The sequence below is a fragment of the Nelumbo lutea genome, chromosome 5 (assembly GCF_056320005.1).
Source record: "Nelumbo lutea isolate HS-2025 chromosome 5, American lotus-T2T, whole genome shotgun sequence".
Lineage (NCBI taxonomy): Eukaryota > Viridiplantae > Streptophyta > Magnoliopsida > Proteales > Nelumbonaceae > Nelumbo > Nelumbo lutea.
The window spans coordinates 72,301,228-72,445,406 of record NC_142688.1 but is presented as its reverse complement, the minus strand read 5'-3'; the positions used below and the strand labels follow the sequence as shown (position 1 = coordinate 72,445,406).

Genomic DNA, 144,179 nt, shown 5'->3' with positions numbered 1-144,179 from the left:
ATATTAGTGTGCATCTTATAATTTGATTTATGAAATTTACAAGCCATCCAATTCAAATAAATTAAGCTAGGACTATTTCTTTACTTTGTCATTTCCCCTCTCTTATTGGTTTTAAATTTCCCAAATGAACTTTTATGATTTTAGTGTGTGTGTGTGTTGTTGTATTGGCGATTTTTTTAAGAAACAGAAATAATCTTACAAGTTATGAAAGACTGCATCGTCCAAACTTCATTGCAATTAAGAATATTAGTATAAAATTCCAGGAAACGTTATAACACTACAAAAAAACTCCCTTTTAGCGGCAGTTTTTACTAGAAATAAGGGTCTTTAGTGGCGGTCAATTAAAGCTGCCGCTACATGATAGACACACAAATTGAGATGGGTTTTTCCTGCCCCATGCCTCTTCCTCTTATCTTTCTTGCATTTTTCCTCTTCCCTTCCTCCTTCTATCTCTCTCTCTCCTCTCTCATTTCACTCTCTTTCGGTTGAGCTTTCACCATCGGCGTCACTTTCTTAGTCGAGCTCCATTGCAGTTGGACTATTTTTTTAGATTTTTTAATAAAAAATTTTAGAAAGATGAATAAGAGAGAACTTCAAAGGCATCATCTTTTATCTTCAACAATTAGAGCCTTCACTCTAGAGCTCAAAGAAAGTGGGGTTTTCTTTTTATACTTCTTTTCCATCTCTTCCTTTACAAGGTTAGGGTTTCTATGTTTTATGTTCCTGATTTTTATTTATTCACATGTGTCTATATATTTGTACTTCATCAATGATATATTAATTTGTAAACTGATAAATTGGGAATTGATTTGAGAGGACGAGATGTTTGTTACTAACTTTTCTAATTTGTGGCTATCCATATTTTTCTTTTAATTTGTTAAAAGTCTTGATCGTATTCTCTTTATCAGCTAGATATTATTATTGATTTTTGTTGTCTGCATTTGACACTGATGTTGGTAAAACCAACCTATTTAGCAGTTTAGGACTTTTTTGCTAGAATTTCTTGTTTGTGCATTATTTTTTACCTCAAGCCTCCTCCTATCCATGGATCCTATGTAAGTAGATCTACTACATATCTGTTCTTGACTGATGCACCTATGGATTTCAATGTCTTTTTGCCTTGATCATTCTCTATAGCATACATGCCATTTTTGAAGGTGTTGTGTCAAACTGCTTGGTAGATCATACGTTATTCTTGAAGCTCCTAAGTTTTCTTCTCATTGGACCAACTGCTCAACACCAATCCAAAAGAACTCCTGATGAAGGCATTGAGGTATTCATACTTCAAACATCAATTTTGTTTTCTTTTAGAAAATTCACCCTTTTTTGTTAATACTGCCAATGAGAAACTTGAAGTTTAGGGATTACTTTTGAAGTAACACAGCACACAGGCAAGTGTCATATAGTAGCATCTCTTGTAGAACTCCCACCTATTTTGTTCCTTAAGTTTTCAATTATCTGTTGCTTCGTGTGTATTCTTACATATATATACATTTGAATGTTTTATGACTCTTTTCATCATTGGTTAAGCTTAGGTAGTATTGATTGCATGTGGGGAGTTTAGCAAATCATTGAACGTCTGGTTATGATTTATACATGACTCAAGATTTCATAAGTTTACAAGGTAGAAGTTGGTTATGATTTTTTCCCAATGGTGAAGTCCAGGTAGAACAAATAACGGCATAAGCTTAACAAATCTCCTGTTTTCACACTTTATTCTATCATCCAAGTACAGAAACATATAGAACACTCAACTGCTAAAGTAACTTACCTGAAACATACTTCAAACTGCCCCTCTTCGAACTGTCAAATAGAGGGTTCTCAAATCTTCCTTCCATGATGCGATCGGTCCAGAAAGTCAATTGGTGATTCCTCTGTTTGTAGAAGTAAGAGTATCCTATGTGCAAGGTTGAAGAATAACTAAAACCTATCCATGTGATTAATGGTGCTCTGGTATCATGTAACCAGCCTGGAATAAACCTCAGAACAAGAGAAAATAAGAAGAAAAAAGGTATGAAATCAAAGCAGGTTGAAAGAACAAGTAGAGAATAGGAAAATCAGAAAGGGAGAATAAAAAAACAGGGCTAAAATCGGAGGAGATCAAACAAAACTTATCTCCTAACCACTTCCCATCTTTATTTAGTATTATAATGTGATGTACATTGATTAAACTGCCCCTACTTAAGCAACATAAAGAGAGAATCACATTTATGTCCTGCCACCTATATATACAACTCCTAACAACAATAACATCCAAAGTTCTTTTCTCTTCTAATATCTTACTCCCATTCCTTGGTGGACAGATCTGAAATTCGTAGGAAATACAAACATCATTCTACTAGCTCAATGTAAATCTTAGAAAGGCTACCCGAAGAAGTAAAATGACCCGGGCTGTCTGTATGCCAAACATGACATTTCCATGGGACTATCCTTCCTCAAATTCACGTTGGGGAATAAATAATATGTATGTTCAACTAAGCTAATGATGGTTAGTTTTTTGCAAAGATTTTCTCCATTGTTATGCCAGCAACCCTGCATTTTGCATTCTGGGTGGTCCCCTGCAGTCGAGTCTTGCTTTATATTATGAACATGGCACCAAGTGGTGGCTCTTAGCCTCTGATCAGCACGTATTCCATATGATGATTCCTGGGGTGAGGATAACTTGGCCTCCATTCTGATTTGAATTTCTTCTGTGAATATGTTTATCATGCCGTAGCTCCTCTATTTCTGTTAGATGGGTATATTTTTTAAAAAAATGAGAACACTAATACACAAGGGCATGGGATCAATCCCATCTTTACCTGCAAACTCATACATGAGAATGATATGTGAAGTAGAAGGCTTAACCCACTGTCGTAACTCTAACTGGCATATTCCTCTCTGCCAAGTATTTGGATGATGGTTTATATGATTCCAGCTCCTTACACTAAGAAATATGAGATCCTTTAGTGGCGTGTGAGTACATGATGCAAATGAAGAAAATGCAAATTCTCGTTTAATTTTGTTTTGGGTTTAATTTATTCTGCTTCATGTCTTAATTTACTTAACTCATTAATTCGTACTGCAATCAAACAAAATAAGCTAAAATTTGAAACAAAAATAGGTAAGAATTTACACTCGAACCGTTTGCACTACCTTAATTTTGCTTCAGTGCAAATTTATTTGTATTACAACCAAATGCAGCCTAAAGAGAAATCCAAACATTGGAGAGTCATTTGACTTCTTCCCATAACTGGTGTGGTGAAATTTTGAATGGGCCAATAGACATGTACATCATTAAAAGAAATTTGGTTAATTTATTGGATGAAGATAAGAAAGAGTCCACCCGCGAGAGTCCCGGTTTGAAAGTCATTTGTACCTGTACTAATCTGTATAAGAAGTCTCTAGTCCGTATAGGAAGTCTCTTTCCTTTCTGGATTAAGAAACTTTGTTTCAGAAAGTCTTGGAGAGTGTTATGATTCGGTTCTGCCTTAGAGTTCTATCTGTTTGAGATCAGTTATGTAGAAAGAGAAAGGTGGAAGAAAGAGAGAGAGAGAAGGGAGAAAATTCTGGTTCGAACTGGAAGACTCAACATAACCTCTCCCAGTCAGCCAGGTAGTATTTATATTATTAAAATTGATTGAAAAGACATATGTACCCTTATTTAAGTTAGGAGCACCGGTTCCAACACAACATTACAGATCAACAACATTAATCTAGGTATAAAGACAGAAATACCCCTACGCTAACACTCCCCCTCAAGCTGGTGAGTATATATATCATATACTCCCAACTTGTTACATATGTAGTCCACACTTCCTTGACTCAAGCCTTTGGTAAATAAGTCAGGCCACTGATTTCCTGTATTAACATGTGTAGTGTCTACTCTCCATTCAACACCTTCTCCCTCACAAAGTGGCAATCAACCTCAATGTACTTGGTTCTTTCATGAAACACTAGATTAGAGGAGACATGGACTGCAGCCTGATTATCACAATAGAGCTTCATTGGAGTGTTGATGTTGTACCCTACTTCCTGTAGAAGGTTCCTTAGCCACACTAATTCACAAGCGGTGTGCACCATAGCTCCATATTTTGCTTCTGCACTACTTGCCACAATCGTCTGTTTCTTACTTTTCCATGTCACGAGGTTACCTCTTAGAAACGTGCAATAGCTTGTAGTAGACCGCCTATCAGACATAGAACCAGCCCAGTCAGCATTAGGATACCCTTCTATTTCAAGTTTTCCACCACTCTTGTATATTAGATTGCAACCCGGACTCCCTTTTAGATACCTCACAATTCTCAAAACTGCATTCCAACGAGGAATTAGAGGTTTCTGCATGAACTGGCTTACCACACTAACCGCAATGTCTGGTCTGGTAATAGTTAGGTAGTTCAGTTTACCCACAAGTCATCGGTATCTGCTAGAGTCTTCAAACACTTCACCCATATCACTACTTAGCTTAGTATTTGTGTCCATAGGTGTCTCAGCTGATTTAGCACCCAACAAGCCTGTTTCCTCTAGCAAATCAAGCATATATTTTCTCTGGCACAGGTTAATACCATACTTTGATCTTGCTACCTCTATCCCCAAGATATATTTCAGCTTACCAAGATCCTTTGTCTAAAAATGATCTTGCAGATAAGTCTTCAGCCTGTCAATACCCATGTTATCATTCCTAGTAATAACGATATCATCTACATACACCACCAACAGTATTTTTCCTTCCGAAGAGTCATGACTTAATACAGAATGGTCAACTTTGCACTGTTTCACACCAAACTTCTTTACCACCTCACTGAACCTACCAAACCATGCTCGATGAGACTATTTAAGCCCATATATAGCCTTCCTTAATTTGCACACCTTACCATCCTCCCCTTGAGCAACAAACCCCGGAGGTTGCTCCATGTAGACCTCCTCGAGTAAGTCACCATGTAAAAAAGCATTCTTGATATCAAGTTGATATAATGGCTGCAAGAGATACCACAACACGAACTGACCCTATCTTAGCAACCGGTGAGAAGGTTTCTATGTAGTCAATACCATAGGTTTGGGAGTACCCTTTAGCAACCAACCATGCTTTTAAGCATTCAACACTATCATCAGGTAGATACTTAACCGTATAAACCCATTTACAACCAACAACTTGCTTCCCAGGAGGAAGAGCAGTGAGGTCCCAAGTATGATTATGATGAAGGGCTGAGAGTTCTTCTTCCATGGCTCGGCACCACCCTGGAGAGGCAAGGGCTTCCTAGACATCCTTAGGGACAACAACTGATGATAACAGGATGACAAACAGGCGATGGGAAGCAGAAAGGTGAGTAAGAGAAACATAATTAGAAATGGGATGAAGGGTGCAAGTATGTTTACCTTTCTGCAAAGCAATGGGTAGATCAAGCTCAGATGTTGAGTGCTGGTCTAGTGCCGGATCCATCGACGGAGATGTAGCTGGTGCGCGTGGACGATGTGTATACACATGATGGATAGGTGGGCATTCAACAGGTGGTGGCACTGGAGGCAAGGGTTTGGTCACAGCTGGAACAAAGGAAGAAGGGTCGACAACGGGAAGTGGAAGAGGAGGAGGTGATAGGAGGAAGAAGAATCATCGGACCCCAAAAAGAACGGAGTAGACTCAAAGAATGTGACATCAACACACATAAAGGACCGTTGAGAATCAGGATGGTAACACTTATACACTTCCTGGGTCCGATAGTAGCCAAGGAAGATGCACATGAGAGAACGGGCATCGAACTTGTCATTCCCAGGACCCAGATTATGGATGAAGCAGACACACCCAAAAACTCTCAGCGTAAGAGGAAACGGATACAAAGTGGGAAACGAGACCTAAAACGGAGTATGACCATCAAGGATGAATGTGGGCATCCGATTAATCAGAAAGCAATAGGTAAGCACGGCATCACTCCAAAAAGGTTTGGGAACATGCATGTGATGCATTAGGGATCTTACTGTTTCAAGGAGATGGCGATTCTTTCTCTTAGTCACCCATTTTGTTGTAGGGTGTAGGTACACGAGGTCTGATGTATAATGTTGTGTTGGTCCAGGTATTCCTGAAACGATGAGGATAAATATTCGTGGCCATTATCAGAACGGAAAACTTTGATGTGGGTACCAAATTGGTTATGAATCTCAGCATAAAATTTCTGAAAAATGATAAACAATTCACTTCTTTCTTTCATTAAATAGAGCCACGTCATCCTTGAAAAATCATCCACAAAAGTGGCAAAATATTTGCATCCATTATATGACATTACTTTATAGGGACCCCAAACATTTGAATGAATTAAAAAAAAATGACTCAACACACGGTTATCAACCCTAGAACTAAAGGGAACACGATGGTATTTCCCAAACTGACACAACTCACAATCCAAAACAGAAAGCTGACTCAAGGACGGAACCAAGGACTTCAAGACTTTTAGCGACGGATGACCAAATCAGTAGTGCCACTGGAGAGGAGAAAGGGATTACTAGAGAGCTGTTGAAGTTCTACCACCACCACCGTCAAAATAATACAGTCCACCTACTTTATGCCCTCCACCAATCTTCATCCCCATCTTGAGATCCGGAAAAACACAAATAGAAGGATAAAAAGTAATGGAACAGTTAAGTAATTTGATCAGTTTACTAACAAACATAAGATTAAAAGGCAATTTAGGAACATACAAAACTGAGGGGAGGGATACAGGATTTAGGTCAACATTACCAACACCACAAATTGAGGATGTGGAACAATTAGCAAGGGTGACAGATTGTGATGTTGAGCAGTGAGATAAGGAGGAAAACACACTTGGAGTTCCAGTCATGTGATAGGAGGCTCTAGAGTCAATGATCCAGGGGTGTGGATGCTAGACAAGCTATACCTGAGTGAGCGAAAGTCGTCGTGTTCTGTTGTGATTGGATAAACCTCTCATATTCATCACGGGGAACACTCACCATCTCCTTCACAGAACCATCTGTGGATGTAGAAAGCATCTGATCAGATGAATGATTCTCTTGTCTAAAGCTGGAACTTGAGTCACCGGTCACGGTATGATTGGCCCAGGTTGAGGGTGGACCATGTAGATCATAACAATAGTTGATGGTATGTCCATCCATACCACAATGAGTGCACTTCCTCGGGCCAGAGCCACATCCTCTACCATGGGCTCCCCCTGAATCTCTGCCCCCAGTATGACCACCACCACGATTGTGAGTAGGCCCACCGTTGCCACTTCGGCCATACGCAGAACTACTACCACCACCATGGCCAAACTGAGCTCCCCTAGCTCCACCTCTAGCACCATGGCCTCTCGATACAGCAAAGGCAGATCTATCCGAGATATTAGAGTTCTCAGTAGATCAAATAGAAATCCTTCGGAGTCGAGCAAATACCTCTTCTAAGGAGGGAAGAGCTGATCCTCCTAATATCTGGGCCCGTACTGGTTCATATTCAGACTTTAGTCCCACCAAAAACCTAGTCACATCAAGTTGTTCTCTCTGTTGTTGCTGAATCTTGACATCAGAAGTGAGAGGATGATAGATATTCAACTCATTACATATGTTTCTCATGTTGGCATAGTACTCCTCAAGACTCAGATTGCCTTGTTGCAGGTTAAAGTACTCTTGATGCAGTTGATAAACTCTGATTGTATTGTCCTGCCCCGAATACAATTTCTTCGCATGGTCCCACACATCTTTGGTAGTATCAAGAAATATGAAGTTCACACTAATCCTGGGTTCCATACTATTCTACAACCATGTGATGACCTGAGCATCCTCTTGCTCCCAGTCTTCATACTCGTGAGAGTCAGATGAGGGTTTCTCCTCTCTTATGTGTTTTACCTTCTTCTTTGCCTTCAGAAAGACTTCAACGGATTTAGCCCAAGGCACATAATTCTCTCTATTTAGTTTAATGGAGGTCATCTGAACATTCAGGTAGTTTGTAGGCACCATCACACTAGGTTTATAATCACTATTATCTCCCATTATGTTATCACCGATTCTGCACACTTGCTGAATTCTATTACCACTGAGATCTGCACACTGCACACCACTAGGTCACACCTGTCACACTGATTGCAACACTTATTGTTGCTGAAATATGTGCTCTTTACACCACAAACCCTAGATCACACCTGTCACACTGATTTCAGCACTTGTTGCTAAAAAAGTGTGCTTTTTACACCACAAACCCCACTCCTACAACTACCTAAAATCTCACCACTATATGATCATATCTCTTCCTTCGAAATGCACAAAGAAACCAGCATAAACCCTAGCACATTACTGTCTAAAACCCTAGTATATGGTCTGAAACACACTTCCTATTTAATCGGTAACAAATATCTTGCACTAAAATCTCTTACCTTATCACTGAAGTAACAACCATACGAGCAGGAACTCAGTCCACACACAGCAGCTACTGCACACATGACAGCCACTACACACACAGTTCGACCCTCTATTCTTCCTCTACTAGGAGAGGGCAATCTTAGAAACCACAGCAACCGACCACATACAACCTGACTAAAGGCATAGAAACCTCCAAGGGAAGAGGGCGATCACTCATTTTCAACCCTTTCCCTTAACTCCAATCGAATGCAGAAAAAAAGGGAAAACCCTAGATAGGGTGCGTAGAGAATAGAAACCTAGGCAAGCAGAAATCTAAGCAGATTCAAGTTGCTCTGATACCATGTTAGGATTCGGTTCTGCCTTAGAGTTTTGTCTGTCTGTCTGAGATCAGTTATGTAGAAAGAGAAAGGTGGAAGAAAGAGAGAAAGAGAGAAGGGAAAAAATTCTGGTTTGAACTGGAAGACTCAACATAACCTCTCCCAGTCGGCCAGGCAGTATTTATATTATTAAAATTAATTGAAAAGACATATTTGCCCTTATTTAAGTTAGGAGCACCGGTTCCAACACAACATTACAGAGCAGCAACATCAATCTAGGTATAAAGACAAAAATACCCCTACGCTAACAGAGAGCAAGGAACCCCTCCGCCGTATGTATATAAATACCATAATGTTAAATGGAAAGGATCATCATTTTGGAGCTTCCAAAGTTTTTCCCATGGTATCAGAGCCTGGTGTGTTCGAAGAGACCCACCAAGTAGGCCTCGGCAGCTTGGCGCTGCTCTAGAAACGCAGATCTGTTTTGAAGTCTTGAGCGATCTCACGGACGAGACGCTGAAAGGGTAACTTTCAGATCAAGAGCTTTGTGCTCTTCTGGTACTTCCTGATCTCACGAAGAGCAACGGTTCCAGGCCTGAACCTGTGAGGCTTCTTCACTCCTTCGATCGCCGGTGCCGACTTTCAAGCTGCCTTAGTTTCCAGGTGCTTTCGTGGATCCTTCCCTCCTGTTGATTCCCTTGCAGTCTACTTGTTGTCCGCTATCTAGTCTGCGACTCTGCGGTGGTTTAATGCAGAAACAGAAAAAAAAAATTATTCCTCTTCTATCCCTGTTCGAGCGGAACCAGCGGCGGCGAAGCTACTGTTCCTCTTCTCTCCCTGCTCGAATGAAACCAATGGCAGACCCATCAATGACATCCCTCCTGGAACCTTATACGGCCTCTTCAGTGTTGGATACTTTCGTCTCAGCCAGATAAAGGATGTTATCTCCAGTAGCACCCCAAACTGTACAGGAAATTCGTCGACACTATTATATTGGTGAAGTCCATGAACGATACTCCAAGCGTGATCGCGCTCGAGACCAAGATACCGACCCAGGGTGTATTGAACCAAGTTGATCGGACTATGCAGAATGGGGCAAGAAACCGAGGTCACCCATTCCCAGAAACTAGAAAGAGGAGTTGCTCAATTGGGCTTCAAGGAGTCCTATCGCAAATAGGACAATGCTGATTTCGACCCAGAACTTCAACCACTTTCCGACGATCATCCCGGTGGCGTCGACCAAAAAACCCATCAGCCCAACTGGATTTTTCTAAAGGGAGAGCACCCGTTGCGGATAAGAGAGGGAGCAAGTAGCACAAAACAGTGAGGAAGCCAGCTGAGAAGAGGGCCTTCGGGAATGTCTGCTGGGGTCGACCGACTTCTCCGGTTAAGGTGCTTGCGTTATCCCATAATTCAAGTTCTAGAATAGTGTGTTGAAGAACAAATTCTAGTCTTTATTTTTTAACCCTCCAGAGCCCAGACTGAGCCACCGGTGGGGACTAATTATGGGCAACGAGATCACGGCCATTAGGAGGAAGGGTGCAAGAGATCGAGAAATGTAGAGTTCTTCATCTGTCGTAGTCAGGCAGGCACTCTGCACTCAGGCAGAAATGCAGAGTTCTTCGATTATTCCCTTTCCTATTCAGAAGGATCGGAACAGTGCACAACAGCATCAGTAGTCGCATCAGTAGTCGAAGCTCCAAGTTCATTCTTTCCAATCGACAATTCAGACGATAACCAAAGGCTGTCATGTTTCTTCTCGATATTATTGCTGACAAGTCTTGTTGATCGGTCACCATGGCTGCCAATAACGAAAGGAACGGGGAGAGCTCAAGTAAGTTTGAATGGTGGGGAGACAGACCCCGAGGTACATTGACCGGGCATGGAGCAGGTCAAGGAAAAGGGGGTGGACCCTTTGGCAGACGTGACCGAGGTTCAACAAAAACTCATGCTGCTCAGTCATCGGCAGGGCGTGAGGTGGCTGCTAATGCAGCTGTAATTGATAGAGATAGGACCGGACTAAACAGGCTTAATGACAAGAAATGGAAAACTCTTGTAAGCACGCTTGATGCTTACAAAACCAGGACTAATTAAAAACTCTCTGATAAGACTTACTCCACTGAATGGATTGTAGACTCCGGGGCGTCACATCACATGATAGGGAATTTAAATGTGTTCGTCGACACCTACGATGTTGCACCTTGTCCTGTTAGTTTACCCAACGGTGCACACACCGAGGCCGTGAAAGAAGGCATCGTTGAACTTGGAAATAATTTTAAATTATTGCACATATTATATGTCCCAAAACTTAATTGTAATTTGTTGTCAATAGGTCAGTTACTTCATGACACAGATTATATTGTGATGTTTACTAATAAGTTGTGTGTGATACAGGACCGCATCTCGAGGACTCTGATTGGTGCGGGGGGACAGCTTGATGGGGTTTATGTCTTCAAGGGTGTGGCGCCGGTTCGAGCTTACAAGACAGATGGAATTGGGTCATGCGATTTGTGGCATCGGAGATTAGGACACCCTTCTTATCAGACGGTTAGCTTACTTCTTAATCTCAGTAATAGTAAGAACAAAACCTGTGATGTTTGTTTGAAGGCAAAACAAACTAGAGATTTTTTATTCAAAGTAGAAATAAGGTGACTGATTGTTTTGCATTAATTCATTGTGACCTACGGGGTGCTTATAGAGTACTTACATCTTGTGGTGTAGTATATTTTCTAACAATTGTTGATGATTATTCTCGAGCGGTTTGGATTTATTTGCTGGCTGAAAAAAGTGAAGTTGGTAGAATATTCAAAAATTTCTATGTCATGATTGAACGACAATTTAATAAGAAGGTTAAGGTGGTAATAAGTGATAATGGAACAGAGTTTAAATCCTTGAAGCCATATTTTGATGAGCAAGGAATTTTATTTCAAACTTCCTGCGTTGGGACACCACAACAAAATGGTCGTGTGGGGAGAGAGCATCATCATATTTTGTATGTAGCCAAAGCACTCAAGTTTCAAGCACATCTTCCGATCAATTTCTAGGGTGAGTGTGTTTTGACCGCAGGATACTTGATTAACCGGACACCTTCAACCCTTATTGGTGGTAAAACACCTTACGAGATGATATTTGGACAAAGTCCTTCTTACAAACATCTCAGAGTTTTTGGTTGCTTGTGTTTCTCGCATACTAGGGTAGTCTAGACTATGTTGGGATGCACGCAGTGCTCCCACACCACACGTTCACCCCTCTCGGTCGCATCCGCCCGCATCCTAAGTGACTGGATTAACTTATCTCTGTGCCCGTTCAGCCTTGAACACGGGCGGACACATTCGAGAGGGGTGAAAATGTGGTTTGGGAGCACTATTTGTGTCCCAGCCTAGTCTAGTCCACCTTGTAGGATCATTGTATGCATGGACCAAGATGGAATGACTCATAGAGCAGTGTAGTGTCTATACCGGAGGCCTCATTGAAAAGACCAGCCTATCTCTGGCCCGTTCAAACTCAGAAGCGGGTGGATGCGATTGATAGGTGTGAACGTGTGGTGTGGGAGCACTAAGCTGGGACCCAACCTAGTGAAGTCCACATTGGGTGGATCATTGTATGCACAAACCGAGATGCAATGACTCACAGGTCATTGTAGTGTCTGTGTCGGAGGCCTCAATGACTGGATCATCCTATCTCTACAACCATTCAGCCTCAAATGCAGGCGGATGCGTTCGAGAGGGGTGAATGTGTGGTGTGGGAGCATTGTGTGCATCTCAGCCTCGTCTAATTCAACTTGGTAGATCATTGTATGCATAGACTAAGATGGAATGGCTCACGAGTCAGTGTGGCGTTTGTGCCAAAGGCCTCATTCGCAGGGTCAGCCTATCTTTGGGCACGAGCGGACACGACCAAGAGGGGTGGACATGTGGTGTGGGAGCACTGTGTGTGTCCCAAAATAGTCTAGGCCCTTGGTGGATCATTATATGCACTGACCAAAATGGAATGGCTCATAGGTTAGTGTGTTGTCTGTGATGGAGGCCTCAATGGTAGGATAAACCTATCTCCAGGCCTGTTCAGACTCGAACGTAGGTAGACGCGACAAAAAGGGGTGAACGTGTGGTGTGGGGCACTAGGATGGGTCCTAACCCAACGGAGTGCACATTGGGTCTATCATTGTATGCACGGACTGAGATGGTATGCCACACGGCTCATCATTGTGTCTATGCTGGAGACCTCAATGACCGGATCATCCAATCTCCTGGCCCTTTCAGACTCGAACGCGTGTGGACGTGGCTGAGAGGGGTGAATGTGTGGTGTGGAGGCACTAGGTTGGGTTCCATATAGTCTACGTTATGTGGATCATTGTATGCACAAACCAAGATGCAATGACTCTCGGGTCATTGTAGTGTATGTGCCAGAAGCCTCAATGACCGAATCAGCCTATCTCTAGGCCTGTTCAGCCTTGGATGTCAACAGACAAATCCAAGAAGGGTGAACGTGTGGTGTGGGAGCATTGTGTGTGCCCCTGCCTAGTCTAGTCCACCTTGGTGGATTACTGTATGACAAACCAAGATGGAATGGTCCATGGACCATTGTAGAGCCTATGTTAGAGGCCTTAGTGATCAGATCAACCTATCTCTGGGGTGAACATGTGGTGTAGGAGCACTGTGTGCATCTTAGCCTAGTCTAGTCCGAGTTGGTGGATAATTGTATGCACAGACCGAGATGGAATGACTTACACGTCATTATAGTTTCTGTGTCATAGGCCTCAATGATCGGATCAGCCTATCACTGAACCCGTTCAATTTCGAATGCGGGCAGATGCGGCCAAGAGGGGTGAACGTGTGGTGTGGGAGCACTGTGTGCATCCCAGCCTAGTCTAGTCCACCTTGGTAGATTATTGTCTACATAGACTAAGATGAAATGACTTACAGGTCAGTGTAGTTTCTAGTCCACCTTGGTGGATCAACGCCATACGGGTTGAACTTGTTAACCACTATGAAGTACCACTTGTAAAATTATCATGCTTTCAACATGAAATCTGTAGCAATCTATCATAAGCTACTGAATCATTTGCAAGATCGCTGAAGTTTTTTGGAAAATAAGGAATTTCGTGTTGGTTATATTGTTGGTGGGCACCTACAAATTCTTTAACCTGTATGGGTATTCAGAGTCGTGATAGGCTGATCCAGTGAGAGAATATAGATATAGAGATAGAGAAAGAGAGAGAGAGGGGGGGGGGGGAAAGAGAGGCCACGAGAAATAGTGATAAGAGAGAGAGAAGAGAAAGAGAGTGTGAGAGAGCGAATTTGAGATATAGATTTAGATGCAGAGACAACGACAACGAGTGCCTAAACATAAGGGAAACACATTGACAGAGAGAGGGATATACACAGAGAGATAGAGAGAGGGAGATTGCAAATGCTTACCACTCAATACTGAATGCCTTCTTTGGAATGACTAGTCCAGCTACAAAAAGGGTGATTGTCAGAGACTATTGGAGTGACTGCTCGATGAAAGAAAGACCTCTTAGGAGAGAAACCTGTCCAACTGTAGAAGCCTACCATCAGAGTCTATTGGAGCGACGGACCGATGGCTGAATGCCCTCTTTGGAGGGAAACCAATCCAGATGCAGATGCTTGTCGTCAGAGCTTGTGTGACTTGCCAATAGCTGAGCCTTGAAAAGGGTGAGGTGTGATGCGGATTTAGAGGTTTTTTTTTTCTGATTAAGCCGATAACTCTCTAGTGTTCAAACTATAGCTCTATTTACTAAGAACCGTAGTTGGGCATCGAATCTATCTTCATTGACAGATCATTGTGGATCAAATTTTTTCAAGTTGTGAATCGTGCCCCCCATCCATCAAATCCAGTCTTATTATACTATTCACAAAATGTAAGGATGATGAATCTTTTAATCATATTTAGTTTATATATAAATTGATATAAAAGAGAAACTACACTTCAATGAGTGTTTCAGTATGTTAATACATTCAACGAAAAACTGTAACATACAATTTTACTAAAATATCTTCCCCCAATATTTGTGACTGTATTGTTTGTGTATCAATGATTGATTGATTCCTCGAATATCTATGATTTTATTGTTTATGTATCAACAATTTATTGGTTCTCCCCAATATGTGTGATTGTATTGTTTGTGTATCAACAATTGATTGTTTCCCCCCAATATGTCATTATGCAGCATGGCCGAACCAACAGATAAGACATTATTATCCGTGTTCACATACAAGGCTTCTTTAATGGGGATTATAGTGCACTCAGCTACGACTTACAAGTCATTGATGATGGAAATCCGTGATCAATTTGGCATAGGTGACAAGATCGTCATTGTATGAGTTCAAGGTGAGAAAGGGTGATAACGTGTGTTGTGTACAGTTGGATGCCAAGCGTTGTGACTGTCACGCATGGAAAATGAGTGGGTTGTCGTGTGTGCATATACGAGTTTGTGGACCCATATTACTCCATTGATGCACAATGGGTAATATAGGCAGAACCGATTCATCTAATGTCCTCTTACAACAGCCTCTGGAATGGGGGGAAGTTCAAGCTCAATGGGTGTAAAGCAGACGGTGACGCCACCAGTGCAACTTCGCCCACCCAAAACGATGCAACCACCAAGCCGGCCACGAATGAAAAGGATTGAATCACAACCATCTGAGAAAAGGGTGGTGCACTGTAGTCGATGTGGCGGAACGGGGCACTAGCGAACATCTAAGGCACCCTTTCAATAGTCATAATTCCATTTAGTGTAAAAACTTTCAGCATCTTTAACAAACATGTTGTATACAATATTGAATGGTGTATAATAAATCAATGGTTGACATTATTTTATTGTTTTTTGATAATTAAGAGTAGTTATATTAATAATTCAAACAAAGAAAGTGTAGTTAGCATACGAGGAGGCACGAGGTGTCACCTCCCCAGTGGACCGAACCATAGACACTAAACACATATTAGCCCAAAAAACAATTACAAGGTAGTCCAAAACAGATAGATTAAAAAACCACACACTCATCTCATCTCCGTCCATTGGCATCCAACGGATGAACGGCCCCAGAGATGGCCTGACCCGGTAATTTGAGACCTCTATCATGGATGCACACACTGCTTCCACACCACACATCCACCGCTCTTGGCCGCGTCCACCCGTGTGATTGTAGATATTGGATGACTCGGAGATAGGCTGATTTTGTCCTGACACTTTGTAGTTGGGCTTTTTGCTCAATGAAAATGCTCTGGTATTCTTTCATGGCGTCAAAGTTTGCATTCTTTATGTTGATGCACCGGCATGATTGTAGATATTGGACAGCCGCTCTAGTAGCTGATTCAACAGATGCATCGGGCGTATCAGTTATATCCCCATAAAAGCTTCTCACTTCACCCCAAGTAGTGGCAAACAACAGAAGTTCACCTGAGAATATCTAGTAAGGATACTTAACCTCAAAGGGTTCCTCCACCCGAAACGACTAAACAAAATAAAAAAAGAAGAGAAAAGTGAGTGGAATTCTTTGAAAGACAATTACGTACTATTTCGATAATCTACACCATAGATATCAGACCAACGTAAAGTTTGTATTAAAAAAGCATAAAATATATAACCTGCACAAGGATTACTTGTATGAGAGTTTAACACTAGATACCTTCGGCCTTAGATGTCAGCATTTGACACAAAAAGCAACGGGTTTGTAGCTACATGGGGTTTAAGCCTTTAAAAAGCACTTAGTTAATAATGGAAATGACATAGTGCACTCGTGAAGATGCACGCCATTCCAAAAAGTCCACCATAGAATCCACTTTATGGACTCACTCGTGATTCAGTTATCAATTCGACCTTGTTAGAAACTAGCTATTTGGTGCGACCACACAATGGTAAGATAAAGGGGAATTTACCAATTCAGCTCAATTCCATGGTTTGAAATCAGACAATTAATACGTGAACATAGTCGAATGCTTTCTTTACACTAGTGTGCGTGGATACCAATTCAGCTAGATAGATCAACATCATCTTGCACGCATTGCTTGACATGGTGACATTGTAAACCCCTGTCCACCGAGGTCTGAGGCTTTCTAGACCCGGGGTTAGCACAACCCCATCAGTAGGACATCCGGAAGTAACGATCCAATGAAACTAAGACACATTAATTGTGTCAATTTCAGTGGATTTGAAAAAAAAAATGTTGAACTCAATTTCAAAAAACACGAGTAATGCTTCTTCAGTTGATTGCCATTATAACAATACAAAATGCATTGGATCCAAATATTAAAACTTGTTCGAACTTAAGGTTCAACCATTACATGACCACTCACTTCTAGCTCTTAAGTATGTACGAAAATATGAGTACAACAACACATGAGATAATTATAAACTTAAATGTCTTCATCCCTTCCAACAGTATTTCTTCAGATGCCTCAGTAGACCCCATCTGTCTAGACACCCCACTCTCCAGCTCAAGAACGCAATCACCAATATTCCCTCCAAGTGTCATCGGCGAAATAGCTTCCTCATCTGGACCAATGGGAGTTGCTCAACGAAAATAGTTGCAACGACCTTCCATGTGTGCATATGTCTGAGGATGGTTCGACTATCTAGGAAATGCGAGGTTCCTCTGTTCACATCAGGAGCAAAAAAGGTCAATACACTCAATACCAGTGTTAAACCCTTCAAATATCCATCCAATGTATTTGGTATTACCTTAAAATTGTTTGGGCATTCTTGGGAAGAAACTAAGTTTATTCACAAACTATTTCTCTCCCAAAAATAAAAATTTGTAGATATTCAATTATCACAATTCTAAGCAACATATTAACAAAAACAATCATAAGCCAAGTAGAGAGACACGATATTTAACGTGGAAAACCCCTCCAGTGTAAAGGGTAAAAAACCACAGGACTAAGGAGATCCAACCAAAAATCTCCACTAATAACTTGAGGTAACAATTATAACAACTCAAATACCACAATATGCTCACAAACTTAGAACAAATACAGATTCTCAAACATATAAACGAGAATACCAAAAGCGGTGAAAATAGCAGTCAGAAAAACTCACAAACGTGGCTACTGTTCAGGCCACAACATGGAGACCTTCACTACTCCAAATCAAATCTTCACCGTTCAGATCGTAGGTCTATGAGTTTCGAACAATCCTACCAAATTTCAACCAAATCGAACCACACATGTCCCTTGATCAGAGTAATTGATGAAGATTGCCGCGAGATGTTTTCTTTTCCCGAACAACTACGAGTTGCTTCTGTTCGATCTCAAATATCCGGAAATTCAGAGCTCTGATCAAAGATCAGACCGTTCATAATGAAGAAAAATGAGTCGTCCACTTATTTTCCAAATTTCTGCTTGATCGGACGGTGGATCCGAAAGTTCCGGCCGTTTGATGAACTCTGCGCACTGAGAAATCTGTACAGTATTTCGATTTCTCTCTTTTCCTCTCTCTCTTCAACACGCTGCGTGCAAAAAAGATGTAACCCTAGTTTTTGTTTTTCTTTTTTGAAAAAAAAAAAAAAAAAAAAAACAGTTGGCTGAAGGAGAGTGGGTTATAATATGGGTCAATATCTCATAATGGGCTAGGCCCAACAGGCATGTGTAGAATATCCTAATGGGATTACATGGAGTTTTAGAGACCCGGATAATAAATTTCCTCTGGCACTTGCAATACTTCACCTCATACTTAAGATAGTTGTGGGAGGGGAAACCTCCTGTTGATTGCGAACTCATAACTCTCCAACAAAAAAAGCGTATTAGTAGGCTGGTAGATATATACAAATAAAACATACCCACCGTCATCATGTAGGCTATAATACATTATCAAACAAAGGAATATTATGCAAGACTTTTGATGAAAGAACAAAAAACAAAAAATCCAACTTCTTTCATACAAAACAGCAAGTGTGATATCTAGGAAGCTCATGGCCGGCTCAAAAGATCTGGAGTCACCACCCATTTTTTAGAGGAAATGGGCCATCATTTTCATATTTGAAAACTCAATTTAGGTCTTTGATAATGATTTCGTTTTTTGCAAAAAAGGCACATAACCAAGAGATTTAGGGTTCTAAGGATTGGGAGAGGGAAGATATTAGGCACCCCTCTCTCCCAACTGTTGTAGCAGCCCAATATGGGATTTATTCAGACTTAAATTCTAGCAAACTAACAAGATCACTCAAAGCTCCTAAAATCTGGCGAAAATGTTCCCAACTTCACCCATAATTGATTTGAGGAGATGTTATCAGGTCTTGGGTACTAGTTTCCCTAAGACCATCGCTTCTCTACCTCTTTTTCTCAGTCTAGAGGAAGTTGGAAATACAGGTTTCCCAAGATTTTAGGGATTTAAGCAACCCAAAACTAAACTAGAAGCAAAGATACGGTGGAATGGGAGGCTTACCTTTCATGTATGACCTTGAAATAAGCTTTCCATTAGCTGAAAGGACTTTAAATGAAACTTGAACAAGGCAAGAGCTAGGTTGGTGTTTCTAGTGTTGAATTTGGAAAACAGGGGATGAGGTTTGAGCTTAGCTTCAAAGATTTCGAGGTTTCAAGCAAACTGGGGGGGTGCTATAGGAGTTGGGAAACTCTCCTCCTTTCCTCTCTTTCTTCCCCCAGGGACCTCTCTCAAATTTCCTTACTTCCATTTAGTCCCCCCCCCCCCCAACCCCCAAGTTGCATCCCCATTTCCCCCTTTGGAGCTTGAGTTAGGTCAGTATTTATAGAGAAAGGGAGAGGGTCATGTTTGAATTAGTTCAACTACAGTGATCTGTTTGGTCATGAAATTTGATGTGCTAGGGTTTTTTGGGTCTTTGAACACAATGGTAAGGTCTGATTTGTCATGTAAAATTGGGATGATGGACAGTAAGCTCTAATTAATGAAATTTGCTGAAATAGGATATTGTCTTGATGGAGGGACAAACGGATGAATTTTGAGCAACAATTTGGTGGATAGGCATGGATTAAGGGGAGGAATCAAATGGATGGTTCTGATCTGTTAAAGATATGGTCGATCTTGGTAAGCATTCAGGGCCATCCAAATGGGATCTTGATGTCTTTGTGGTTGGTTGTCGTAGATTCGTAGTGGGAGTCACTAGTTGATTGTTTCCTAATGATCTTGAAATGATGGGTGTGTTGGATTTGATTTTGAGAAGTTGGAGTTTGAATATTATATAGATCGGGGCCGTCAGAAAGGGATTGACATGATAAACAGTGGATGTCTGGAGTTTAGTTATAGTTTTTCAAGTATGGAGATGATGTCCAATTAAGGTTCTTGTTTGTCCTGTGGATTGTGTCAAAGGAGGATTTTTTCGGGTTTGAAAAGTCTCAAGTTGATTTGGTTGTGTTTCAAATTTTTGGAATGCAAAAGAAGAGTACAAAGAGATAGGGTGAAGGGACTGAGCAAAAATTGGGTGCTAACAACAAGCAACAATTATTCTTCATAGTCCAAAAAAAAACAACTATTCTAATCCTTAAAACAACATGCGACCATAACCAAGGGGTTAGAACGATCGATTATTTGTTGGAAACTGATGATCCGTAATCCGGCCACTCTTAGCTGGAAGTGACGAGGCTTCTACCTGGTGACGGGCAAGAGATACCTACAAGAAGGACAGAGGGACACGGGGCTGAACACCCGGCAAGGACTCTCCGATGCTTAAGTTAGAACTCGGTAGTGAGCTGATAAAGAGAATGAGTACGCAAGAAGATGAGAGCTAGAGAGTGGTGAATATGCAATACCTTTGCTTCTTAGGGGTCGGAGTGCCTATATACTGGCGTCTGACAGGTTCGGTGGGGGTTGATCCCAAATCTCTAGTGGAGGCTTCCTTCACATACTTGATTTCCATCAGTTCGGGTGTTGTGGTAATAAAAAGTGCATTCTACCATGAAGTTGGCCAAGGCTTGGGCCTTAATTGCCGTTCAGGGTTTGTATCAAATTTCATATTCGCTGAGCTCTATAGCCCATTTTGTCAGCCTCCCAGATACCTCGGGCTTGAGCAGTACTTGCCTCAAAGGCTGATTGGTAAGGACAACGATCATGTGGGCTTGGAAGTATGACCGAAGTTTTCGAGCTGCTGTGATCAGCGCATATGCCAGCTTCTCGATCTCTGGGTACCTAGTCTCGGCATCCTGGAAAACTTTGTTCACGTAGTAGATAGGTCATTGGACCCGATCTACTTCTTTTATCAGTACCAAGCTGATTACTTCATCGCTTGCGGAGAGGTACAACTTTAAAACATTGCCTTCCTCGGGCCAGGTTAAAACAGGGATGCTGGTCAAGTAATTTTTTAGTTTGTCAAAGGCAGACTGACATTCCTCAGTTCACTCAAAGTCTTTACTTTTCTTAATGGCCTTGAAGAAAGGTAGGCAGTGATCTGTCGACTTAGACATGAAACGGCTCAGGGCAGCTATACGACCATTCAGCTATACGACTTAGACATATCCAGGATGGCCTTTATTTTTTCAGAGTTGGCTTCGATGCCACGTCGGATAACTATGTAGCCCAGGAATTTTCCTGAGGTGACACTGAAGACACACTTGTTCGGGTTTAGTTTCATATTATACTTGCACAAGATTTCAAATACGCATTGCAGGTCACTTATTAAATAGCTCAAAAGTTGGGTCTTCACGACCATGTTGTCTACCTAACATTCAACTTTGTCACCAATCAGTGGCTCAAAAATTAGATTTACAAGTCTCTGGTAGGTCGCCCCAGCATTTTTTAGCCCGAAGGGCATGACCTTATAGTAGTACAGGCCCAGTTCGGTAATGAAAGTCGTTTTCTCTTCGTCGGTGGGGTCCATCTTGATCTGGTTGTAGCTCGAGTACGCGCCTAGGAAACTCAACAACTCATGCCCTAAGGTTGTGTCCACCAGACAGCCGATTTTGGGGAGCGAAAAACAGTCCTTTGGGCAAGCCCGATTTAGATCAGTATAGTCGACACACATGCGCCATTTACCATTGGCCTTTTTAACTAGAACAGGGTTAGCCACCCAGCTCGGGTAATGGGCTTCCCTGATGAAATCGGCTACGAGAAGTTTTTCAACCTCATTGTCGACTATCTTCCAGTGCTTCGGGGTGAGGTTGCGTTTCTTTTGCCTAGTGGGCCTGACTAGGGGATCAATATTTAACTTGTGAGTAATTATTTTTGAGTCTATGCCGGACATTTTCTGTCGTAGACCATGCAAATATGTCTAAATTTTGGATTTGGAAACTTACCAGCCATGTTCGAAGGGGTTCCACTACTGTTGCTCCGATCTAGAGGGTCCTGGTCGGGTCTTCCTTTGAAGTCGGGATGGAGACCGTTTCCTCGATCGGCGTGGCTTGTTCTTCAAGGTATTCCATGGGCCGCTCGAGCTCATCATCTTCCGTCAGCTCGGCCTTCCCTTTGAGGGTCGCCACGTAACACCTTCGGGACTCGAGTTGATCACCTCAGGCTACTCCTATGCTGAAGTCCGTGGGAAACTTCATCGTCAGGTAGTAGGTGGACACCACGACGTGAAGCATGTTGGTGATGGGCCTTCCTATAAGGGCATTGTACGGGGAAGGCGTGGCTACCACTAGGAAGGTGTGCTCAAATATTGCGACACTGGGCCACATCCCGATCTCTACAGGCAATGAGATTCGGCCAATGGGCCTAACTTCCTCTCTACTAAAGCCCACTAGAGGGGTGCTCATGGGCTGGAGGTCCTTCTCCCGGAGCTGTAACTTGTCAAAGGTGCTTCTGAACAGGATATTGGCTGAGCTTCCTGAACCCACCAAGACACGTCTGACCTCGAAGTCATTGATCTTCATCCTTATGACTAGTGCATCATCAAGGGGGTATTGGACTCCTCGTGCATTATCCTCGGTGAAAGATATGGGGTCTGCAGGCCATGGGCGCTTCGACGGGTTCCGTTCTTCATGCTCCAGTTTATGGACCGAGGTCCTCCCTGCCGCCGAGGTGCAGCCCGCAGCGATGGATCCACTGGTAATTGTGTTTATCACCCCGCGGGTTGGTCTTTCTTCGGGGGCGTCTCTCCTCTGCTCCCCCTGCCGATCTACCTGGCGTTTATTACTTTTCTGTACAAAGTTCTTTAAGTACCCACGGCGGATGAGTTTCTCAATCTCATCACGGAGACTTTTACAGTTTTCGGTACTATGACCGTGGTCTTTATGGAAATGGCAATACACATTCTTATTCCTGGTGGCGGGGTCCCCCTTCATCTGGGGTGGCCACCTTACAAATGGTGCATCTTTAATTGTCATTAATATTTCCCCTCGCCTCGCGTTGAAAGGGGTGTAGTTCATCCTCTCAACCGGAGGAGCTCGGGGGTGACAACTTGACTTGTCTCCCCTGGCTGGGGACTTGCTCTTCTTCCTCTTACTGTTTTCGTGGTGTGCCTTGTCGTCGTCTCTCCTCCTCTTCTCTGCTGTGGCTCTAGTCTTCTAGTTCATTTCCTCTTCAGTCTCGATGAATTGGTCGGCGAACTTGAGGAAGGCGGTGATGTCCTTAGGCTTGTTCACTACCACATGCCACTTGAACTCCCGGTGAATGACTATTCTTTTGGCCACGATGAGTCTCACTGCAGGGTCCAAGTTCGGGATCGAGAGGTAGGTGTCGTTGAAGTGCTTGATGTAGCTCCGGATTGACTCTCCCTCTTTCTAGATGATGCTAAGAAGGCTTTCTTGCGACCTCGGACAATTCTTGCTAGTGATGAAGTGCGAGGTGAATGCTTGCACGAACTATGCCTAGCTCCGGCGAGGTGCATCTGGGACTGAAAGGAGTCCACATGGTCATTCAGATCGAACGACCCATCGTACTTGTCCAGAGGGGGAATTTTAAAGCCTTTTGGCATAGGATCTGTTAGGAGGCCAGGAGAGAGGGGAGATGGTACCGAAAAGAGGGGCACAGCCTTTATGACTCTCGGGTCTGCTCCCGCCTTACCTTCGGGCTGCTCGGGCTGGTTGAGTTGCACGAGTTGTTCAGGGTGCACGGCGGGCTTTGGGACGCCGCCTCCATTGCCTTTTGGCTGAGTTCGCGCTAGTGCTGGTTGTTTCAGTGTTGCCGGGTTGGGCCTTGGCCTGGTGAGAGTCTGACTGGAACTGGCTTTCGCAAGCTGAAGGACTTCGCCTAGAGTTTGTTGCCAGAACTTCGAACCGATTGCCCGTCAACGAGGCTTCCAATTGCACGTGCTGGGACGGATCGACCTTGGTGGGGCAGGCACTCCCCGACCTGCCTTGTTGTTGCGCGGCGGCAGGGGCTGTTGGTCCTCTCTTGCCGTGGGACGAGGCCTGGGAGGTCTCCCCCCTACGGGGATGTCAGCTACTTCGGTGGCAATCGAATGACTGCTGGTTCAGCGGTGTTATGGGGCACCGCAGTTGGGCTGGCTACTGGCTCTATTGCAGTGCTGGGAACTATTGTTGGTAGAAGTGACACAAGACTTGTTGTTGGTAATGCTGAAGTTGCTGGACCTGTTGCATCTGTGGTTGCATGACTCGTACGCACTTTACTAAGTCACCAAGCTGGCTCTGCCCCACCGCGGGGGGGACCACGACGGGTTCAGGTGGTGTTCACCGTAGAAGGGAGTGGGGAGTTCATAGCTTTGGCGACTTGGGGTAGGTCCAGTGTGGGGACTCCGAAAGTGTTGAGGGGTATAGTAAACTGTCCAATACGTACAGTGGGAGCTTGGAGGTACTCCCCAGAGGTGTTTGTTCCGTTGTTAAGCACGACGTTGCTAGAAGATGCCGTTGATGCTGGTGAAAGTTTGGTAGATAAGCCTTTTGAAACGTTCCCACAGACGACACCAATTGATGATGCGCAATCCGGCCACTCCTAGCTGGAAGTGACAAGGCTTCTAGCTGGTGATGGGCAAGAGATACTAGCAAGAAGGATGAAGGGACCCGGGGCTGAACACCCGACGGGGACTCTCCGATGTTTAAGTTAGAACTCGGTAGTGAGCTGATAAAGAGAATGAGTACGCAAGAAGATGAGAGCTAGAGAGTGGTGAATATGCAATACCTTTGCTTCTTAGAGGTCGGAGTGCCTATATATTGGCGTCTGACAGGTTCGGTGGGGTTGATCCCAAATCCCTACTGTGGCAATCCGCTATCAGGTCATACCTCGGAGTGGCTAGCCGTTACTGTCAGGGCTGAGAGTAGGCGGGCTATAGTGACCGTTGCATGGTACGGTCCCGCTAGCCGGGAGACAACCTACAAACACGTGCCGTCAGGCGAGGGACGCAGGAGCAGTCTGGCAGGTACGACTTTGTTAGATGAGAAACTTCCCGTGAAACGTCGAGTCGCCCCATAGTGAGCTACTCTATGACGAGCTACTAGTGGCATGTCGAGGTGATTTTGCCTGAGGCGAGTTGTCTTCGAGGTGGCCCACTTGCTTGGGCCTGGAGCGAACTTGTTGTTCTAGTTCGTGAACTGGGATAAACTTAACTCGGAGTGCAGCTCGGGACATCGGTGTACTCGAGCTCGCTTTGTGGCGAGTTGACACTTGTTGAGCTGTCACCTGCGTCGAGTCATGTCCACATGACGATCTACCTATGCTAAGCTGTCGTAAATGCTGAATCACGTACACGTATCACCTGGTTAGGAGGTCGGGCCAAATCACCCTTTATCAGAAACGCTGCTAAAATCGCTGGAGACCTGAACAACTAGAGAAGGACGTTCATTCGGATGGAGGCTAGAAAGATGCTATTACAAATACCAAGAGGTAGAACGCCGGTGATCGGAAGAACTGAAGAGGTTTGGTCGATCGGAGGCTGGAACAATGCTACTACAAATAACGAGAAGTAGAATGCTGGTGATCAGAAGAACTGAAAGACGTTCGATCGGTTGGAGTCTGGAAAAATGCTACTACGAATACATAGAGGTAGAACAATAGTGATCGGAAGAACTGAATAAGAACGTTCTCTCGGTTGGAGGTTAAAATGAAAGTGAATAAGGAGGAGAGAATAATTACCGGGAGGGAGGGAGGATTTACCAATTAACTCTTGGGGTAGTTGGGTTAGTTGAGGGGGACATTAGGAGGAGAGAGAAAAATTAAATATCCACATTTATCGCAGGATGTTAATTAAGGGGTATTTTGGGTTTTTCCTAACAAAGGGCGAAATAATAGGATAAAAGGGGCATTTTGGATATTTCACAATAATATTACGGGATTAGGGTGACGTGGATGTGGGCCAATGAAGTAAACGGAGATTCATAATTGAAAAAAATAAAATTGCGTAATTCTCAAATGAGTACATGGTTTTGGAGGTAAATTTCGACGCACAGCGGTAAATTTTCCGTTTTTTATTATCTTTTCCTTTTACCAATCAACCATTATTTTGCGAGTGTACTTGACCTTGCAGTTGCACTATATTTGATGCACTGATTCCACACGGACCACACCTAAAACTAAACCGTGGGATCATATAATAGTCCGCCCATCATAACCGTCGGTTCAAAGGGCTCTCTTTTGTTTCTTTTTAGAGGATCGAGGCTTATCAGACCTTTTTAATACCAATCCCAGTAACTTTACCTTTCGAATACTCCCTCCAAACATCAGTCTATTGACGCCGCCAAATTCGGGACTAACCGGCATTCACCGGTTAATACAGAGACGACGCCGGTGCTTGAGCGGAAAACGAGCACCGGAGCTCGAGAAGAGGTGACGTGATGCTACAGGTCAGTGAAACAAAATCAATTCCAGCCGTATAACTAATTCTCATTTCTCATAGATATTCGTAGTAGTTTTGTTGATTGATTTGGTAGATGATCCTAACCTTTGTTTTGCCCCCTAACTCACAACTATTATCTAATCCGAGCTGTTCATTTGTTTTGTTTTGTTGTTTTTTTTTTGAAAGAGAGCTGCTCATTTGATTAAAACTCCCGTGATTCGAATGTGATATGAAAATCGCGGAAACACTATTACACTTCATCTGTTCCTCTCTCTCTTTCTGTCTCTCTCATCTTGTCTCTTTCTCTCTCTTCTTGTTGGAGGAGATGAGGGAATTGGTGAAGTCACTGGCTGATTGTAGCGGAGACCTGGGATTGGGTCCATTTGGAAGGAGGCCGGGGGGTGGGGGGAGGGTTTAAGGGTTTGAGAAGGGCTCGTCTCGTGATTGAGTTGATAATTTGATATTTTTAACTCGGACAACGAAGTTGTTCTAATCAGAAAAACTTTAGAGCTGTTTGACAACTTTTTGCGCATGACATGTTATCCCATTTTGTTCCTTCTTTGTATTTTTTGTTTAAAAATACCAGAATGGGTTTTGTTGAGTGCAAATTTGCATTGATGCAAAAAGTACAAATGGTTTAGATACAAATTTGGATTTATTTTTGTTTTAAATTTGACATTGTTTTGTTTGGCTACAATTTATTAATATTTGTGTAGAAATATATCACACATGTTCTTACACTAATATACTAAAACCTAAAACAAAACTAAACCAGAAAATTTACATTTTTTTCATTTGCACTCTCATGATTTGTATTAATAAAAATAAAATTGCACTACAATCAAAGGCAGTCTAATTACAAATACTATCTTATCTTACATCCACAGTAATATTTAAGCTGGTCGGACATTGTCAATTAGTGCCACGTGTTTCATTAGGGATCTTTGTTTGAAAGAGTCTTCATATGGCGGTAGGCTTTTTGAGGTATATCTCACCCAAACAGCATATAAACAATGAAAAACCTGAAAAGCCCATGTTTATCATCCTTTAAAAGCCTGCTTGTGAGGGTTGAGCTGAAGATTTATCTAATCAGGTTCAGCTGCTTTAAATCTTTGTTTGAAAGAGTCTTCATATGGCGGTAGGCTTTTTGAGGTGTATCTCACCCAAACAGCATATAAACAATGAAAAACCTGAAAAGCCCATGTTTATCATCCTTTAAAAGCCTGCTTGTGAGGGTTGAGCTGAAGATTTATCTAATCAGGTTCAGCTGCTTTAAAACACTTCAGACAATCCATTCAAAGAGGTGAAGGCTTGAAGCCAGTGGATGACATCCCATGTGTACAAAATGTTAGGTATGTTCATTCTGGATACATAGCCCATTACACTGGTTCAGCCCACCCGAATTGGATCTCTATCTCATTTTGTCTAAAATTCTTTTAATAAAACGCATGCATCACATGGGTCTCCACTATGGATATTGAATGAAAATTTCAGTTTAAGAATGAATATTACTAATAATAATAATATATTTTAATATTTTACTTAAAAATCATAATGCTACATAAATTTTCATAAAGCTTCATTTGTTTGAATATAAAAACACTTGAATAAAAAGTATTTTTATTAAAAGATGATATTCAAAAGAAGAAATGAACCATGTTCCTAGTTGTTTTGGTGTTTAAGGTTAAAACACAAATTACAGAAAATCAAAAGACCATTCTCCTACAATTAGTAGCATACTTTTGAAATCGTTCATTGCCCATGGATTTTCTATTCCAATCAAACATTCTGATATAGCAACTTAGATATTTTTATGATTTTTTGTTAATGGGGTAGTCCGTCCTCCAAACCCATAGCCCTCCCAACCCAAGTGATAGCGGGATTTGATCCCAAATCTCTGCCACAACCAAGTAGGCAATTTACCAACTTAACCATAACCATGGTCTTTTCTTTTATTCTATGCTGCACCACAGGATAGGTCTTATGCCAGTTCGGATTGGGTAAATATACACATGGTGAGAACATGACTTAGTACTTAATTTTTTTTTTGACACTATGTCCCTTAACATATCCTTATCCTACCCTTGAAAAAGATTAGAAACAACTCCCTGACAGTTGTTAGAATATTTATCAAATGCTCATTGAATGTACTTACATTATTGTGCCTAATAGATCCGGACTGTCTTTTGTTTATAATAAATAAGGCAATTTATGGTTTTCCCCACCTTATAAATTTTTATTGGTTTTCTTGTTTTATTTATTAAAACCTCCACTTAGGCACATCTCTCCCTTGTCTTTTGATAGATTCCTTCACTTACCATTATTCCCAATTGTATAAACCAATAAAAATTGATGAAGTGAGATTAATAAAAACCCTAAATAGGTTACGAAGTCAACATCAGCTTTGGTTTGTAATATTTATAGCAAAGAGAAGTTAGTTGAATCATTAGCGATGAGTCTAATGAACAAGTCAAACTGGTAAGGGCCATAAGACACCAAACATTCTTACAATTTTAATTAAAGAAAGTCAACCCCAAAACCTTTGCATTTGGTCCAATCTGATCCAATCCAATATGAGTCCATTACAAATGGATCAGGTTCAATCCAATCCAATAAATATTTTGGACTGGCCCAATTCAATGTCTAGATCGTCTAATCTGTTCAAATTTGTTTTAATTTATATTAATTCTAATTCAAACCTGATCCATTGACACCTATATTCTTATTTTTATCAATGGATTAGATATTGGCTCAATCCAATATAAATTCATTACCGATGGATCAGGTACAATTCGATACAATAAATACTTTGGGCCATTAAATCTGGACTGATCCAATTCAATGTCTTGTTGCTCTGTCCTATCTGTTGAAATTAATTTTGGTTTGGACGGGGTTCAATCCAAAACCAGTCCATTGACACCCCTACTTACATGAAAAGAAATTTAAACTTTGAATTGTGAGTACCAGTTGGGGAAAAACCAATCTCTTATGACTATGTGCGAAAATCTCCTATACAGTCATTTGGATGAATGGTCACTTTATTGTTATGGTGGTAGGTGGATCTAAGGTAGAGGAGAGTTGGGCTTCAGTCAAGGCAAAGCCCATTCTAGAAGCTTTTACTGCCTTGCACTGAAAATATTTTCGTACTTATATGTTTTATTTCATGGGGAGATATTCCTAATGCAAGGTTGTAAAAAGCTGTTAGAACGTTGTGGGCACAGATTTGCCTTGATAGAAGCCGATCTTGATAGAGAAGAGAAGTAGTAGAGGTTGGAACCGGTTACGGTTATCTGCTGAAACATATGAGTGTCATAGAATAAGTTGGTCGACAACTCTTAGGCAGAAAATCCAAGGGTTCATTACTCACAGTTGTGAGCTTGGCCCAAGAGGGAAGAAATAATATGGTGTGCAAATGCTGGTTAGGTGAAAGGCAAATTGCCATGCAAGTTTTTGCCAGAAAGATCTTAAATAGGTGTGCAATTTAGGCGAATTTGGATTGGGAGATTGTTAAAATTTATATGGACTTGCTCAAAAACTTGGACCTGATAGTATAGGTAACCGATTTGCACGTTTATTTGCCACAGGGGCACCCTCTGGCTATGACAGTATGGATTCCCTCTGGCTCGGGCCTATGTTAATGCATCAATAACCTAGGCTTATCCTTAGGCTCAGTTTAGATTTATCCCTTAGGTCCAATTCCTAATATTCGATTTGGATTGAATTTAAACCGGATCCAATCTGCCCAATTTGCACCTCTATGTATAATAGCCACTTGGCCTATATTTGATGCTCAACGTGCAAAAATCGTATAGATATCAATCTGCACATCATGAATATCTCTCAATAAATTTAATATACAAATACTTAAGATGTGATATCACATCTCGGCCTCACAAGGAGCCGCAGCACATCCGTACAGTGTATTGAGAATATTTCTCAGTGATGACATCATCGGGGCTGATACGTTTATTGGCATATGTTCTTAATACACAGTAGGATGTGTTTTGGGGCATTGTAGGGCGGAGGTGCTCCCTACGTGCAATTGGACGCTGTGTATTCGGTTTTTGCATTCTCCTCTTTTATTAAGAGTTCAGGTCTGCTTCTCATAGGACGTGCCTTACAGGCTCCCACCTACCTTACAGCGCGTATCAGCCTTGCATCTTCAATATCCCGTATATATAAATTTTTAATTAATGGAAAAGATGTTTTAGATGACTTCAGATCACCTGTCACGTCTAATCACAACACACTACCCGTGTGAATTGAGAATATTTCCATAATACTATGTAAATGATGAAATATGAGTAGAAGGATGAGATTAACTAGACATAGAGAGAGTTTGTATGGGCAAGGGATCCGGAATCGTGAGATGTTTTCATTCCGTACAGAAAAATCCTCCTGAATACAGGCTAATACCGACATATCCGCTGATAGATAAATTGGTAAAGGGTTGGAACGTGTTTTGATGATAATTCGGAATCATGACCCGGCCCATGCAGAAGTCAGAACCGTCCAATCATTATCAATTCCCTTTCCTTCCGTATCGTTTGTAATCGAATCATCAGATGGTTATGATTATATCGAACGGTTATTGCTGGTTGATCATGCAATGCTCACATCACGAGATATTGAACACAGATGTCCGGCACTTTCCCGTGCAGGGCCATTTACGTAAAATTTCCTCTTCTTTGATATATATGCCTAAACAGTCCTAACTCTGTACAGCCGGTCGACACACTCGGCACTCGGCTCCGTGGTCAGTAGTTGGAAGTTTCAGTTACGGTACGGAACCGAGCGTCCTATCTTACCATTTCTATGTATTTCCAAAATATTTCAGTGCCTTTACCTGCAATGCGCACGAAGGACCAAAACCCAGAAAAGTTTCCTCTTCAGATTCTCACTATTATTGGTTTTTCTCTGTTCTTCACGACCAGAATCCAGTTCAGTTTCTTTATTCGTGAGCCTGAAAATCATCGGAATAGCTATTGCTATCTTTAATTTTTGTTGTTACCGAGGTGGGTTTATTAGGCAGTCACTGTGTTTTCAAGCTTTAAGCTTCTTCCCAACGGCATTCTTGCAGAGTAGAGTTGGTGGTGGTGTAAGGTCGAGTTCTGTGTTTTTCAAGATGGGTTTTGGATAGTTCTCAAGTTGTTGATGCTTTCTTCAGCTCTCACCGTCTTGCATTGAGTTTCTGTCAAAATAAGGCGGAGAAATGTCTAGTTTAGTCTATGTGAGTTGTGGTTGATTTTGAGCTTCATCAAAGCCTGAAGGGGTTTTGGTGGAGATTTATGGTTTAGTAGAGCAGAAAGTCTACACGATGAAGAAGTGTAAGAGAAGGAAGGAAGATATTGCAGAGGATTTCTGCTTCATCTGCAAGGATGGGGGACTCCTTATTATCTGTGATCATAAGTGAGCCTTAAAGCATCGCATTTTGATCTTTCTAATGACTTACGATTTTATCATATTGGATGCATTAACAATTTTATTGTTTTTTCTTTAGTTGGGGTTCTGCATGCCGGGTGTTAAAATTTATTCTCATGTTTTCTACTCTCGTTTTAGTGTTGATATTTCATTTTCCTTTTCGTCGTAATTTTTGCTTGTCCATTCTACATATCAAACTTGATGTTGGAATTGCCAAAAAAATTGTTGGCTGTCTCTCTCTCTCTCTCTCTCTCTCTCTCTCACTCACTCATATCACACAACTTGTTCATCAATTGGGTTTCACACTTTCACCGGCGTGGTTCATTGGTTCGAATATGCATAAAAGCTGTTTTAAATATTATTTTGCTTAAATACATTATATTATATACAAAGTTTAAATATATTCAACTTTTATTGGATTTAAATACTATATGTATTTATGCTATTTTAATTTAATACCTAATTACAATTTGCAATAATTAGGGTTCATAAATGTTTAATCCGTTTCCTTTTACAAATTATAATAATATTTCATATTTGGGTATCTTTTCTAACTTATTTAAACTTTGTGAATATTATATTTATCTATAACAGAATAGTTACATTTTTGGGTTTATAAGCTTTTCAATTTATATGCTAATGTTACTTATAATCTTTGGCTGCCAACATGTACTTTAGATTGTTTGCGGCTATTTGATTATGGAATTTGTTATATCCTTGAACCATGGAAACATTGTTGATAGTTTAATAAATTAAGCTGTTTTCTTAATGTGCCTATTATTTCATTTTTAGTTTTAATTAATTTAAATATTACAATATATAAATTTACTTGTTTCTTGATTATTTGGATTTCTCATATTGTAATACTTCTAACTATTTATGAATCATTCAACTTATATTTGCATTTTTTTTTTCAAATTTAAGCACTTGTATTGTATTATATAAAAATTTAAGAAGTGATCAATTGCATATAAAAGACTTATGTGGTATTTTTCATATCATTCATGTATAATATATACAGCCATAAAGCATTTCCATTGGAAGATAATTGCTTAACCTATCAGTACAAGAGTTTGAGAAAGATATATCCTCAAATCAGAAGAAAGATAAAAAGGATGAGCCTCTTAATCTTCCCAATCACTGTTTCCTCTGGGCATTTCTTGTGTTTTACAGTTCCTTGATTGTGCTCCTTCCATATGCTCCTGCAAATGGGAGTAAGGGGATAAATGCCATATCTGCTTTGACTGATCATGCATGTATAGAACCTTCATATCAACTGCATTATATGGAGTTACTTTTGAGTTTTGGTATCAGAGAGGGTAGTGCTGATTTTCTTTAGTAACTTAGAAATTTTGCACTATATTTTTGGTTGTCCTACTTTTTTTTTTCATTTTTTTCATTTTTTTCTAGGGGTGGGAGTGGCAAAAGTTTCCTATTACCTTTTGTTGCTTTCTGCTAGATTGATCAGATCTTATGAAAAATGGTTAAAATCCTCTGTCCATTTATTAAAGCACCATACACGCTTTATATATCCAGGCACTGTCTCAAGGCTTATCATCCTCATTGTGTGGGCAAAGATTCAGCATTTGTGGAGACTGGAGAAAGATGGACTTGTAGTAAGTTACTGTTTTTCTGTAGCAGTAGTTTGTTTATATCATTTGTATTCATATCATAACTATTCAAAATCTTTACTGTTGTGGTAATCCATAGTGCATATAACAAAGGTCTCTATCAGGAGATTTCCATGCTGAATAGCATTTTGTTTGAAAGATTCTAACAAAGGGTTAACTTAAGGGGAACAAACCTGTACCGAGGGTAGTAATCATTTCTTATGAAAAGAAATGGAGGAAAGCTTCGTGGAGGCAGGTTGGTGGAGAAGAAATCTGAAAGTTGAAGCTAAGGACTTCTTGTTTGAGGAAGAGAAAGGTAGAGGAAAGCTGAGTCTGAAGATAAGGGAAGCAAGGAGGGCTATGGTTCTGTTGACTGGGAGAGAAGTAGTGGAATGGCTGCAGAAGTTTGTGGAAGGGAGGGGCAAGATTGAAAGGTAAGCAAAACAACAGGCAAGAGATTACAGCTGATGAAGGCAAGAAATATATAGTTGAAAGCAGAAAGAATGCAAAGGGTTGCTACATAGCTCTGGCTGATTTTTCTGGTGGAGGAAAGAAACAGCTAGTTTGTTTCCCAGCAGGAAATCAGAGTCAAGGTTGGAGGGAAGTGAGTAGTGTGCTTGAGGAACTTTTGCTCCATGGAGTAAAAGTAACAAATGGGAGTCTAGGGAGGGAAGAAGGGGTGTATTAGAGGTCCAGTATGTTTGGAAACATGGAGCAAGAGCTAGTGATTTTAGCAAAAGCCAATGGACAGTGCAGGATGATGGAACATTCAAAGAAGGAAAAATGGATTAGTAAGTTCATAATAGAGGTAGGGTTGCAATCTGTTGACTGGAGGAGAGTTGTTGATTACTTGATCTTGAATCTGAAGCTGGAGAGTAGGGATGACAATGGGGTGGGTTCGGGACGGGGATCATATTCCCCGTCCCCGCTCCCGATTCTGAAATTAATCCCCATCCCCGTCACCGATCCCCACCGGGGATAAAATTTGTCCTCCATCCCCGATCCTCAACGGGGACGGGTTCCCCGCGGGGACTCGAATCCCTGAAATTTTTTTAGATAATAGATTTTTTTCGAAAAATAAATTTACTTAAAATAAATAAAAATTTTAAAATTTAAATAATGTTTTAAATATGTTTTGATATATATATATATATAATATAAATAATATACATTTAATATAAATTACATTATATATATATATATATATATATATATATATAAAATTGGGGTCGAGGTGGGGTGGGAACCTCAATCCTAATCCTCGTCTCTATCCCCGCCTTACCAAAACAATCGCCATCCTCGACCCCATCAGGTCAGGGAAGTCGGGTCCTCATCGGGGATGGGGAAAATTGCCATCCCTACTGGAGAGTGAGTTTATTGTAACTCCCTTTGATAAGTGTAAAGCTCTAGTTGATTTTGGGGAGAATAGAGTAGACTTCTCAGTAGTTAATTTTTAGACTGATCTAGGAACTATTGCAATCTTCAGATGGAATCCTCTCTCTAATGCCAAAAACTTTTCTATTGAAGATGGGGTTCTGGTACGGATAATCGAATTGCCTTTCTATCTTTGGAGGTAAGAAGTAGCAGATGCCATTGCACTGATATGTGGAGGGAGACTAGATGGTGCTTACTGGGGAGACCTCCATTCTGTGGCTATTCTCCTGAGTGGAGTGAGGCCTGAAGATATACCAAGGAAGGTGGAAATAAGAGAGGAGGGTGTTTTTGTTTCAGTCTGGCTGGCTTCCTCAATTGAAGTAGGCTTGTGGAAGGAAGCTAGAATGGAGGGAGGTGAGGAGTTTGAGGAAGAAGTTGTACGTGGAAGAAGCAGATTGGAGGGTTCAAAAAAGATTGGAAGTTATACTAAAATGGTCCAATAGCTTCTAGGGAGCCAAAAAGATGGGGCATATGGAAAGTTAGAGGCTTAAAACACAAGAAATCCCTCTGACGCGTAGCAGAACCTTTGCACAGGAGGTTGGGAACACTGCCATGGCAAACTTTAATGTTGAAGAGGGGTGTAAAGAGGAGACAAGTGTTAAAAAGCAATTTGAAGTAAGAAACAAGGTGGTTGAACCGAGAGTCGAGGTGGGTTGAGTTGGTGGGCTAAGTAGAGTTGTGGGGTCGGTTAAGAGCATTGAACCCATGGACCCTGTTATTTCTCCTGAGCCAAGGGTGAGAGGAACTCTTAATTCTTTTAGGCCCAGCTTTAAGCTAATAAGGATAAGGTTAAGTCACATGCTCACTTAAAACAACACATGACTGGAGTTGGGGGGGGGGGGTCCAGTCACATGCTCACAACACGTGACTGGAGTTGGATGAAAGAGAAGCTCAAGCTAGATTGGAGGAGGGCGATAGAGACATGAGGAAACAATTGAAGAAGGATTTAGAAGAGGTCTTATTGAGAGAAGAAATAAGTTGGATGCAGAAATCGAGGCATAGGTGGATCAAGGAAGGAGATGGAAATACCAAGTTTTTTCATGATGTGGCAAATGGGAGGAAGAGAAAGAACTTTGTGTCTAAGCTAGAGGTAGGGGGGGGGGAAGGTTTTCACTAATCAGGATGATATTGCTAGGACGCTTGTGGATCACTTTAAATCGATTTATAGAAGACCCTTGGATGAGAGATTGGAATTGGAAGGGATAGATTGGTCAAGTTTGGATGAAGATCAAGTTAGGTGGCTGAAAGAATCTTTGAGGAAGAAGAGATTAGGAAGGCGGTGTTCTTCATGGATAGATCCAAAGCACCAGGCCCAGATGGTTTTACAATGGCCTTTTACCAAGATTGTTGGGATGTGATAGAAAATGATCTTTGTGAGGTTTTTAATGTGTTTGTAGATAAGCATATAGTCAGTCGAGGCATTAATGCTACTTTCTTGGCTCTAATTCCAAAGAAATCTAATGCCATCCATCCTAAAGACTTCAGGCCAATTAGTTTGGTGACTACTATAAAATCTTGGCAAAGGTGCTGTCATTGAGGATTAAAGAAATCCTTCCCTCCATTATTAGTTAGGCCCAAGGGGTATTCATCCAAGGACAATAGATAATTGATCAAATCCTAATTGCCAACTGATAAAATTCTGATATGCACTAGAATTCTGTTAGTATTAGTATTAGAGAGGTATTAGAAGTGATACTAGAGAGAATAGAAGAAGAAGAAAAGATGAAGAAGAGAAGAAGAGAGAAGAGAAATCTGGTTTGAACTAGAGAGCTTAATCTTTCTCTCTAGTCGGCCAGGTTATATTTATATGTTTCTATTGAATAAACAAAAGACTATTATGTCCTTACTTAAGTATGGGACACATCACTTAACACAAACGTTACACATTAGCTTTAAACATAAATAGAAAGACTAAATTACCCCTATACAGTCGACACTAACACTCCCCCCTAGTTGGTGAGTATATATCATATAGTCCTAGTTTGTTACATATGTAGTCCACTCTTCCTCGATTCAATCCTTTGGTGAACAAGTCTGCCCATTGACTTCCTGTGTTAACATATGCAGTATCTATCACTCCACTAAGCACCTTCTCTCTCACAAAGTGACAATCAACTTCTATATGCTTTGTTCTCTCATGAAACACTAGATTAGAAAAGATGTGGACTATAGCTTGGTTGTCACAATAAAGCTTCATTGGAGTGTCAATCGAATATCCCATCTCCTATAGAAGGTTTCTCAGCCACACTAATTCACAAGTGGCATGTGCCATGGCTTGTAGCGGATCTTCTATCAGATACAAAACCAGCCCAATCAACATTAGTGTATCCCTCTATTTCAAGATTTCCTCCACTCTTATATATCAAGCCACGGCTAGGAGATCCCTTCAAATACCTTGTGGAACTTGAGGTTTTTATGTAAACTGACTCACGACACTAACTACAGATGAGATATTTGGTTGAGTAATAATTTAGCTTACCCACCAAACGCCTGTACCTTCCAGGATCTTCAAACTCTTCGCCCACATCACTGCTCAACTTGGTATTTGGTTCCATAGGTGTTTCAGTTGGTTTGGCACCTAACAATTCTGTTTCTTCCAACAAATCATAAACATACTTCCTTTGACACAAATTAATACCATGCTTAGACTTTGCTACTTTTATCCCGAAGAAGTATTTTAATTTACCAAGGTCCTTTGTTTGAAAGTGCTCCTGCAGGTAGGTCTTCAACCTTACAATTCCCAATCTATCACTGTTAATAATGACAATATCATCTACATATACCACCAGTAAGATCTTCCCAGCATGAGAATCATGACTAAATACTGAGTGATCAATCTGACCCTGTTTTATACCAAACTTCTTTATCACTTCACTGAATCTACCAAACCACGCATGAGGAGACTGTTTAAGTCCATAAATGGCCTTTTTTAGTCTGCACACCTTACCATCCTCCCCTTTAGCAACAAATCCCGGTGGTTGCTCCATATATACTTCCTCAAGGAAATCACCATGTAAAAAGGCATTGTTGATGTCAACCTGAAAGAGAGGCCAATCATAGATAGCAACTAGAGATATTACAATCCAGTTTGAACCAATTTTAGCAACAGGAGACCATGTAGTCAATACCATATGTTTGGGAATACCCTTTGACTATCAGTCTAGCTTTCAACCACTCTACACTACCATCAAGTAAATACTTAACAGTGTATACCCACTTACAACTGACAACTTGCTTATTGGGAGGAAGTGTGGTGAGATCCCACGTATGATTATGAGTTAAGGCAGAGAGTTCTTCTTCCATTGCATGGCGCCACCCTAGAGAGGCAAGGGCTTCCTAAACATCCGTAAGAACAAAAATAGAAGACAACAAAGAAATAAACTGGCAATAGGAAGCAAGAAGATGTGTGACAGAAACATAATTAGAAATGGGATGAAGTGTGCAATTGCATTTACCTTTCCGTAAGGCAATAGGAAGATCAAGGTAAAAAACTAGGGGTGTGGTTGGTGTGGGAACAACTGTCGGATCTATCGACGGTGACGAAGCTGGAGGAGGAACTGGTACATGTTGTCGATGTGTATATACCTGACGAATGGGTGACCATTCAACAAGAAGTTGCATCGGATGCAAAGACTTAGTCACAACTGGAACACGTGGAATGGGGTCCTCAATGAGAACTGGAAGAGGAGGAGGAGGTGAGGAAGAAGAGGAAGGAACATCACTTGACCCCGAGAAAAACGGAGTAGACTCAAAGAAAGTAACATCAACTCACACAAAGGAGTGTCGAGTACTAGGGTTATAACACTTGTATCCTTTCTGGGTCCAGGAAGAACCAAGGAAGATACACAGTGGGTCATGCATCTAATTTGTCCTTTCTTGGTCCAAGGTTATGAACAAAACATACACACCCGAAAACCCGAGTAAGGGGAAACAAAGACAAGGTAGGAAACAAGGTGGTGAAAGGGGAATGACCTTCAAGGATGGGTATAGGCATCCGGTTAATTAGGAAGCAAGATGTAAGCACAACATCACTCCAAAACGTTTTCTTAGTGACCCTTTTGATTGTCTATGTTGATGATATTGTGGTTATTGGTAATGATACTCAGGAAGTTGTTCATCCCAAAAGTTTTCTTAACATTGAGTTTGAAACTAAAGACTTGGGAGAACTTAGATATTTCTTGGGAATTGAAGTTGCCAGATTTAAGGATGGTATCTTCATTTTTCAAAGGAAGTATGTTCTTGATGTCCTTGCAGAGACTGGAAAACTGGATGCTCGACCTGCTTCTACTCCTATAGACTTAAATCATAAGCTGTCAGTTACTGATGGTGAACTATTGACTGATAAGGGAGTGTTCCAGAGGCTGGTTGGGAAGTTATTAAACCTTTACATGACTCGACCAAATATTTCCTATGCAGTTAGTGTAATTAGCCAAATCATGCATTCTCACAAAGATACACATTTAGTAGTTGCTGAGAGGCTTCTGTGCTATCTAAAAGGAACTTCAGGAAAAAGGTATCTTGTTTGCTAACCATGGACACATGAAGCTGGAAGCATACAATGATGCTAATTGGGCCGGATGTATTGATGATAGGAGGTCCACTTCAGGTTACTGTGCTATGGTAGAAGGGAACATTGTATCATGGAGGAGTAAGAAGCAGTCTGTAGTGGCTAGATCTTAAGTTGAAGTGTAGTACAAGGCAATGCCACATGAAGTTTCAGAACTTTTGTGGTTCAGATCACTTTTTAGAAGAATTGGGTATAGACTGTGAGAAGCCAATGATGTTATATTGTGACAACCAGGCTGTTATCAAAATTGCACATAATCTTGTTCAACATGATAGAATTAAGCACATTGAAGTTGACAGGCATTTTATACGAGAGAGAGTTGCCTCGGGAGAAGTCTGTTTACCATTTGTTGCTTTTGAAGAACAGTTGGTTAATGTTTTGACAAAAGGTGCTCCTAAAGGAAAGCTGGTTCACTATATAAGCAATTGGGAGATTGTGTGTAAAAGTAAGGAAGGTGTGTGTGTGTGTGGGCGGGGGGGGGGGGGTTACATCTTGGGAATGTAACTTGTGGGGTGAGGTAGTGGATGGTATTCATGGGAGAATGGAGAGTGCTTGGGATGTTAGTGTATCACGTCAGGCTACCTTGGAAAGCAATCCACAACTTTCTTCCTTAGTTCCTCAGGTTTATTAGGTATGATGTTTGCTCAAGGAACTTAATTCGTTTTTGGGAAGACACTTGGTTTGGTGACCGACCTTTAAAGACTTGTTTCCATCCTTGTATTCTGTTTCCCTGTACAAAAATGAGATGATTTCAAGTTTTCTAGTCCATCCTATTTTACCTGAGTCACAGTTTGGATTTTGGGTTTCGATGGGGGTTGAGGGATGAAGAAGCTACTTGTTTGTTAGAGCTTCTTCTTCTTCTTGATAAAGTCTGCCTAGAGCCTTCTAAACCAAATAGGGGAGTTTGGTGTCCAAATCTAAAAGGCTTCTTTTCTTGTGCCACTGTTTTTTTAAAGTTCTTTGCAAGTTCCCTTCTTCTTCGTCATTTCCTTGTAAGGAAGTTTGTTTTAGTTGATTCCCCTGAAAATTAAGGCTTTTTGCTGGGAAGCGGTATATGGGAAAAAGAACACTTTGGATTACGTGCAAAAGAGGAGGCCTTTTCCGTGTATATCCTCGAATTGGTGTACTCCTTGTAAATTAGATGGTGAAATTTGGGAGTGGTTTTTCTCTTTGTTTGGGCACATTTGGAATATGCCAATGGAGATTAAGATGCTATTTGATATTTTGATCCATCTACCTTTGCTTGGTCAAAGAGAAGGGGAAGAATAATGTGGAGGTGCACTAGATCTGGAGTAGTTTGGACATTATGGGAAAGAAAAAGAAATGCTAGAATCTTCCAAGAGAAGGAGAGAAGCAAACAACAAATTATGGATTGTGTAGTGACTAGAATTATACACTAGCTACAAATTACGGTTGGTTTTGACACGTTCGATTGAAGGCACTATGAAACTAAGTTTTGATGGGAGAGTCAGTGCAACCCAGACCTTTTTGGAAATTGAGGGGCCATAAGACAAGGGTGGGAATTTAAGAGCACTCTATTCGGGACTGATGGGGAATGGAGACTCCTTAAGTGCCGAACTGTATGTAGTCCTTGTAGAGAACACTGATGTGGGCCCCATTGCAGTGGTCCCCATTGTGTTCGTAGGACAGCAGTGTAGTTATTTGTTTCAGTTATAGTAGTGTCAGTTTGAGTCAGTTTGTTAATTCAGTTGTTATTTATTTCAGCTTTTATTTACTTTATTTATTATGTAAGTACCAAGGGCAGATGTGTCCTTTCTATTATGTACTAAACATAACCTATAAATATTAAGAGAGTGGCGGCGGCAGATCAGTAAGAATCTGTCCCTCCTTTCAACAACTTGTGTTCTCTTGTTTCTCTTCTATTCTCTCTCCTTTCTCCCTCTTTTTCTTCTGTTTTGCAAACCTAAAACCTATCTAGGGCTTCTCATGTGTGTCTAGTCCAGCCGACCACATGAGGACTAGCTAGGGCTGGAAGCTTTGAAGAAGTTTTTCGGTGGCTGAATCTTGGAGATTACCAGGAGAGGTTCGCAGCAGTTGAAGACTTGCCGCGGCTTGCAGAGAGTTGGTAATCAGGAAGAGGCAGCAAAGGTTAGGGTTCAGGTAACCCTAGAAGACAGTAAACCGAAGTACATGAGTAAGTTTTTTTTACTGAGTTTCAGAGACTGCAATCAGTCGAGATAGGTTGGACCTATCTAGAAAGAGGGGCCGAACTGTGTTTAAGTTTGTTCTAGGGTTTGGCTTGCCGAACTGTGTTTAAGTTTGTTTCTAGGGTTTGATTGTTGGGCCGAACCCCCCTCTTCAAAGGTGATTAGTTTTTAGGGTTTCATATTGCCCTACGACAAGTCCCACTTGTGCAGACTACTTGGAGAGTGCAGCTGAGCACTTACTTCAGACCTACAGTTGAATCCCTAATTTTGCTCTCGCAGCAGTGGGCCCCATAGTAGTGATTTCAAAAAATAGCATCTCAGATTGATAGGTTGCCTGGTACTGTGCATGCCGATTGATTTCAGATCAGATTTGAGTTGATTTCTTGCATATACTGTGATAGGCAATTGATTTCAGAACATATTTGGGTTGGTTTCAGATCGGATCAGATCAGATTTGTGTTGGTTTCGAATCAAATTTCAGACTTGCTTGTTTGACTCTGTTTTCTGGTATAGTTGTTCTAACAGTTTGTAGCCACTGAATCTTGATCAAAGATGGAGTTTAAGGGTCAGGGAGAAAGTAGTTTTGGAAACCACAGTTATGGTAATGTATCTGAAACCGGGTTTCAGATTACAACTATGAGATTTGATGGGTCAAATTATTTGGAGTGGGCGCAATCAGCCATGATGGCTATTGGAGGAAGGGGAAAACTGGGTTACCTCTTGGGAGATGTGAAAGAACCTTCAAAGGAGGACCCAACATACACCAAGTGGGTTTAAGAGAACTATTTGATTATGGCATGGCTGTGTAATTCTATGCAGCCACATATCAGCCAAAATTATTTGTGGGCAAAGACAGTCAAAGAGATATGGGATGTTGTGAAAGAAACCTATTCCCAACCCCTTAATGTTTCTAGAGCCTATGAACTGAAGTGTGAGGTGAACAGCCTTAAACAAGGAGAGAAGCCAGTTTCTATCTAATTCTCTACCTTGAAATTCTTGTGGCATGAGATTGACCATCTAGAGACCCTTGAGTGGGAGAGTCCCAAAGATGCATAGACTCACAGGAAGCAAGTCGAGACGAATAGGGTATTTGAGTTTCTGGTTGGTTTGAATTCAGAATATGACATTGTGTGACAACAGATATTGACAAGAGATTGTGTGACCCTCTCTCAAGCATACTCCCTGGTGCATAGTGAAGAGACCAGGAGGAAAGTCATGATGCAGCCTCAGCCCTCTTTCCCAGCCTTGACAGCTATTAAACCCAAGCTAGGGGTGACTCAGAAAGGGACCAGAAGAAGGAAGATAAGCGGGATCTGGTATGTGAATATTGCAAGAAACCCAAGCACACAAAAGATACTTGTTGGAAGTTACATCCTCACTTGGTCCCAGCAAAACTAAGAAATAAGAAGGGTAATGCTCATATGGCAGTGAACATTGATTCAACATCCTCATCAGGTACATCCCTAGAGACTTTAGATGCTGTTCGAGCTGCCCCCATACAGTTGGAAAAGGAAGTTGGGAGTTCAGCTCAGCCATCTCAGTCACCATCAGCTCCTGCCACATCTGCGTTTGCACATTCAGGTACTCGAGCCTCAGCTTACCATGCTTCAGCTCCAGGTAATACTGATCACTGCTGGGTATTAGATTCAGGTGCATCTGACCATATGACTAGTTTGCCATCTTTGTTCACTTCTTATCACTTGTCCTCTGGCCAAGATAGAGTATCCATTGCTGATGGCTCTCTTGTTCCCATTTCGGGTAAGGGGGACATCAAGCTGTCAGATACTATCTCTTTATCTTTTGTCTTGCATGTTCCTAAGCTTGATACTAACCTGCTTTCAGTTAGTAGTATTACCAAACACATGAACTGTTCAGTAACCTTTTTCCCTGACCGATGTGTTTTTCAGGATTTGGAGACGAGGAAGGTGATTGGGATTGGCTGTGAGACGAACAGGATCTATCTGCTTGGAGAGATTTCTCGTCGGGATGAGTCAGTGGATAAGAAGTCTTTTGTTTCCCAGTCTGTGAGTTCGGTTATGCTTTGGCATAACCGATTAGGTCATTTGTCTTTTAAGTCTTTGAAGAGTCTGTTTCCTGCTTTATTTGAGTCTGTTGAGTTATCAAAGTTGAGGTGTGAGAGTTGTGAGTTTGCCAAACATTGTAAAACCTCTTATTCTTTAAGTAATAAAATGAGTAATTCCTCTTTTGATATTGTGCATACTGATGTTTGGGGCCATATCATATCTCTTCTATGGGTGGGTACATATATTTTCTATGTTTGTTGATGACCATACCCGGTTTTCTTGGGTCTATCTTATGCGTTCTCGGGATGAGGTTCCTGCTCTGACCCAAAACTTCCATCAGATGGTTCTCACTTAGTTTGGGACCAAAATCAAAGTCCTTAGATCTGATAATGCAAAGGAATACTTTGCTCAGCCATTGACCTCCTACCTTCTTAGCCATGGAGTTATTCACCAGAGCACTTGCCCCTATACACCATAGCAGAATGGCGTTGCCGAAAGGAAGATTAGGCATATCTTGGAGGTGGCTAGAAGCATTATGTTTACCTCCAATGTACCTATTCGCTTCTAGGGTGATGCTATAATCACGGCAATTTATCTCATTAATCGAGTTCCTTTCCGGGTCCTTGATATGAGAACCCCCTTTTCCCTTCTATACCCAGACGAGGAGTTGTTCATTGTTCCCCTTAAAACCTTTGGTTGTACCTGTTTTGTTCAGCTTCTCGGGCCTCATCATTCCAAGTTTGAACCTAAGGCCTCCAAATGCATTTTCCTTGGTTATGCACAAACTCAAAAGGGTTATTGCTGCTATGATCCGGTTTCAGGGAAACGGTTTGTCTCCATGGATGTCACCTTCTTTGAGGAGAGTAGTGAGAGTGGGGCTGTTTTGAGTTTCTTTCCTCAGGGGGAGAGTAGTGAGAGTGGAAGTGGGGCTGTTTTGAGTTTCTTTCCTCAGGGGGAGAGTAGTGAGAGTGGAAGTGGTGCTGGTCCTTTACCTATTCCACTGGATAATGAAGGTTGTAGTGGTGAGGGTGGTCAGAGGGAGCCGGAGTTGAGAGTCTATCACAGGCGATGCAGGCAGGTTGATCCTAGTCTTAGGCAGTCCCGACCAACTCCAGTTCCTTCTATGGCTCCAGATCCAGAGCCTACTGAGATACCTCTCACTGTTGCCACTTCCCCTCCTGTGGATGACCTTGATCTCCCTATTGCCATTCGCAAAGGGAAACGACATTGCACTACTTCTACAGCTCACAGCATCTCACAGTTCTTATCCTATGGTCGTCTATCACCATCTTACCGGTCCTATCTCACTTCCATTGCCGATGTCCCTATTCCAAGAACAGTGCAAGAAGCCTTATCAGTTCCAGAATGGAAAGATGCAATGCAAGTCGAAATGGATGCTCTGTTGAAGAATAATACTTGGGCACTGGTTGACCCACCAAAAAGAAAGAAACCGGTGGGATGCAGATGGGTGTTCACTGTGAAGCATAATGCTGATGGCTTTATTGAAATGTACAAAGCCCGGCTAGTTGCAAAGGGGTTCACTTAGACTTATGGTATAGACTACTTGGAGACCTTTGCCCCAGTAGCCAAGATGACCACCATCCGAGTTTTGTTATCCCTTGCAGCAAATCATTCTTGGCTCCTGTTTCAGATGGATGTTAAAAATGCCTTTCTGAATGGAGACTTACAAGAAGAGGTTTACATGCAGTTGCCTCTTGGATTCTATGATACAGAGACAGGTAAGAAGGTTTGCCAACTGAACAAGGCATTGTATGGTTTGAAGCAATCACCTAGAGCCTGGTTTGATAGGTTCAGATTAGCCATTGGAAGGTTTGGTTATGTACAGGCCCAGTCAGATCATACACTATTCAACAAGAGGGTGGAGTCCTCTCTGACACTACTAGCAGTATATGTTGATGATATTGTGGTGATAGGAAATGACAGTCATGAGATTGAGTCCCTCAAACAGCTCTTTCATCAAGAGTTTGAGGTGAAAGATCTTGGTGCACTACAGTACTTTTTGGGTATTGAGGTTGTTAGATCGAAGCAGGGGATTTTTATCTCTCAGAGAAAATATGTTCTATATCTGTTGGCGGAAACTGGAAAGTTGGGTGTTAAGCCGGCTGATACACCCATCGAACAAAATCACAAGATTAGTGCAGAGGGTGGGGAGCCTCTTGAAGACAAAGTTATGTTCCAACAGTTGGTTGGAAAGCTTCTATATCTCTGCGTCACTCGACCGGATATCAGCTATGCAGTTAGTGTTGTTAGCTAGTATATGCACTCCCCTAGAACTACTCATCTTCTTGCGGCAGAGAGAATATTAGCTTACTTGAAAAGATGCCCGGGTAGAGGTATACTGCTCAAGAACAATAATCACATGAGGGTGGAAGTCTATACAGACGCCGACTGGGCTGGGAGTGTTGATGACAGAAGGTCAACCTCTGGATATTGTGCCCTAGTGGGAGGTAACCTTGTCTCTTGGAGGAGTAAGAAGCAGAGTGTTGTTTCCCGCTCTAGTGCTGAAGCGGAATACAGGTCAATGGCTAATGGAGTGGCTGAAATCTTATGGCTGAGGTCACTACTTAAAGAGTTGGGTATTGACTATGAAAAGCCCTTAATGCTGTATTGTGATAATCAGGCAGCTATTAATATAGCCCACAACCCAGTGCAGCATGACAGAACTAAATATATCGAAGTTGATCAACATTTTGTGCGAGAAAGGGTCACATCACAAGAAGTGTGTCTTCCGTACATCACATCTAATATGCAGCTCGCGGATATCCTCACCAAGGCTGTACCAAGGAAGAAGTTAGAGACAGACCTATCCAAGTTGGGCATGATAGATATCTACTCTCAACTTGAGGGGGAGTGTAGAGAACACTGATGTGGGCCCCACTGCAGTGGTCCCCACTGTGTTCGTAGGACAGCAGTGTAGTTATTTGTTTGAGTTATAGTAGTGTTAGTTTGAGTCAGTTTGTTAATTCAGTTGTTATTTATTTCAGTTTTTATTTACTTTATTTATTATGTAAGTACTAAGGGCAGATGTGTCCTTTCCATTATGTACTAAACATAACCTATAAATATTAAGAGAGTGGCAGCGACAGATCAGTAAGAATCTGTCCCTCCTTTCAACAACTTGTGTTCTCTTGTTTCTCTTCTATTCTCTCTCCTTTCTCCCTCTTTTTCTTCTGTTTTGCAAACCTAAAACCTATTAGGGATCAAGACTGATTACAGTCTTGATCTTCTACTGTCCTACAAGGTGTACAAATTGCAAGAGAGATATGTTTGTAGAATTTGGTGATAGAAAGGGATTCCATGTTAGTGGTGGGCTGTCTTAGAGATCTAGACTCAATGATATGGTGTTATAGAAATGAAATGAAGAAGTTCAAATGGTTAACAAAACATGTGAATTTGACTATACAATGGGTTCGAAGGCAGGCTAATGCATTTGATGACTATGTAGCTAAGCATGGAGTAACTAGGGATCAGTTGTATTGGGCCCATTTGTAATTTTTGTGCTGTTTTTTTGTCTTTTAAAGAGTGAGGTTGCACCTCCGCCCCCCCTTGGGATGCTTGTAACAGACATTTATCTTTTTGCTACTAATGAAATTTTAATGAACTTTTACCTATAAAAAAAAAGTATAGTTTGTTGAGTTTTCATTCTCTATTTTCTTTCTAATATTCCAAGCAGTGTTTACAACCATCAAAAGCTCACAAATCTTCATTGAAGAAGTTCATTTAACATCTTTAAAGGATTTGAATTGATCAAGCTATGTTTTGTTCAAATTTTTAGTTAACTTTTTTGTGTTTTGATAGTTTCTGTCCTTTTCTGACAAGGCATGTTTCATTGATTTCATATTTGGATGCCCTTTATAAATCTTCTTAACCCTTTATTTGACCAAACATCAGCTCAGAATCCACCTAACACCTTAGATTCCATTATTTTCAAGTTTTCTTCACATTCCAAAGTTCATTCAACACTTCTCATGTCTATGATGACTTCAATGGAGGACATATTCACTAAAGTTATGACCAGAGCTAGACATACTTTTCTCATGGATAAACTGATTCTTGTTCCTCGACATCAGTTTGAGGGGGGGTGTAAAGAATATATTGGAGATAAGGGATAATATTGCTATTATTTGCTTTATTTGTTTCTTGGGAGTACCATTGTATCATACTCCTTGTACACTAGATTGATTGTATTATACTTGTACATATTCTTTTATTTGAGGATGGAATGATCCTTTCAGTTTATTAATATAAATATTCTTTTTCTGGATGATGTCACTCATTCTAGATACATCCATACAAATTTTTCCCTCTTTCTCTTCTCTCTCTCAATCTGTCTCCAGCAATTCATATTTATTTAGTGTTATCAATGTATTTGTGGGATTTATTGGAGTTCCCATATTGTATCCACGCATATACATATATTTCCACCATATCCATCCATATCCAAAGCGTATCCTGATTACGTAACCATACAATACACGCTACCAATATTTTGAACATTGGTTCTAGTTAGTATAGATATGAGAACTGAGAACTGTTCCCTCCCAATGCTTATGGAATTGGCCATTTATTTCAATATTTCATGTTAATCCTCTTCAGAATTAAATAGAGTACTTAAATATAACGTGTAAATGATTTCAGTCTTTATATCTGATAGGTTGGCATTCTTGCTTCATTTGCAACAAAAGCCCTAAGTTTCATTGCTTGTGCTGTACAAATGCTGTTTGCCAGCGGTGCATAAAAGAATCTGAGTTTGTGCAAATTAGAGGGAAGAAAGGCTTCTGCAATCACTGCCTAAAGCTTACACTACTCATTGAAGAAAATGTGGATGTTGACTCTGATGGGGTATGAATGCTTTTCTTTTAGAGCTATAAGAAAGGGAATAAATGAAAAAGTGGAAAAGAAAACTACTTTATCTTCACTGCATAGTTTTCTTGAGCTACTGTGGGTATTCTTTGGTTTCAAAATTGCATTCCTGTATTGCATTTACTAGAGAGCTTTGAAAGGTTCATAATAATATCATTAGAACGTTTGAGTGAATGATAGAAATCATTGTGATGTCATGCCAGAAAACATGTAGAGAACACTGATGTGGGCCCCACAGCTGTGGTTCCCATTGTGTTCGTAGGACGGTATGTGCAATTATTTGTTTCAGTCGTGTTAGTGTTAGTTGGTGGTCAACTTGTTATTTCAGTTGTTATTTATTTCAGTTTATTATTTGCTTTATTTGTCATGTAAGTATTAAGGGCAGATCTGTCCTTTCCTCTATGTACTGAACATAACCTATAAATATTAAGAGAGTGGCTGCGGAAGATCAATTAGAAAATCCGTCCCTCCTTTCAAACCTTTGTGTTCTCCTATTCTTCTCTTCTCTTTTCTTCTTTTCCTTACTTTTCTTCTACCTTTTCTAATCTGAAATCTATTAGGATTCAAGGCTGATTGTAGTCTTGATTGCCTACTTGGTATTAGAGCCTATCTAGGGTTTCTCATGTGAGTCTAGTCCAGCCGACCACATGAGAATTATCTAGGGCTGGAAGTTTATAAAGAGGTGTTCATTGGTTGATTCTTGGAGGTTACCAGAAGAGTTTAGTAGCTGTTTGAAGACTTGGCACGGCTTGTAGAGTGTTGGTAATCAGGAAGAATCAAAGAAGGCCAGGGTTCAGGTGACGTTGGAAGGTAGCGAACAGAATTCTCTGGGCAAGTCTTATTTATTTTCTAGAGATTGCTATCAGTCAAGATATGTTGGACCTATCTAGAAGGAGCGGTCGAACTGTTTTTAGGGTTTTCTCTTAGAGGTGATCTATTCTAGGGTTTGACATTAACCCTACGGCAAGACCTAACTGTTGAGTTGAGCTCTTTTATCTTCTTGGAAAGTGTTCATTTTAAGGGTTTTCTCTCAAAGGTGATAAGTTTTTTAGGGTTTCACATTGACCCTACGGCAAGACCTAACTGTGAACCCCTTGGAAAGTGCGGCTGAGCACTTATTTCAGACCTACGATTAAAACCCTAATTCTGTTCCAGCACTCAGATTGCTCTCTAAGCTGGTTTCAGACCTGTCTCATGGTTCCGAGCTCTTTTAGGGGGTGAAAACTTCTACGGACTGCTTGGTACTGTGATTGCCGATTGGTTTCAGACCAGATTTACATTGGTTTCATGCATATACTGTGATTGCCGATTGGTTTCAGATCAGACCTACACTAGTTTCATGCATATACCGTGATTACAAATTGGTTTCATATCAGACCTGCATTGATTTCATACTGATTTCTGATTGTGATCGACTGTTCAAGTGCTGTTTTCTGTTGTACTAACCCTAATAGTTCGTAACTATTGATTCTTGACCAAGAATGGAGTTTAAAAATCAGGGAGAAGGTAGTTTTGGGAACAACAGTTATGGCAGTGTATCTGAAACTGGGTTTCAGATTACAACAGTGAGATTTGATGGGTCAAACTACTTGGAATGGGCCCAATCAGCCATGATGGCTATTGGGAGAAGGGGAAAACTAGGTTTACCTCTTGGGAGATGTGAAAGAACCTTCCAAGGAGGATCCAATGTATACCAAGTGGGTTCAAGAGAACTACTTGGTTATGACATGGCTGTGTAACTCTATGCAGCCACATATCAGTCGAAATTACTTGTGGGCAAAGACAACCAAGGAGATATGGAATGTTATGAAAGAAACCTATTCCCAACCCCTTAACGTTGCCAGGGCCTATGAACTGAAGTGTGAAGTGAATAGTCTTAAACAAGGAGAGAAACCAGTTTCTGTCTACTTCTCTACCTTGAAATCCCTGTGGCATGAAATTGATCATCTAGAGACTCTTGAGTGGGAAAGTCCCAAAGATGCATAGGCTTATAGAAAGCAAGTCGAGACGAATAGGGTATTTGAATTTCTGGCTGGCCTGAATTCAGATTATGACATTGTGAAGCAACAAATACTGACCAGAGATAGTGTGACCCTCTCTCAAGCATACTCCCTGGTGCATAGTGAAGAGACCAGGAGGAAAGTTATGATGCAACCTCAGACCTTTTCCCCAGCCCTAGCAGCTGTTAAACCTAAGTCGGGGGGTGATACAAAAAGGGACAAGAAGGACGACAAACGGGATGTGGTATGTGAACATTGCAAGAAACCCAAGCATACAAAAGATACTTGTTGGAAGCTGCACCCTCATTTGGTCCCAGCAAAACTGAGAAATAAGAAGGGTAATGCTCATGTGGCTGTGAATACTGATTCAACATCCTCGTCAGGCACAAAAGGCACACCCCTAGAGACCCTAGCTGCGGTTCGGGCTTTCCTAATACAGTTGGAAAAGGAAGTTGGGAGTTCAGCTCAACCATCTCAGTCACCATCAGCCCCTGCCACATCTGCATTTGCACATTCAGGTACTCGAGCCTCAGCCTACCATGTTTCATCTCCAGGTAATACTGAACACTGTTGGGTAATAGATTCAGGTGCATCCGACCATATGACTAGCTTGCCATCCTTGTTCACTACATATCACTTATCCTCTGGTAGAGATAAAGTATCCATTGTTGATGGCTCTCTTGTTCCCATTTCTGGCAAGGGTGACATCAAGTTATCTGATACCATCTCTTTATCTTCTATCTTGCATGTTCCTAAGTTTGATACTAACTTGCTTTCAATCAATAGTATTACCAAACATATGAACTGTTCAGTAACCTTTTTCCCTGACCTATGTGTTTTTTAGGACTTGGAGACGAGGAAGGTGATTGGGACTGGTCGTGAGACGAATGGGATCTATCTGCTCGGAGAGAGTTCTCGTTGGGAAGAGCCAGTGGATAAGAAGTCCTTTGTTTCTCAGTTTGTGAGTCCGGTTATGCTTTGGCATAATCGATTAGGTCATTTATCTTTCCGGTCTTTGAAGAGTCTGTTTCCTGCTTTATTTTAGTCTGTTGAGATGTGAGAGTTGTGAGTTTGCCAAACATTGTAGAACATCTTATTCTTTGAGTAATAAAAGGAGTAATAATTCTTTTGATATTGTGCATACTGATGTTTGGGGGCCATATCACATCCCTTCTGTGGGTGGGTACAGATATTTTCTGTTGTTTGTTGATGACTATACCCGGTTTTCTTGGGTCCATCTAATGTGTTTGGGGGCCATATCACATCCCTCCAAATGCATTTTCCTCGGTTATGCACAAACTCAAAAGGGTTATTGCTGCTATGATTCTGTTTTCGGGAGGAAGTTTGTCTCCATGGATGTCACCTTCTTTGAGGAGACACCCTATTATCCTAGGGTTTCTCCTCAGGGGAAGAGCAGTAAGAGTGGGGATTTGGGTCTTTTTCCTCAGGGGAGCGCAGTGAGAGTGGGGTTAACACATCTGAGGCTATTCCTTTACCTATTCCATTGGGCGATGAAGGCTGTAATGGTGAGGGTGGTCAGAGGGATCAGGAGTTGAAAGTCTTTCACAAGCGATGCAAGTAGGTTGATCCCGGTCATTGGCAGTCCAGGCCAGCTCCAGTTCCTTCTACGGCTCCAGATCCAGGTATTACAGTCCTAGGGCCCACTGAGACACCTTCCATTGTTGCCACTTCCCCTCCTGCGGATGACCTTGACCTCCCTATTGCCGTCCGTAAAGGGAAACGACATTGCACCACATCTACAGCTCACTGCATTTCCCAGTTTTTATCCTATGATTGCTTATCTCCCTCTTACAGGTCCTATCTCACTTTCATTGCCAATGTCCCTATTCCCAGAACAGTGCAAGAAGCCTTATCAGTTCTAGAGTGGAAAGATGCAATGCAAGTTGAAATGGATGCCCTGTTGAAAAGTAACATTTGGGAGTTAGTTGACCTACCCAAAGGAAAGAAGCTAGGTGGATGTAGACGGGTATTTAATGTGAAGCATAATGCTGATGGCTCCATTGAAAGGTACAAAGCCCGACTGGTTGCAAAGGGGTTCACCCAGACTTATGGTATAGACTACTTGGAGACCTTTGCCCCGGTAGCCATGATGACCACCATCCGAGTTCTATTATCCCTTGCAACAAGTTATTCTTGGCCCTTGTTCCAGATGGATGTTAAAAATGCTTTTATGAATGGAGACTTACAGGAAGATGTCTACATGCAGTTGCCTCCTGGATTCTATGATATAGAGATAGGTAAGAAGGTTTGCCGACTGAATAAGGCATTGTATGGATTAAAGCAGTCACCTAGAGCTTGGTTTGATAGATTCAGACTAACCCTTGGAAAATTCGGTTATGTACAGGCCTAGTTAGATCATACACTGTTCGTTAAAAGGGTGGACTCCTCTTTGACCCTGCTTGCTGTATATGTGGATGATATTGTAGTACAGGAAATAATAGTAGTGAGATTGAGTCCCTCAAACAGCTCCTTCATCAAGAGTTTGAGGTGAAAGATCTTGGTGCACTACGGTACTTTTTGGGTATTGAGGTTGCTAGATCTAAACATGGGATCTTTATCTCTCAGGAAAAATATGTTCTACATCTGTTGGCGAAACAGGAAAGTTAAGTGTCAAGCCTGTTGATACACCCATTAAACAGAATCACAAGATCAGTGCAGAGGGCGGGGAGCCTCTTGAAGACAAAGTTATGTTCCAACAGTTGGTTGGAAAGCTCCTATATCTCTACCTCACTCGGCCAGATATCAGTTATGCAGTTAGTGTTGTCAGCCAGTACATGCATTCCCCTAGAACTACTCATCTTCTTGCGGAAGAGAGAATATTAGCTTACTTGAAGAGATGCCCGGGTAGGGGTATACTATTCAAGAACGATAATCACATGAAGGTGGAGGTCTATACAGATGCTGATTGGGCTGGGAGTGCTGATGACAAGAGGTCTACCTCTGGATATTATGCCCTTGTGGGAGGTAACCTTGTCTTTTGGAGGAGTAAGAAACAAAGTGTTGTTTCCCGCTCTAGTGCCGAAGCCGAATACAGGTCAATGGTTAACGGAGTGGCTGGAATCCTATGGCTGAGATCACTACTCGAAGAGTTGGGTATTGATTATGAGAAGCCCTTGATGCTGTATTGTGATAATCAGGTGGCTATTAATATAGCTCACAATCCGGTGCAGCATGACAGAACTAAGCATATTGAAGTTGATTGACATTTTATTCGAGAGAGGGTCTCATCACAGTAAGTGTGTCTCTCGTATATCATATCCAACATGCAGCTCGCAGATATCCTAACCAAGATTGTACCAAGGAAGAAGTTAGAGGCAGACCTATCCAAGTTGGGAATGATAAATATCTATTCCCAACTTGAGGGGGAGTGTAGAGAACACTGATGTGGGCCCCACAGCTGTGGTCCCCACTGTGTTCGTAGGACAGTATGTGCAATTATTTGTTTCAGTCGTGTTAGTGTTAGTTGGTGGTCAGCTTGTTATTTCAATTGTTATTTATTTCAGTTTGTTATTTGCTTTATTTGTCATGTAAGTATTTAGGGCAGATCTGTCCTTTCCTCTATGTACTGAGCATAACCTATAAATACTAAGAGAGTGGTGGCGGCATGTCAATTAGAGAATTTGTCCCTCCTTTCAAACTTTTGTGTTCTCCTGTTCTTCTCTTCTCTTTTCTTCTTTTCCTTACTTTTCTTCTACCTTTTCTAATCTGAAATCCATTAGGATTCAAGGCTGATTGTAGTCTTGATCGCCTACTAAACACATAATAACAGCTCTATGTTTAGGTTTTTTCCATTTGTATTTTTGTAATATCCGATTGTTTAATAGTGTTTTATGGGAAATTTTCCTCACATTTAATTATTTTTTTGATCTGGCTTTGATGCAGACTTTCACAACCCTTTATACTGTAATGCTAAGATGTTGATCTACAATTTCAACATTGTGTGTGTGTGTGTGTTGTAACTCCAAAATGTAGTCTTCTTTACTTATATGTGAAGATGTTGAGCCAACTCTTTGGTTGGATTGGCAAAACAAGGTGCAACTAGGAAACAATTGTATTGATGTGCTATTAACCAAGGAGGGGGAGTGTAGAAGTGTTGTATAGGGGTGGGGGCTGTTAGACCGTATATGCCCTTAGCTCCAATCAGAATGATGTACATTATGACATTTAATGTAAATGAATAAAGTACATATTTGATTCATGTTATCATTGTGTGTTTCTGTGTAATACCCTTAAACTAGACACATATGAGACTCGTGTTAGTTTAGAATCTTCACAGCCGTTGGATAGATCTGGGGAGATTTATCCTGCCAAGGCTGACACTCATGTGCCGCCAAGTTGGTTGGGGTGGTCTGTCTCAGTTGCCAGGTTGAGACCTGAGGTACATGCAGTGTGGGTTTTCTTGAAACCCTGAACCGGACCAAAATTTCAATATTGCCTTGGACCTTGGAGATAGATGGGCAAAACTGGAATGTTACACCTAACCCTTAGACTCGATTATGATACTACACTAGGTGTCGAATTGGGCTGTATTTGATATGCCAATCAGTGAGATCCGTCGAGGGGGTCAAAACCTGGGTATGTTGGGACAGTCCGAGAATTCATCTGAGTGGGTGATCATAGTGACAGGATCAGCCCCTTTGTTGGACAAAGTGAATGATCGGGGATGCACTCTCTCTGATGGAAACCAAAACTACCGGTAATCGATTTCAACCGTTGAAATTTGTTTTGCAAAATATGTTTATATAGAAATATACATATATATATATATTATGGTTTCAAAATGTTTGCAAAAGGTTTTAATTCCTGGGATCCATGTGAGTAGAGAGTGCAACACTGTACCTTGCAGTTGAGGGAGAGGTCATTTCTTGTCGGGCAGTGCTTGATCATTATGGGCTGAGAGGTTAAGTGTAAGACCATTGAGGGTAATATCTGATGGGCTAATCTTGTATCTGCCCACAGTTCTTGGGTTTTTATAAGGTGGCTTGACCTAGGGACCATTTAGTGTAAACGTTGGGCCCATTAAGAGCCCATGGTGATGGGCTCAAGGGTTTACTGTCTCCTACAGTGAATTCGGCCAGGCTTTGTAGCAGAGGCTGGGCTGAACCCATGTGGTTGATGTGTAGATCAATGTTTGGGTCCCACGCAATACAAGGATATCCAACTGGGCAGCGGTTTGGAGGTTAAGTGAGCACATAGACTTAATGGGCCTGAAGCCCAATTCTAACTGGCTTAATGAGATTAGTTAAAGATGGGCGGTTTTGGGATTTAAATCAGCAGATAGGATAAGGGATTGTCCCTATCCACTCAGAGAGTCCAGATCCAAATAAAGATTTGGATCAGGAAGCTCTTAATTAGATTAGGAGGGCTGATCTTTATCTGCAGATAAGATAAGGGATTATCCTTATCTCTTTAAATAGAGTCCAGATCCAAATACAAGATTTGGATTAGGAAACTCCTAATGGGATTAGAATATGCTCTTTTTAAAGGCTATAAATAGAGGAGCAGGGAGAACCTCCAACACACAATTCAGTTCAGAGGTTACGAAGAGAGAAGAACCTACAGTTCGATTGCTCCTGTTTTTTGCTCTCTCTCCTGTTCCTGCCGCCATACCAGTTCGATCTGCACTCTGGGAGTGATCAAGAAAGGGTTCTTGATATCACCTTTTGGCAGAAAAGGTGATCTGAAGTTGTGCTCACTTGCCCTCTATCAGATTCTTGCTGAAGAATCAGGTTCTTGCTGAAGAGCCATCCTGCTGATTCTGCTTCATCCTGCACCGTGTCATTTTCGATGGAAGCAGTTTTTGGATTCATCCTTGGGCGTGAAGACCTTCATTGGAGGTTACTATTACTTCATATCAGGTATAACCCTCTACTCCCTTTTGGTTTCAGATCTGGCCTAGTTTAGGTTCAAGATTGATCATTGAAAATGAAGTTTTCTAAAATAGGGAATGTGATTCCCACGTGGGAGAGAAATTTTTGAAAATTCGCCCAACCTTCCTGTAGGGTTCGGCCATTCATATGATGGATCTCTCATCCCTTTAGGGGCTAGCATAGGCTAGGCAATCTTTGGAATACTTGGCACACTACTTTGTATGCAATTTCTTTCATTCATTTACTTACAGCCAATAAAATTCACGTTAGTTACAAATAAAAAAAGGACAAGTCATTGATAAAAAAACGACAAGTCAACATAAAGAATTGCATTAATGTTGGCATAAGAAAGGACCGAATTCCAATTCCATGAAAAAGAGTCAAGGTACGTGGTGTGCATCATCTTTACTTATGAGCTAAAGATCAAATGGGGTTCCATGAAGAATATATTATCTAAGTCTTTTCCCAACTATATGGGGTTGGCTACATGAAATCATTAATCCTGTTTCGTCATTCTGTTTGTTCGGTCCCATGTCCAAAATTGAAATATGAGAACTCATTAAGAATATAAGATTAAAAAAATCCCTTATTTTAACGTGAAAGCTAGGCTAACAACACAATGCTAGGGACTAACTATCATAGACTGGCAAAGGGCAAAGGAATAAAAACTTTGTCATTGGTCTATGGCCTCCAAAACAAATTTTCCCCTTGTACACCTTCCAATGCAAAAAACAATGTACTTATCCAATCTTGATACCTACCAGAATTAGCTAAGGAGTGTCCCTTTCCACTCCTTGGTTCAATAATTCCTAACAAGGGAGAGATTGAGGATGATGTCACCCAATGAATTAGAGCAGGATGGGCAAAATGAAGGGGTGCATCTGGACTTTTATGTGATAGGCAAATACCACATAGATTAAAAGGAAAATTGTATAAAACAGTTGTAAGGCCAGCTTTGTTGTATGAAGTGGAGTGCTGGCCAGTCAAGAAACAACATGCCCAGAAAATGAATATAGCAGAAATGCAAATTCTATGTTGTTATAGTACCACCTCTTGTACTCCACATAGCACTGGTAGTTTTAATTGGGAAATATGTGTTTCCAGAATGTTCTCGTGTTGGTACCTACGGAAATGGAAATATGTCACTCATCACAAAAAGAAAAGAACAAGGAAATATGTCACTCATCACAAAAATAAAAGAACAAGGAAATATGTCACTCATCACAAAAAGAAAAGAACAAGGAAATATGTCATGGAAATTATACTATGAAATATATGGACATTTTAAACCATCAGCGGCAACAATAAAAAAATAAAGACTTGGCACAAAGACCAATGACACAGAGACCCAATAATAAATATACAAATAACCCAATAAAAAAATATAGGTGCATCACAAAAAGAAAAGAACGAGGAAATATGTCATGGAAATTATACTATGAAATATATGGACATTTTAAACCATCAGCAGCAACAATAAAAAAATAAAGACTTGGCACAAAGACCAATGACACAGAGACCCAATAATAAATATACAAATAACCCAATAAAAAAATATAGGTGCATCCTGTCCACGTATGACAAGCAAATTCACTGCATTTACTGGACCATAGATAAAACATATGTACAATGATGTTGGATATTGTAGCCCCAGAAATAGAAGAGTTTATCTCCTTTCTTTTCTATTGAATTCATGCTGTTAGAATGCCTAATTTATTTCTATCCAATTATTGACTTCAGGTTCCTTATTTTGCAGGGCAAGGTTGATTTCAAAGACACAGGAACGTACGAGTTCCTATTTATGGAATATTGGCAGATAGTAAAGGAAAAAGAAGGTTTAACATTGGAAAACCTCCATTTTGCAGACTCACGGTTAAAGAAAGGTGAAAAATACAGGAGTGGATCAGATTCTGATGAATTCACTAAGTGTGAAGAAGCAGATCAACTATTAATCTCTGATCTGGTTGAAAGGATGGAGGAAGTTGATAATTCCAGGGGACAGTTGTTCTTTTCAATGAAGAAGGTGAAAAAGTTCAAATCAAAGAAAAAAGAGTTCATTGGATGGGGATCAAAAGATCTAATAGAATTTCTTGCATCCATTGGGAAGGATACAAGCAAAAAACTCTCCCAGTTTGAAGTGAGTGATATCATAAGAGACTATATCCGAGATAAAAATCTTGGTCATCCAGAAAAAAAGAAGAAGGTCCTTTGTGATTCTGCACTTAAGTCTATTTTTAGGAAAAAGACTGTGAGCCGAAATAAAATCTATGAGCTACTAGAAGGGCATCTTTCTGAGAACAAGGAAGAATCAGAGGAGGATGAGTTCAGATACAGTTTGGATGACGAGGAGGAAGATGTCTCAAGGTCATGTAAAAGGAGGAGAAAATTGATCTCAGACGGAAAATCTTGCCGAACGGGAATGGTTGTAGAAAACCCAAAGAGCTGTTTTGCCTCCATAGTTTCTAAAAACATTAAACTGGTTTACTTGAAAAGGAGTTTAATTATGGAACTATTGAGCACCCCTGAGACTTTTGCAGATAAAGTGACAGGAAGCTTTGTGAGGGTCAAAACTGATCCACATAACTATTTACAGAGAAATTCTCACCAGCTGCATCAAGTTGTAGGTAATTCTATAATGATTATTATGTTCTTGTTGAATTTTATTTGATTTTTTCCTTTATTTATTCTTCTATTTAGTTGAACCATTGTGAATTGTCTGGCTGAAACTACGTTAATTCAGAGTAACAAAGTTGACACAGTTCTTAAAATACTTCATGTCTAGTGACTGTAAAGTGCCTATATAAAAGGTACCCTTCTAGATGGCAATGAAGTGACTAGTTAAATAGGTGCCTAAGTGTCAACTAAATGATGGAATTTGACAAAGAAAAAACCTAAGTTCTAAGTAAATTTCCTAGTTTTATATATCACTCGTCATCATACATACTGAAAAAAGCAATTGCCTTAACTAATAAGTAATAACAATGGATTTCATATCAAAACATGGAAATCACCATATATAATATAAGATAGCATTTCGAATCTATTAAATTATATATTTCAAAGACAATATCATTAACTATTAAGTAGTTAAAATGGATTAACTGCCTCCCTTTGATCAGTGTTTGGTGTATATAGTGCAGAACAGAAGAGAGGGGGATAGAATGAGAAGAGGATGATGGTTTTAATGTTGGAGAGAAATTTTGGGGGGAGATTATAGTTGCACAATCATTCTATTGAATATCTACTCTTCAACAAAAGGGACTGTTATAGATAGGTACCCTGTACTTTGGGGGTAGTGACATTTAAGGGCTTGCACTTTCATGTGTGTAGAGAGATATATTGTATTTGGGTTTTTGGAGGTTACAGGGGTATATTTGTAATGCTGATAAAATTTGGGGTATATCTACACTCTTATCTTTGGTTTTTTAAACTTATGATTGTGTGTTGTGTTATATGATATCTTACCAGGTGTAAAAAAGCCATTGGGAACAGGTGATCCCAATGAAGATGTTCTGCTGCAAGTTACTGATGTGAGGAAAGAGATTAATATTTCCTTGCTGTCTGATGATGACTTCCCTGAGGTAAACATTGCGTTTGGTATTTTTTACCCTGTAGGTTTCTGATATCAAAATTTTATGTTCATTCCAACTTGTTAACTTATGCAAGTCCAATGGAAGAAGTAAATTAAATTAAGCCATATTGTTCTATCATGGCTGTCACATATGCTGGACTGGATTGCATGTTTGAACCATGTAAGAAAGTTTAAAATAAATTGTTAGCTTGGTGAAGAATATTTTCAACCATACCAACTATTTGATCTTTTACTTTATTAAGAATTGTTTGAGATGGTTAAAACCATTGTATAAGTCAATTTTAATGTGTCTTATGTTTTGTTTTTTATTTTCTTTGTATCTTTGTTATTTTATATCATTATATTAACATGATAGATTGTGTCAAGGTTTCTGTTGTTTGAATCTGATGGCCATTGATCTGCAAACTATCAAATATCAATCAGTTGTTTTTAAAGCATTAACTCCAATATTCATTTCAAATTCTAATCCAATAAAACAATGTGTCTACTATTTGTGTCTGGTGAACTTAAAAGGAGCATTAGTCTTAGGTTTTTACTATTCTTATTGACTTAATTAGTACTGCAAGGTTTATCTTACCTTATCTAGTTTTACCATTCTTTTTCTCCCTATTAACTTATCACTATTATTTTTTATTGACTACAGAAAATGGTTATTCTCAAGTAATGGGTTTACAAAACCTCCCAACCTTCCTGGTAGTAGTAGCCCATGGCCTTGAGTCCAAAATTTTTGGGATGGTTATTTCCTCCTGTCTTTTGGGAGTTTTTTGTTAGTTTGCTTTCTTTTTTTATTTTTATTTTTGAGGAAACCTCCTAACACTTTACGTGGTTAGGACTTGGGAGGTTAAACAAGGAAATACATGAAAAAAGGAATACCAGTGGAGAGGGAGAAAGGAATGCTAGAATTTGCTAAGGAATGAAGTGATAATAGAAAGTATCACTGTAAAAGTGGCCCACTGGGTAAAGACCTTCATTGACTTTTTTGCTTTCATCACACGATGTGATAACAAAATGGCAGATTATTGAAAGATCTTGGGTGGAGGACCCAGTCTTAGGCTGTGGTTTCCACCCCTTAATAATACGTTCAATCTGAACTTTGATGGGTGAAGTATTGGTAATATTGGGGACTTGGAATTAAAGGGGACTCTAGAAACCATGAAGGAAACATTTAACATTATTCTCTGGCCCTTTTTAACATGGAGACTCTATAATAGTAGGGGTGGCCATGAGTCGAGCTCTTCACGAGCCACTCGAGATCGGCTCGTGAAAAGCTCGACTCGACTTGGTTTCAACTGAGCTTCGGGCCGAGATCGAGCCTAGTTCACAGGCTCGATTAAGAAACGAGCCGAGCTCGAGCCTAATAGAACTCGGCTCATGAGGCTTGTGAGCCGGTTATATATATAAAATAAAATAAAAAATATTTTTAAATATCAAATAAAAAATATTTATATATATAATTTTTATTTTTATAAAACATTTTTTCTCAAAATCGAGCACGAGAAGAGCCGAGCTCGAGCTTACGAGTTTTTGACTCGACTCGAGCTCGAGCTCAAGGTTCTAGCTCAAACTGAGCTCGAGCTCGAGCCTTGTAGAACAGTCTCAAGCCAAGCTTGAGCCTCGTACTATTCGGCTCGGCTCGGCTCGGCTTGGCTCGGCTCGAATCCACCCCACTTTAAATTTCAGAAATTTAATGGTGGAAGGTGATGCCCGTGTTATTGTAGGTTGGCTTTTAAATGATAGTAGGGGATTGAGGCAGACATGAAGTCTAGGGCATTCAAAATATGGGAAAGCAGTTAGGAATCAAATACAGACTGACACCTTGATCAGCCTATTGTGTTGTTGATACACTGGAGAGACAGGATGCAGGAAGAAACCACTATATTGTGGACTGGTTTCCAAGGGTGAAATTGTAAAAGAGAGAGGGGAAGTGGTGCTATGGTGGGCAGTAGTAATTAGCCTATTGGAACTTTGGGCCCTAATCAAAAACAAATGGTCCTCACCAAACAGCAGCTTCTTGGTAGCTGAAATGCGCTTAAGCAAGCTGGAAACAAGCCCACAAAGCCCTCAGCCTGCTAGTTTTCCACAAACAATCTCATACAGCACTAAAAAAATCCAAAAAATAGGGTTGGAAGCAAATATTGTGGAGAGAACATACCACTGTACAGTCCACGTGTCCTCAAATGACATGTGACCATGTCAGGTCTCTCCCAAAATGTCAGATAGACAGAAACTACCTACCAATTCCACCAAAAAAGTAGATCAGATCAATCAAATCAGAAAATCTAATATGCTATTTTTTGATATTTCCACTTGAAAAATACACAAAAACTTCAAATATTCATCAAATAGCTTTTAGACTGCTACTGAAAACATCTAAACTCATTATCTATCAAAAAATTTGGCTCATCTCTCTCCAAAGTCTGCCAGGTTGTATGGCTGCGGATGTCAGTTTCCATTGGTGATAACATCAGCAGTTGGATGAACCGTTGAATACCAATAATAGTCTGCTCTCATACCATGAAGAACCGCTGATATTGAACAAGAAGGGAACAAATTATTGACTAAATCTCTTGACAAGATGGGAGTAATTCCTTGCTGATGTGTCGAGTAGATTAATTTCTAAAGCAGACAGGCTGCAATTGCCCATGGGTTGGAAGGTAGGGAGGGATAAGGAAAGAAGATTGAAATGGCTGCAGAATGACAGACTGTGGTTTCACTTCTTGGCCCTTGAACTATCTAGGCCTACCCCTAGGATCCAACCCTGTGGAGAGTAGTTTTTGGAACCCCCTAGGATCCAGCCCTATGGAGAGTAGTTTTTGGAACCCTCTAGGATCCAAAAGATTGGTTGTTTGGAAAAGGGACTCTCTTTGGGTGGTAGGTTATCTTTGATAACACCTTTGTTGGCTAAGCTCCTGTTTACTATATCTTAGTCTTCAAAATCCCACAATATATGATTAGAAAAATTGAAAAAGCAATGAGAGATTATCTTTGGGAACTGTGCGAGGAGAGAAAGGATTACTTGATCAATTAGGAAATGGTTTATAGGATTTGGAGGCAGTAGTATGGGAAACCCAGGACCCTTAGGAATTGGAGGGGTCTTTTTGAATGAAGAGGTCACATAATTGCTTTATTCTCATGCCCAATTGGAATATGATACTCTTTACTAGAGGAATTATTCACAGTAATGCAAGGTGTACAAAGGACAAATGAATTGTAATTGGGTAATCAAATCAAAGAAGGATACTCCAAGGTGGAAATTAATTGGCTACTAGCTAATGATACAACATTATGGACATAAATAAATGAAATTAAGAAACTTAGGCGGCTAATAAGGGATAAAAAAAGGCAGCTTTGTGCACGGGTCTCTCACCAATGGGGGCTCTGGGAGGGACAGATGTACACAGCCTTACTCCTGTACATTCAGAGATTTAAACCCTTGTCACCTAGGTCACAATGGAGTAACCCAGCTGTTTTACCAAGGCCCATCCTCTGGCTAACAACGGATATGTGAGTACAAATTCAATGGGTGCAAAGATTACTGAACAATTTGACAAATGCTTTAGCAAAACAAGGGGTGGATCGGGACCAAATGTTTTGGGCATAGTTGTAATGTATGGCAGGAGATATAATTCCTTCTATGCTCTCTAAACATTGAATGTAAATATGTGTGTTTTTTATTAATTAATGAATGGTTTTTTTGTTATTGATAAAAAAAGAGATGGGAGTATTTCTTAGAATGGTCCCTATCTTCCAAATCATCCATTGGAGGTAGGGGCCAGCAGTATTTAGAGTGTTGATCTATGCTATGTTGAACTTCAAGAGTGAAGTTGAGAGAAATAGAAAATAAGAGGAGGAATGAATTGTTCATAGATTGATCTATCTTGCAACAAAAAATTTCTAAAAATCTTCTATTTTAAGGATGACATATGCTTGATATTTTAAGAACATGAAATGCTATTTACATTATAAAGTTCATGTTACAGTATAGAAAATCAAACATATTCATGATTGGTCCTTTCTGCTGAAGTATTGGATCAACTTTGGGTTTGGGGATAGATGATGCAAATGGTTCATGGGATGTATTAGGACTTCTCACTACTCTATGCTGGTAAATGGAATAGTTGTGGATTTTCTCCCTGCCTTGAGAGGAATAAGACAAGGAGATCCACTTACCTTGATTGTAGATGTTTTAGGGTAATTGATTTATAGAGCAGATTCGAGGAATTTGTTAAGAGGGTGAAGAATAGAAAGGGAGGAGGTACCACTTACCCTCTTGCAATTTGCAGATGATACAATCTTATTCTATGAAGGAGGGAACTTGAATTGGATTTGGAACTTGAAATTGGCTATACAACTCTGAGCAAATATCCAACCTTAAGGTGAGTTTTGAGAAAAGTTGTATAGTGGGAGTGAACATGGAGGGGAGAGAGATTAGGAAGTGTGTAGGTATCTTAGGATGTGTAGTTTTGAATTGGTATCTGAATTACTTAGGCCTACCCCTAGGAGATAACCCCAAGAGAGGAAGTTTTTGGAATTTTGTGGTGGAAAGATTTGAAAAAAGACTTGTTTCTTAGAAGAAAAATTATCTTTTGTTAATGTCGACTGTGTGGGGGTAATTTTGTCTTTATGCTTATGTTTAAGTTGCTGATGTGTAAAGTTATGTTAGTACTTGTGTCCCTCACTTGAGTAGGGGCAAAGGTGTCATTTCCAGATTAATAGAAATATAAAACAGATCTGGACGAATGGGAGAAACTGATTTTTCTCTCTTGTTCAAACCAGACCTTTCTCCCCTTCTATTCTCTTCTCTTCTTCTTCTTCTTCTTCTCCTCGTTCTCTTATTTCTGTTGTTATCATTCTAACAGAATTCAAGGGCAGGCCTGATTCTAATATGGTATCAGAGCTTAACTGAGCAAATCAAAACTGCCCAGAATTCTGTTCTTTGCACTCCCAGTCTAGGGTTTTTTCTTGTTTTCTTCACCATCAGTTGAAGATAAGGGAATGGGCTGAAAAGGAGTGATCGCCCTCTTCCCTTGGAGGTTTCTTTGCCTCCAGTTGTGCAGTTCGTGGTTGGTTGATGTGGTTTGTAGGAAGCCCTCCCCTAATCGATGAAGAAAAGAGGGCTGATTCCTGTGATGCAGTGGGTGTCGAGTGTAGTCTAATTTTCTGGTGATTAAGTAAGAGGTTTCTATGCAGTTTTTTATTGTGAATCAAATGATAGGTTTGCTTCAGATCGTATGGTGGGAATTTAGGTTGTAGTGTGTTTGGGTTTATGCAAATTTCAGTGTGATTCGAAGGGGGAGTGATCCTCAAACAGTGTGGTGAGTTTTCAAGTAGTCATGTGGTATGGTTGTGGTGTAGAGAGTGCAGTTTTCAGCAATAATAAGTGCTGAGAACAGTGTGGTTCAGTGTGCAATGTGCAGAATTCAGCAATAACAGAATTCAACAATGGGAGACAACAGTGACAGTAAAACTAGTGTGGTGGTCCCTACTGACTACCTGGATGTTCAGATGGACTCTATTAAACTGAATAGAGAAAATTATGTACTTTGGGCAAAATCTTTAGAAGTCTTTCTTAAGGCAAAGAAGAAAGTGAAACACATAAGGGTGGAAAAACCCTCTACTGACTCTCATGAGTATGATGAAGATGAGCAAATTATCACATGGTTATAGAATAGTATGGAACCCAAGATTAGTATGAATTTCATGTTTCTTGATACTACCAAGGAAGTGTGAGACTATGCTAAGAAGTTTTATTTGGGTCATGCCAACACAACTAGGGTATATCAGTTGTATCAGGAATACTTTAATTTGCAATAGGGTAATCAGAGTCTTGAGGAGTACTATGCTAGTATGAGCAACATTTGTAATGAGTTGAATGTGTATCACCCCCTCATCTCTGATGTTAAAATTCAGCAATAGCAGAGAGAGCAACTAGATGTGACCTGATTTTTGGTGGGGCTGAGTCTGAATATGAACTAGTGCGGGCTCAAATACTAGGAGGATCAGCTCTCCCTTCCTTAGAGGAGGTGTTTGCTCGACTTAGGAGGATTTCTGTTGGATCTACTGAGAACTCTAGTGTTTCTGATAGATCAGCCTTTGTAGTATCAAGGGGCCGTGGTGTTAGAGGTGGAGCTCGGGGAGATCAATCTGGTCGTAGTGGTAGCAGTGGACTAGTATATGGCCATAGTGGTGGTGGTGGACCTACGTATAACTGTGGTGGTGGTCGTACTGAGGTCGAGATTTAGGGGGTATCCGCGGTAGAGGACGTAGTTCAGGTCCAAGGATATGTACACATTGTGGTATGGATGGACATACCATTAATTATTGCTATGATTTGCATGGTCCACCTTCAATTTGGACCAATCATGCCATAACCAGCGATAGTAGATTCAGACAAGAGATTCATTCAATTGATCAGATGCTCCCTACATCCACAAATATTCCCGGGAAGGAGATGATGAGTGTCCCCCGTGATGAGTATGAGAGGTTTGTCTAGGTCACATCTCAACAAAACACAACCACTCTTGCACACTCAGGTATGGTTTGTCAGGCATCCACGCCCAATCCCTGGATTATTGACTCTGGAGCTTCCGATCACATGACTGGAACTCCGGGTGTGTTTTCTTCCCTCTCTCATTGCCCAACATCACAATCTATTACCCTTGCAATTGGTTCCACATCCTCCATTTGTGGTGTTGGTAATGTTAACATGGACCCTTTACCCTTATCCTCAGTTTTGTATGTTCCTAAATTTCCGTTTAACCTTATGTCGGTTAGTAAGTTGACAAAGTCTCTTAATTGCTCTATTACTTTTTACCCTTTGTGTGTTTTTTAGAATCTCAAGACGGGGATGAAGATTGGTGGAAGGCATGAAGTTGGTGGATTGTATTATCTTGACGGTGGTGGAAGTGCGTCAACAATTCTCCAGTCATCTCTTTCTCCTCTCCAGTGGCACTATCGATTTGGTCATCCTTCGTTGAAAGTTCTGAAGTTTCTGGTTTTTCGTTGAGTCATCTTTCTGTTTTAGATTGTGAGTCGTGTCAGTTGGGGGAAACATCATCATGTTCCCTTTAGTCCTAGGGTTGATAAACGTATGTCGAGTCCTTTTTCTTTAGTTCATTCAGATGTTTAGGGTCCTTATCAAGTAATGTCATACAATGGGTATAAATACTTTGTTATTTTTGTTGATGATTATTCAAGGATGGCGTGGCTTTAATTAATGAAAGAAATGAGTGAATTGTTTGCCATTTTCCAAAAATTTTATGTTGAAATTCGCAACCAATTTGGTGTCCACATTAAAATTTTTTGTTCCGATAATGGCCATGAATATTTTTCTACATCATTTCAAGAATATTTGGACCAACATGGCATTATCCATCATACTTCATGTACCTACACCCCACAACAAAATGGGGTGGCTGAGAGAAAAAATCATCATCTTTTGGAAACTGCTCGACCCCTAATGCACCACATGAATGTACCTAAACCTTTTTGCAGTGATGCTGTGCTTACTTCTTGCTTCTTGATTAACCGGATGCCCACGTCTATCCTTGATGATCATTCTCCATTCACCACTTTGATTCCTACCTTGTCTCCGCTTCCTCTTTCTCCTCGGGTTTTTGGGTGTGTCTGTTTTTTTCATAATTTGGGACCTAGAAGGGACAAGTTAGATGCACGATCCATTAAGTGCATCTTCCTTGGCTATTTCTGGACTCAAAAAGGGTATAAGTATTATCATCCTAGCTCTCGACGTTCCTTTGTGTGTGCTGATGTTACTTTCTTTGAATCTACTCTGTTTTTCTTGGGGTCAGGTGATGTTTCTTCCTCCTCATGACCTTCTCTTCCTCTTCCAGTTGCGGATTCCGTTCCTCTTGTTCTAGCTGTGATCAAGTCCTTGCCTCCGGTGCCACCACCTGTTGAACGGGCATTTATTCGTCAACTGTATACACATCGCCCACATGTATCGACTCCTCCTCCAGCTCCATCATCATCGACAGATCCGACAGTTGTTCCCATACCAGCCCCAACCCTAGTGTCTGAACTTGATCTTCCCATTACCTTGTGGAAAGGTAAATGTAGTTGTACCCTTCATCCTATTTCTAATTATGTTTCTCTCACTCTTCTACAGGAGTGGAAACAACTTGCCCATGCTTGAATCTCTGTCTTTGGTACCACCTTTGGAGGACAGGATGTGAGGGAATTATAAGAAGATGAGGGTGGAGGAGGGGAAGTCGGATCACTTGAGGTAGACAGTGGGGGGAAAGGATAACTCAACAGGACTCAAAAGGAACTAGAAAAGGAACATTTGGAGACATAGCAAAGGGCTCCTCAGATTGCTCTCTTAGGAGAAATACTAAAGAAAGGAGTAAACTCAACAAATGTGACATTCTGAGAGACAAAGCGGGTGCCACTAACCGGATCAAAAACAACAATATCCCTTCTATGTGGAGGCATATGCTAGAAAAATACACATGCGCCTTAGGTTCAAATTTGTGTCTTTGATGGCTATGAACATGTACATAGCAGGTGCATCAAAAAACTCGGAGAGGAAGAGAGAAGAGTTCTTCATTCGGAAAGAGAAGGCTAAATGGGGTTTTGAAACCCAGAACCTGGGAAGGCATACTATTAATCAAAAAGGTAGCAGTAAAAACATCTCCCCCAAATTTAATAGGAACATGAGATGTAAAAAGGAGGGATCTAGCAACCTTGACCACATGGCATTTCTTCCTTTCTGCCACTCCATTTTGTTGTGGAGTGTAAGAACAAGAACTCTGATGAATAACCCCAAAAGTCTCAAAGTAGGATGAGAGGTTCTTCTCAAAATATTCCTGGGCATTATGCATAGTTGTCAAGGCGACTAGGCGAGGCTAGGTGACCATGGGGCGCCCAGGTGCCTAGGCGACACCTTGTAAAATTATAAAATGTCTTCTTAAAAAGCAAGTAAAACTATAAAATCTTTTTTTTGTGTGAAAACTAAGAATTTAAGACCTAACGTGGACTTGTTTAAGCTTGCCTCGAGGGGCGTGGCACAAAGGCGACTTGTAGAATCAGGATTTTAATATGTTTTACATTACATTAGCTACGTGAAGTAATGCAATTGAGTGAAAAAAGAGATTAGAGGTTTTAAATTCTTGAAAATGTTTTATATGTTTGATTTTATTTTTAAATTCTCATTTGAGTATGCTTTACATAATTACATCTTATGTTTATGTATTTTAATTTTAGATAATAGGTTTTTTAAAACATTATTTTAAAATTTAAGTTTATATTTTTTTATTAATATTATGTTTAGTATTTTGTTGTTTTTTTTGAATTTTTGACATTTTTTTTGAGTTTTTAGCATTTTTTTTTTATAATTTTGCGCCTTGCTTCAAAAAGGCACGTGCCTTGCCTTGCGCCTTGCGCCTCAGGCGCAAATTGACCCCTACGCCTTGTGCTTTTAAAACACTGGGTTAAATGGATCTTTTATTGCTTACTGAATAAGACTGTCTACAATGATTTCAAGTTTGCAAGACTCACAATGAAGACTCGATAAAGACACTCAAACATATTGGGAAATAAATTACTCAAAGCAGAAAAAGGCAAATGACCAAACTGGAAATGACATAACATGACTCTATCAATAGACTCTGACAAAGCGGACTCCAAGACTACTCCATGAGGTGGTCGAAGACTCCTAGCAGGTTTGTCCAACAAGTATAGTCCATTCGTCTGATGGCCACTCCCAACCTTCCTTTAAGATTTTAGGTCCTAAAAAACACAATGGGTAGGAAAGAAGGTTATGCTACAGTTCGTGGATTTAGTTAAACTGTTAGCAAATAAAATATTGGTTTTAAGTTTGGGGACATGAAGGACAAAGGATAAAACAAGGGTGTCAAAGGTCTTGATATCCCTCTTGCCAGAGATGGGAGCAAGAGACCCATCAACAATAGATATTTTCTCTTTACCAGAGAGGAGATGATATGAACAAAAAAGGTTAGACAAGCTGGTCATATGGTCTGATGCATCGGAATCAATGATCCAAGGGATTTTATGATTACCTGAAGCAAAAGCATTGTTTATAGAAGCACGAATACCTGAGTGAGCAAATGCGGATGATGATGATGTGTTACCTGAAGAGTGGGATGTAGAGTCAGTGGCTTTCAAGTGATTTAATAGCCTTCCATTACTTATTAAATTCTGCCTTCATTGTTGCCAACTGTTCCATGGTTGACTTTTTTTCACTCTCCTTGTTCCCTCATTCGGGCATTGTGGCAACATTAGCAAACTTAGGCTTTCCTATTTGACCAGTCTTAAAATTACTATTATTCTTAAACTTGTCCGGTAGAAGATCTGGATGGAGCTTCCAACAAGTGTCTTCGGTATGCCTCGGTTTCTTGCAATATTCACATATCATCTCTTTCTTCTCAGTCGGACCCTTCAGCTTTATTCCAGCATTATAACTATTGGAGCATGGAATAATCCATCAAAGCAGTCGTTTCTAGGCATTGAGGGGGCAAGGTCCAAGCATGGGATCTGGATCTGCTATAGGAGATAGTGAAACTTGGGGCAAAGGCAGCTGATACACCTATTGATTAGAAGCACGGGATAAATGCTTCAGAAGGTGAACTAGTGAAGGATGTTGGGAGGTATTATAGATTAGTGGGGCGGTTGCTATTTATGTATGACATGACCAAACATCTCTTATGCAGTTAGTGTGGTGTGTCAATATATGCATGCCCCACGAGTTCAGTATTGGAAGGCTATTGACAGGATACTTTCCTATTTGAAGGGACACCTAAGTAGGGGCATATTGTTTGCTAATCATGGACAGTTGAAGTTAGAGGCTTACACAGACGCTGATTGGGCATGTGTCTAGATGACAAGAGATCTATATTAGGAGTTTGCACTCTTGTTGGAGGTAATCTAGTTTCATGGAAGAGTAAGAAACAAACAGTTGTGGCAAGGTTAAATGCAGAGCCATTGCACATGGTGTTTCAGAGTTCCTCTGCATTCGTTCCTTGTTAAGGGAGATTAGGGTTGAGGCAGAAGAACTTGTGATGCTATACTGTGACAATCAAGCAACAATTAACATTGCCCACAACCCAGTTCAGCATGATAGGACGAAGTACATTGAAGTGAACAGACATTTTATAAGGGAAAGGGTGACCTTTGGAGAAGTTTTCTTGCCATATGTTGCACTTGACTTGCAGCTTGTTAATGTTCTTACAAAAGGTGTTGCAAGAAACAAGCTAGAGCATGATCTACGCAAGTTGGGAATGTGTAACATTTATTCCCAACTTGAGGGGGAGTATTGAGTTTTGGGCCGATTTGTTTTTATTTACATAACTTAGTTAGGTAGTTGTTGGGCCTTAGGCCCATTAGTTTATGTTTAAGTTAAGTGTGACTTTTCAGCTTCTTACAACTAGCCGACTTACTAAGGGCATTCTTGTACTTGTACACTCTTTATTTATGAGTATATAATCTAATGAAAGTGGTGGCTATTTTTTGGCTTCTCCATTCTCTTCTTTCTCTTCTTTCATTTACAGATTTTATATCAAAACTTTTCTACTTCTTCCATGGTGCTCTTGAGGAGGTGTATATGGAACAGCCTCTTGGGTATTCTACTCAGGGGGAGGTAGGAAAAGTGTGTAAATTGAGGAAGGCTATCTATGGGCTAAAGTAGTCATTGTGGGCTTGGTTTGGCTGGTGTAGGAGTTTGGGCCGAAACAATGTAGTATTGATGTGGGAAGATTCTTTTGGTAGTTTATGTTGATGATATTGCTCTCATTGGTAGTGATGTGGAGGGAATGAGTGAACCGAATTAGCTTTTGCAACAACATTTCCAAACCAAAGACCTATGATACTTGAAATATTTCATAGGGATTGAAGTGGCTTGATCAAAGTGGGAAACTAATTTATCTTACCATTAGCAAGCTTGACATCCCATTCAGTGTGGGTTGTGAGTCAGTTTATGCAGAACCGTAGAACTGTTCATTGGGAAAGTGTTTTGAGAGTTTTAAGGTACCTTAAGGGTGCCCTAGGTTGTGGGTTGTTATATAATAAAGGGGGAGAGTTATTATTGGAAGTATACTTAGATGAAGATTGGGAAGGATCCTCTATGGATAGGAAATCTACTATAGGTTATTGTACTTTTCTTTGTGGAAATCTTATCACTTGGAAGAATAAAATGTGATTGCTAGAAGTGCTGATGCTGAGTATAGAGCAATTGCCCACACTACTTGTGAGTTGATTTTGCTAAAACATCTCCTTCAGGAGATAGGCATTCCTGTAATTAAACCTATAAAGCTATTTTGTATGGTCAAGTTGCAAAACATATTTCCTTCAATCCTGTTTTCCATGAAGGACTAAGCATATAGAAGTTGATTGCCATTTTGTGAGGGAGAAGGTGGCAATTGACGATATTTTACACCATATTTCAAGTAAGAAGACCAAGTAGTGGATCTCTTCACTAAGAGTTTGAGTCGAACTAGAATCGATTATATTTGTAACAAGCTGGAGCTCTGTGATAATTTTGCTCCAGCTTCAGGGGGAGTGCCAAAGTCTAGTTGGCAGAGGTATAGTTGTCTTCTTGTTATTTTTTATTAGGCTGTTTATTCTTTCTCTTGGTGTGGCTTAAGCAAGGGAAATCTTGTAATTTCACTTTATGTTATTGACCAAAATTTAAGGGTCAACAAATTCTTGGTCCTCACTTTCTCTCTCTTTTCTCCCTTTTTATTACTGTTTATGGAAGTTTACAAATTTTAAATGAAAAAGGTTGTTGATTTAATGCCTTATCATGTGCTGGATGGGTTTCATATAAATAGTTATTGTTTTAATGCTAGCCTGTTCTTGAGTTAGCTGAAGTTGGTCAACTTGAAGCCTTACCTTATGATCCTTTAGGGAGTTTTTGGATGGAATCAGTTCTGATTTCTATTACGTGCCTTATTACTTGCAATGCAATCCTGGTACAATGTTTATTGAGAATCTGCTGATAACTCAAACTTCACTACTCGTTATAGAGAATTACCATCTTAATTAAGTTTTCTTGGTTGCAGGAAGAATGTGAGGATTTGCGTCAGAGAGTGAAAAATGGCCTCATCAAAAAGCCTACTGTTGTAAGTATTCTGTGCTTCTACCACTTCACTGTTGTTTGATCAATAACAGAAAACTTTATTAATATGTAAAGTACGGTGTTAAGAGGTAAGGAGTCTTATCTCTACCCTATAGAATCCCTTGTACATCTTACAACTTTGCCCAAAACATGTCCCCTTTCAATCCCTTGCTTAGCTAGAGCATCCACCATACTGTTTGCTTCCCTTAGAATCTATAAGGCCTCACTTCCATGTTTCTTGACAATCACATGAATTTCCTCACCTCACTGCTATAGCACCACAATGCATCTTCTTTCTTTTGTACTCCCATTGTTATTAAATTTACATGCCATATATTCTGTCTTAGCCCTACTTACTTTAAAACCTCTTGTTTCTAAATTATTTGTCCATAAGCCTTTTTTTTTGATAAATAACTTCAAATTTTATTAAAACTTAAGTTAATAAAAACATTACAAGCATCACTTAGAGAGGTAAAAGATGCTACCTCTCTATAATAAAACAAAATCAAATTATATTTGAGCCCAAAACAATTGAGGCCTATGCACCCCTTGCTTGGCTAATGCATCCACCATCCGATTTGACGATCTCCTCACCCACTGTATCTTCAAGTTCATATCTTCTGGTAAGCCATTTACGTTGTTTTCATTTCGCTCAAATAGCACCATATTATGGATTTTGGATCCTTTAGTCATCCCACCACCAAATTTGAGTCCCCTTCAACCACTACATTCGCTATATTCAGTTCATTAGCAATCTGCACTCCTTGTACTACAGCAAGCAGTTTTGATTTGAGAGAATGGTCCATACCCACTCTCTAAGATGACGATCGTCAGAGTTGTTTTTATTCCTATACCTATTAGAGAGTTGACCATCTTTGAGATGGATATGATAAGTTCCTTTCTGCATGGCATTTGAAAGATAGTCTTTATGGAACACCTTAATATCATCATGAAAACCATTGGTTCGTAGATTTAAATAAATTGTTTCATGGTTGAAAACAGGATTTCTGGGGAATCGCTTGGGCACTTTAGGAATGTCATTATTAAGGCCATCTTTATATCAAGTTCTCATGACTACTCCCTCTTGATTCACCTGGTGAACAGACTTGGTGTTTCTTTTGGTATATATGGTTGACATCCCTATTGAACAGATTGACCTCAAGGGTTTTTAATATCTCAAACTACCTCTAGCCAAACACTTATAATGAAGCACTTGGGTCCATTACGGGTACATAATGAAACAGCAAATGAACACTAAATGCCTTTTCAAGCGGGTTAGTTGTCTGATGAATGGTGATAATTAGGCATATGCTCCTTTAGAGCTTAATGTGAAGTACACTAAAGATGATGGTGCACTTCTTGTCAAAAGATTCAAAACCAATTACTATTATAGCTTGAAAATCATTATTATGATGCAAACTTATTCATGTAGTTTGTTCATGTATTAACCCAAAACTCAGTCCTTTATTTGATAGACTTGTTAGATAAAAATTCTATGTTATATTGAATCTGTTACTCCTTTTTCTTTCTTTTTCTTGTTTTTATTATCTTCCTTTCTTGTGGAATAAAGTGTAACATACCATTCTGTGACAGGTGGAGCTTGATCAGAAGGCTAGAAATCTCCATGAGGATATAACGAATCATGTATTCCCCCTAGATCATATTGCGAGTTTAAACAGTGTAACAAAGATTTCTGTGCATATGCATGATATGCATGTCTGTGTTTATGTGCATGTGCATGTATACGTGTTTATTGTTTTTGGACTCAACAAACATCAAAATATAGTGTTGGTGCAGTGGGTCCTCAGGACTCTTATGATTTGTTGCATCAAATATTACTATTTCAGTCAAAGACATCAAGGATTCACTATTACACACCTTCCAAGGCAAGCAACTTCACTATTAACCTTGATTTTAACAATTCTCTTTTAGGCAATCTGGGTTGATCGGCAATTGGAGATCTCAAGTATAAAAGTCATGCATTGCTTCAATTGGGTTCCAAGTATCTTATTGGCCTTTTGATAACAGTTGAAGTGGTTGAATTGAATGATTTACTGCTTTGTCTTTTCGTGAATATGTTTTTAAGGAGATTGTGAGTTCCTTCAGCTGGCTTAATCTGAAGTTGGATTGCATATTATACCCTAGAATAGGTCATTATTTAATTATTTTTTGCACCAAATATTGTAAGACTCAATAGGAGAAAAGGTCTAAGAAGATTCAAACTCAGGAGTCAGGATTCAATTGGATATCTGGATGGTTTGAAAAATAATGGGATTTGGTTAGAAATTTAGAAAATTTGGACTTTCACAGTTGACAGTAAACAAGAACTCAACATGAGTGCCAGTGAAAGTTCTGGTATGAAAGTTTGTTGCTTTATATATTGGATTATCTAGATGGTGGTCCAATAAGACTGGGAGTCTGAATGGTCCAGGTATGAGTGCCAAGGACAATGACTGGAGTTTTAGAGAAAGTAAAAAAAAAAAAAGATACAAAGGAATTATCAGAATTTCTGAAATTTCACACTTATCTCTAATCCAGATCCAATAACATCCTGAAAATTTAGTTTTGGTTGGAAGTAGATGATTGCAATAGTTATTAATAGCTTGAAAAAGAGACTATAGAAAGGAGAGAACCCAAGGAATAGCTCTTAAGGGGGACCCAGAATCACTCTATGGGGTCAATGGTCACTCCATAACACATATGTGAAAAGCGTAGTGCAGGACAATTGTTGGGTTAAGACTTAAGATATTTGTTAAGTAAAAAGAACTCTTCGTATGTGATAAGCGTAGGGCAGAACAATTGTTCACCATATAGTAGTCGATCAAGACTACAATCAGTCTTGAATCCGAAAGTAAAAGAAAATATTTCAGAAGGAGAAAAGAAGAAAAATGGGAGAAAAGCAGAAGCACACGAAGGGTTTTAGAAAAGGAGAGAGAGAGGGTCGAATTGTTCTGATCTGCCGACCCACTCTTAATATTTATATGTTTACTAATTGTAAAAAGGCTGAATTGCCCTTATTGCTTACATGGCAAATAAACAAATAATAAAGCTGAAATAACAAGCTGTAACAACAAACTGAAATAACTACCAACACTGACATAACTAACAAAGAATACATGTTGTGTTGCCATACGAACACAGTGGGGACCACAGCCATGGGGTCCACATTAGTGTTCTCTACACTCCCCCTCAAGTTGGGGATAGATATTTGTCATTCCCAACTTGCATAGGTCTACCTCTAACTTCTTCCTTGGAACAGCCTTGGTGGGAAGATCTACGAGCTGCATGCTGGAGGTGATATACGGGAGACACACTTCTTGAGATGAAACCCTTTCTCTGACAAAATGTCGATCGACTTTGATATACTTTGTTTTGTCATGTTGTACTGGATTGTGAGCTATATTAATAGCAGCCTGATTATCACAATACAACATTAAGGGCTTCTCATAATCAATACCCAACTCTTCAAGTAATGACTTCAGCCATAGGATTTCAGCCACATCATTAGCCTTCGATCTATATTCAGCTTCAGCACTAGAACGAGAAACAACACTTTGTTTCTTACTCCTCCAGGAGACAAGGTTACCTCCTACAAAGGCACAATATCCAGAGGTAGACCTCTTGTCATCAGCACTCCCAGCCCAATCAGTATCTGTATAGACCTCTATCTTCATGTATCATTATTCTTGAATATTATACCTCTACTTGGACATCTCTTCAAGTATGCTAATATTCTCTCAATTGCAAGGAGGTGAGTAGTTCTAGGAGAATGCATGTATTGACTGACAACGCTGATTGCATAACTGATGTTTGGTCGTGTGAGACAAAGATAGAGGAGTTTTCCAACTAACCGTTGGAACATAGCTTTGTCTTCAAGAGGCTCTTCACCCTCTGCACTGATCTTGTGATTCTATTCAATGGGTGTATCTGTAGGCTTAACACCCAACTTTCCAGTTTTTGCTAATAGATCTAGAACATACTTCCTTTGAGAAATAAAGATCCCGTGTTTAGATCTAGCAACCTCAATACCCAAGAAGTATCGTAGCTCACCCAGATCTTTCACCTAAAACTCTTGATGAAGGAGTTGTTTAAGGGACTCAATCTCACTATTATCATTCTCTGTCACCACAATATCATCCACATATACAGCAAGCGAGGTCAAAGAAGAGTCCACTCTTTTAATGAACAATGTATGGTCTGACTGAGCCTATACATAGCCGAATTATTCAAGGGCTTGTCTGAATCTATCAAACCAAGCTTTGGGGGACTGCTTTTGTCCATACAAGGCTTTATTCAGCCAGCAAACCTTCTTACCTGTCTCTGCATCATAAAATCCATGAGGTAATTGCATGTAGACTTCTTCCTATAAGTCTCCATTTAGGAAGGCATTTTTAATATCCATCTGGAACAAGGGCCAAGAACAACTAGCTGCAAGGGCTAACAGAACTCGAATAGTGGTCATTTTTGCCACTGGAGCAAAAGTCTCCAAGTAGTCTATACCATAAGTCTGAGTAAATCCTTTTGCAACTAACCAGGCTTTATACCTTTCAATGGAACCATCAACATTATGTTTCATGGTAAATACCCATCTACATCCAACTGGTTTCTTTCCTTTGGGCTGGTCAACTAGCTCCCAAGTATTATTCCTCAGAAGGGCATCCATTTCAATCTTCATTGCATCTTTCCACTCAGGAACCGACAAGGCTTCCTGCACTGTTCTGGGAATAGGAATATCAGCAATGGATGTGAGAAAGGACTTGTAAGAGGGAGACATGCGATCATAGGACAAAAACTGGGAAATGCAGTGAGCTATGGATGTGGTGCAACGCCGTTTCCCTTTACGGACTGCAATAGGGAGGTCAAGGTCATCCAAAGAAGGTGAAGTACCAACAGTGGAAGGTATCTCAGTGGGATTTGGTGATAAAGGGATTGTAGTACCTGGATCTGGATCCACAGAAGGAACTAGGGCTGGCCTTGACTGTTGATGACCAAAATCAACCTGCCTCCACCGCCTGTGATAGACTTTCAACTCCTGACACCTTTGACAACCCTCCCCATTACATCCCTCATCACTCAATGGAATGGGTAAAGGAACTTCTGATGAGTTAACCCCACTCTCACAAACCCCATTCTCACTACTCTCCCCCTGAGGAGAAACCCTAGGGTAATAGGATACCTCCTCAAAGAAAGTAATATCCATTGAAACAAATCTCCTCCCGGAAGTAGGTTCATAGCAGCAATAACCCTTTTGAGTTTGTGCATAACCGAGAAAAATGCATTTGGAAGCCTTAAGGTCAAAATTGGAACGATGAGGTCCAAGAATCTGAAAAAAGCAAGTGCAACCAAAGGTTTTAAGGGGAACAGTAAATAATTCTTCATCGGGGTTTAGAAGGGTAAATGGAGGCTTCATGTCAAGAACCCATGAAGGAACTCGATTAATGATATACAATGCTGTAAGAATAGTATCGCCCTAGAAACGGATAGGCATGTTGGAGGTAAACATAATGCTTCTAGCCACCTCCAATATGTGCCTATTCTTCCTCTCGGCAACCCCATTCTGCTGTGGTGTATAAGGACAAGTACTCTGGTGAATAATCCCATGATCAAGTAGATAAGAGGCCAGTGGCTTGGTAAAGTATTCTTTCGCATTATCAGATATGAGGATTTTGATTTTGACCCCAAACTGGATTAAAATCATTTGATGAAAGGTCTGGATCAGAGTAGGAACCTCATCTCGAGAATGCATAAGGTAAACCTAAGAAAAACGGGTATAGTCATCAACAAACAACAAGAAATATCTGTACCCCCTCATAGAAGGGATGTGATACGGGCCCCAAACATCGGTGTGCACAACCTCAAAAGAATTAATACTTCTTTTATTACTCAAGGAATAAGATGTTCTACAATGCTTTGCAAGCTCACAACTTTCACATCTCAAATTTGACATCTGAACAGACTCAAACAAATTAGGAAACAAACTCTTCAAAGACCGAAAGGATAAACGACCTAACCGATTATGCCAAAGCATAACCGGACTAACAGACTGAGAAACAAAAGACTTCTTATCTTCATGATCTTTCCAATGAGAACTGTCTCCAAGCAGATAGACCCCATTCGTCTCACGACCAGTCCCACTTACCTTCCTTGTCTCCAAGTCCTGAAAAACACATCGGTTAGGGAAGAAGGTTACTGATCAATTCTGATGTTTTGTAATACTACTGACTGAAAGCAAGTTAGTATCAAGCTTAGGAACATGCAAAACTGAGGATAAGGAAATGGTATTAGACAACTTAATGTCTCCCTTGCCAGAAATGGGAACAAGGGAACTATCAACAATGGACACTTTATCTCTACCAGAAGATAAGTGATAGGTAGTGAACAGTGATGGCAAGCTAGTCATATGGTTAGATGCACCTGAGTCTATTACCCAACAATGTTTAGTGTTACTTGGAGTTGAAGCATGGTAAGCTGAGGCCCGAGTACCTGAATGAGTAAAGGCTGATGTGGAAGGAGCTGATGATGGCTGAGATGATTGAGCTGAATTCCCAACTTCCTTTTCCAACTGTGTTAGGGCAGCCCGAACAACAACTAAGGTGTCTAGAGGCGTGTCTTTTGTGCCCGATGAGGATGCAGAATCAGTATTAACAGCCATATGGGCATTACCCCTTTTGTTCCTCAGTTTTGCTAGGACTAGATGAGGATGCAGCTTCCAACATGTGTCTTTAGTATTTTTAGGTTTCTTGCAATGTTCACACACTAGATCCTGCTTATCTTCTTTCTTTATATCCCTTTCTGTATCACCCCCAGACTTAGGTTTAACTGCTGCCAAGGATGGTGGGAAGGGCTGATGCTGCATCATAACCTTTCTCCTAGTCTCTTTACTATGCACCAATGAGTAGGTTTGAGATAAGGTCACACTGTCCCTTGTTAGTATCTGTTGTCTCACAATATCATAATCAGAATTCAGACCAGCTAGAAATTCAAAAACCCTATTAGTCTCCACTTGCTTTCTATGAGTTTGCGTATCCTTCTAACTTTCCCACTCAAGTGTTTTCAGATGGTCAATTTCATGCCACAAAGATTTCAAAGTAGAAAAGTAAACAGAGACTGGTTTCTCTCCTTGCTTGAGGTTATTAACCTCACACTTCAATTCATAGGCTCTAGCAACATTAAGGGGTTGGGAGTAGGTCTCTTTCATGACACCCCAGATTTTCTTGGTTGTTTTTGCCCACAAATAGTTTCGGCTGATATGTGGCTACATAGAGTTGCACAGCCATGTTATAACCAAGTAGTTCTCCTGAACCCATTTGGTATACATTTGGTTCTCCTTAGATGGTTCTTTCACATCTCCCAATAGGTAGCTAAGTTTTCCTCTACCCCCAATAGCCATCATGGCCGATTGGGCCCATTCTAAGTAGTTGGATCCATCAAACCTCACAGTTATAATCTGAAATGCATTCTCAAACATATTACCAAAATTGCTAGTCCCAAAAGCACCTTCCCCCTGATTCTTGAACTCCATTCTTGGTTAAGAATTAGCTTTCAAAAACTTTTGAAGCTACTGTAATAAGAAACAACACCTAAGCAACTGATAACAGCCGGCCTAGGTCTTCCACAAACAAGGGGAAAACAGAATTCTGTATGAACCCAGTTCAGATCTAATCTGAAACCAATCGACAGTTCTGAATTTTTAGGGTGAACCCAGTTCAGATCTGATCTGAAACCAATTGACAGTTCTGAATTTTAGGGTTTTCTCTCAAAACCCTAAAGAGAAAAAGTTTCAGCCTTACCTCTCAGAATAGACCAAGATGGTTCTTTCAAGGTTGTTCTCAAGCAAAAACTTACTTTGTGAAATAAGATCTCTGGCCGCCGCCTTCTGTCTGATGTGAAACCCTAATCTTGGGGATCCGAAGCCTTTTCTAATTCTTCCTGACTACTGGAACTCTCCCAGCCTTCTACAATCTTCTTAGTAGTAGCCGCACACTACCAGTAGCCTCCAAGAATCAGCCGATCCTCCTTTTTTGTCTCCCATCCCTAGGCAACTCTCATGTGGTTGGCTGGATCAGACTCACATGAGAAACCCTAATCCTTGCTCTGATACCAAGTAGTCGATCAAGACTACAATCAGTCTTGAATCTGAAAGTAAAAGAAAATATTTCAGAAGGAGAAAAGAAGAAGAAAAAAGGGAGAAAAGCAGAAGCACACTAAGGGTTTTAGAAAAGGAGAGAGAGAGGGTCGAATTGTTCTGATCTGCTGACCCACTCTTAATATTTATATGTTTACTAATTGTAAAAAGGCTGAATTGCCCTTATTGCTTACATGGCAAATAAACTAATAATAAAGCTGAAATAACAAGCTGTAACAACAAACTGAAATAACTACCAACTAACACTGACATAACTAACAAAGAATACATGCTGTGCTGCCATACGAACACAGTGGGGACCACAGCAGTGGGGTCCACATCAGTGTTCTCTACAATTATGAAAACATCCTGGACCTGAAGTAAGAAAATAACATTAATGACTCCTTGTCTATTGAACCTATGACTGTGAAACTTAAAACTTGATAAATTGATGACTAGAAAAATGACTCCTATGTGGCTACACCTTGGATCCCACTACAAACAATTTAAAATGATAAAAGTACCCTTGCAGGCCAAATCAGCCTAAAGCCAAACAGTTTTCATCTTGCCAAAGCAGAAGTTGTTGATTGGTTTTCTTCTTCCTAGAATAGGCCGTTGAAGGTGTAGAGTGACTGGGCTGAATGGGCCCTAGTATCTATTCTTTTATTCTTGTAGTGTGTTATTTGTTTGTTAATGGGCCTGTCTTTATGGGTCTATTACTTCTTTTTTATAAGCTTTCTTTAAGTTCCTGCTTAGCTGGCCGCCCACTTAAGGGCATACTTGTAATTAGCTTAATGAATGAAGATTAACAAAAGGATTAGAGAGGGGAGAGAGGAGATCATCGAACTCTTCTTCTTCTTCCTCTTCTTTTTTCCATCTTCTTTCTTTGTACTGCTGTCCTCTACTTTTCTTCAGAAGAAAAACAGTCCTCTAAAAGAAGTGGACTAATAAAAAAAGTCAAAAGATGATAGAGAACAGCAGAAGAGAGAAGCAAGAAGATGGCAGCAATAAGGGTTCAGAGAGAGATTTTCGAATGTAATCCTCTCTTACACCCTAATCCCTTTTCATTAACTTAATTTACAGTAATTACACAAAGGTCCTTAATTGGGCGATTAATTTTAAGAAAAAACATAAGTAAGGCCCATGTTGAGGCCCATTACAGCAAAGAACATAAACAAAAGAAATAAGAGAACAGTCTACATGTTGAGGCCCATGTTGAGCATAGATGTCAATCATGCCAAGATTGCCATATCATGCTGAAGTTTGGCCTTGGGGATTCCCTTGGTAAGGATATCAGTTAATTGTCCTTCAAAAGAGATAAATGACAGACAAACTTCTCTAGAAGCCACTCTTTCTTGGATGAAATGTCTGTCAACTTCAATATGTTTAGTGTTGTCATGTTGCACAGGATTGTGAGCAATGTTGATAGTAGCCCGACTATCACAATATAACATTAATGGCTTATCATACTCAATACCCAGTTCTTCCATCAAGGATTGAAGCCAAAGTAGTTTAGAAACTCCATGAGCCATGGCTCTGTACTCAGCTTCAGCTAAAGATTTGGCAACAACTGATTGTTTCGTTCTTTAAGTTCCTGCTTAGCTGGCTGCCCACTTAAGGGCATACTTATAATTAGCTTAATGAATGAAGATTAACAAAAGGGTTAGAGGGGAGAGAGATCATCGAACTCTTCTTCTTCTTCCTCTTCTTTTTTCCATCTTCTTTCTTTGTACTGCTGTCCTCTACTTTTCTTCTACTTGTAATTACCTACTTGAAGTAATGCAATTAAGGACAAAAAGAGATTTTGGGTTTTACATGCTTGTATATGTTTGCTTTTATTTTTAAATTTTTATTTGAATATGCTTTACATGTTAAGTTTATGTATTTTAATTTAGATAATAGGTTTCTCCAAACATTTATTTTAAAATTTAAGTTTATACTTTTACTAACATTATGTTTCATATTTTTTTTATTTTTTTTTGCATTTTTTAGCTTTGTTTTTTGTAATTTAGCGCCTTGCTTAAACGGGAGCATGCCTCACCTTGCACCTTAGGTGCAAATTGGCCCTTGCGCTTTTTTTGTGCCTTGTGGTTTTAAAACACTGTTTAAAAGTGAGGAATTCCTCAATGATTCACTACTAGTTCCAAACCCCCATTCACTTTGGTAGGACAAACCCTGTCTCACTTGATGAAGGCCATTACCCAATGTTGGCCGTAGTCATTTGGGGTCTTGGATGGGGTAGACTGGGTATGGTCCTAACCTTTTCCATTTTTTGAACAAATAGCCACCCTCAGACTTCAACTCATGTTCTCATGCTTGCTGTCCAAGATTTTCATTGCACCATGTCCTACTCTCTTAACAATTGCAAATAGGACCTAAAAATTGAGGAAAATATTCTAGAAAGGACCAACAGTGGATGATATTTGCAATGCTGATTAGAAGGTTTTCATCTGCAAGCTGGATTTTGAGAACACTTATGACCATGTGCATTGGTTTCTTGAAGTTTGTGATGAATAAGTTGGGATTTTATATTGATGAACCAGATGATGGGTATCTTTCTTCTAACCATGTTTTACAATCTCTGGAATAGAAGCTAAATACAGAATTATATCCTATTTTGAGACTGAAATATGGAATTTGTCAAGCAAAAAGAAGAAAGTTTCTCTTCTTTTGGCAGGTATAAGATTGAAAAGCCCCCTTTAGGAATGAATAAATTGTATAGTGATGAAACATATTAATATTAACAATCTTTGAAACATTTAGGATCACGTCTTTGATTGTTAGTGTCGTTATGACCTCTATGATTAATATTAAGAATCTACTCTGTCTTGTACACAAAGATGCATGTCAGTATATTCTATATAGTTTCTCTTCCTGGTTCTTACAACATAACCTAGGAAACAACAAAGTATGCACCTTAAGAACGAAGAAAATCAGATAAAGGAATCATTCAAACTATCATATGGTTGTTGCATTTAAGGCTTCTGGTGGTTGGACTATGCATTTGGTGCTGTTTATATGCAATATGCTTTTTTTGAAGCTCTGTAATTTTTACTATTTTAGAGCCTATAACCCCTTCCTGTGTACATCCTATATTTTCCCTCATTGATAATCAAAAAGTTTTGTTGTTGTATGAGATGAGTAATTAAAAAACAGTTCTTGTATGCATCTTGCAAACTCATTTTCTTTTTGCTGGAATGTTAATTTTATTTCTTATGTTTGTATTCTGCTGAGTTAGGTTCATTTGGACTAGTTAAAGTAGTTTTTTCTTCGTTTTTTGCTTTATAACTTAAGTAGGGGCATAAGGGTCCTTTCCCTTATAATTATGGTCGCCCTATATATATTAATATAAACTGGCGCCACCAGCCGACGGATGTTGACTCCAAAACACTCTTTTTCTCTTCTCTCCTCTCCTCTCTTTCTCTTCTCCTCTATTTGGCTGTTAATATTGTATCAGAGCGGTTCTGCTAGGCCTGTAAGCAAATCGAACAAGTTTCCACTTCCTCAACTTTTTGTCTTCTTCAACTGTGATCAAAAGGACAAGCCTACGACTGGTATAGATCCTTTTATTATTTTTTTCTTTTATCTTGGTCATGTACCAAGAAAAACCATATGAATAATCCAAACTGCTGAATTCCTTCTGAGAAGTGAGGTTTGAACCTCTTTTTTTATGGATCGTGTGATCCCATGTCTGAAAATACAAATCTGTAGGGCGTGGATGACCTGATTTTTTAACCCTTGTGGTGTGACTGTACTGGTTTATGACCCCTCCTAGCAGTCGATGTGTTTGGATGGTCTAGAAGTTGGTCGAGTGTGACTGTTAGGACAGTTCAGCACTGAGATCAACCTAAAATCTTGCATTTTTTGGACAATCTAAGCTGGTTTGTGGTCAGATTGTGTCCAGATTGCAGTGTGTGCATGTGGGATTCATCTTTGGTGTGTTTCTAGGACTGTTTTCTTGGTGATAGGAGGGATCATAAGGTGTGTGTAAGATCTGAAAAGTGTTTGAATCGTGTCTTCTGAGAATTCTGCAACTTCTGGAATTTCAAGAGGTCAAAATGGAATGAGTGAGGGGATGGATGAGTTTCCCCATGGCTGTAATCCCTTTTGATGGATTGAACTATCTTGAATGGTCTAGGGGAACTAAACTTTATATTACTGCTAGAGGAAAAATTGGGTATATTAACAGTAAAGTGAAAGAACCAAAGACTGGTAGTGCTGAACATGACAGATGGGACCAAGAAATATGGTGATGTCATAGCTTTTGGCTTCCATGCTGCCACAAGTAAGGAAGACTTTTATGTGGGCTGAAATAGCTTGTGAAATATGAGAACAAGCAAAATCTACGGAGAATTTACCAACCACCCAATAACTATGTATTTATCCTGCATCCATTTCTCATATGTAGGGTTAGACTCATCTGGCATTGCCTTACTACCTATTAGAAACCCTTGTTTACCTCTACTACAGACATGGATCTTAATAGATTGTGCCCACGCAAGGTGATTTGTTTTGTCAAGTTTAATTGTAGTCACTCCTGTCAAAAAGGAACCTATGGGGCCAACCCCCGACACTGGGATCTTCTTCACCTCACTTCCAGATTGCTCCATCAATTAAACGAAAATAAAAAAAAAAATTGTTTTTGACCTTTATAGACCTAACTAAGGTCAATCAAGCACTCACAAGCCCCAAAACTAGGGTTTCACCGTACCTGGCCTCCAAGGAGAAAGAGAGAAGAGATAGCCGCTCAAACTAGAGCTATCCAAACCACTTCCAATTGCAGCCGCCCACTTTTGGAGAGAAAAAGGAACCCTCCAAGCCTTGAGTGTTGTTGTTGGTTTTAAATTGTTTTTTCTTATTCGTGTTGTTACAATGTTGTCAGCTTAGATTGCTGGCAGCATGTTCTTTTCTTTTGTTTAGGGTGTGCTGCCAGGGTGTTAGGGGCCTATTTGCAATTTCTTAGAATTGTTATAAAACTTTTAAATAAAAGGGAAGTTGGGTGCCGCCAGCTCCAAATTCTTTCAACCCTTCATATATTTTTCTCTTCTTCTTCTTCTTCTCCTCTTCTCTCTTCTCCTTCTCTCTCTTCTCTATTATTCCTCTTCTTCGTATGATTACATGGTATCAGAGCAACACGCTGGGCAATAGGAGTTTTCTTTCGCTAAGAAGTATTCACTCAACCCGGGCGTCAATCTCTTTTCTTGGACTGAAGACAAAATTTTCAAATCGGACTGATCAGAAATAACTTTCGTCTCATCTTCTGGGTTCTTCCTTGGTCGTAGCACCAAGGTAACCCTAATTGGTGGAAGCTGATGCCATGAAGCTTCCTTACCTCCTTCGACTGATGCTGTGAAGATTCAAAAAACATCCTTTTGACCTTCGACTGGTGCTGTGAAGACCTAAGAACTTTCTTTTTTGACCTTCAGCTGATGCTGTGAATGCCTGGTTCCTTCGACGGATGCTGTGAAGACCTATAAACTTTCTTTTTTGACCTTTGGCTGATGCTATGAAGGCCTGTTATGTTCCTTGCACCTTCGTACAGATGTTGTACAGGAGTGTGTGATCCCCTTTGTCTAGGTATATGCTAGAATTAGTCTATGAAGTGTGGAATATGCAGCAATATACTTGGTACAATAGTATTCTTCTTCTTCCTGGATTGTTTATGTGCTTCAGCAGTGTGCACGTGTTTTCAGAAGTAGGGTGTGGTGTTTTGTGCCTTAATTGTGACTGTTAGAAATAGTACTGGTGTGAGGACTGGTCTTGTGCATCTGCAGTTTTCCTGTTTTGGCTTGTAAACCTGCCTTTGAAAATGACGAATGATGATTCTACATCATCTGGGGTTACATCAACCCGTGGTACAGAAGGTATGGGGAATGAAAGCATGATGTTTCCTATGCTGATAACTCCTTTGCATGGTCTGAACTACCCGGAGTGGGCCAAAGGTGTAAAACTTTATGTAACAACAAGGGGAAAAGCTGGTTACATAAATGGAAGGGTGAAAGAACCCAAGAGTGGGACTGCTGAACATGATCGGTGGGACCAAGAAAACAGTATGGTGATGTCCTGGCTCCTTGTAGCCATGGAATCTGATGTGAAAAAGAATTTTATGTGGGCAGATACTGCAATTGAGATATGGGAACAGGCCAAGACCACCTATTCAGAGCAAAGGCACTTTGCTAAGATCTACCAGTTGCAAGCTGAATCCTCAACTTGTAAATAGGGAAACCACAACTTATCAGCCTATTATTCAGCTCTTACCTCAGTGTGGAAGGAATTGGACCTCTATCAAGCTATAGAATGGAAACATGAGGATGATTCTAGAGCCTATAAGAAGCTGGTCTCTCAGCAGCGGGTTTTTGCCTTCTTGTTAGGACTAAACCCCATATATGAACCCCTTAGAGTTCAGATTTTAGGAAAGAGTTGCCCTCAATCCAAGAGGTGTATGCCCTTGTTCATTCTGAGGAAAGTAGGCGGAGTGTGATGGTTACAACTGAGGGGGAGCAATAAGTGGCATTAGCTGCAATGGGTGGAAATAATGTAGGAAAGAAAAACGATTCCAGGAAAGCTGATGATAAGGATAAGTTGTTCTGCACTCATTGCCGTCGTTCAAGACATACACGCAACACATGTTGGGAGCTCCATGGGAGACCAAAGTGGGTTGTAATGAACCAAAAATAGGGTAAGGTATAGAGTCAGAAGAAGCCTAATACAACACAAAATGCAACAAATGTGGTAACCCAAGAAACTCAGTCTGTTGTGGTGCCAACTGATACTACTCGAGAACACTTCATTGGTTCTGACCCCAAGGAAGACATTATGAACTCCTTCTGTAGTCACTTGGAATCATATGGTAGGGCCTTACGCCAGATGGACAGATCAACTGCTGGTAAACCTTCTACTTCGTTTGCGTCTACATCAAGTAATGCAGCTTTTGCCTTCCACGTTTCCATAGCCACATATTGCCCCTATATCATTGACTCAGGGGCTTCTAATCACATGACCAGTAAGCCAAACCTATTCAGTTCTTATAACCTTTTGTTAGGAAGGGATAAAGTGAGACTTGCAGATGGCTCTTTTTCTTCCATTGCAAGTCAGGGATCAATATCCCTTCCTCAAGGACTTAACTTGAGTAATGTTTTGCATGTCCCTTAGCTACCTATCAACCTTCTTTCTATTAGTAGTATCACAAATTCATTAAACTACAGTGTAACCTTTTTTCTTAATTCATGTATTTTTCAGGATCTAACTTCTGGGAGGATGATTGGTAGAGGAAGCTTAGTGGATGGTCTCTACACTCTCGACAGCAAGGCTAGTTTCTTGGTGTCATCTTCAGAGTCTCATAGTTGGTCAAATAAGGGTCAAATTGTTTTGTGGCATAATCGGTTAGGACATGTGTCTTTTGAAATAATAAAGTCTTTGTTTCCGTTTTTATTTAAGTCTTGTTCAGTCTCAGATTTCTATTGTCAAACGTGTCAATTGAGCAAGCAATGTAGAACAATATTTTCTTCAAGTAATAAAATATCAAGTTTCCCTTTCCATATTGTGTATTTTGATGTGTGGGGGCCTACTACAATAACTTCGGAGGGCGAGTATAAGTACTTTATCACATTGGTTGATGATTTCTCCCATTATACATGGATTTTTCCCATGCATAATAGAGATGAAGTCCCAAAGATCGTAAGAGATTTCCAAAGAATGGTGTTTATACAATTCCATGTGGAAGTTCAGATTTTTCAATCCGATAATGCGAAAGAATATTTCCATGGTGAACTAAATGAGTTCTTTGCTTCCCATGGGTCGATTCATAGAAGCTCATGTGCAAGAACACCACAACAAAACAGTGTTGTAGAAAGAAAGAATAGACACCCCCTTGAGGTAGCCCGAGGGATGATGTTACATATGAATGTTCCCAAGTGATTTTGGGTTGATGCTATACTTGTTGTTGCTTATGTCATAAACCACATGCCCTCCAGAGTGTTAAACTACAAGGCCCCTCCTCAGTTAATTGTTTCCTCAGCCTCCTCTTTTTTCAATTCCCATGAGGGTGTTTGGTTGTCGTGCCTTTGTCCATAACTTGTCCTCGTCCTGTGGTAAGTTGGACCCTCGGTCTATTCCATGTGTCTTTCTAGGGTATCCCTCTTCGCAAAAGGGTTATTGATGCTTTGATCCCGTTGGTCATAAGTTCTTCGTCTCCATGGATGTCTCATTTTTTGAGTCTGAACCATTTTTCCCTGGTCATAAGTTCTTCGTCTCCATGGATGTCTCCTTTTCTGAGTCTGAACCATTTTTCCCTACTTCTCCTCAGGGGGAGAGTAATGTGGAAGAGAAGCAAGCCCATGTTCGTCAAGTCTCCCTTCCTTCTATTCCGGATCTTGTTCCTTTTCGTGTCTTCCAACGTCAACGCCGTAGAGATCAACAATGTGACAAAGGTGTGGAGCCACCAAACACTGAGCAACCAACACTATTTGATTCCCAGGAGGTAAGTCCAACACTTGTTGATCCCATAGCCCCCGTTTCGGTTGTGGATGACCTTGACATTCCTATTGCTCATAGAAAAGGGGTCAGGTCATGCACCACCAAACACCCCATTACCCAATATGCGTCCTATGACCACATTTCCCCTTCTCACCATTCCTTCCTATCTACGATTGATAGTATTCCCATACCTAGAAACGCGGCAGAAGCTTTAAAATACCCTAAATGGACAGATGCTATGAAGGAGGAGATCAATGTCCTCCACAAGAATCAAACATGGGAGTTGGTGGATCTTCCGATAGGGAAAGACCCAGTGGGGTGTAAGTGGGTGTTTACAGTGAAATACAAGGCAGACGGGACAGTTGAAAGGTACAAAGCAAGGCTGGTTGCTAAAGGGTATACCCAAGTTTATGGTATTGACTATGATGAGACATTTGCCCCAGTAGCCAAGATGAACTCAATACGGGTTCTTCTATCATTAGCTGCAAACCTTGAATGGAAATTGCATCAATTGGATATTAAGAATGCCTTTTTGAATAGTGATTTGGAGGAGGAGGTGTACATGTTTCAACCCCTTGGTTTCTGTGCCAAAGGAAGTGAAAGTAAGGTGTGCAAACTAAGAAAGTCTCTCTATGGTCTAAAACAATCTCTTCGAGTGTGGTTCAGTAAATTTCATATGGCAGTTCAACAAGTGGGGTTCAAGCAATGTCAATCTGATCACACTCTCTTTGTGAAGAGATATCAGGAACAAGTGGCTGTGTTGATAGTATTTGTAGATGATATCATCCTTACAGGAAACTGGAGCACAGAAATACAAAAGTTGAAGAAATTCCTAGCCTCTCAATTTGAAGTGAAAGATCTGGGCCCCCTAAAGTACTTTCTTGGAATTGAAGTTGCCCGCTCAAAAAGGGGCATCTTCATCTCTCAAAGGAAGTATGTCCTAGATCTGTTACAAGATATAGGTAAGTTAGGTGCAAAACCAACGGATACCCCTATTGATGTTGACAATAAGCTAGGAAATTGTGATGGTGAACCACTAAAAGATGTGAAACAGTTTCAAAGACTATTGGGAAGGTTGCTTTATTTGGCCATGACTCGCCCAGACATTGGTTACTTAGTTGGGGTCCTATGCCAATTCATGCATTCCCCTAAAAGACAACACATGGAGGCAGCAGAGAGGATTCTTAGGTACTTGAAGAAGTATCCAGGAACAAGGTTACTATTCAGCAAACATAATCATTTGAAGGTGGAAGTCTACACAGATGCTGACTAGGCAAGAGCTGTGGATGATAGAAAATCCACAAGTGGGTATTGTACCTTTGTAGGAGGAAATCTAGTGACATGGAGAAGTAAGAAGCAAAGTGTAGTGGCAAGGTTAAGTGCTGAAGCAGAATATAGAGCTATGGCACATGGGGTGGCTGAAGCTCTTTGGTTGAAGAACTTTCTAGGAGAACTTGGGGTTACTATCCACAATCCTATGTCCCTCTACAGTGACAATAAGGCAGCCATTAACATTGCCAGTAATCCAGTCCTACATGATAGGACCAAGCACATTGAGGTGGACATGCATTTCATAAGAGAAAAGTTGGAAAATGGAGAAATTTGCACCTCATGTCAAATCTAAGGAGCAACTTGCTGATGTTCTCACAAAAGGACTTCCACACCTACGACACAATGAGTTGTGTGACAAGTTGGGTATGATAGATATATTCAACCCAACTTGAGGGGGAGTGTTAGTTTTAAATTGTTTTTTTTATTCATGTTGTTACAATGTTGTTAGCTTAGATTGTTGGCATCATGTTCTTTTCTTTTGTTTAGGATGTGCTGCTAGGGTGTCAGGGGCCTATTTGCAATTTCTTAGAATTGTTATAAAACTTTTAAATAAAAGGGAAGTTGGGTGCTGCCATCTCCAAATTATTTCGACCCTTCATATCTTTTTTTCTTCTTCTCCTCTCCTCTCCTCTCCTCTCTCTCTCTCTCTTCTCTATTATTCCTCTTCTTCATATGATTACAAGCGCCACACCCAAACAGCCTCTTCAACCCGTAACTGGAAATTCTGTAGTCAGCTAGGGTTTTGGGAAAAAAATTTGCTGTCCCACTTTCTTGGCAATCTTTGACCAGATTCTGACTCTCCAAACCCTCTACCAATTAGGCAAACAAGATCTCTGAATAATCAGCAATTTATCTCTCCATACACCTTTCGATTAGAAAAAAGGTGTATGGGAAAAAAAAGGAAAAAAAGAAAAACGGAAGGGAGACCTGCTCTGATACCAAGATGTGATTCAAACTAATAAAATCAGTAGAATATTTCAAAATAAAGCAAAAGAAATTAGAGAAGGAGACAACAAGAAGGAGGAAGATTGGAGAAGAAAGGAGAAAGAAAGGAATCTCCTCTTTCCCCTATTCTAATCTTTTATTAAATTTACTTAAGTTACATAAATTACAAGGAGGCCCTTAAGTAGGCGTCCACATCAGCACTAAACTTAAAAAACATAAATAAGAGCTAAAGGCCCATAAAGAAAAGACCCAATAAGTAAACATAACAAGAAAGACACTAATGGACTAGGGCCCATTCGGCCCAATCTCTCTACATCATTTACTATCACAATATGAAGTGTAGCTTGGTGGTTTAGAGTCGCAGTGACGGTTGGGCGCGCACTAGGTGACCTGAGTTTGAATCACCATGTGCGTCTTTTTATAGAGACTTAAAGAATAGAGAGACAGCATATCATGCATATTGGTCAGTAGCGGTGCATATTGGCCAATACAACGCTATACAGGCTTGTACAGATCTGTATTGGTTCGATACATTTTTTTTTTGAGAACCAGATTTCATTAAGAAAAAGAGAGGGAACAAGGGGAGATATACAGAACAGGGGAAGAACCCCTACTAGTTACAACGGAGGAAGCTTGTCGCAATACAAATGCTCCAAGTACACACCAAATTTAGATAGGCCATCTGTAGTATGATTCTGTTCCCTAGGAATCCAAACTATGCTAACATTCAAATAATTCAAAGAATCCCAAGCCTCTGTCAGATAATGATTCAGTCTCCAAGGACCCCCCCCTCCCTCTTTGTCTCTCAACCATTTTATCGTATTTGTTGAATCTCCTGCAATAGTCAAATTCTGAATTCCCAAATTTTTTTATTATTCTGATTCTGGTGAGAGCAGCCATCACTTTAGATAGCCTGATTCTGGCCCAAACCAATTGGGCCACTAAACGTCCATCATATATTTCCCCTTTCATCCCTTACTATACCTCCAATACCAGCAAAACAGGGTTGCCTAAGGCACAACCATCGAAGTTAAGGGTAATCACCCCTTCACAGAAAAGAACGGGGTGTCTCAAGACCGTTTGCTGGGGATGAGGGAAAAACAGAAAGGGGTAAACATCTCTATTAATATCATTGACTGAAATTCCTTTGAACAGATCTGAATTCAACGTTCAGAGATTGCAAAGGTAAGTAATATCTGATGTTAATTCCTCTAGGGTTCTGCTTTTATTATCGAAGAGGCAATTGTTTCTTTCATCCCAAATGCCCCACAACACTGCATGTAACACTGATTGCCAAAAGACTTTATCCCTTTTACTTAAACCTGTTCCTTGCCATTGGTGCAATATGTCCATAATATGTTTTGGGAAGGCCCAGCTATAACCTGCCATTTTCAAGAAGTATGACCATATCCTTTGGGTAAACCTGCAATGAAGAAAGATGTGATCTGCAGATTCACCCTTGCTGAGGCATAGAATACAAACATGGGGAGAAATGAAGCATCTACCCAAGAGTTTTTTTCTGAAGGAGATCGCAAGTATTAACTTTTTGCAGACAAGCTTCCCAAACAAAGAAGCAAATTCTTGTAGGAATGTGGCTACACCAGATTTTCTTATAAGGAAAAGAGGAATGATGTTCCTCACCGATCAAAGCCCTGAACATATGCTTAGAAGAGAATTCGTCATTTGGGTGTAGGGTCCAAATTCGGTTGTCAGAATAAGAAGGGAAGATGTATGCTTCTTTGAGGGTCTGAATTAGGGCTATTAGATCAGGAATCTCTGAGTCCCTAAGGGGTCTTCTGAGGAGGAGGTTTAAGGAATTCTCGGCAGTTTGGTTTGGAAGGCAGGAAGAAATAGTGGCTTCTTGGTTGAGGGATAGGTTAAAAAGCCTAGGGAAAGAGGCATCCATGGTGGAATCCCCCAACCAAAGATCTTTCCAGAATTTAATTTTAGATCCATTTCCCACTATATACCTTATAAAAGGAAAGTAAGAAGTATGAATGGAACAGATACCTTTCCAGGGATTTGTGGACTTTGTCCCGTTCAAATGGAGATTGCAATCCCACCCGTTTGAATTTAGACCGTATTTGCTTGAGATGACAGCTGTCCAAAGAACATTGGGTTCTTTTGGAAATCTCCATAGCCATTTGCCTAGTAGAGCAGAATTTTTCTCTTTAAGTTGTCCAATACCCAAATCACCTTCCTCTATAGGTTTGCATACTTGTTTCCAGCTGACCAAATGGCTTCTCTTTTCCCCACCACCTTCCCAAACAAAGTTCCTTTGGAGCTTCTCAATCTAATTTCTGACTTTGGTCGGAATTTGGAAGACTGAAAGAAAGTAGACTGGCAAATTTGATAAGGAGGCTTTTAATAGTGTAAGAAGGATCACCTAAGAAGGATCACTTAGTGAAGTGGGAGGTGGTTTCTAGGAGTAGGGATGATGGAGGTCTTGGGTTAGGAAATATAAGATTAAGAAACACGACTTTGCTGGGGAAATGGATTTGGGGACTACCGATGGATGCAAGACTCGACCCTGGGGCTTCTCAGTGTTCTCCTTGGAAAGCTATTCAAGGTATTTTGCCTCTTATGCTTCCTTATTTCAAATATGATGTTTGCGCTGGAAATAAAGTCTTGTTTTGGGAAGATGTTTGGGTTGGTGAAAACTCCCTTAGAGATAGATTTCCTTCTATTTACTCCTTGTCAGAAAAAAAAAAGAAAAGTGATCTCTTCAGTGTTTGTTCATAAATCCTGGGATTTGGGCTTGAGAAGAGGTCTAAGGGATTCTGAAATGGGGATGGTTGATGATTTGATCACTTAGTTAGGAGAAGTCTTTCGTGATCAGTCTTGTAGGGATAGCAGAATTTGGAAACCTTCCCCTTCTGGTTTTTTCAATTGCTCTTCTTTCTATAACATTTTGCTTCAGACCTTTAACCTTGTAGGGAACTTTCCTTCAAAGGAGGTGTGGGGTAGCCTTGTACCCCCAAAAATTCAGGCCTTTTTCTGGGAAGTGGCACTCCAAAACATCAACACCTTGGATTTATTGCAGAAAAAGAGGCCAAATATGTACCTCTCCCCCCATGTTTGTTGCCTCTGTTTGGGTTCTGGTGAGACAATTTCACATTTACTAATCCCATGTCCCTTTGTGTTCTTTATTTGGTCTTGGTTCTCTTCTCTCTTTGGCTGCAGGTGGACTCCCTCCTCGAGTGTGGTGAACCTCTTTGGTCCACCTTTTTACAGGCAACCAACGGTTCGTGGAAGGATTATGTGGAGAGCCACTAGAGCTGCTATATTGTGGTCAGTGTGGGAGGAAAGAAACAATAGGATCTTCAAAGGCAGTTGTAGATCCAAGGAAGATCCATTGGTTGAAATCCTGTGATCTTTTTAAGGATTTCTCAGTTGAAGAAATTTATAGAAGTTGGGGTATTGTAGCATCTACTACTACTTCCAAAGCTATGATGCAGGAAGTTTGGTCCCCACTGGCACAACATAGGGTGAAATTGAACTTTGATGGAAGCTCTATAGGTAATTCAGGCTTATCTGGTATAGGAGGTGTTTCCAGAGATAATGAAGGCAAGATAATGGCTTTGTTTTCAGGTCCAATAGGAGTTGGAGATTCCTTAAGAGCGGAAATATTGGCACTACACCAAGGTGTAATACTAGCCAAATAATTGGGGCTACAACAGATTGAGATAAAGGGAGACTCCAAGTTGGTAATTGGGTGGATGCAATTAAGGCAGCTGGGAATTTGGCAATATAGACAGCTGATAAGTGAAATTCTTAGCATAACAAGGGAGGTGGGTGTTTGGTTCAAGTGGGTAAGGAGATCAGCAAATAGTTTTGCTAACGCCCTAGCAAAACAAGGGACTGTAAGGGAGAGTCTTTATTGGGCAATGCTGTAATGTTTGATGTTTATTGGATCAACCTTTTCTAATAAGAGTTGGCTTCTGTATTTCAGTTTAATTTATCTCTCTAATAAAAGTTATCGTTTCTGATAAAAAAAATAGTGTAAGCCTACCTCCTTTTGAGAGATAACACTTTTTCCAAGTCGAAAGCGTCTTCTCACATTTCTCCACCATAGGTCTCCAAAAATTAAGGGATTTTGGATCCCCCCAAGAGGCATCCCAAGGTAGGAAATGGGGAGGTACTCCTCTTTGCACCCCAACAAAGATTTGAATCTTCTAGAAGTTCCACTTCCACTGAATTAATAGCTACAATACTACTTTTGCAGAAATTAACCCCTAATCCAGCGATGAGCTCAAAACATTTGATTTTCATTTTAGTGTTTGTGATGTTGGTTGTGGAGGCATCCAAGAACAGGATTATGTCATCAGCGAATTGTAGGTGAGAGATGTGAATCTTATTCCTACCCACTTCAAATCCTTTCACCAAGTTGAGAAGAATGGACTTGTCAAACAGATAGTTAAATATATCCATCACCAAAGTGAATAATAAGGGGGAAAGAGGGCAACCATGTCTTAGATCCCTACTAGCCTTGAAATAGCCTTTCGCTTCACCATTTATCAATATTGAAAACCAAAGAGAGCCAATACATCCTTTAATCCACCTGATCCATTTTCCACCAAGACCTCTTAGCCTTAAGCAATCAAGAATACAGTCCCAATCCACTTTATTGTATGCCTTTTCCAGATCAAGTTTCACAAGGACCCCCAGGATCCCAGATGATTTTCTGTCTTCCACACACTCATTTGCAATAAGAATGCTGTTTAAAATTTGTCTTCCTTTCACAAAAGCAAACTGATTTGAAGAAATTAGATCTTCAAGGACTTCTTTAAGTCTGTTGACCAATACCTTTGCCAAAGTTTTATATATGCTCCCAATCAAACTAATAGGTCTAAAATCTTTAACTTCCAAAACTCCCCCTTTCTTTGGGATGAGGCGGAGAAAGGTAGAGTTTAGACCTTTGTTAACGATGGCAGAGGAGTGGAAATCCCTGAAAAAATCTATAAGATCTGTCTTTACAATTTCCCCACTTTTGGAAGAAAAGAATAGGGAAGCCATCCGGCCCTGGAGCCCTATCTCCATCCATGCTGAAGATAGTCTTTTTAACTTCTTCCTCATCAAAGCTTCTTTCCAACTAGTCCCTCTTTTCAGCTGATAGGGTTGCCTTCCCAATTGTTTAATGTAAATTGGTTTTCACTATCCTTGGAGTAGAGGTTTTAAAAAAGGAAAGGAAAGCTTCTGAAATTTCCTCAGTATTCTCCACTTCCCTCTGGTTCAGATTTATCTTAGAGATACAATTCTTCCTACTCCTTCCTGAGGCATAGGTGTGAAAAAATCTGGAGTTATTGTCCCCTTCTTTTAACCATCTCACTTTTGATCTTTGTCTCCAATAAATTTCTTCCCTTCTAACTAGTTGTTCGCATTCCTTTTTTAAATCTGCTCTTCTTTTTTTGTTTAAGGTATTAAGGGTCCCATTTTGCTCTCTACTATCCAAATCCTCTAGTTCCGAAAGGATTCTTTTCTTCTCTTCTTCAACAGCTTTAAATTCTTCTCTCCCCCAAGCTTTAAGATTTCCGAAAGGAGTTATTGTTTACTGGATATGCTTCTATTCGTAGCGTACCCTGTACCATTATTGATCGGTACTGATATATGATATGGACATATCATATCAATATTTAAATCCTTGGAGAAGATTAAGAGACTAAATAGGCATCATTCTCTCTATTTTCCATTTTGTCTTGTGCCCATCTTCTCCCCATTTATGAATGCCATATACTTTCTATTTTTGTTTTTATCTACTTTGTTATTTTACATATTGATTAAGTGAGAACCCTCTTTTGTAATTGTGTGCCTTTCTTCTTTCTTTCTTTTTTTTTCTTTTGGAATTATAGTAACTTAGTGAATCATTTCAGAATTGCAAGCTTTCACTAAATCCCTATTTGTTCTTTTAGGAAAAGACTAGTAAATGTGTATGTGCATTCTACATGGTAATTTCAAATAATAATAACAACAACAATTTCAGTCTTCTTATCAAAATCCATAACAAAGACAAGTAATTAATTGAAGCATGGCCTACTAGTGGATTTGTTGGGTTTCAATTTTTTATTCCATTTCCATCATAAATAAAAAATAATTCTTATTTATCATGGTATTTTGTGTCTATTTAATATTTTTATTTAATTAAGACATCATGGATTAACCTGTTTAAACCAAAAGGTTTTACCACTATTCCACCACTTAGATAGGTATATGGTTTTATTTCTAGTTGGTTTTAAATTTTATATTTCATTTCCATCATTCATAAAAGGAATTCTTGTTTATTGGACTCATTTCTCTTTAGTAAGATGAATATATTAAATTAGAGATGTGTCCAAATGTTTCCTACAAATTTTATAAACTGTCCATAAAACTTTTTTAAAACTTATTATTTAATTATGACATCATTTATTGCCCCATTTGACTTGAAAGGTTAAACCTCAGGAAAGCCTTAACCAACCAGCTGGACAAGAAAACAGTTTCATTTCTGTATCAATTGAAAACTTTTTATTTCATTTTCTTCATTAATAAAAATAATTCCTGATTATCATACTCAACTTTGTTTACTGTAATTATTTTTTTGTATTTTTTGTATTTCTTTCCATTTTTCAAAATGTTATTATTTAACTATTACATCATGTGTCTACAGGAGAAGTTTGTGTGCCTTATGTTACATCTAGCATGTAGTTGGCAGACATTTTTACTAATAAGAGTTGCTAAGAACAAGATGGAAAATGATCTAAGCAAGTTAGGAATGATAAATATATATTTCTAACTCGAGGGGGAGTGTTGAGAATATTTAGCTGTTTGTTTATTTTATTAGTGATAGCAGTATACAGCTTTATTCTTGTTCTTTTTTTCTTTTCATTATTGGGTGGTTAGGAGTATAACGTTCAGTGATAGCAACTAAAACTATTACTGCTCTTCACTCTCTCTCGAATACTCTATTCTCTCCTTCTTCTCTACAATTTCTTGCTTTTTGTTTTTTTTTTTGTTGTTGTTTTATTAGATTGATTGGTTCAAGTATTACAAACCATGTATTTAATAAATGGTCAGCTTATTTACATCTCTAGAAATTGACTTGCACTCTTCAAGTAGGTGAAAAAAGATAAAAGTATTTTAATGTGTCACTAGTTCCTCCAATTCATAATGAATGGACTGATATCCTTACAAATTCAAACAGTGGCCTAGTGATGTTCCAAAAAATTCTTCTGTTACATTCCAAATGACCTACAAAGTAAATGGGATTATCCTCTAAAAGGTTGATTCTTTTTGTTCTGAATGAATCAGCATCATTGTAGAAGTTTGTTAATGCACCCTGGGCCACTCCAGTCCTGGAATATAGTTGCCACCCTAAATCTTCTTAGAGAGTCTACATTACAAAAGTAGGTGATCTTCAATCTCCTTCACTTTCAGACAATATTTGTTTGTTAGGTTGAAGTTCCCAATTTCTCATTTTTCAGCTGATCTTGAGATAGAGCCCTTTCAATGGCCACCAACCAGGAAATTTCTTCCACGTGAATGTGAGTTTAGTTATTCCTAATCTTGTTGAACGAATTGAAAATTCAATTTTTTTTATCATTGAATTACTTTTTCATCCTATTTGCAGCACTTCATAATCAAATTGCCTTTCAGGCAAAGAACTTCTAAAAGTTGGGTTCTAAATGACTTCACCCCTTTGAACCTTGGTGATGTTAATTGTGCAGTTTCTAGATACACTGGATCTGTATAATAAAGAAGAGACTATGCTAAACTTTCTTTCTTAATATTATATTCTGTTGTCTTTCACACACTAGTATACATTACTTTTCAAAGGTAAATAGCTTACTGAACCTGTTGGAGGTAGAAGTATACAAAACCTTGTATTCTGATCAGTTCAATTTATTTCCTGATCTGAGGTCACTTTATGAGGTACTTTAGTTCTATATGTGACATTTGTATTTTGTGTTCTATTTTCCGATGGCAATTGTTGTGTGGAGTACTCACTATTAGATTGTTATTATTCCTTGCATTATAGTTCATTATTTTTTTTCTTCTGGTTCTTGTGAAAAAATATTCAAACAAATTGTTTGCAGTCAATCGAAAGAGAGCTTTGCCGATTAAAACACCTCATTGATCGTGCAAATGAGAAAGGCTGGCGCAGAGAATATCCTTTAATGATTTATAGAATTTCTGTAATTTAGAGCAAGAAGTATGAAACAATTGCAATTTTCTTTTTTGTAGGAAAATATGACACGATATATTTAGCCAAGTAGGAATCTTATTCTTGAGGAATAAATAAAATAAGTATACTCAGAATTTGGGTCCCATTTGTTTTTCAAATTCTGAAGGGGGGAAGTCGGTCAATGGGATTGTGGTTCCCATTGACCGCTTTTCACATGTTCATGAAAGACCCATGGAAAAATCATTTTCCCTTAGGTATCACTTACCTGGTTGGGGAAAATTGAAAAAAAAAAAAAAACGTGTTGGGACAATTTTTCCCATTGAAACAATGAATTTTTATGTATAAAAGAATCATTGTATAATTTACCTAAGAATCAGAAGAATACAGATAATTTCACTTACATGGGTAAGTGCTTCCTAGGTAACACTTACCTGGGCAGGTGAACTTACCCAAGTAAATAGATTTTTTAAAAATGAATGAGACCTTGGTGTTGGATGATTTTTTTAATGGATTTTTTATATGTAAATGATTCCTCCTAATCAGGCCAATTAGGGTGCATCCCTGCTATGATACATTGATACCAAGGGTGTCATATTGTGTTGGATACTTGAACTTATAGTTGGGATAAGGTTTAGATGATGATGATTTAGAGTCATTATTTGAGTATCCCTATGGGTTTCTTATTGGGTTGCCTTATCTTTGTAGTTGTAATCATTGTAATTGAAACTCGAGAGTTGAATGAATGGAATAAAAGTTTGTTTTAAAGTTACCTATGGGTAGTAGCATGTTATCTTCTTCTTCTGTCTCTCTCCTTTTTTCTATTTCTCCTAAATGTGAAAACCATACGTTTTCTTCTCTCTCTTTTCTATTTAGATCAGAACCTGTTTCCTTTATGATTCAAATTCTTTAGTTCTCCCTCTGTTTCTCATCACATTCACCCCAGTAAGACTTTCTTGTTCCTGTCCTACTTGTAATTGCTCCACATGCTCAGAATCACTTCTTGTTTGATTCTAGAACTCTAAAAATGTGATACAGATTAAAATCCACCAGCCATCTTGCTTGTTTATAGCCATAGGTTCTTAGAAAATTCAAAAATCACAACTCTGATTTTTCATGAGTTTTTTTCGGGCCAGGCTTGGGCTTTCTCAAAAAAGCCCGAGCCCGACTTGATTATATCTTATATAATAAAAATATATTTTATATAATAGGAATATGTATAATATGTTTGATCTTTGTTCATTTTCTCTTTTTTCAAGTAATAGTGAGATCTTTCATTATTTTTTAGTTTTGAGGTCTTTTAATATAAATAAAACAGTTTTTTATTGAATAAGAAAAGAAAAAGAATCTTTTTCAAAATTTCTGTCTGGGCTCGGTCTCGGGCCTGAATGTATTCTGTTAATACAGACACAAAGCCCAGCCCGTCCTGTGAACGGGTCTAGGCTGAAGTAATAACCCCAGATATAGTTTAAAAAACAGAAATCAGTAACTAATTCTAAAAGTAAGAAAACAGAAAATTATTGTTTGCCATTGTCTACCCTAACTACAAAAGTTTAAACACAGCCTAACTATAATAATACAGGGCAACCTCTAAAGTCTCTGTCCAACATAAATTTGTAAAATGACGAAAGCAACCCTGTTTCCAAAAATACACTTCCTGCTCCTGCATTAGTTATGTTGCCCTTTACATGTTTGGAGTTTTACACTATTTGAATACTTGGAGAGAAGAAAACTTCTTCAGACCCCATCTGAAAGGTTGCGGCTGTTGCAAGAGACTCCTACCATAATTGCAGAAGAAATAGAGCCTGAACCCACTCCCCATGACACTCCTGTTGATGAAAAACAAGGAGAAAATGGTTATCTGAATTCAGTAAGGCTTGGAATCATATCCAGCTTGACTGTGGGAAGAACAGATGCATCAGGTTTTTAAAGTTCATATTTTCATGTTTCTTCTGTGGATTATATGGAAATTCCATTAAGGGATTACTGAAGCTATAAGGTTTTATGGATATAGCAGGTGGTCGTGCTGTGTTTCTGAAGTCAGAAGAGAGAAAAACTGAAGGTACAGCATTCCCATCTAGTAAATTACTCAAGTTATCATCTTGGTGGCTTTTATCATGATCAAATATCCTCATAGAGATCTTAATTAAAAGTGAACAATTACATAAAAATAGAAGGTAAAATTTCAACTTAAACTCCCTAATTAGGATCTCTTACTTATGTGATAAATTACTTTAGTTTCATTTTAGTGCAATAGCATTTATCATGATCAAAGTTCCTCATAGAGATCTGATGAATTATATCAAAACAAAATGTGAAATTTCAACTATAATTTCCTAATTAGGCTCTCTCATTTATTTTTTCATGCTATATGGTGTCATTTAGATATAACAGTAGGTTTTCAGTTCTGGTCTTCAGTCAATACAAACTCTAAATATTCATACCTTGCATATTGAGAGTATTGATACTTTGAACCATGGTTACTACTTTTAACAGAAGGAAACAGAAGGACAACGTGTCAGATGCGGAATTGACATTAAAAATTGAAGTGTCTGACACAATACAGCTCCCTAAAACTGTTAGATCATAGCTTTTTATTTATTTTCTATATCACATTCTTCTAGAATGGGATTCCACCTTTTGTACATCAGCATATATTTACTTATTGAATACAAACAAATATTTCTTATAGCCCGAGACTTTACTCTAGGTGGAGAGGTACACTCGCTCTAAAATGTATTCAATTAAATACACATAATGGGTGAACCAAACCTTACCCTCCATTCCATAGTTTGAAATAGTCAAAGATGCAAAACTAAAAGTAACATATAAAACAGCAAAAGAAGGTTTGGTGTGGGGGCATATCATACCCCAAGAGTACATTCACGGAAGAACACAACGACTCTAAAGTACTATTTCAGGAGAAAATGACTTAGCCTACATTTGGTATTCCTTATTTGAAGGATTTATCTCCCTTTTGCAGTTCAAATGCCCTTATAAACAATGAGTTTTTACTGTAAAAAGGAGATAAGTACTTAAAATAAGGAATGCCAAATGCTGCCTTTTTCAACCAAGTATATCACATTTCTCAGAAGCTTTGAGCTAGATTTGAAGAAATTATTTATTTGAGTAGAAAGCTTGTTGAATTAAAAAAATATATATGAAATAAAAAGAGTTTCTTGAAAAAAGAAGGAAGAGAGAAGGAGAAGAAGAGAAGAAGAGAAGATGAAAAGAAAGGAGAGCAATAATCTGGCCGCCCCCTTCACTTATTATTTATACTAAAAATAATATAGTACAAAGACAACTATGCCTTATAGGGCGGCAAGACATAAAACAGCACATATAAGACAAAAACATAATAAAATTTGGACTCACATAACTACTATGGTCCCCACTTCCTATTTAACAACTAACATAAAACATCTACTCATAAAAAACATCGTAAAACTGATTAATCTTCAACACTCCCCCTCAAGTTGGGAGTAAATGTCACACATTCCCAACTTGCGTAGATCATGTTCAAGCTTGTTCTTTGCCAACCCTTTAGTGAGAACATCAGTCAGCTACAACTCTGAAGAGACATAAGGCAAACAGACTTCTCCGGTTGTTACCCTCTCTTATAAAGTGTCTATCAACTTCAATATGTTTTGTCCTATCATGCTGAATTGGATTGTGGGCAATATTGATTGCAGCTTGATTGTCACAATATAATATCATAGGTTCCTCTGTTTTCACCCCAATCTCAATCAAAAGAGATCTAACCCAAAGAAGTTCTGAGACACCATGAGCCATGGATCTATACTCGGCCTCTGCACTTGACCTTGCCACAACCGCTTGCTTCTTACTCTTTCTGGAGATCAAGTTTCCACCTACAAAGGTACACACTCCTGATGTAGATCTCCTGTCATCTAAGCATCCTGCCCAGTCTGCATCTGTATAGGACTCTAGCTTCAAATTCTCATGATTTGAGAAAAGAATGCCTCTACCAGGGTGCTTTTTAGATATGGAAGTATCCTCTCAATAACTTCCCAATGCTGAACCCGAGGTGTATGCATGTATTGACTCACAACACTAACAGCATAAGAAATATCTGGTCGTGTCATTCACAAATACAACAGTCGGCCCACCATTCTTTGATATCTCAACACATCCTTTACCAACTCACCATCCACACCATTAATTATGTGATTTGGATCAATAGGAGTGTCTACTGGTTTGGTCCCCAGCTTCCCAGTCTCCCGTAATAGGTCAAGTACATACTTCCTCTGTGAAATGAAGATCCCATGCTTGGATCTTGCAACTTCAATCCCCAAGAAGTATTTGAGCTCACCAAGATCTTTGATCTCAAATTCTTGCTACAATGATATTTTGAGATCATCAATCTCCTTCAGATCATTTCCTATCACCACTATATCATCCACATACACAGCCAAAATTAGCAATAGAGCATCTCTCTTCTTCACAAAGAGAGTGTGATCAGACTGTGTCTATGTGTATCCAAAACGGATGAGTGCCCCTCTGAACCTGTCAAACCAAACCCTAGGTGACTGTTTCAGTCCATATAGAGATTTTCTGAGTCTGCACACCTTTCCCTTACCAACATTCTCATAAAAGCCTATTGGAATGTCCATATATACCTCCCCCTATAAATCACCATTGAGGAAGGCATTTTTGACATCAAGCTGGAACAAAGGCCATGAATAGGTGGCTGCTAGAGATAAAAGGATACGAACTAAACTCATCTTAGCTACTGGTGCAAAGGTTTCCAGTTAATCAATATCATAGGTCTGAGTATACTCTTTTGCTACCAACCTTGCCTTGTATTTCTCTATCTTGCCATCAGCCCTATACTTCATTGTGAATACCCATCTACATTTGACTGTCTCCTTGTCTGGGGGAGATCAACTATTTCCCAAGTTTGGTTTTTAACCAAAGCATCCATCTCATCTTGCATGGCTGTTTTCCACTCAAGTTTGGGGAGAGCCTCAGTAACATTCTCAGGTATAGACACAAAATCCAGAGAAAAAGGAAAAGCACAGTAGGAGGGTGATAAGGCACTATAGGAAAGATGGTGTGAAATGCAATGGGCTATACACTTTCTATTCCCCTTACGAAGTGCAATGGGAAGATCAAGGTCAGTGGGATCAGCTGCAACAATGGTGTTAGGGATAGGAACATTATCATCAGAAAACATAATAGGCTCAGGCTCAAGAGGAATACTTGGAACTGTTTCTGCCAAATCTGGAGTTTCAGAAGGACTGATAGAGAGTGGTGTGGGTTGAGGATGTGTTGAGTCAACCATCATCTGTCAGTTGATATTTCTATGAGGCTGCCCGTAGTGGCTCAGGTAATGAAACTAAAGGTGCAGGTGCTGGCTGAACTAATGAAGGCACCAAAGAAATAGGAAGAGGAACAAATTGTGAGTTCTCCCCAAAACTCCCCCTCTGAGGAGAACCACTAGAGAAGGTGGATTTAAAGAAGGTAACATCCATTGTGACAAATCTACTCCTCGACACTGGGTCATAACAGCAATACCCCTTTTGGTTCTGAGCATACCCAAGAAAAGCACATTTCTTGGCTTTAGGATCTAATTTCTTGCGATGAGAGCCAAGAATGTGAACAAAGGAAACACACCCAAAAACCCTCAGAGGTATATGAAATATCTCCCCATCTGGAAAAAGTAGATTAAATGGCACCTTAAACCCCAAAGTCCGTGAAGGAACACGATTAATCAAATGCACGGCTATAAGAACTGCATCTCCCCAGAACTGCACAGGAACTGAAGAACACACCATAAGACTCCTTGCCACCTCCACAATGTGTCTGTTTTTTCTCTCAACAACTCCATTCTGTTGTAGTGTATATGCACAACTGCTCTGATGAATTATCCCATGTTCTAGGAGATACGTGGTTAGGTCCTTCTTAAAGTACTCTCTGGCATTATCTGATCTAAAAACCTTAGTTCTCACTCCAAATAGTGTGAGAACCATCTAGTGGAACTGTCATACCAAGTTAGGAACCTCGTCACGTGATTTCATCAAATATATCCAAGAATATCGTGTATAATCATCCACGAACAAGAGAAAGTAACGGAATCCTCCCATGGAAGGGATATGATATGGCCCTCATACATCAGTGTGAACAATATTAAAAGCAAAAGTACTTCTTTTATTACTTGGTTTAAAAGGCTGTCTACAATGCTTTCCTAACTGACAACTCTCACACTCCAAAGTAGATAACTGAACAGACTCGAACAACTCTGGGAAAAAACATTTCAAAGGACTAAAAGAAAGGTGTCCCAAGCGATTGTGCCAGAGCATAATCTGGTTCACTGACTCTGACCAACTACTGTTGTTGCTGCTAACATGATAGCCCTGATGTCTCGGAATCTCATCAAGAAGGTAGACTCCATTCACCGCACGACCACTCCCAATCATCTTCTTTGACTCCAGATCCTACAAAACACAATTACTAGGAAGAAAGGTAACGGAACAATTGAAATTCTTTATCAAAGAACTAACAGACAGTAGGTTGGTAGGAAGTCTAGGGACATGTAAAACAGAAGACAGAGTTATACCATTGCTCACTCTAACTGTCCCTTTCCCAGCAATGGGAATATGTGAACCATATACTGTAGAGACTCTGTCTCTACCAGAACACAACTGATAGGAACTAAAAAGGGTAGGGGCATTAGTCATGTGCTCAAATGCTCTTGAGTCTATAATCCAGGGAGGTCCCTCCTTACCTGAAGTGGATGCAAGATTTGCAGTTGCATATGAACTACCTGTATGTGCAAAGGAAGATGTGTAGCTGGCTCCTGCATTCCGCTGTCCATCTGGAAGGCTAGTGCTAGGTGAATCTTTCTTACTCCTAAGCTATCCAAACCTCTCCAATTCTGTCCTCATTGCTGCTACTGCAATGGATTCCCAATCAGTTTGGGAAAAAGGGACCGAAGAGTCTCCTATAATGGCTATATTTGCATTTCCCTTATTGTTCCTTATTTGGGCAAGCATAAGATTTGGATGAAACTTCCAGCAAGTGTTCCTAGTATGCTTAGGCTTCTTGCAATAATCACACACCAAGTCCTTCTTATTTTCCCTTATAGTTCCACTACTCCCCCTGTCTCCATTTGGCTTAAATTTTGTTGTACCAACCATAGCCGACTGGTCAATCCTAGGCTGTCTCAGCATTATATTCCTCCTACTCTCCTCTCCAGAGACAAAGGCATAGGCTTGAGAGATGGTGACACCCTCCTTAGAAAGAATATGCTACCTAGGAATGTCGAATTCAAGGTTCAGCACTGGCAAGAACTCAAAAACCCTATTCCTCTCTACCAGTTTGTGATAGGTTGCTGCATCATTTACACTTTCCCATACCACAGTTTCTAAATGATCTATGTTGCATTGAAGTCTTTGTATGTATGAGTATTCGGCTGATAAGAGTTCTTATTAGCCTATACTTAAGTTTTAGTTGTCTTGTACTGGGCCTATGTTAATGGGCCTAATCCTATTTAATGTTTTAAGTTGTCTGGGTGTCCCATCACTAGTCAGGGGCATTCCAGTAACTTCTTGTATCATTGTACTTCATCATAATATAAATAATAGTATTGTCAACTGAGTAGTACAGTTCGACATTCACTGCATTTTAGAGTTTCTCTTCTCTCCTTTGCTACTTCAAGTATAGCTCCTAAGATTACAATCTATTTCCTGCCATAGGGTTTTCAGCATGGAGAAATACATAGCAAGAGATTTTTCTCCCTGTTTCATACTTTCCCATACCACAGTTTTTGAGAGTAGGTTTCAGTCACTCCATCCCAAATCTCCTTAACAGTATTAGCCCATATGAATTTTTTTGCAATATGAGGTAACATAGAATTACACAACCAGGACATTACCATGTAATTCTCCTACACCCATTGGGAAGAGTCTATATCAGGTTTCTTCTCCTCCCCAATGAGATACCCTAATTTTCCATGGGCACCAATAGCCATCTTAGCTGATTGTGACCACTCCAAATAATTTGTACCATCAAGTTTTACTATAGCAATGATCCCAGACCTAAAAATATCACTGCTACCTCCAACACCCAGTCCCACAGTACCGGTAGATTTTATCTCGGTATTCCAACTCTCCATCTTACTTCAAACAGTTCAACAGTAAGAAAAAATAGATTGGAAACCTTCCAAAAACAATTTAATATCACACACACAGAAACAAACCCTTTCAGAAGAAGAAAACCCTAGCGGAGGAGAAATCTCTCTCCTCCCCACGCCTCCCAACAGAGAGAAGAGTGAATCGATCACTCCAGGAGGCTCAAAAAAATCCAGAAACCAAACCGCACTCTTCAGAAACTCAAAAGAAAGCTAACAATACATGGCCGCCCAAGGTCAGATCAAAAACAAAGAGTCCAACTTTTTTGGAACTCTTCCCCGTACTCCAGTTCTTCCTGATTTTGGTGCTGAACAATAGACCACCTTCTTGATGACTAGATCCCACCAAAAATTCCAAGAACTGAGCAATCTACAGTAGATCGATCAGCCCTTTATTACTTCATGCAGTTGGTTGATCTAAGACTGCATGAGAATGCTTCTAGAAACCCTAGCCGCCGCTCTGATACCAAGTAGAAAGCTTGCTGAATTAAAAAAATATGAAATAAAAGGAGTTTCTTGAAGAAGGAAGAGAGAAGGAGAAGAAGAGAAGTTGAAAAGAAAGGAGAGCAATAAACTGACCTCCCCCTTCACTTATTATTTATACTGAAAATAATAGAGCAGTACAAAGACAACTATGCCCTTATAGGGCGGAAATACATAAAACAACATATATAAGACAAAAACATAATAAAATTTGGACTCACATAACTACTGTGGTCCCCACTTCCTATTTAACAACTAACATAAAACATCTACTCATAAAAAATATCATAAAACTGATTAATCTTCAACAATTTGCAAGTTTGCATTCCCTGAGTTCATTCACACTTGCCTCAGGTTGTTCTCTAATGAGTGGTGCCACTTTATGGGCATTATTTGACCTTTTGTATTTTATACTAATCAAGGTTTTAGATGTAATTTTCATTATTATAAAATTTAATGAAGAGGGCCAAACCTGATTTAGATGGCCTTATAGTGAAACATCTTTTTCTTCTTCTTTTAGTAAAACTTATAAACACAATTAATCATCAAAGTCACCCACAAGTGGGTATTAGAGTGAGTATGTGATCAGCAGTTGGTTTTTATGCACCTGTCAAGCTGTTGACATCATTGCTCCTGATGCATCAGCAGACCATATGGTTAGCCTTAACCTTAGAACATTGAAACCCTAGAATCTGGTCAAGTATGATGTTGGATAGATTTTGGTGTAAGTTTAATCTTGTTTTGAAGCTGCAAGGTATTTTTAGGTTTTTCTGAGGAAATGGAAAACAACAGACATGGAAGTGATTGAAAAAAAAAAACAGATTTCAGTTGCATGATGTTTCTTAATCTTCTAGTGTTGGTCTTATATTGATAGGGTAAGGGATAAAGTTTCAGTGTTGCATCTTCCAACTGATATTTGTCAGATCTTGTTCAAGGGTTTTAGTGTCTGGGTTGAGTTAGATAAGATCTCCACAACATGGTTCACAATTTCGAAATTGATGAAGATTAAAAGTCTCAATTCTTGTTAGAGCTGATGACCTAAACTCAGGTGAGGGCCTAAGTGGATGCCCCCATCTATGGACTTTGATGCTCAAGTCAGTGAATGCTGAGTTGTCCGATGTGATAAGGGATGCGAGAGCCATAATCACAGTGTGATAGCTTACCTTTATATAGGGCTTGTGACTTGGCCAGAACGTGGCATGGAGGGCAAGCTAGGCGGCCAGTCATAGTGGGCACGTCTTGGTAGCTGATGGCGGCACATTTGTTGTTCTCGAGGCACATCCACATTTCACGGGCATCTAATATCTACTTCCCTATGAAGTGAGAGCATTGCCTGGTGGCCCCGTGTTCACATAAGGTATAGGTTGGCCCTTCTGTGGTGACGGAGATGAGCGGGAGCTTGTCCTACATGTCAGAGATGCATTGAGGTCAGAAGTTTTAATCAGGTTGGAGGTAGCCTGGGATGGATGGACTAGGTTGAAAGCACATACCCGAATCCATTCTAGATCGGAGGTTGGTTGTTATCGGACTTTTTGGGTTGAGCTGTTAATGATGTTCCGAACTGCTATCTAAGTACAGGTCTGCCACATGTGATGAGGTTACGTAAAGCGTTCATGTTGCCATGTGTCAAGATGTAGTTGGAGGGGAAATCGCCCCTTATCAATTCTCCCTCACTTTTGAGCTTGAGGTGAACAGCTCAGTCAATGATAATTCTTGTCAAATGCTTTGGTGGTGGGTTTTGCTCAAATTCTTGCAAGTTCGATACGTTGGTTTGAAACCGTTTGATTGATCCTGTCACCATACATGCGGACTTCACGTGAAAAATTAACTACTACGGACGCCAGAAAACATGCTAAACTAAATCCATACCTTTGAAGGCGAACCATCGTAACTCTCCCTGCTGTTGGATCAAATGGATCTAAGTCGTTGATGATCCACCAGTCTTGCCTATAAATGGTAGGATTAGGGGGTCCATTTCTCACATGTCCATTGTGGAGTTGCCTAGTAGCGAGGTCAGAGAGCTCGGTGCATGGTTGAGGAGTCTGTGCAGAGCCAGGTCGGTCGAGTCATTTTAGATCCCCCAGGTGAGCCTCCTTCCCTTCCTTAAATTTCATCCAATATGTCTAGTTCTTCTGAGTTCTTAGAGGGAGATGAGCAGGTTGGAGCTTAGATCAGGGAAGATATGTCCTCAGTCCAGGAGCGTCAAGGTTCTCATAAAGGGGCCTCGGTTTTGAGGAAGAAGTCCATGTTTGGCCCAACTCGGTTAACATTTGTCGATCTCTAGCTAATTAGGGAGTGGTACCATGACCCTGACAACTTTAGGTTTATCCTTCGTAACGGGCCATAGGTTCCCCTTCACCCTTTCATGTCCAAGGTGTTGGAACTACTATGACGTCACCGGTCACCCTAGGTCAGCTCCATTTGAACTCAGTAAGGTTTTGATAGGCACCATCTCGGTGTTCCATCAGTTCAACTTCCCCCTGAACATAAAAACCTTCGCGGGGGGGTAGGGGGGTAGGGGGTTTAATCTTCTAGATAAAGCACTTGGCCAATGAGGAAGTTTTTTTTTTTTTTTTTACTTGTACCGGTCTCAACGCAAGCTATTTGATTGTCTTCCTTCCAAGGTACCAGCCTGGAAGGACAGTTCTTTTATATTGCGACTGAAGGAGGATGACCCTTTACCTCATAGTGGATTGTAGTTGTTGCCAACCTGGGTGAAGAAACCCTAATCTTGGCTAAGAAAGAATTGGTTAAGGACCTGGTCAGCAAGAAATTACAGGTCAGGGATTATTTAATCGAGGAACTACTAGTTTGGCTGGTCTAAGTCTCTTTGGTAGGTCACTTTCCATACTTAATATTTTTTATTCATTATGGGCTAACCTCAGACTATGTGATTTGCCTTTTGTAGGAGAATTGTCAAACGGGAATGTGGATGCCGTTGGAGTTTTTTCTGCAGTCCAAAAGCAAATGAATCTCATGAAGTCCGGGACATCTTGAACAAAAGGATAAAAAGAACTGCATTTTGTTTTCTCTAAGACCCCTTCTAAAGCCAAAGTTCTAATCCAAACTAAGCAAATAAGGAAGCCAAAATTTATAGATAGGTTCTAGCCTATAACTTTACAAGTAATACAACAAAGGGAATCGTTCTTTAAGGGTGGCATTACCCCACAAGAGATCTTCCCAAAACAGAAAATGGGGCCTGATTTGTTCTTTAAGGTGCTAAGGTGAGGCTAAGTGATGGGGCACTTTGTCACCTAGTCGCCTAGGCAATGGAGTTTTTTTTTTTAGTAAGAATCATATATCCTAGAGTAGTTTCCTATATTCCATAGCAACTAGTAACCATTATTTCCTTAATGATTATCATTATTTTCATAAGAAAAGTATAAACATCATGTTAAGGTATATTTTAAAATTATACAACATAGGGACTCAACCCCTATTTTAAGTTCTTCCCTATCGGCTCAGGTTTTGAAGTCTTTGAGAGTTCAGTACAGTATTTAGCAATGTGTGTGTTGATTAAACCCTAGCAAATAAGATTTTAGTTAAAAAAATAATGTCTATTTTAAAATTATAATCTCAAAGAATTAAGAATATAGAATTATTTCATGGCACCTTGTACAAGCCTGCTTGGCAATTGGGTAGGGCGACCCTCCACGGGTGCCATGTTATCTAGGCATCGCCTAGGCAAGCGCCTAGTCGTCTCCTTACAACCATGGCACCATGAATAGTCAAGATAACCTTATGCCAAAGTCTATCCCTTTCCAAACGTAACCTCCAAAGCCACTTTCGAAGAAAAGTTGTATTCCTAAGAAGTAGATTACCTAATCCCTAACCACCTTGCTCTACACACCATTTCCCATTTGACCAAATGGTCTTTCCTTTTATATAGGGATTAAGAATCTAAGACCCTAACATGGACGTGTTTGGTCTTGCCTCTACAAGCTTGGTTGGGGGTCCAGGGGCAGAGCTCCCTGAAGGGATGGGAGATCCATCATATGGATGGTCGAACCCTACAGGAAGGTTGGGCGAAATTTTAAAAATTTCTTTTCTCCCATCTGGGAATCACATTCCCTAATTTAGAAAACTGCATTTTCAATGTTCGTTCTTGAATCCAAAACTGGACCAGATCTGAAACCAAAAGGGAGGAGAGGGATATACCTAATACGAAGTAACAATAACTCCCAATGAAGGTGTTCACGCCCAAAGAGAAGACCAAAACCCACATCTACTAAAGATGACACAATGTGTGGTGAAACAGGACCAGTAGGACAGCTCTTTAGTAAGAACTGAAATTCTTCAACAATAATGAAATAAGGGCTGGTGAGCATGACTTAGTTTGTTTCTTCAGCCAAGAAACAATATCAATAACCATTCTTGATCAGATCCACAAGTGGAGATCGAATTGGGTAGGGATGGCAAGAACAGGAGAGAACTCTGCTGATTGTTGTGTATAAAACTGAGGAATTCACCCCCTATTTATAGTCTTCATTGGATCAGCCTCCTAATCTAATTAGGAGAGAGTTTCTTGTTCCAAATCTGATATTTGGATCTGGACTCTTAAATGGATAAGACTTATCTTATCCTTCAGCTAATCCTAATCAAATTATAAATCAAATCTTGCCCCTTTTAGTTAACTAACTTAAGCCCAGTTCGAATTGGGTTTTAGGCCCATAAAGCTTATGTGCTCACTTACTCCTTAACTTGCTACCCAGTTGGCTCTCTTTGTATGGCGTGGGACCCTTACATCGATCTACACATCAGCCACATGGGTTCAGCGCAGCCTTTGTTACAAGGCCTTGCCTAATTCACTGTAGGAGACAGTGAACCCCTAAGTCCATCACCATGGGTTCTTAATGGACCCAACATTTACACTAATGGTTCTTGGATCCAGCCACCTTATGAAAACCCAAGAACTGTGGGCAGATACAAGATTAGCCTATCAGGTATTACCCTCAATGGTCTTACACTTAACCTCTCAGCCCATAATGATCAAACACTGCCCGACAAGAGAGGACCTCTCCCTCGGTTGCAAGGTACAGTGTTGCATTCTCTACTCACATGGATCCCGCGAATTAAAATCTTTTGCAAACATTTTGAAACCATAATATATATATATATATGTATATCTCTACATAAATATATTTTTCCAAAACAAATTTCAATGTTTGAAATCAACTGCTAGCAGTTTAGGTTTCCATAAAGAGAGTGCATTCCCCGATCATTCACTTTGTTCGACAAAGGGGCTGATCCTGTCACTATGATCACCCACTCAGGTGAATTGTCAGACTGTCCCAACATACCCAGGTTTTGACCCCCTTTAAGGATCTCACTGATTGACATATCAAATATAGTCCAATCCGACACGTAGTGCAGTACCATAATCGATTCTAGGGGTCAGGTGTAACATTCCAGTTTTGCCCATCAATCTCCAAGGTCCAGGGCAATACCGGAATTTGGTCCGGTTCAGGGTTTCAAGAAAACCCACACTGCATGTACCTCAAGTCTCACCTAGCAGCTGAGACAAGCCACCCCAACCAACTTGACAGCACATCAGTGTCAGCCTTGGTAGGATAAATCTCCCCAAATCTATCCAACGGTTGCAAAGATTCTAAACTAACAGAGTCTCATAAGTGTCCTGTTTAAGGGTATTACATAGAAACACACCACAATGACATGAATCAATTATGTACTTTATTCATTTACAATAAATGTCAAAAGATACATCAATCCGATTGGAGCTAAGGGCATAACTGTCTAACAGCTCCCACCTGCACTTAGGTCCAATCGGGTACAAGACGGAGTTCCACACTTTCCACATGTTTCTCAAACACTTTCTTTGTTAGTGGCTTAGTCAATGGGTCTGCTACATTTTAACATCAATCTCCCGTAGATCCAGTGTTGTCACACAACAGTGGAATGGGTGATGTGTTGAATTCCAAATTCTAGAATGAACATCTTCATTCATTAGGCAGCCTCACTTACAGCAATGTGCTCGGCTTGGATTGTGAAATCTGCTATGGAACCTTGTTTGCTGCTTTTCCAGCTAAATGCACAGGCCCCCATCGTAAAGATGTACTCAGATATAGACTTTCTATCATCTGGATCTGACTGGAAATCGGCATCAGTATACCCTTGGATTTGTAGTGAATACCATCGAATACTAGACAAAACTCTTTTATCCTTCGAAGGTATTTCAGTATGTTCTTCACAGCTGTCCAGTGTTCCTGTCCTGGGTTAGACTGGTATCTACTTACCACACTCACTGCCTGAGCAATGTCAGGATGAGTGCACAACATGGCATACATGATGATCCCTATGGCTGAGGCATAGGGAATCTCCTTCATGCCCTCAATCTCCTCGGAATCTTATGAGACATTCCCTTGGAGAGAGTGACTTCGTGCCTGAAAGGAACATTTCCTTTTTTGGAGTTCTCCATACTGTCTCTTAACAATCTTGTCAATGCAAGTAGACTGGGATAATCCAATTATCTTCTTCGATCTATCTCTTTAGAGTCGAAATCCCAAAATATAGGTGGCTTATCCAAGATCTTTCATGGAGAATTGTTGTGAAAGCCACACTTTCACCGTAGTTAACATTCCTACATCATTCCCAATGAGTAGAATGTCATCTCCATACAGAACCAATAACGTAACCTTATCCCCACTAGTTTTCCTGTAAACACAAGGTTCATCCGAATTTAGCTCAAAGTCAAATTGTTTGACAGTAGAGTCAAACCAAATGTTCCAACTCCCAGTAGAGTCAAACCATATGGATCGGTTAAGTTTGCATACCATGTGTTCCTGACCTACAACAATGAATCCTTGCGGTTGCTGCATATCTATCTTCAGTAAGATCTCCATTTAGGAGCACGATTTTGACATCCATTTGCCAAATCTCGTAGTCATGGTATGCTGCTACAGCTAGCAGGATCCTAATGGATTTAAGCATGGCCACGGGCGAAAAGGCTTCTTCTTAGTCGATTCCCTCTTTCTAAGTGTACCCCAGAGGGTGGGTCTACAAGAGTCCAGACCTTGTTGGTCTCCATCGAGTCCATCTCGGCTTTCATGGCATTTACCCACTTCAGGGAACCTATGTCCAACATAGCTTCCACATAAGTCGTGGGATCCTCACTTGTCGTGGTTTCCACCAAGTAACTTTCTTGGTCATATCCGTAACGAACTAGAGGCCCGGATACCCGGGTAGATCTTCTAGGTTGAGTATCTGGAGTTTGTGGGACATCTACCACTACTCCTGGGCTCTCCTCATCAAGAACAACTTCTTGCTGAAGATTCTCCAATATGTAATCTTCTTCTAAGAAACAAACATTTCAACTGCAAAACACCTTTTGTTCTTTCGGGTCATAGAATAGGTAACCTATAGAGCCTTTGGGGTAATCTACAAACAGGCAATGGCTGGTCTTAGATTCCAATTTGTCTACACTTGTTCTTTTAACGTGTGTAGGACAACCCCAAATCTTCAAGTGTCTCACACTTGGTTTCTTACCGGTCCAAAGCTCATAGAGAGTCTTCGGAACGGATTTGGTTGAAACCCGGTTCAGTACGTAAATCGTAGTCTCCAATGCGTATCCCCAAAAGGATGTAGGTAGTTCTGAGTGGATGAGAAGTGATCAGACCATATCCAATAGGATCTGGTTCCTCTTCTCTGACACACCGTTTAACTATGTTGTAGCGGGAGGGGTTAATTGTGATACTACCCATTGTCCTTTAAGTAGTCTTTGAATTCGTTAGAGAGATACTCACCACCTCGATCTGATCGAAGGGCTTTAATTTCTCTCCTTGATTGTTTCTTTTCTTGTCTAAACTCATTGAACTTTTCAAATGATTCAGACTTATGTCTCATTAAGTACACGTAACCATACCAAGAATTATCATCGGTAAAGGTTATGAAATAAACGTGCTAATTACGTGTCCAAATATTTAGGGGACCACATACATCAGTATGTATCAGGTCAAGTGTGCCTATAGATCTTTCAGGCTTACCGTTAAATGATCATTTCGTCATCTTACCCTGAAGGCATGGTTCACAGGTTAGAAGATCTTCTACAGTTAGAAAATTCAAATGACAATCCTTTACCAACCTTGTGATACGATCTATGTTATGTGGCCAAGTCGGTAATGCCACAGGCATGTGGGACTAACTGTATCACAGATTCTTTTCTTGGGGTTTATTTCCGATGTAGTTTCGATAATGTTGTTTTCCAAAGAGGGATGGAGAACATAGAAACCATTCTCAAGTTCCCCATATGCTAGGAATTTGTTATTTCGTTTAATAGTAATCACATTACTAAACGAAATAGAATAACCATCCATGCACAACTTCGAGGCATAAATCAAATTTCTTCTTAAATTAGGTATGAAAAGACAATCTTTTAGTACAATAATCTCTTCTCTGAAAACTAATTCTAAGTGCCTATGACCATAGCTGCAACAGTTGCAGAAGTCCCCAAGTAAAGTGTCACTTCTCCATCACTCAGTCTTCTTATCTTGAACCCCTGCAATGAGTTACACGCATGAGTCGAAGCCCCATAATCATTACACTAGGAAGCAAAAGTAACCAACAGAATGGTCTCTATGATGAAAGAATCGAACATACCTTGTTTCTTAGTCTCCAGGTATTGAGGATAATTCTTCTTCCAGTGGCCGGTCTGCTTGCAGAAGTGACAAGCATCCGATGCCTTGTCTTTCTTTTGCTTTTTGGTTTTGCTACCCTTCTTCTAAGCCTTCCTTTTAACCTTCCGCTTTTTCTTGCCCGATTTGCCACCTTCAACAAGCATGGCTATCGGCTTATCCTCCTTAATCAGTTCTTTAGCTCTCTGCAGCATATTGTCGAGTTCCTGAAGGCTAATGTTTAACTTATTCATGTTGTAATTCATGATAAACTGATGGAATGACAGAGGTAAGGAATTGAGGACAACATCAATTTTGGTGTCATGATCTAGCCCTGACCCGAGAGCCTCCAATTCATTGATATAACCCATCATCTTCAGACAATGGTCATGAACCTATTGGTTTTCGGTCATCTGTGTGGTCATAAACAATTTTAAGACATTTTGTCAAGTAGAATGATTATGCTCTTCATGCATAGTCTTCAGACTATCCAAGATATCTTTGGACACTTCGATCTTATCGAATTGTCACTATATCGGATTGTCTAAAGAGGCTATAATATAACACCAGGCAAGAGAATTTTTCTCTTCCCATTCTTGATACTCTCTCCTTTGGGCCTCAGAAGCCCTGTCACCTGGACGATCTAGAGCAGGGTTCCTAGCAATTTTGTCCAATTTCTCGAACGTCAGAACCAGCATATGGTTTCGGAACCAGTCAGCATAATTAGGGCCCTTGAGTTTGTTATCATCCAACAACTTGGTGAAGTTTTCGTTTGCCATTTCTGGGAAAGGCAAAGCAGATTTACAAGTCCACAACCTAAATTGATTCATGTCATCACATAGAAAGGGCTTTTAATCTATATTCCATTTCCATTTTGGGCATCTCTGAGATTTCCTCCAATCTCAGTGATGGAGACTGTTGTATCTCTGGAAATGTGGGAAACCACATGGGGTGCATGGAACCAACTGTTTCAACTACAAAACTCCACCACCTTCTATGAAGGATCTCATCCACTCATCTTATGAGCTATCCCTTTGGCCTCTGTCAGACAAGGTTTATAACCATTTTTGGTTAGACCTTTCTGTCCAATAAGTGCTTACCCATCATGTTCGTGAACAGCAAGGTACTGTGAGAGAGTCTTCCATTTTAGGATAGGCCCCTCCCACGTCGATCTAGGATGCCGCTATCATCTAATGAAGCAATCCAACCAAGTGCATTAGTAAATGGATAGCCCAATTTTATGGTGCATCTCCACCCACCAATACAGCCAACCTTCATACTAATGATGGAAGGCCTTTAGAGAATTAATCATATGAAATTCCCTATCACATGCACTTATATTTACTGGAGGGAACAAAAATGATAACTCCCTTGATCTGGTTTAGGTCAAACCTATAGAGAAGATGGGCCGAATGGCCCATAGGCTGTTACTGTATATTATCTTTATGTTCTTCTCTGTAATGGGCCTTATTCTGGGCCCATACTCTTCTATGTTCTTTTTTTGTAATTTCTTGTCCAACTAAGGACCTCTCTTGTAATTATTAAAAGATTAACTTAATAAAACAGTATTAGAGTGTTAGAGGGAGGTTAAGTTCGAACTCCTCATCCTCTAACCCTTCTTGCCGCAGTTCTTTTTCTCTCCCTTCTTGCACAGTCCCTACTTCTAGGACTGTTTTTCAACTAAACCAAAGTGTCTCTCATTGACTTTCATAAAGCCAGATTCAAAGTGGGCCCAAAACTGCTAGGGTTCCGGGGTGTTCCTCTTGGGGTGAAACTGAAGTGGGTCCCACTGAGAATGGAGATCATTCAATGATCTTAAGGGCACCATGGCAATGATGTGCATTCAGCCATGTTGTTCGAAAGAGCCACTATCGAATTAACATGGGCCAAGCACTTATGGCCCATGTACGCAGCACATCACATCACATACATCATATGCATGAAATCTGTAATTGATCCAATCAATTAAATAACTGTAAAACCCATAATTAAAATTTAAAAACCTTTTCAGCCCATTTAAAGCCCATAATATTATCAAATAATATTATCTGGCAATATGGGCTGAACTACAAAGAGCAGTTCGGCCCACATAGCATTTATGCTGAATTGGGCTAAAGCAGTTTTAACAAATCAAAACTGGATTTTACAAATGTGGGTCGAATTGCATCTTGCAATTAACCATCAACCCCTTGGCCCATGAAGGAAATTTTAGGGCTGAGAACAGCCCCCGTCGATCCACAGATTCAGTCCAACCAGTTTGGTCCAATCTGGTTTGAATGGGTATAGGGTTTGATATTTAATTCAAGATCCAATTCAAGAGGATCTGGAAATTAAATACAGTTGATAAATGACAATCAAAATCAGCAAACAAACACATCAATGGGTTGTTCGTGCGGATCCAAACCTGCAAGAAAAAAATCAGTCGTAGCTTGTAGATTCAATTTCTGCAAATCACAAATGCAGATTTCTTATCTGCGCAAATCTTCTCCACACGAACCAGCTTCGTCTTTAATGAAATAAAATAGAAAAACCTAATTTTTCTATTAATATTACATTAGAATCAAATCTTCTACATTCCATCTAAAAATAAAAAAAAATTAATTACAGACCAAGAATGAATAGAAACGTAGATGCGCAGATTTCTTGCACCGCAGAAAGATTCCAATCTCCTCCATACGAACAGCCCAAAATTCAAGAAATATAAATAGAACAATTCTAAATATATAATAGAATAATAAAGATTTAATTTTCAGATCCATTTCCCAAAACTGGGAACTGATATCCCAGAAAAACTGCAAACTGCACAAATCGGGTAGAACCGTTTCTGTTGATTTGCGCAAATCAAATCTGGCTCAATTTCGGTTCAAGAATCAAACCATGGCTCTGATACCACTGAAGGGATGGGAGATCCATCATATGGATGACCGAATCCTATAGGAAGGTTGGGCGAAATTTCAAAAATTTCTTTTCTCCCATCTGGGAATCGCATTCCCTAATTTAGAAAACTGCATTTTCAATGTTCGTTCTTGAATCCAAAACCATACCATATCTGAAACCAAAAGGAAGGAGAGGGATATACCTTATACGAAGTAACAGTAACTCCCAATGAAGGTGTTCACGCCCAAGGAGAAGACCAAAACCCACCTCCACTAAAGATGACACAATGTGTGGTGAAGTAGGATCAGCAGGACGGCTCTTTAGTAAGAACCGAAATTCTTCAGCAAGAATGAAACAAGGGCTGGTGAGCACGACTTCAGATTGTTTCTTCAGCCAAGAAACAATATCAAGAACCTTTCTTGATCAGATCCACAAGTGGAGATCGAATTGGGTAGGGATGGCAAGAACAGGAGAGAACTCTACAGATTGTTGTGTATAAAACTGAGGAATTCACCCCCTATTTATAGTCTTCTTTGGATCAGCCTCCTAATCTAATTAGGAGAGAGTTACTTGATCCAAATCTGATATTTGGATCTGAACTCTTAAATGGATAAGACTTATCTTATCCTTCAGCTAATCCTAATCAAATTAAAAACCAGATCTTGCCCCTTTTAGTTAACTAACTTAAGCCCAGTTCAAATTGGGTTTTAGGCCCTAAAGAAGAGACTGGAAAATAATAAGAATGGGATGATTTTTTATGCTTCTGTACATCAAAATTTATAGCTCTCTTGGATACAAACTAGGTAACAAATCTCCCTAAATAAATGAAAAATTAAAACTGATTTCTAAAAATATTTGTACAGCTCACAAATCTCTCAACTACCTAAAATAGCACATAATATAATATATAATTACCGAAATCTTCCAACACTCCCCCTGAAGCTGGCATGAATATATCACTCATGGCAAGCTTGCTAACTAAGTTCTCATACTGTGCCCTAGGAAGCCCTTTGGTGAGAATGTCTGCTACTTGGCTTGTGGTGGGTATGTAGGACATGCATATCACACCACTGTCTATCTTCTCCTTGATGAAATGTTTTTCCACTTCTACATGCTTTGTTTTGTCATGTAGAACTGGATTATGAGCTATGGAAATAGCTGCCTTGTTATTACAATAGACTTTAATAGGTGTTAGTGTAGGAACCTTCAACTCTTCTAGGAGCCTTTTGATCCATAACACTTCACAAAAGCCATATGCAACAGAGCGGAATTCTGCCTCTGCACTACTCCTTGCTACAACACTCTGTTTTTTGCTCCTCCAGGTGACCAAATTCCCTCCTACCAAAGTGCAGTAACTTGAAGTATATCTTCTATCATTTATATTACCCGCCCAATCTGCATCTGTGTAGGCTTCGACTTGGAGATGACCCCTATTTTTGAACAAGAGTCCTTTCCCCAGAGTTCCTTTCAGGTATCACAAAATCCTTAACACAGCTTCAAAGTGAGTAGGTCCAGGTGAATGCATAAACTGACTTACTACACTTACTACCAAGGCTATGTCAAGTCTTGTGTGCGACAAATAGATTAGTCTTCCAACTAATCTTTGATAACGTTCTCGACCAACCACCTCATTTGATGTTGTTGCTTTTAACTTCATATTTGGGTCCATTGGAGTTTCTATGGCTTTACAACCTGTCATCCCTGTCTCCTTGAGCAAATCAAGAATGTATTTGCGTTGGTTGATAAAGGTTCCCTCCTTGGACCTTGCAAACTCCATTCCGAGAAAATATTTAAGTTTTCCTATGTCTTTAATGTCAAATTCAGCCTCAAGCTTATTCTTCAACTTGTTGATTTCAAATAAATCATCTCCAGTCATGATAATATCGTCTACATACACTATCAAAATATCTATTTTACCTTCGGTGGAGTGCTTGAAAAATAAAGTATGATCAACTTGACTTTGTGAGAAGTCGTGCCGCCTTACTACATCCCCAAATCGTTCAAAGTAAGCTCTTGGTGATTGCTTTAGCCATATAGGGATTTTTTTTAACCTGCAAACTTTGCCTCTTCCAAGACTTTCTTCAAATCCTGGTGGTAGGCCCATATATACTTCTTCCTTTAGGTCTCCATTCAAGAAGGCATTCTTGACATCGAACTGACAAAGTGGCTAGTTAAAATTAACTGCAAAAGAAAGAAGTATTTTGATAGAATTAATTTTAGCAACGGGAGAAAAAGTCTCTTAGTAGTCTATACCATGAGTTTGGGTAAATCATTTTGCTACGAGTCTTGCTTTGTATCTCTCCACACTTCCGTCAACCTTGCACTTCACTGTAAACACCCATTTGCACCCGACTGTCTTCCTGTCATGGGGTAGATCGGTAATACTCCACGTATTACTTTTCCTAAGAGCATTCATCTCTTCCATCACAACTAACCTCCACTTCGGATCATCTAATGCTTCCTGAACAGTTCTTGGCACATACAGATTAGAAATCCTAGACACAAATGCTTTATGAGTATGTGATAATTTCTCATATGACAAGTATTTTGCAATAGGATGTTTTGTGCAAGCTCGGGTACATTTTCTTAATGCAATTGGAATGTCAAGATCTAAAGAGGACAGATTAGGCAAAGATGGAATAGGAGTAGAAGAAGGATTACTCTGAGTTGTAGGACCTTCACTCGGTAAATTGGATTGGACTTCTGCTGTAGGAACAACTGAAACAATAGTACTTTTGTGAAACCTCTTCCTGGTATAAAACTGAAGCTCAGGATGAGGATTGTGATCCATTTGAAGTACTTCTCCCCTATCTCTGATAACATAGTATCTAGCAAATTTAGATTAAGAGTACTATCATTAGGTTCCATTCTTTCCACAATTGTTTCCGAAACTTGCTTATCAGAATTAATCAAAGGTGTAAATTCTTCTAGAATAGGTAAAGTTTCCCAAAAATTATCTTCCTTACTTATGTTCTCCCCCTGAATAGAATTTTTTTGAATCAAAGGTTGGTTCTCAACAAAGTGTACATCCATACTCTCAAAAAATCTTTGTAACTGGATTAAAGCATTTGTACCCTTTTTTATTAGATGCATAACCAAGAAACACACATTTGTCAGCTTTTGGATCCAGATTTTGATCGAAAAATATTTGGTATATACACATAACAGACACAACCAAACACTTTTAAAGGAAGATCCGTGGTTATTTGAGATGTGGGAAAACAATTTTTCAGATGTTTCATATTTTAAAACTCGAGATGGCATTCTATTTATCAGGTAACATGCAGTTAGGAGAGCATTTCCCCAGAGATATTTAGGTACATTCATAGAAAACATGACGGCTCTAGCTACCTCAAGAAGGTGCCTCTTTTTTCTTTTAGCAATCCCATTCTATTGTGGTGTGTCACGACAAGTTGATTGATGGATAATACCTTTTTCGGTCAGAAATGCTCCTAAGTATTTGTTAAAGTATTCAATCCCATTATTTGATCTTAGAATACCAATTTTGGTTTGAAATTGATTTTCAATCATTAGGAAAAATTCTTTAAATCTTTGTTCAACCTTTGATTTCCTTTCTAACAAGTAAACCCAACATACCCTTGTATGGTCATCAATAAAAGTCACAAACCATTTTTTTCCAAAAAGTGTGTTAACCTTAGATGGGCCCCAAACATATGTAACAAATAAAATGGTTTTGAAGCAAAATAGGGTTTTATTGGAAATAAAACACGATGATCTTTAGCCAAATGACAATCCTCACAATGAAGTTTTGACCAATCAATTCCTTTAAACAATTTAGGAAACAAATGTTTGAGATAATGGAAAACTAGGATGCCCTAATCTTCTATGCTATAATATAACTTGATCACAGACAGAGATTGAACTCGTACTACTTAAACCATGAACTTTTTTATTACCAATAGCGGTTTCATCAAAGTAGTAGAGTCCATTTATCTCTCTAGCAGTTCCAATCGTCTTCCCTGAGTTCTGGTCTTGAAAAACACAAGCGGAAGGAAGAAAAAGAATGGAGCAGTTAGTATCTTTAGACAATCTGTTGACAGAAAAAAGATTGCAGGCAAGTTTTGGAACATGTAAAACAGATTTCAGAGTAATTTTTTTCTGAAATTTTAATGTTTCCTTTGCCTGCAATAGATGAAAGACTACCATCAGCTATTCTCACTTTTTCAATACCATAACAAGGATAATAGGAACTAAATAAATTAGAGCAGCTTGTCATATGATCGGAGGCCCCTGAATCTATGATCCAAGGACCGGATTTTCCTAGAATTGAGAGTGCCAAAGAATTGCTACCTTTTTGTGCCATAGACCCGACAGGAGTATTAGGTGACGAATAGGATTTTAGTAGTTTAAGAAGGTGATTATTTGCTCTTTACTGAATGGAGATGATTAAGCCTCGTTTGTTGTAGGTATATTCTGTTCACCAGGTTTGTTCGCCCTGCCATTGGATGGTCTTCCGTGCAGTTTGTAGCAATTCTCTCGGGTATGGCGAGGTTTCCCACAGTGATAACAGCGCAGGTTATTCTTGTCTCCAACCCACTGATTTTGTGATGACCTTCGATTGACTTGGGCCTCAGAAATAATCAGGGCTGACCCTTCCACAGGTCCGGTTGCACCTGCAGCATTCTTTCCAAGCATCACTTGTCTCTGGCTTTCTTCTCTACGTACTTCTGCAAATACCTCATTGATTGGGGGCAGAGGGTTTCTTCCAATAATTCGGCCGCGAACCTCTTCGAATTCAACGTTTAAACCTGCAAGAAACTTGAAGACTCGGCCAACATTCACCATCTTCTTGCTCGTAATTGCTGAATAAGTCCAGGTCCTGCCAAATTCTCTTAAGAGAATTAAAATACTTAGAGTTCTCACCTTGACGAATATCTCCGAGTTGTAGAGTTAACTTGTACACTTGGGATTGATTCCCTAGATCAGAGTACATTTGTGAGACATTGTCCCATAATTCCTTGGTTGTAGAATAGCAGAGATAATCCGCCCTTATCTTTTCAGTCATGGAGTTAACCAACCACGTCATCACCATGGAATTTTCAGCATCCTAAACAGCATAGGTTGGATCCTTCACATCAGGCTTATTCATGTTTCCTGTGATATAACCAATTTTCCCTCTACCTCTGAGATACATGTGAACAGATTGTGACCACCGGAGAAAGTTGTCACCATTTAGTCGGATTGTAGTGATCTGAATAGGGTGATTTTCAGGCAGATTCCGGACAATCTGGGGCTTAGGCTGAGAAGGCTGAGGAGGTTGAGAACTAGACGTGACTTCGGACATTTTTTAGGGACAGAAACGCAGAAACAAACCCTAGGTCTTTTCTGCTCTGATAGCATAAAGAAGAGATAGGAAGATAATAAGAATGGGATGATTTTTTATGCTTTTGTACATCAAAATTTATAGCTCTCTTTAGGATACAAACTAGGTAACAAATCTCCCTAAATAAAGGAAATTTTAAAACTGATTTCTAAAAATATTTGTACAACTCACAAATCTCTCAACTACCTAAAATAGCACATAATATAATACATAATTATTGAAATCTTCCAACAAGCCCATTAAGCTTATGTGCTTACTTACTCCTTAACCTGCTGCCCAGTTGGCTCTCTTTGTATGGCGTGGGACCCTTACATCGATCTACACATCAGCCACATGGGTTCAGTCCAGCCTTTGTTACAAGGCCTGGCCGAATTCACTATAGGAGACAGTGAACCCCGAAGTCCATCACCTTGGGCTCTTAATGGGCCCAACATTTACACTAAATGGTTCTTGGATCCAGCCACCTTACGAAAACCCAAGAACTGTGGGTAGATGCAAGATTAGCCCATCAGGTATTACCCTCAATGGTCTTACACTTAACTTCTCAGCCCATAATGATCAAATAGTGCCCGACAAGAGAGGACATCTCCCTCGGTTGCAAGGTACAATGCTGCATTTTCTACTCACATGGATCCCGCAAATTAAAACCTTGTACAAACATTTTGAAACCATAATATATATATGCATATCTCTATATAAATATATTTTGCAAAAACAAATTTCAATGTTTGAAATCAACTGCTAGCAGTTTAGGTTTCCATCAGAGAGAGTGCATTCCTCGATCATTCACTGTGTTCGACAAAGGGGCTGACCCTATCACTATGATCACCCACTCAGGTGAATTCTCGGACTGTCCCAACATACCTGGGTTTTGACTCCCTTTAAGGATCTCACTGATTGGCATATCAAATACAGCCCAATCCGACACGTAGTGCAGTACCATAATCGATTCTAGGGGTCAAGTGTAACATTCCAGTTTTGCCCATCAATCTCCAAGGTCCAGGGCAATACCGGAATTTGGTCCGGTTCAGGGTTTCAAGAAAACCCACACTGCATGTACCTCAAGTCTCACCCTGACAGCTGAGACAAGCCACCCCAACCAACTTGGCGGCATATCAATGTCAGCCTTAGCAGGATAAATCTCCCCAAATCTATCCAACGGTTGCAAAGATTCTAAACTAACAGAGTCTCATAAGTGTCCAGTTTAAGGGTAGTACATAGAAACACACCACAATGACATGAATCAATTATGTACTTTATTCATTTACAATAAATGTCAAAAGATACATCAATTTGATTGGAGCTAAGGGCATAATTGTCTAACACTCCCAACACAGCCATTAGGTTCAAAAAAGAACAAAAAGTGCAAAAAACAAAAAAGGTGCACACCTGGGCTGAAGCACCAGGTGCATGCTTAGGGGCACTAGGCCCACACCTTTTGAAAGTTCTGCACCTGGGACCAATATGCTTCACCTAAGGGTGCACCTTTTAAATCACTGAAGAAAGCTAGAGTGCTAGAGTGTGGAAGAAGAATGTACCTTGCACGGTATGCCCTTAAGTACTTGTGGGGCAGTGCCATTGTGCTCCTTGCATTGAAGGACACGTGTTGCATTCCGAGGTTGTTCCTCACTGAGGTTCTAGGGGTTGGTTCTGCATCCATTGTGCGAGAGGCAGAGCAAAGGATGAGGGAGGTTGGACTTTGGCCAGTGTTCACCACATGTCCCTCTTCGTCCAAGGTCTGCAGTATGCAGCATTGTTGACATCTGTGGTGAGTGGTCTTGCACCACGTTGCTGTTCTCCATGCCAGCTATGCTGTACAGCTCAATCAAGTATCCTCCATGTAGTCATCCACGTGGTGGTTCAACCAGGGCAGTTTACACCCCCCATCAGATTCAAGCGTTAGCTCTTGATATCATGTTGGAATTGGTTGATTAATCAGACATTCAGAGTGAAGGGATAGGATATCCATCACATGGACGCCCAAAGATTGCGGAATAAGGGGGCGAATTTCAAAAATTTTTTTCTCTCCCTTCAACTGGGAATCGCATTCCCTATTTAGAAAATCATATTTTCAATGATCATTCTTGAACCATAAACTGAATCAGATCTGAACCAAAAGGAGTAGGGAGGGATTATACCTGATACAGAGAAGCAGTATCTCCCAATGGAGGTGTTCACGCCCAAGGAAGGATCCAAAATCTGCTTTCACTGAAGACAGCGCAGTGCAGGGTGGAGCAGAATCAGCAGTGTTCTTCCAAGAAAAACTTGATCCTTTCCAAGAATCAACTAGGTGGCTTGTGAGTACAGCTCCAACCAATCTTTTCTCCAAAAGATTGGTATCAAGATCAAATCTTGATTTCTCCCAAAAACTGGAGATCGAACTGCTGGAGGCGGCGGCTGCAGGAAAGAGGCGGCAAGAGAGTATTTGCAGGGTGCAGAATTCTCTTATTGTGATTTCAGCTCTGAAGACAGGAGTTGTGTGTTGCATGTCTAAAGGCTGCCACCCCCTCCTTATATGGACTTAAAGGGATCAGCTCCTAATCCCATTAGGGGTTGCTAATCCAAATTATATCTGGATAAGAAGTCCCTTTAAGTGATAAGGGATAACCCTTATCTTATTTGCAGATCAGATCAGCCATCTCCTAATCTAATTAGGAGATTTCCATATCTAAATCTTATTTAGATCTGGGACTCTCTAAGTGGATAGGGTCAGGGTCCAATCCTATCAGCTGATCCATTTCAGAATTCTCCCCTTAAGTGACTAATCAAATTAGCCCAGTTCGAAATGGGCTTAAGGCCCATTTAAGGTTATGTATTCACTTAGCCTTCTAAACTGCTACCTAGTTGGGCTTCCTTGTATGGCGTGGGACCCAAACATTGATCTACACATCAACCACATGGGTTCAGCCCAGCCTTTGTTACAAGGCCTAGCCGAATACACTGTTATGGACAGTGCACCCCCTGAAACCCATCTCATGGGCTCTATGGGCCCAACACTTACCCTAAGTGGTCCCTGGGCCAAGTCACCTTGTAACACCCAGGGACTGTGGGCAGATGCAAGATTAGCTCATCAGGCATTATCCTCAATGGTCTTACACTTAACCTCTCAGCCCATAATGATCATACACTGCCCGACAAGAGAGGACCTCTCCCTCGGCTACAAGGAACAGTGTTGCACTCTCTACTTATATGGATCTCGGGAATTAAAACATTTTGCAAACCTTTTCGAAACCATAATATATATACTTTTATATCTCATATAAAATATATTTTGCAAAACAAATCTCAACGATTGAAATCGGTTGCCGACAGTCTTGGTTTCCATTAGTGAGAGTGCACCTACGATCATTACCTTTGTCCGACAAAGGGGCTGATCCTATCACTATGATCACCCACTCAGATGAATTCTCAGATTGTCCCAATATACCCAGGTTTTGACCCCCGTTAAGGATCTCACTGAATGGTATATCAAAGACAGCCCAATCCGACACCTAGTGCAGTATCATAATCGAGTCTAGGGGTCGGGTGTAACTTTCCAGTTTTGCCCATCAATCTCCAAGGTCTAGGACAATACTGGAAATTTGGTCCAATTCAAAGATTCAATTAATCCTACACTGTATGTGCCTAGGGTCTCACCCTGGCAGCTGAGACAGGCCACCCCAACCGACCCATTGGCTGTGAACATTCTAAACTAACACGAGTCTCATTAAGTGTCTAGTTTAAGGGTATTACACAGAAACATACCAAGGGAACATGAATCAAATATGCATTTTTATTCATTTACAATAAACTCATAAAGTACATCATCTTGATTGAAGCTAAAGGCATACAAAACTGTCTAACACAGAGTGGGAATAAGATTTATGAATTTATTAAAAAACTGTGCTGCAAACCCCTTACCATTGTTGCCATTTTATGGACCTATTTGTTTTTGTTTGACCAATTATTTTACTAAATAACAGAGAAAACAAAAACAGAAATCAATTCCTGAACTTTGTTGCAGAAGAGCAAAATCATTTTGGTGCATCTGTACGAGAAGAGAAACTTCAAGTTGATATGCATATCTCAAATGATCAAACTACCTCTTTCGTTCAAGGAGAGCAGCATCAATCCGGCGCCCATGCCTCTGCAAAACAGCAACATCATCCATCTGATGCACATCTTGCTTGTGCTACAGAACATAAATATCAACCAATGGAAATTAATGAACAAATTAGTAGTCAATCATGTATTGTTGGTTTAGTAGAGAATGCGGGTGGCCAGACCATGTTTATTGAACTAAGTGATGATGAAGAAAGTCCTGATGGTGGCAAAAATCCAAGTCTTGCATTCATGAACCATATCCCGGAACACCCAGAAAGCTATATATGGTATTATTTAGATCCTTTTGGTGATATACAGGGCCCTGTTTCAATGTCATTGTTAAAGCGCTGGAGTGAATCTAACTACTTTGATCCAGATTTCAAGGTTTGGAAGACAAATCAGAGCAAAGACGATGCAGTCTTGTTGACAGATGCTCTTTCCCGCATATTCCCAAAGGACTATAAGAAAAAACTGTAGAGGTCAATTGATTGTGTAGAGGTCTTTGGCTGCATTTAAGCAAGTAAGAGCAAGCAACAATTTGATACGGGGCTTTTTGTGCATAACAATTGTACTGACAAAAAAAGATCTTCATGTGCAGTTACTTTTTTGGTTAAATGTTCACTCAACCTTCTGATGAAAACCAGTTATAAACAGATTACCAAGTTGGCCGTTTCCTTCTACGAAGCTATGAGCTCAATTAGACACGATGTCAAGGGTTAAAATTTTCTCCTTGCACTATTCTATTGAGAGAAGTTGCTGCAAGACAATTAATAGTGGGTGGACTTTTGTTAAAAGCCCAGATCTGTTTTGAGTTTGAGAAGGATTGATATCTTATCGTTTTGGAGGTTTCTGTTGGAACCACTGCAGCCTTTCATAGTTGATTTTAATAGCATTTAGATCATCTTCCGTGGTGGTATACCTTTATAAACTGAGATCAATTGCTGCTACAGACCGATACATTACCCATTTCAAATTCGAATACACGTGCACACACACAACTAGTGATTTGATTTTAACACAGGTCGGGTCAGTCTAATGAAAGATTCTTCCGGTATGCTATGGTACTACAATTTGATATGCAGCTGCGCGGTGAGCACAGAGCCTACTATTCTTTTTCCTTCTACTAAAGAATACCATGTGCTCACTGCATTCAGTGGCATACGCCAATTATTGACAAAATGATTGGTGCTTCAAGTTTTAACTTTCTAATAAGGACGTAGCGTATTTCCATAGAGATCAGCATGTAGTACAGATAGAATGGTTTTGGTGCTCGTTCATTCCATGCATTGTGATCACTATCGTTGATATTATGCCATATCCAACTTGTCTTGGTCGATATAGACTTGTACAGGTTGATACGGACGACGTACTAGCAGAATCAGAATGATCTGTGTTTTCTTATATCACTTTTCAGCACATTTTTCTCACCTCTAGGTTTTCTATCCTGATGATAAACACTTTTAGGAGAGTCGATGAATTCCTTTCTGCAAAAGCGCTTGATATCTTTTACTATGAAGTTGATTTATTTGAATCAAGAAGCTGCCCAAGATTCAATTGTGGAGACGATCACTTGGTACCCCCTCCAAATAGGAGGTGCGGAATCAAAACTGTTGAACTCTGCCTCACCTCTGATTCCCTTCTCGACTAATTTAAAGGCAGAAAGAAGAATGCATTTTTTTTAATTAAAAATTTAAAACCTTTAATGATGAATAAAATATACATATTTTGGTGTTTGAATTGGAAATGCAAGGACATATTAATTTGTTGTTGGATCCATGATGTTGTTGCTTCCATTAATATATGTCCATTGGTTTTCCCAAAAAATGGAAAATAATCATTAAAATTGATTTATTTTAAATGGTTTTGATGGTTAGAAAGAACTATAAATTTTTGGGAAATTGGCTAGAACTTACCATGACCTCTCAGCATTTCTTTTAAACTCACCATAACCTTTCAAGAGGTCTGGGGAATCCCATGTCAGTGAGTTTTTGTTTCCAAAACTCATCATCCATTAAAGCATCATCAGTGATCATTGACAGAAGTTGTCCACACCAAAGGTTCAAAATATCGATACGTCTAATACGCCAATAGGGGCATATTAGGCATCTCAATACTTGTTTTTTACCTTTTTTGTTTTTTTCAAAACCGGTTCAGGGGAGTCAGTCTAGGAGCCCTCCATCCCCTGAACCAGTCAGACCCCCTGATACACCAACTGTAGGGGCGTATCGGAAGGGTCCCGGAACGATACATAATAGCCAATACGGGCCGATACGTAACGATACTTTCAACCTTGGTCCACACCAGCATGAAAGAAATTTTCATGACCAAAATCATTGTAAGTCACAAATCCAACTCATTGGCAACCAAATCAAAACCTCCAAAAGTTAAATCTGTAACAGATCTGTTTATACTTTACACGTGTCGGAGAACTTCCAGTTTCAAGGCTATTTTCTGGGAAAAGGTTTCGATTCTAGTGGAGAATACGAAGGAATTGCTAAAGGTCGCCAGGAAATCTCATTTTGGTCGAGAAAGGTGAGATTTTGTTAGGTGAGCTTTGTTGTAAATGTCCGTACCTATGGCAAAGTAAAAACTACAATTGAAAGATTTCATAGGGAGAGATTTTCAAGGATTGGATGAGTTCTGATTCAAGGGGAACCCTAAATATTTATAGGGAGTGACATGTTGAATAAAGCATTCACTGTCGAAACTTGAAAGAAAAGCTACAGAACGACTCAGATTTTCATGACTTCCTACGCAGATGGTGCGAATGTATCGGAATATGGTTTTTCAGTCAACAAGATAATAGAACAAGTTACATTGGAAAGTTCAAATTTATTCATGTTGTAAAGGCTTTAATTTAATATTGCCTTTAGTTTCATCAATTTCTTTATCTAAACGAAATCCACTCAGGAAGTAGAGAATCTCTTTTTATTGAGCTGACACCAGAGTCTATGCTACAACTCCACAAAGCTTTAAAATTGGGGAGAATGACGTTCAGCCGTCAGAATTTGTAGACCCAAAGTACTGTTGGTTTAGGTGTCAGTTTAGAATTGATGCTAATTTACGGGCGGGAGTTGGTGCATAAAGTGTAGGTTGTTGACATTTTGAATGTTTATAATTCTGCAGTGGAAATCAGAAATCTATATTGAGATTGTATGTACTTTTCCGTCAAAATTGAGGAAAGGAATTGAACAGTAGCATAACATAATTGCTATTGGCAGAAACTCGAATTATGCGAAAAAAGTAAAGAATTATAGTTTTAGCATTTCAAAAAGAAATAAAGGAAATGATAGAAAAGAAACAAAAAAAATAGGTACCATGTCCCAAGAGATGGAGAAATTGGGGAGAACAAGTGAAGAATATGATGAAGAAATGGAAATGGGAATGAAAGAAGGCAATGATGAAGACAGAGACGCTGAAGGGAAGAAAGCAAACAGCATGAATATCATGGTCATTGGGGGTAAAGGAATTGAACCAAACAGCACAAATCAGTTTCAACAGCAGCAAGAGCAACTATCTACTTCCGGTGAGGATCAAAGGTATCAACCAAAAGAGGAGAAAGAACGAAGAAAGATACAAGAGCGACGTCGGAGAGCAATTACATCAAGGATTTTGGTAGCAAGGTTCAAAGTATTGATACTAGCCGATACGCCAGTATCAACCCCTTTTTTTAGTACCACTTATTTTTTTCTGATTTTGGTTCAAAGGGATTGGCTTAAGTCTCGGCTACCCTCTAAACCAGGCCTTGATGCGATACAACCCCTGTAGAGGCAAATTGGGAAGGGCTCAATACAATACGTATCGGCCAATACAGGCTGATACGTAACGATTTTTGGAACCTTGCTTGGTATGACTCCGCAGGCATGACAACTATAACCTTAGAGTTAGAGGTAACATTAATGATGTGATAGCTACTCTGGCGTGAGAGACTGGCTGGATTTTCCTTCCATTTCTTCTTCGGCGGTGGTTATTTTCTTCTCAGGGAATGTTAGAAGATGAAGCATAAGTGATTGTTTTCTCCTCTTTGGGTAGGGTTCAAACAATTTGGGTTTTCAGTCAAATATAAAAGAGGCATTTCTAAAATATAGTAAAGTTATAAACATTAAGAAAGGGTAAAATGGTAATCTAATAACATTTGTTAATTTGTTTAACGTCAAATTACTAACATGGGGTTGTCACGACGTTTTGAAATGTCATGGTGAGTTTTAGACAATTTCTCTAATTTTTTTTATGGATAAATAAATAACATTAACCGCATAAAAAGACTACAAAGATATTCTTCCAACTATATAGGAGCAATGATCGAAGTATCAGTATCAGGTATCGTATTGGATGATTCGGATACAGATACGGATACGGATACGCTTTGGAAACGCATGGATACAAATGAAAGATATAGAAACGCTTGGATATGCTAGTGAAATGCATACAAATGACATAAATACATTAATCATACTAAAACTAAAGCTGAATTATCTATGAATAAGATATAAACATGAGAAATACATACTTCAATAGGTTATATATATGAAGAGAAATATTACAATAAACAATATCGGGACTCTAGAACATTCAAACATTGTACAATAAATATCACTCTTTAAATTTTTATTAATTTTTGGGAATATTTATTAATTTAGTATTTTATTTAAATAACAACTATTTTTTAAATAATAAATATGTTTTCATTTTTAACGTATAATGTTTTTATTTTACACATAATTGTAAAATAAAACAAATAAATCATTTAAGGTAGATAAAATAAATTATATTTAATTTTTAGTTTTATTAAATTTTTTGGGAAAATTAAATCTTAAATTATTCATTTCGGTTTTTATAATTATAATTTTCTGTTTTCCTTTAATTTTGTTGGGAAATTTTATTTATTTATTTTTATATAATAACTCTATTTTTTCAAATAATAACTATGTTATAATTTTTAACATATAATTATGTGTAAAATAAAATATATAAATCATTTAAGGTAGATGAAATATATTATTTTTATCATTTTTAGTTTTTATTAAATTTTTGAAAAAAATAAATCTTAAATTATTTATTTTAGTTTTCATAATACTATTTTTTAACTTGTATTAAAGATAAAAACAATCAAAAAGTACTCAATGTACAATTTTGTCAAACTAGACACAGATACACCTCCATATCGATATGTATCGGATCATATCCACCGATACGGGGCAATACGGCCCAATAGAGAGACATATCATACCAATACGCATGACTCGTAGAATACATATCCAGTCGTAACGTATCTTGTATCCATAATCATGGATACGGATACAATACGCCCCTTATCGAAAGTATCGTATCAATACCTTAATCCTTGTATAGGAGGGCTGATCCACCAAAAGCAGACATCATAAAAAGAAAAGTCTTTTGGGGCGAAAACATTATTAGCCTTTGTATATGACATATACCTATATAACAAAGGAGACATTACTAATAGTTTTAACTAAAGAGTATATTTTACCAATCCAACTACCAAAAGACTAAGAAATTGCAGATTCTTTTCCTTGAAGAGTAAACACCACATTTTTGCAGAATATTCTATTAATGTCCCATCCTGGTAAAAGAAGTAGCATGCAAAATAAAGCCTTTAATTCTACCTCAATGTGGTTTATAATCTATTACAACCTACAACCACTAAGAAAATTATGCAACATTTTGGCGTCTAATGAAAATAAAGGAGAAACATTCCCGTTACCTACTTAGGTCTTATATTGAAAACAATAGGAAGACCAAATGGTGTCTTGCATAGGCTATAATTATGCTGTAGATTTTTTGTTGTTGGTAGTGAGGGTTATGATCAACGTTTCAAAAAATGACTTGGAAACGGAACTGTTCTAGTCACTGGTTTCTAGGTCGAGGGTCCGACCATTCAGTTCAAACAGATGGTTTGTTCTAACAAGTAAATTAAAAAATAAAGATAATTTAAAATAAAAAAAAATTATCAAAACCATTGAACGGATCGACTGTTCAACCACCCAAGTCAATGGATTGTTGACTTTTTCAACGGTTTTTGACTAAAATCAAGTTTGGGGTAAAACAGAACCGATTGCCTAGATGGTTCTTGGGCCGAACAGTCCAACCGTCTGGGTCAAGAACGGTTCGAAAACATTGGTTATGATGGTATGTGCAAATGTTCATAGGGCTTTTGTTGGAATTGTACCAAGTAAGCTCACTGTCCAGTGAATTGTGGCACTGTATTCAAGTGGATTCTGTAGAATAGTGCTTAATCTAAAACCCATATATGTTATTCAACTCATAGCTTGTGCAAGGTATCTCATCTATTTGCCTCGAGCTCCTTATTTATTTACGATTCCTTTTCGGTTTTGTTCAAGCAAAGCCAAAACGCATATCGTAATTTCACCATTGGCAACTTAATAGAGACCTGAGATGAAACTAGTCACCGCCATCACCTTCATTGCTTGTTACCTTTGTTTTTCTCTCTCGCCCCTTGTTCACTTCCATTGCTGTCAAGCCTTCTTCTAGAATAAGCTCATCTCATCTAACAACTCATCAGATTCTATAGATCATAAGCCTTCGTTCAAATGCCTCTCTCTTTCGGTGGAAGAGGAGGAGACAGGGGGAACCGTGAGCGATGGAGAGAGGGTCATGGAGGTAAGGAGAGAGAGTGATAGAGAGAGATGAGAGAGAATAACCACCGCTTCTTTAACAGTCCACTGTGTGCCAAGGAGGTGAGGGGAGAGAGAGAGAGAGATGAGAGAGAAGAACCACTGCTTCTAAAGGGTATTTTTGAAATTTTTGAAAAAAGTATTGGTCACGTGACAGTAGGGGAGGTTTTAAACAATTATCAAAAAACTTAGGGGGTACTCTAAGACAATATGTAAACAATAAGGATAGAGTTAGCCAATTAGCTAAACTATAAAGGTAGTTCAAGAATAATAATTATATAATTTATTTATTAATTATTGCAAGTATATTATATTGAACTTATCTAAGAATAACTAATAAAAAGCCCTTTAAATTCATAATTAAGACATCAAAATGATAAAAATAACCCTAGAGAGTTTGTGGTTGTGTAGGCTTGACTCCATGCCTCATCTAGCATTAAAAAAATAAAAACAAGTTAAAAGGGATATATTGTCTCATAAAATACCATGAGTAGCTTGGATTTTAAAAATGTTTAAAAAAATATTCAATGAAGTTAAGGCACCGAATGCTAGCAAGGCAAAGTGCTGAAACCTAAAAGTTTATTGTTTGGGTGGTTACCTAGCAACCTATTAGTTGAACAATTGATCCATTTAAGTTTTAACCAAATCAGCGGGTCACAAGTTACAAATTTCAAATCGTCTATGGCATGGGCTGACCTAGATGATTGAACCACTGACCTATGACCCGGAGGGAAAACGATTTAGCCTCTGAGCCAATTTTCAAAACATTAGGTGAAAGTGTAATTAAGAAAATATAATTTAATTAATATTATCACATTAAAATTAAATTTTAAATTTAACAATGAATTTTAAGATTTTAAAGGTTCGACAACTCTTTTAGCATATTAAATATTCATAGCTTGTTGAACTGAAGTCGACCGAAAATGCTAGAAAACTGACCAATTTGGGTCAAGTTGGTCAGTTTCATCGGTTTGATGAACAACCCTAGCTGAAATTATCTAGGAATTTTCTCCTTTTTTGAATTTTTTATTTTTTATTCCATGTCATTTTTTAAAGAACCAATGAGACACTCTCCTTCCTCATAAAAAATTATCTAAAATCTCTCTCTCTCACCCACATGTACCCAACAATCTCCTCTCCAAAATCATCTCCAATTTCTATTTATATTCTAACTTATCTATAATTTACGAGAGAGTTTCTCTCCAAATTATCTCCAATAATATTCATATTATTAATAGTTTTATAATTTTACAAAATTCATCACAAAATAATGTACTAACAATATAAATTATATTTTTTGGGATTATTCAAATTAAATGTTATTCAAATAATATAAAGTTAACATGAAAAAATAAAATATTATTTAAATATTTCAATAACCAAATAACTTAAATAATAAAATACTAAAAATATCTAAATAAGTATATAGAAAAATATTTAATTACTTAAATATTTCAATAACTAAATATCTTAAATTCAAATAATTAATATTTTTAAATATTTAAATAACTAAATATTTTAAAAAACGAAATATTTCACATGACTATATTTTAAATAGTTAAAATAACGACATTATGCATAAAATAAAAAAATAATCATAACATAATATTCAAATTAATAATAAAAATATGTAATAATAGTATAAATTATAATCTTATGGATTATTAAATTCAATAAATATCTAAAATTAAAAAATTTAAATAATGATATTATTTAAATAACCAATTTCACTTATATCAATTAATAATTCCAGAAAAAATAACTTTCAAAAATAATATTCATTAATAATAATATTAAAATCTTAATCTATATTTATTATATATTTATATATACTAAAATTAATATTTATTGTATTTCCAGCAATTATTTATAGTTTTTTGTGATAAATATATTTTCAATAATTATGTATAAATCTATATTTGTTTTGTTGTTTAACAAAAAATTTTTAATAATTATTGGATATTAAACTACTGTTATTTAACTTTTAAAATTTAATTTATTGTACCTATTGTATTTATTGTATCTTTGTTATAATTTATTCATTGATATTTATTAGAGATTAAACTATTATTTGAGATTGAAATATTTATTGACTAGCTTAATATATATTTTTAGTATTTATTGTATTTTTATTAGATATTTGTTATATTTTCATTATCAATATATTTTCAATAATTGTGTATTCTTGCTGTAAATTTTCAATAATTATTGGGGATTAAACTAATTTTATATTAGATATTAAACTATTAATTTAGCAAATTTAACTAACTAAATAATATTTTAAATAACCAATTTCACTTATATCAATTAATACTTCTAGAAAAATAACTTTCAGAAAAATAATATTCATTAATAATGATCTTAAAATCATAATCTATATTTGTTATATATCTATATATGCTAAAATTAATATTTATTGTATTTTCATCAATTATTTATTGTTTTTTGTGCTAAATATATTTTCAATAATTATGTATAAATCTATATTTGTTTTATTATTTAACAAAAATGTTTTAATAATTATTGGATATTAAACTACTGCTATTTAACTTTTAAAATTTAATTTATGTACTTATTGTATTTTTGTAATAATTTATTCATTGATATTTATTAGAGATGAAACTATTATTTGATATTACAATATTTATTGACCAGCTTAATATATTTTTAGTATTTATTGTATTTTTGTAATTATTGTATTTTTATTACTTATTTATTATTTTTACATTATCAATGTATTTTCAATAATTATGTTTTTTACTATAAATTTTCAACAATTATTGGAGATTAAACTACTTTTATTTATTAGAGATTAGACTATTAATTTAGCTTGCAATTAGTAGTGTTGATCATGGCCTGGTTTATTTCGGTTGTAGGCTATTTGGCCAACCAAATCGGCATGGTCAGGTTGGGGAGTTGGTTACCTGAAATCTACTAACCATTAGTGAAAACCAACTAAATCGAGTTGTATTAGTTTTGGTTCATTTTCGATTTGGTCAGTTGGTTCAAAAGATTTAAACTTAATTTTAAATTTAAAAAATTACATTGACATTATTAAAAAATTTTAAATTTAAATTTATAATATAAAACATTTGAGACTAAGAAATATGGGAATTTCCCACTTTCCCGTATTAAAAAAATATATTTAAAATATAAAATATATATATGTGGTTGGGTCATTCAATTTTAGTCAATTTACAAATGGCCATAGCGAAACTGATCCAAAGTCGACCGAAAATATAAGAAACTGATCAATTTGGGTCGAGTTGGTTGAGTTAGTTTGTTTCATCGGTTCGATGAACAAAGTTAACTGAAATAAATTATTTTTACTTTTGTATTGTAAGAAGTTATTAAAAGTATTATAGAATATAAATAATTATTAATTATTTAAAAAGTTGGAAATATAAACAATTGTATACTCTTATGTGTTTTATTGTTTAGTTTTCCTTAACAAATCCCGTGCATTGCATGGGTCCCCGCTAGTAATATATATAAATAATTATTAACCATTTTAAAAAGTTAAAATATAAAACAATTTTCTACTATTATATGTTTTTATTATTTCGCTTTTCCTTAACAAATTCTGTGCATTGCAAGGTCTCAATTAATATTCTTTCTTAAATCGTTATATTGACAAAGTTTAGTGACAAAAAGGATGATGTATTTTCTGAAATCATTAGAACTCGAGAATCAGATGAGATGGTGGATCATGGATGTTCAGAAAACTATGGCGTCTCTATTTTGCAAATGCACGGACCACTCGTAATTTGAGAACAATACATTTCTTGACAACCGGGTGAAGATGAACGTCTGGGTTAACTGGTCGGGTCATCTCACCTACACGAATCTTATACATATATATATTAAAGGGAAAGGGGTGGTCTCCCATTTCGCCAAATGGCAGTATTTCCCTATAACTTAGTTCAGCAAAGTGAAAGAAAAAGCAAAGAACACGACAAGCTCGGAACTGAAACATCTTTTCCATTAATCATCAAAAATTTTGGACAAGATAAAGGCTCGGCATACCGATCCATTTACATCATCAACAAAAGAAAAAAAGACAACATCGATAGGGCAAAAAAAGAATAAACACAACAGCGACAACGGTAGGCCCGCTTTACTCCTTGGTAGGGCTCTCCTCAGCCTCCTCGATCTTGGGCACTTTGATGGTAACAATATTGCCCTCATTAGGAGTGTCAGGATCATAAGGGCCCAAGCCCTGCACGACCTCAACAGTATTGGGAAATCGGTGTAGAACCTTGTCCCAGTAGAGGTTGAACCCCGTCTCAAAGGAACGTGTGGTGAAGTCATCCATCTCATGCCAATACTCCTCAGAGACTCTAAACTGAGCAACTGCCTCCTCCCTTGCCCAGGCCACCTTCTCGTCAGCCTCCTTCCTTAGCTTCTCACACACCTCCTTAAGCTCGGTGATGCGCCCCTCTAGCTTGCGAACAGTCTCAGACTGCTCATCAATGTCACACTTCAGCTCGAAAACCTCAGCTTCTAGCGTGGTCGTTCACACACTTGTAGCCTTCACCTCAGCCAATCGAGCCTTCAAGCATTCGACCTCGACATGACTAGAGTCATAGAGGCACCTCACTAACCAAAGATGGTCGACCACCGCAACTGCCGAACAAGCATTCTACAAAAATAAACTAAGTATCAGCACAACAACATTAACCAACCAAGACAAAATAACCAACACAAGCAAGGACTTACCCACACCGCTTGAAGTACGAGCATGCTCTCCAGGATGCCGCTTGTGGACTCCGCCACCTCTCGCCTCATGGCTGGTGTCAAAAGGTCGCGGAGAAGATGCTCGGCGATGCCCTCCATCCCTAACCCATCCTCGGTTTGGACGTTTCACTGCGGCACATGAATAGTCGGACTGCCGCCCTCCAGAATGTTATCTCGTGGGGAAGGGGGTGGACGGCCTGAGTGCCTCTCTTTTGGGTCAACCACCACGACCTCTTCCTCAGCCTGCCTAGCCCTCTTCTACTGTTGGAGAGTCCGCTCAGTAGACCTCGGATGCACTCCTTCGGACCGGGGCCGGGCCCCTTGCACACTTCAGCTACGCCTTTCTTGCCCAGCCCTCATGCGGCGGATGATATCTTCACGACTCGCCATCTCAACACCTACATGTGACAAACAATGGATTAGTACCAATCAAACACCCTGGAAAAGAAAACAAAATCAGTAGAACCGAAGCGATAGAACAGATCGGCCTCCTCACTATCAGCTCGGCACGGATCAGCATCAAGAAGGACGTGTAATGCATCACATCGACCTCCCCAATCATTCCTATTGCTGCCCTCTCTTCCTCGGTGAGTTGGGCCAGCTCTGGCTGCTTCACCTTCATCCTCGGCTTCTAGGGCTCGGTCGGCAGAGGCAAGCCCCCGAGACTATGCACAAAGAAGAACTTCTCCTTCCAGTGCTTCACCGAGGATGGGGTCCCAACAAGCACCTTGATATGCTATCAGACTAAGAAGTAATAGTATCCCTATTGGTGGTGCTTCAATTGAAGAAAATAAGAGATCACCCTCAGAGTAATCTCTATGTCATGAATGAAGCAATAGGATAGGAGACCGATCAAGAATCTAAAGGAGTTTGGCATCAGTTGAACAGGCAGTACTCGGTACCACCCGAACACTTTGATAAGCCCCTCGTGTAGAGGGAACCTCAGCCCAGATTCCAAGCTCTTCTCATACACACAGAGCTTGCCCAACCAAGCATTTATGGGCCTCTCACCAATTCTCGGGCACCTAACTTCGTATCCTTCTGGAATGCAGTATAAAGCCCGGATCCGAGCCACACCCCCAAACGACAAATAGCATAGCGTAGTCCCAAATTGGCAACCAGCCTCAAAGGAAAGTTGACCTCCTCGATCGACGGCCCTGCCTCAACCTCTTCGACCTCGGCATCGCTCTTAGGATCGACCCCCTCAAAGTCCTCAGCCTCGGCCCCCTAGCCATCAGCCTCAGGAACATCAAGTGCGACAGCCTCAATGAGAAACCACGGCTCAGACTCAAAATAGGAAACAAAAGAGGAAGCGGAAGAAGAGGAAGAGGAGCGGGAAGACGAGGAAGACATCTTACCGAACTTCGAGAGTTAGGACCGCGGAACTGAAGCAAACATCAAGCAATCAAAGACTACTTCTCGTCAAACTCTACAAGTGCTTTTCTTTGCAAATGACAAAGGGGAATGCTCTTCCCCCTTTTTTATAGGGTTTCTAGCGATCCAGATTAAGGCAAGATCAACGGCGATGATCAAACGTCACCCTCTAATAGCTCATGAAAACGAAACGATACCAATGACCCTCACACGCGTGTAACCTCAGGAAGGCGAAACATCACTTCCGTCAGCATGATGCAAGCTCTAAGCCGACCGACTCACTAGGAAAAACCGGTCCAACTCCGAGCCACCCGGTCCAAACAGCATACTCAACCAAACTTCAACTTAATGTTCCTTAGCCGAGAACCGAAGAACTCTTCCGCGCTACACTATGTCTAAGCACTACACTCCTCGACTTCGGAACTGGGGGAGTGGTATTCGGGTTATAGTTGAACTGGCTCTAGATGCCATGTGGCACCTCCGCGACCGCCTTACCACCTCGGCCACATCAACACCACGTCATGTGGATAAGCTCATCGGACATGTCAACACCACATCATGTGGATAAGCACGACCAAGATAGGAGAACATCGTACGGATGAGGACTTCGCTAGCGATTGGATCTTATCCCAAATACCTCAATGGGCAACCTCATCCCGACAACCTCGAAAGCCTCATCCGACCAAGACACGGATCTTCGGCTATAAAAAGGTACCTCCTGCTCAAGGTAAGGGATCCAACTTTCTACTTCCATACCATTACTCTGCTCAGACCAACACCGTTCTCTAATTGCTCGGCCTGACCACCCACCTTTCTCGACTAACTTGAGCGTTGGAGTACCTACCCGGGGATAACTCCTCAGGCCTCTGACTATCTTCTTGGTTTTAGATCTTGGAGTGTAGCTTTGTCCTTCCACCTTGGCTCCGCCCAGTTGGTAGAATTATCTAACTATGACCTCGGTTTAAGAACCACCTCGGATCGAGCAACATCAATATGAATATGCCCATAATGGATTTCTTCTTGACATGGGAGTTACTATTCTTTGGTGCGTTTGGAAAGCAAGGTGGAAGCGGCTTTTGAAGGCAAGGTTTTCTCTCCTACTTCTATCAATTAGCTTGCACATGCGACCTATAGCTCATGTTTGCCACCTTCACAATCTTTTTCTAAGCTCAATATAAACACCAAGACTACATAATGGCGAAAATCACCCCAGGTCTACTAAAGGTAATTGTGGGTGGCGCTCTCCAACAATCATCTAGTGGCTTGAGTATCATTATTAGAGACGACATTGAAAAGTTTGTTTTGGGAAGAGCACTTCATTCTCAAATGAAAGATATTCTAGCAATTGAAGCTTTTGCTTTTAAAGAGGCATTACTCCTTGCTTCTAATTTACGCCTGTCTTTTTTCACTTAGAAGGTGATGCTGTTTTATATTGTTCAATTCCTATTGGTTCAATCGAATCCTCTGGAAAATCTGTACCGTCATAGTGGATTGCAGGACATTATTACATAATTTCACCCATGTACCAGTCATTCACACCTGATGTAACTGGTTCTGGTCACGTACCAATTTTTTTTTTTTTGGTTAAGTACCTTGTCATTTGACCTGGTCCTAGGTGACCTGCGACTCAGAGAATGGTGGCACTCCCTGGTAGCGAACTGTCTGGGGGAGAGCTATGCCGAGCTCCCTGATGGCGAACTGCCCGGGGAGAGCTATGCCGAGCTCCCTGATGGCGAACTGCTCGGGGGAGAGCTATGTCGAGCTCCCTGGTGGCGAACTGCCTGGGGAGAGCTATGCCGAGCTCCCTGGTGGCGAACTACTTGGGGGA

At 39.5% G+C, this 144,179-nt stretch overlaps 1 protein-coding gene and 1 non-coding gene across 14 annotated transcripts; both read left to right on the top strand.

Annotated features, from left to right (window-relative positions):
• The first annotated feature begins 26,146 nt into the window (after window positions 1-26,146).
• Window positions 26,147-130,485, top strand: LOC148852879 (uncharacterized protein At5g08430-like). 13 transcript variants are annotated; one of them, XR_016099493.1, is made up of 13 exons: window positions 31,028-31,717; window positions 33,266-33,345; window positions 48,208-48,395; window positions 58,064-58,931; window positions 59,776-59,888; window positions 72,934-72,993; window positions 74,583-74,633; window positions 99,936-100,007; window positions 101,727-101,943; window positions 102,036-102,083; window positions 129,505-129,871; window positions 129,961-130,104; window positions 130,183-130,485. XR_016099493.1 is itself a non-coding variant. In XM_088946094.1 (12 exons), coding segments are annotated over exons 1-12 (2,154 nt in total). In that variant the 5' UTR covers window positions 31,028-31,625; the 3' UTR covers window positions 129,962-130,485. The 13 variants fall into 13 exon arrangements, 12 of the variants coding, with proteins under 12 accessions (XP_088802221.1, XP_088802222.1, XP_088802220.1 ...); XM_088946094.1 differs by having other exon boundaries at window positions 102,039-102,083; window positions 129,961-130,485; XM_088946091.1 differs by having other exon boundaries at window positions 102,039-102,083; window positions 129,505-130,104.
• Window positions 130,486-130,664: 179 nt separating this feature from the next.
• LOC148852878 (U5 spliceosomal RNA) lies at window positions 130,665-130,781 on the top strand. The gene has a single exon (XR_016100137.1). It is a non-coding gene; the product is annotated as a U5 spliceosomal RNA (small nuclear RNA).
• Window positions 130,782-144,179: the final 13,398 nt, after the last annotated feature.

Excerpts from the sequence above, each read along its gene's own strand:
- LOC148852879 (XM_088946089.1), top strand. The coding sequence starts at position 31,626 with ATGAAGAAGTGTAAGAGAAGGAAGGAAGATATTGCAGAGGATTTCTGC. Across the intron at positions 31,718-33,265 it reads CTTATTATCTGTGATCATAA|GCACTGTCTCAAGGCTTATC; the intron begins GTGAGCCTTAAA and ends TTATATATCCAG. Across the intron at positions 58,932-59,775 it reads CCAGCTGCATCAAGTTGTAG|GTGTAAAAAAGCCATTGGGA; the intron begins GTAATTCTATAA and ends ATATCTTACCAG.